Source organism: Gymnogyps californianus, chromosome Z (assembly GCF_018139145.2).
Source record: "Gymnogyps californianus isolate 813 chromosome Z, ASM1813914v2, whole genome shotgun sequence".
Classification (NCBI taxonomy): Eukaryota; Metazoa; Chordata; class Aves; order Accipitriformes; family Cathartidae; genus Gymnogyps; species Gymnogyps californianus.
This window is the reverse complement of record NC_059500.1, coordinates 53,673,774-53,815,841: the sequence shown is the minus strand read 5'-3', so window position 1 is coordinate 53,815,841 and position 142,068 is coordinate 53,673,774. Positions and strand designations below refer to the sequence as shown.

Below are 142,068 nucleotides of genomic sequence, written 5' to 3'. Positions count from 1 at the left end.
ATCAATGCAGTTCAGATTGGTTTGATATTGATATTTTGTATTAAAGGACTGTAAAATATATTGTATGTTTTTGTGAATACTCTTGTACAAATACTCAAGGTTGTACCTTATTTGAAGGTACCTATATGTATTGTGCATGTTCCTAGATGACTAGTAAAGTTAAAGCAGAGTTGCACTTCTTTCTGGATGAGGCATACTTTACTGACCTAACATTGACACAAGGTGGCTTACCTGTTTTTTACTGCCACTTACAGATCTTGTAGTTGGGTTTTAAGGGATCGCTGAAGGTTATTTATTTCATTGTAAATTCTTTTCTGAAAAATGAATTTTTTAAATGTAAATAATCATCATATACTCTTGCTATGGAAAATTAGTTTAACAGCTCATACTTAAACATTTTTCAAACATTTTATAATATGCATACTTGTAACGAAGACATATTTAACTTTCATACAATGTTATGGAAAGCTGGCTGCAGAAGTCTGTTGCTTTGAGGTACTTATTTTTTCTAGCTGCTGTCTCTATGTTATAACTACCTGTAACAGTATTAATTTAGATATTAGCTTGTTTGTACTGTGCAATCTCAACAAAAATGCAACATTACTCATTTTATACAAAATAAACTAGTTTATTTTTTATAACATCACTTGATTACTGACATGGACCAAACTAGTCATCATAGGGTAGTTACAGCATCTGTTGCTTTTCTAGTGTAGTTACTAAATGCACATCCATTTAAACTCTGAACATTAAGAATATTCACAATTAAGTTGAAATATATTGTGGTTTTATCATCTTTATTTCCTTTGTAGATAAGATCAAGTGCTTTAAAATGTACAAATATTAAACTGTTGCTTTAGAATGGCTTTACTAAGCCAATACAACCAGTACAAGTGCAATAATTGCAAGTATTACTTGGAAAGCTGGAGATTTCAGTGAATGCAGTGTGAATTTCCATTTAAGAGCTGAAACTAATATTGAAGCTATAGGAAAGAAATCCGGTTCAAGAGTCCCAGCATTAAGCTTAGTCTGCATTGTAGCTACTGGTTACAGATAATGTCTGTCATACCTACAAGCCTGTTGTGATCTGACGTCAAAATCCATTATTGTTATAAGGGGATACTTAAAGCTTTTTTATGATAAAAAACCTGCTTAATCTATGTTAAAAGAAATAAAAACTGTGCTTCAAGTTAATATTTTTCTGTGTTTCTGTGGTAATGATGTAAGCCAAGCCCACCCTGATCAGCTTTCTGCTGTTCAGGTTTTGGATCTGTACAAGTAAAAACATAAATTAACTGATATGCTAACATTCTTAATATTAGTATCTTACTACTGTGCTACTGTTGTTTAGCAGTTAAATCTTTTTTTAGTTGTGAAATTTTAGAAGTTTGTACTTCTTTAGTAGTAATTATCTCTATGCAAATCTTATGTGCTAATTTTGTATTTCAATTTCACTGCTGTTATACCTGTAATTAAAAGACAAAAGTATTCAACTTTACTTGAAGTTACTCCTGTGGAAAATAACTATTTCTGACTTCAAGCCATTAACAGTAAATTACCAGAATTCAAGTATGTTGTCTCAGAGAAACAAAGCTCTCAAAGAAACTACGCAATGAAGATTGTTTTGGTTTGCCACATCATACCCCTATGGCCTGTTTTACAGGATGCAGGTATCAAGCTTCTAAGTAAAAAATTACCTTATTAGTGCATCTTTGAAGTTACATCCACCTGTTCTTTTGAAAAGAGGTGTATTGGGTTTAGGTCACAAGGGTGTGGTAGCAAGGAGGGCAGCAGGGGTGGCCTCAGTGAGTAGAGCTCAGGAGCTGCCTGTGTCAGACACAGCCAGTTCCAACAGACCCACCACAGGACACAGCTGAGCCCATCAGCCAAGCTGGTGCCTCCTCTCTGTAATACTCAACACAGGGTAAAACAATGCTGTGCAGCAGCTGTGAGAGATGAGTGAGGAAAAAAAGATGCGAGGAACAGTCCTGCAGACAGCCAGGCCCATAAAGAAGGAGCAGGAGGAGGTGCTCCAGGCACTGCAGCCTGTGGATCTGTACAAGTAAACACATACACTGATAATACTAACATTCTTAGTATCTTACTATTTGTCCTGGTTTTGGCTTAGAGTTAATTTTCTTCTTAGTAGCTGGTACAGTGCTGTGTTTTGGATTTAGTGTGAGAATACTGTTGATAGCAACAACTAAAACATCAGCATGTTAAGTAGCGCTTATCCTAAGTTAAGGATTTTTCAGTTTCCTGTGCTCTGCCAGCAAGCTGGGAGGGAGCATAGCTGGGGCAGCTGACCGGAACTAGCCAAAGGGGTATTCCATACCATAGAATGTCATGCCCAGTATATAAATAGGGGGGAGTTGGCCAGGAGGGGTGGATCATGGCTCTGGCATCGGTCGGTAGGTGGTAAGCAGTTGCACTGTGGATCACTGGAGTTTTTTTTCTTTTTTTTTTTTCTCTTCTTTTTTTGTTATATTCCTTTTCATGACTATTATTATTGTTAGTATTATATTTTACTTTAGTTATTAAACTGTTCTTATCTCAACCCACAAGTTTTACCTTCTTTCCCAATTCTCATCCCCATCCCACTGGGAGCAGGGGGGGAGTGAGGGAGCAGCTGTGTGGTGCTTAGCTGCTGGCTGGGGTTAAACCATGACACTGCTGTGCTACTGTTGTTCAACAGTTACTTTTTAGACCATGGTGAATCAGACTGTCCCCCTGCAACCCATTTGGAGCACATCAGAGCAGATATCCACACTGTAGGCTGTGGAGGCCCCCACACCAGAGCAGGGGGACGAGCCCTGAAGGAAGCTGCAGCCCATGGAGAGCCCACACAGGAACAGGCTCCTGACAGGAACTGCGGCCCATGGGGGACCTATGCTGGAACAGTCTGTTCCTGAAGGACTACCCCATCGAGAGGAGGATCCACATTGGAGCAGTTCATGAAAGACTATATCCCATGGGAGGGACCCATGCTGGAGTAGGGGAACAGTGTGAGGAGGAAGGAGCAGCACAGAGGAACTGTTACAGGCTGACCACGACCTGACCTTCAACTGACCATCCCCAATCCCTCTGCACCACTGTGGAAGAGGAGGTGGAAGAGTGAAGTTGAGTCTGGGAAGAAAGGGGAGGATGTTTTTATTTTTCTCTTTGTTTGCTGCTATCCTACTTTATTGTTAATTGGCAATAAATTAAATTAATTTTCCCCAAGGCCAGTTTGTTTTGCCTATTATGGTAACTGGTGAGTAATCTCCCTGTCTCAACCCATGAGCTTTTTCATCTTATTTTCTCCTCCGGGCCTGCTGAGGAGAGGGCAGGAGAGCGCAGTTTGGTGGGCATCTGGCAGCCAGCCAAGGTTAACACACCACAAAAGGTTTATTCATCTCCAACTAGGCACTATTACCTCAACCTAAACATAGGAAAAATGGGCCATTTAACCAGTTGGGGGTCAACATTTTCTATGGAATTCCAACTCACCATCTCTCCGCTCACTTTGCTTATCCAGCTCACATAAAACTGGCTGCCCTCGTTCTTGCCACCCTGGCCTACTTAAGCATTTGCCATTAAAAGCTATAGAAAGATGCCCGATTTCCTCCTTCACCAGCATTTGCATATCATCAAGTTTTCCTGATCTGGTTCTCATCCTGTACAAAACTAGTTGCCTCTGAAAAACAGCAACAATGCTGGATTCCTTGCTACCCAGTCCTCTCACACAGGGTATACTTGCAAAACTGCTTGAGTGAAGTCACACTTCTGAGTATGATTTTCACCATCACTTTTGTCAACCAAAGTAAGCTAATTTTTCCCTAGTGTGTTTTAGTCCAAACCAACCACTTTAAATGGTTTTAGAGCTGAAGTGTCTGTAAGCTACAGGTTGAGATCCACTGCTAAGTAAACAGAAATACGGGAATGCATAATCTAGTCAGAACCCGTACAAAAGAGGTCCCTTCTTGTCATAAACTGAGGGGAGAAGTCATCTACAGCTATAATGATATTAGAAAAGATGATGGGTAACTTGTTGAGGGTGGTACACTGGCTTCAACTGAAGGAAGGACAGCCCACCCCCAAAAAAAGACCACAAATGCAATTTACTGTCACATCATAATTTCCTATCCTAAAGCTGAAGACTCTTGAGATATTCTAGTGGGCAGTGAGATGAATGCCAGCTTATGGTGAGTGGCAAAAGTAGTCCCAGTGCTTAAACACAGAAAAGGGAGGAGCTTTCTCATACCACTCTGAAAGAAAGATTCAAGTTGCTCTTGCTGAGTTTTCTATTTATCATGTACCACCTGAAGTAAGTAAACTCAAGGAGCTTCCTACAGAAAGCACTGAAAAGAGACTTTACAAAAGCCCACAACTGGAGGCTGAAGCTAGCTAAACAGTTCAGACATAAGGCACCTAACCACTCTTTCATAACTTTTTTCAAATTATTGTTTCCTATCAAAAAAGAAACACCCCACCACTACACACAGAAAAAGCAACATCCCAGAATAAACCATGCATGGGCAGCTTTCTAAGACAGTTACTTAAATACACCTGTACCTATTGGCTTTCAAGCTTGTATTTGTTCCAGTCTCAGACCAGACTGACAGATTGTTCCTTTCTAGACTAACTACTGCTAACTTTCAAGACTGATTCTTACAGCTTTCTGAAACTGAAATTTTTAAAAAAAACTGCTCTGTTCATGGCCAATGATGCTTGACACCCTGCTTGAAATATAGGCAGCAGTGAGTAGATCTCCCTAAATTGGCTTATACTTCGTGCTCAAGTCTCAGCTTTATCCTTGGCATGTTCTAAAGCTGCATCTGCAGCTTTGACAGAACCGTAAAGTGTCGTAGCCCAAGAGAACCTCTTCTGCAGTGAACAGGGAAGCATGACTAATTTCTAGAACTGATTTATCCTCTGAGACTGGAACAGATTTTCATGAAGACTGAGAATCCATGGTCTACCTTCAAAACAGAAGTCACACGTATGCAGCTTCACATTGTCTAACCACACAGTTCTGTGACAGCACCTAGGGTTACTGGTCTTGTCTGGCTTTTTAACCATCCTTCACTAAGACCGTATATCAAGTTCTGAGATGGGTCATCCTGCAGGCTCCTTCTAGATTATTATCAAGAACCAGATTAGGTTTAGCTCTCAAGCAAAAAAGTACTGAACAGCATTACCATGCAGGTGAACTCTTCAGCAGCTATGTCCCATATGCTACAACTAGTTCTGTACAGACTTGTTAGATCTTGTCTGTTTGATTAGTGTTTTTCCAACAGGCTTGCAACCCAACCTATATAGAACAGACATTAAAGAAAGGTCTCGCTAACACAGAACTACTCCGGTCAGCTCAACAGTCTGTCACTTTGTGTATGATAGCTGAAATTCTCCTATTCATTGCACCTATCCCAACACGTTCTTTCTTCAAATGCATACTTCTACTTGACAGGCAATCTGAAGGTACGGTGACACACTCTAATGCTGCATGAGATTATATAACCACAACATCTACAGGCCTCCTTTGCAACCACATGCTTAAATTGACAAAATGTCCATGAGTCAGTTGACAATCTTTGTGAACGTACCTTGCAACAAATGAAACTGGTTCTTGCCGCTATCGTACACAACTACAGAACAATTTGAACAATCTGCAGGAAAAATACCTGATCGGAGAGCTGCTGTCCATCACAGCTCACACAAATTTAAGTGTCACTGAATTTTCTTTCACATGCCCTGCAAACTTCCCAGTACTAGCATGTTTTTACTTGAAATGATGATGCATGCACAAAATCTGCTTTGCATGTGATTTGGCAGTACTCATGAGATGAACAAAATACTAATCTGTACAATTTGTAGCATGGTATTGATGTCACAGAATGTTTTATATACAGTTTGGAAAAAAGCATGAAGAAGGTTCTTCAGGTACAGAGAGTTCTTTGAATTTCAGAAACTAACATTAACTATTACATTGCACTGAAAAAAATCTGGGGGTATAAAAAAAAAAAAGGTCAGTGGCTTCTGAACTCAAAGCTTGTCAATTAAAACTGGAAGATATTCTACATCACTCACAGTCATTTATAAAACCCATCCTGTGGAAATAAAACAAGAGCAATCCAGAGATACTGGACATCTTCTTAAAGATGACTTTTCTTGGTATTTTTCCTTATGGAAAGCAAACCGTATTTTAAGAAACGGTTAAATGTATTAGCAAAGTGCAATAGTGTCACATTACCAAAGTCTCTCCAGAGGAGACACCAAAAATTAGCCAATTCTAATAAATTAGAAGATAACTTGAAATTTAGAGTAGATTAGTTATAAGACATCCACATAAAGGAGTGGGGACTTGGCACTCTTACATACAAGACAGCAAGTCACAAGCTTTTATGCTGATACTGAAAGATCCCAACAGGAACAAAACCACAAGATGATAGTTAGGTCAAACTTACCCACTCAAGTTGTAACACTGAAGAGACATGCAAAACAGTAGGAACTAAGTTTTTAACAGAAACATATTATTTGGAAAAGATAATATAGATAAACAATTTCCACATGCCATCATAATATCATTTTTTCTGCATTGTGCATTTGCCAAAGACTGGGAATGCAACCTACAAAAGCATCATAGCTTTCAGTGACTTCATTCAGTGACAAAAGTAGTGGTTAGGACTTTGCCACCTCTGCCCCTCCACCATGTCAACAAGCATCTTTTACCTGAAGGTCTTACTTTAATAGGACGGATAGGATGAGTAGGCGGTAGTCCCCACATGTGTGTGAAGTATGGTTATATTTTACATAACATCAAAATAATTTCATGAAGCCGTTTCATTACAATTGCCATCATATTATCCTAACATTACCTCCTCATATGTAATTTTCATTTTAAGAAAGCCACTAGTCAAACTGCCATTTCAGTGGAAGAACCAAGGTGAACTGTATTCACATTGACACAAAGTATCACTATATCCCCAAGAGAGCAGCAGTCTTTAAATAGTCAAACTGCCAAAGAAACACCATTTGTCACCAAAGTACTTTAAACTTTTGTGAAAGTCTCTGGCATCTTGTTAGAAAGTGTTTGCTAGAACAGCATTCTTCGTCAGAGAGATTACCCTATTAGCGCTGCATTACTGTCAACATTAAAAGACAAAAAGGTCGTAAGTGCAGGACCAAGCAGAACAAAACGTCCAGTCTGGAAACCTCTCCAGTAAGGCATAGAGCTGAGGTGACTTTTGATCTTGCCCAAAAAAGTAATGTGCTGCTATGGCGAAGGAGACTATTCCATCAGAATGCTCTTCTGGGGCCTGAAAGTGAGAAAAGGGCAACACAGTCTTTATGATTGTTTATGGCTTTTAAACATAAGATCAATCCAGATGTACTTTTCTACAGACTTAATATCTATGCAACAAACTTCATCACGCAGCTCTTTGTCCTGTATGTTAAAGTGTTTCCTATCTTCAAACGTATCAGTCTGATTACATGATGAGTTCAATTTGAACTGAACTTGCAACTTGGTATTTGGATCGCAGTGCCTCTGACATGTTACGTAGCTTGCACATGCTCTAACTTCAACCTTTGTATCTGTTGGTTTTGCTGACAAATCAAGACATGGACTCCAACACAGTATTTATATTGATCCTTCTATTGTGAGTCCTTAGGATGAAAAGCCTGTTCTGCCTAGCTTTGCCACTATCAATCTTGCAAAGCTTGTCACACTGCAGATTCCTGCCTGCCTTTATCAAGTACACTCAGAGGATTATTTGGTTAAGTGTTTAGACTGCCTGATCCAGGAAGGAACAAGGGACTTTCTGAACTTTCAGAGGTTCTTGTAATATTTACTCAAAGAATAACACACTGTTAAACCTATAATAAAAACATATATATATGCAAAAAGTTCTTCAGTGGGAAGTTAATGGAGGGGGGGAGGGCAGGGGAAGGATCATAAATCCCACTGGAACAGCAATGCTGGAAGCCTTGCTTCTAACTGAAAATAATGTGAAAGAAAATTTAGAAAACAAAGCTTTTAGAACTGTCTTCAGCTTCAAGACAGGTAAGTTTCCCACCAAGGACTCCCTGTGATTTCCCAAAGCCGAGCAAACAAAATACATGAAAAGGAAAATACTCACAATAGGAAAAAGAACTCTGAAATAACAGTAATAAAGATAAAATTCAAGAACTATGAGGTTAAGATCAGAGAAATCCAAACTTACGACCTAAGACCATGGAGACAAGGAAAATATTCTCCTTTTGGCTGTCTGGCAAGTTAGTGGACTAAGCATCAAAAATATATGTGAGCTGATACATAAAGTTGAGGGACAAATTAAAAGAGGGAAGCTAGAATTAGGATCTATCAAATAAAGCAAAGCTTAAGAAAGTTATTATGAAGAATGCAGAAATGGTGACAACAGGGCAGACCAAGCGATTGCCAGGTTTCCGGCAATGGCATACTCACTGTCAGTTCTACCCAGAAGTGCCACGGTGTAGCCTGCAGCCCGTGGGAGTAAAACACAAAGTAGTCTCCTCCTAAGCTAGCAACCGGCACACCATCCCCGAGAGACCAGGTGGACAGAGCCGACCCTTCATGTGGCCGAACATAGAGAGACATGTGACTTGGACCTGCAGAGAGAGGGACAGGTATCTAGATGTATCAACAGGTAGAGATAGAATTACCATCTGTTTTCCTAGATAGTAGCATATTATCTATATACATACATATATTACATATATACATATATATATGTATTACTATTCATGTCTTCCAAAACATGATACAACTGTCTTCTCTACCGAAGAAGCTTCAATTATTTCTAAGAGGTGAGATAAATGAGATGATGATGCAGGAGAGGGACAGAGCTACAAAATGGACTTTAAGAAAGGACTTGCTATAAAAAGATCAAGGCTTACTTGGCTTACTCAAAATAGACAAGGTTATCAGTCCCCCAAATAACAACTGCAACGCAACACCCACAGCTTCTAGTGTGTTATGAAACTGAATTAATTCATGCTAATCTCACAAAGCTGACTATCTTGGGAATGGCACTAGAACCTGCAGTACTGGAGTCAAAACCTGATTTATTACGGGCATAAAAATAACCACAAACCACAAACCAGAAGCTTCAGTCACTCACCAGATACTTCAAAGCTTAACCTCACAGAGTTCCAGGGCATCAGCTCCTTGGACAGAACTTTAAAGTGAATGGGGCTTCTTGGAAAAATTTCTGGAGCAGGAAGATACCAGTTTTTCCTGTTAAAAAAAAAAAATGTTTTAACTTATTCTCAATGCAACACTCAGAGGTACTAAATGTGAGAAGCCAAAAAGAAGTTTTTGTATAGTATAGCTGACTGTGCTGTTACTAAATGAGATATTCAAAAGCTACTGATTCTAGCAGAAGGCAGGTAAAACTAGTAGCTTGTGGCCAGACAAACATTTAAAGGTCATATTAATAGAAAAATAGTCACCAATGTGTTCATTAATTACCTTCATCTGCCTTAATTTACAAAACAATAAAATAAGTAGGAATATTTGCATCTTCAAACTGCTACACTTTGGCTCACAAGATTCTTGGGGTATGAGAAATAGTCGCAGCAGCTAGTGGATTTCTGTGGAGACCAGCTACTCTAGACCTCCTCTGCTGTCAGTTGGGGTGAGGGGAAGAAGAAGGGAAGAGACATACATACTCCTACTCTGAATTGCCCTTTAGAAGGCCCCCCCTTCACCTTTTTCTCCACTGGTGCTGACACCGATTTTCCACACATCAACTTCTACAGCTCCTGCAGCAGACCCAGCAATCTGTTGCAGAGATTCTGGCAGAAGACACTGCACCTAGACAGAAGTTTAAGTGTCTTCTGAAGTGGAAGGATTATTTACTTTTAGACCAAGATTAGCCTTACTTTTTCTTCCCTTACATAAGCGAGATTGCATAAATGACCAACGTGCTTTGGCAGAAAGTGCTCAAGCGAAGCTGTGTTCACACCAACCGGAACATGAAATGCACTGGCAGAATCCAAGGAAGGCCACAGAAAGGAGCCTGCTCCTCACATGGAGTTCTAATGGTGTCATTGATTTCAGGTACATGCGGAGTTATGTGAGATATTCCATTATAATCAAATCCATTAATCCATATACCAGAGTCACTTTTAACCACATTTCCATCTAGATCATGAAATCTTCTGCTTGTGTGCTAGAAGAAGGAGGGAAAGAAAAAAAAAAAAAAGATACACAGAAAGATGATGGAGCCTGTACAGTTCACGAGAGTCAGAAGTGATTCTGAAATATCCTCCATGTCAATCCTTAAGGTCTGCTACATTTTCAGTATGCACTGAACAAATATCTGAGTATTTATGAATATATACAGAGAATTACTCAGATAAAAGAAACATACCATAAAACCACCTACATTCAGAAGATGACTGTGCCTGTAAGCATTTGCTCATCTCCCATCATGTTCACTTCTTAAATTATCATTGCTTACTCAACTCTCTCACTTAAAACTCCCTAAAAAAACCCTGCTCATCTGACACAGATGAACTGAATGCAGAGATTGAACAAGGGAAACACTAACAATTCTTTCAAATTCAGGAATAATCATTAGAACTCATAAATCAAGCAAGAAAGGGAAGGTTACTCTTTTGGGGGTGAGGGGGGCAGAGTGGGTGTTAAGCTTTGAAAAAACCAAACACTCTTGCAACCAAGAGGCAATATGATATGCAAGGTTTTCTTACCTGGAGAAAGACTCGCTTAGGTTTTGGATTAGCTGCATCAGAACTGTAAGGAAAGAAGATTCCACTACAAACGAGAATCAGAGTGACTACAAACACAGTAGTTAAAGTTATTAACGTCGTTTTTGTACTTTTGACAAGGTAAATGAAGTTAATCTAGAGAATAAAAAGACAGCCCAGTTATAAAACTGCAAGACTTAAGAAATAAGACACTATTCATATAACTCTAAAATCCAATTATGGAACTGAAAGTACATTAAAAAGATATCATTGCAAGTACTACCTGGCACAAGACACTTCTTTGTAATCTCAGTATTTAAAACCAAAAGGAATAAAGTGAGTACTTCCCGGAGCTTTCAAAAATTTCCTATTTTTTAAAACATCTGCCAACAAAAACTTAGAACCTTTGTAGCAAGAGCACCACAAAAAAAAACCCTGAGAATTTTTTTTTCTGAGTGGAGTATATGTATTGTTCAGCCACGTACTATACTTCACCTAAAATGAATGCCTGTTCAGACTCCAGCACTAAATTGCGTATTTTACTCCAATCTTTACTACAACATCATAGAGCAGATATATTTTTGTAACCCCTGCTTCAATCACTTTTGACTAACACAAAACATGGAGTCTTTGACATGTTTCCTAGAAGTTTCCTGTAACATTTAAGATATTGTCAAATTATCATTAACTTCAAGTACTAATTCAGAAAAAATTCATTCTGAACTCTAGAGAAAGTTTAGAAGCTTTAAACAACATTTACAAATTCTACTTACAAAATAGGATGACAGAATCATAGTGATGACCACAATAAATCCTGCCATTACCACATCTGGTAGAATTTCTGAACCACTTCGTCCCATGATAGGCGTAAACATTTCAAATACAGTCCAACTAAGATACATTATATACAGATAAGGAACAAACATTCCCAGCATGTACATCATGACAAATTTCATTGTGGCACCTACAGGGGACAGAAAAAAAACAAGACAAAAAACCGTAAAAGCTTAAAAGGACATAAACACACAGCTTTAGTAATATATCCATATACTGCTGCAAGACCCAATACACAATACTGGTCCTTATCCCTGACATGGATATGGAAAGGGGATCTCATTTTGCATAGCCAATGCCAATATAACTCTTTCAAAAACACCACAAAACTATTCTTGTATTACAAAAAAAAATTTAAACAGGTGTTCTGTCCCAAACACTGTTGAAATATTACAGTATTTTTTAACAACCTTTACAGTATTTTTTAACAACCTTTTAACAACATCAAAGTTTCTGATCACTTATTAATAACCCCACATAGTATTGTTCTTTTTAGCCTGAGAGACAAGATGTTTTTCAGTGTATTTTTTTTTAAAGAGCTTCTCCAGACTTTCAAACTGTCTTTAGTTCAAGAACACTTTTCCTCGTTACAAAAATGTCACACGGTTACTTTGACTATTCAAATTCAAAGTCTGGGATTTCTTTTGCTTAAATAATAGACTTTGGAGGAAAACACTCAATATACAATAGTAGGAGCAGAGGGTTCAAAATACAACCTCCCCCCCTCAAAACTCGTACCTTTTTCGCTGAATTCTTTATGGATCATCAGCTTAGTGAGTAAAGGAAATGCTACCCATAATGTACAAATGAATGCTGAACAAAGGCCCATCTGAGTAATCACAGCCAATGCTATAGACCAAATCATCAATGAGGCATGAAAAAAAATATCTCCCAGGTACTGCTCATTCATATTCTGTAACAAAAAACCCAAATACACTCATTACTGAGTACATTCCATGTACCACATCTCATGAGAACACATAGAAAAATCCTTATTTCTTGTATATAATTGTTTTCCTTGGACAAAACAATTTTGACAAGCATCATCTCACCATTCTCTTTTAGAGTTATCCATGACAGTACACTTTTTTTTAACTTTTTTTCTAAATCTGCTCTGACATACTTTGGAAAAGAGATTACATGGGCTGGGGCAGAGGAAGGAAGGGAACGTACAAATGACAATACCAAGAAGATGGAAGGCTAACGTTTGAGGTACACAGGCAAATAGGGCCTTTTTATAAAAAGCACTGGTATTTGTGAAGCATATAAAACAGTTACGTAGTACTTATGCGTGAAAAAATTATCTGTAACTTGTGAGATTCTAAACCTGTTTTTGAACAGCAGCTGTTAATACACTTCTTATACAAGCACTGTTATTAGTCCACAGCTGTGACTGTCATGGGTCAGACAATACCAGATACATTTCCAAAAAAGACGGAAGCTTCATCATCAAAAAAGTGGTTTGGTTTTGTGGGTTTTTTTTCAAGTTACATGGGCAATGCTGCAGTGTTTATAGTGCAAGATTCTTAATTGTGAATCCTGCTAGTAGCAAGAAGGACTACTTGTGTGAACAATGGCTATCAGAAAGCACCTAGTTCAGTCTTGGGCTAAGAAGGAAAAAAAAAAATTAAAAAAAAAGGAGAGGATGAAGAAACATATGAGTTGCCAAACGTATTTCAAAACAATAAGCTTAAGAATTCAAAGTTCTTGAGCCACTAACAGAAAACACCCAGGCATTGCTTGTGATAGCCAAGTAAGAGATTAGCTTCCAAAACTGTTATGCAACTCTTTAAGTACTCTAAGTTACAGAGGCAGCACAAACTGTATGGTGTACTGCAAGCTACAGCATGCAAGAAAATTAAGAGACTCATGATATCGAGTTGGTTGATCTTCTGATCAGACAATCATCAGGCAAGAAGTAGATCCAGAGCCTGGAACGGCTGAACAGTTAGTGAAAGTACACTCTCCTGTCAGCTCTTTCAAAAGACTAGAAAATGGTAACAATCACATCTATTTTATAAATGGCTCATCTTTTCCACAAAAGGACACCACCACATACATATATTTGTTAACATACATACACCAGTTAACACTCCCCTTTCTCAAACAATTAAAAAATGCACTTCCAGATAAAGACATGATGGATCCACCCAAACTTCCCAGACAATCAAGTTTCAGTAAGTTCTTAAAACTTCTTCAAATACTTGGATGAAGCCGGATTTGGCTGACAGCTTCAGTCTCCTAAATTCCCTTGCCCAAAGCTTGTACAAATGGCCGAGAAGATAAGTAACAGCAAGCTGAATGACTAAATATTACTGCGCCTAAAACCTAAACCTAACAGGCTCAAGTAGTCAACATCTGCCCTGGAAGAGTGTCATCTGTCAGATACCTCACGGCACCACCTCAAGGCCCTATTTGTTTTTAATACAAAACCATTGAACTATCATCTAAACATACGGGATTTTTATGAGCTAGAATTATGACATTATTATGCAAGTTATATCGTGTTGGTTAGTCCATAAAAAAGAATTCTAAGCAAAAAAGGTAGATAGACAGTAATCACGACAAATGACAGCAATGGAAAGGTAACACACACCAAATCCTCACAAAGCCTTGCAGGAGCCTAAATGACCTTTACCTATTGCAGAAAAGAACATGGACTATCAAGAGCTCTGTTCCATCTCCAGCTGTGGTCAAAACAACTAACAACCAGAATAATCATAGAAGGAAGGGTAACTACTCAAATTTTTACAACAGCTTCATTTAGAAAGCTCTGTACAGCACAGATTACTATATTAGAAGAGGGCATGACCGAACTAGAAATTCTGACAGATATAAGAAAAAAGCTCCCATATGAACCATCTGAAAAAAAAAATCGTATTATTTGCTTAGAAGGTTATGAATACAAATGACATCACTAAAACACCACACTTAATAAAAGGACAGAATAAAACAGAGAGAACTGGAATTCCAAGTTTCACAACAAAATGTAAATGATAAATTAGATTAAATAAAGAATAAAAATATTAAAAGATACATAAGGAGGTACTGCACCAAAATAAATTATTAAGTTTAGGGAACCTGTCATACAAGTACATTCAGAGGCAAGAATATGGTAAGATTCAAGTATATATGTAGATTCTGTAATTATCAAGAACATTGAAAGGTATCGAAAAACCTAAATTCTCCAGCTGTTGCTCTGCTCTCTTATCACTGAAGTGATGGCAGGAAGGGAAGGTGCAGATAGGGAAAGAAACAGTACCTTATACTGTATTCTACTAGGCTTTTGCCTTTTTTCCTGAAGCAGCTCCTAAAGGTCATTAGCAAGGAGAAAGCCTTAAATCATGAAGCTCTTAACCCTCTGATTTAGTAGAGCAATCCCTGTGCTTAGATGAAGCAATTTTTACAGCAACATTTTAATACTTCTGTCCAATACAGAAAACTCTTTGCATCTTTTTAATCAACTCAAAAATTATGTCTTCCACAGATTAAAGACGACATTACCCTTCAATATCAGCAACGAAGTCAAGCTTACCTTGTAGAAGAACTTCTTGGCTAGCGTATGCACAAGAATGAGCTTAGCTGCAGCTGCAGTGCCATACAGAAACACAGAAACATAGAAATGGGTGTACCAAGAAAGAGACCGTCCAATGACAGAGATGAACACTGCCACTATAAGGACTGTCACCAGTGTGCAGACCCAACTTATCAGTGTTAAGCCGAATGCAGTAAAGAATTTCTTCAGGTTATGAATAGCTATGAAGAAGAAAAAAGAAGTTTCGTTCAACAGTCATGTATTCTACTGCAGACTATCATCAAGATTGTAATTACCCCATAGCACAATTGCTTTAATGACCAAAATAAAACTCCATGAGGAGTCCACTCTGAAGATCTCTTAACAGTATGGTCTAAATCACTTAGCCTATTTCTTTGCAAGTCTTTTTGCAGTCTTCCCCACTGCAAGATTTATTCCCAGAGTACTAGTGTATTTTGCAGATTACCATGTTCCCGATAGGTAAATTTCTCTAGGGAACCAGTGGAGCCACTCTACCATCTATAAAGTCTTAAAAAAAAAAAAAAAACAACCCAAAGAAGAAAAGAGTTCAAGTTGCCTTTCTCGGAACTTTTTCTTACTCCAAAAATGTTTGCTGGATTTGGGGGGTGGGGAGGTGGGATGTTTGTTTTGTTTTGATTTCTTTATTTAAACAGGTATGTTCCAACACATACCTGAAAAGGTCTAACTAGAAGATTTAAGTTGTTTTCCACCCTTTATTAAGCTTTGCTATCCTCTTCCCCATTTGTTGTTTTCTTATTTGCTCCTGCCTACGGACAGGCATTAAAGAAACATGATTCTGAAGCCCTACCTGTGCTAGCAGAACAAAGAGTTTATATAGATACTAAGCACATTTTTTTTTTTTCAATTTTCAGATCTTTAAAAGATTTAATTTTAATATTCATGAAAGGATAAGAGACATAATCATGATTCATAAATGCTAGACATCTAGGCCTATCATAGTCTTTCTTCATCGTAATTATTCACAGTTGAGAGATTGAAACACAAAGCAACTCCTATGCTATGCTCCACAACTAAAATTTATTTCTGAAGTTTATCTTAAAAGATGCCTTAATCACCTGAACACTTCTTCATCTACTAATTGCTATTCGTTAAAGAGTAATGTGATTGATTTTTTTTTTTTTAAGAACTAGACTTACCTCTGGTTTTGGGCTGTAATACTTTCTTGCTTAAATAAAGAAAAGCAATTGCTGCTGTAATATAGTTCATGATGGTGCCAACACGAGAAGGATAAGCCAGGACAAATAAACCAAGTACATCAAAGAATACAACATTTCCATGTCGATACTCAAAAGATTTAGCCAACTTATCCGACGTTGCTAGGTATTTTAGGACAGCTAGAATATTGTCACCTATTAAAAAAGCAGATACACAACATAACTACATCAGCGTTGATGAATTAGTACGCAGCAGTCTTTTAAATATAAGCGTTCTTAAAAATAAAACTGTATTGAAACAGCCGCAACAAAGACGTGAATACACAACCGATTATTCTAAAATAGGTATTCGATGGTACGCACAGCGTAGTATTTTCATGAGTTAATCTATACAGCTGTCACTAAAATAAGTATACTTGGGAAGCTTCATGTATTTAAACTCTGTTGCAATGAAGGGAGTAGTCAAGCTTTCAGCCCATAAGCCCTTCTTCAAGTTTGATATTAAAGCATCGGACCTCAAGGCCAACCCATAGAAGAATTTGTAATTTCCTAATCTTCCTCCTCTTCGCCTTGCCACTAGTAATCCCTCCATGTTTCAACGACTACGAATTACCTGCCTTTCTTTCCCTAGATAACTCTAAGGCTGGAGACAAGGAGGTTATTTTCCTTTGTAGCCTTCAGGTACCAAACACCTTTTCCTTTCCCACAGTACAGCCAAAACACATGTAATCAAATGAGAACAACTCATTTGTTCTCAACTTTCATTTTGCTTTTACTTGACCTGTGAAAGTGCCTACTGGCTGAAAAGTTTGTCCTTTTTTTTTTTTTTTTGGCTGCGATACGTTTAGCAAGAGATGTTCTACGTAACCACCATGACCAGTTAAAATCATCTTTCCAACAGGAATTCATAAGTGTTACTTTCTGTCTTGCAACTGCTTTGGTGCAAGAAAGTGTTTAAAACTCTTATTCATGCTGGTCATTTAAGTTGGCTTCTGTGTAAGATTAAAAAGGGAAATGGTCAAAATCCTGGAGGCATTTAGGATTATGTTAGTTTTTGCTGGGAAACCGAAGGTCTTACTGTAATTTTCTTTACTGCAGTCTGTCAAATAGCCTGCTATGAGCGCAACCTGTTAGTAGAAAATAAATCCTGTTTATCCACAGTCTGTGTGCTACCACATAAGTTTGACTGAGATCCATTCTAAAAGAAAAACCTATTGGCAGATCAGTCTCTATGCCACCAACTTAACCATAAGCTTCTCATGATGAACATTAATCAATAAGGGGACTTACTGAGAGAAAAGGAACGCAGAATGCTGAACAATCAGGTATCAATGGCTGGATTATAACCTTACTTAGATTTCACAGTTACTTTCAAATCAACATCACTGGATGCTGATAAAGTTTATCCTCCCAAGTTGACCAAACATATTTCCTTTGTATTTTAAAGACATGCATTCAGTTAATTCTTTGTTCTTTAGAACACGTCTAGCATGTTCTAAATGTGTAATTAAAATTATGAATTTCTTGCAATGGCAGTCTTACAGCAAAATGAAAAAGCAGCTACAACACTACTCGTTAGTAAATTACCAAATTCTTGAAATACCAACCTGCTCTCTGAATGGAATCTGTTGAAATTCTGTCTGATGTGTCATATTCTGTATGATAAATGTAGCCATTTTCAATAAAAGCCAAATCTATTCCTACAGAGAGAGAAAAAGCATGTCTGAAATTATGTAAACCTAAAACCTCAAAACAAACATGTCAAAGCCTCAGATGTATTTCACACAAAACGTTGCTCTACTTTGTAGCCCACCCACTATCGTTAAAGATGAACAAAACAGTCTGCTTTGTACAAGGAAGATTAACTGAGATTCCATATGTATTTAAAAAAGGACACCTTTAAAACATTTTAAAACATCTGTCCTTTCTAACGTATTGATTTGCATGACATCTGTACACAAATTGATCTCTACTGGAGAAACACATGAAAATTCTTAATCGTCTCAGCTTCAGAAAAGATGTACAAGGTGCTTTCCAAACATTTACTAGTAAAACATCAATAGAGATCCACGCTGAAAAGTAATAAAAAGCAGCACTATGGAACTACAGAAACACCTTCTCAAAATACCAGGTGTGCTCTTTTTACTTCTAATTTTTAAACAGCTTTTCAAATAGCCAGTCTGAAACCTCTTAAAAGTCCAACTAATTTGTAAAAATAAACAAAAAATATTTACCCAAAAAAAAGTTTTCCGCAAGATAAATTATACATTCAGTGTACCCCAAACACATACCCCTTCAGCTGCATATGCAAAAAGCTGCTGTCTGCAATCTGAATCCTCACAATTTTGCAGAGGTTTAGCAAATCAGACCTCAATTCTACCAGTGGACAAAGAAGAACAAACCAGTTCTTTAACTCAATTATTTCATTTCTATTTGTTTAGAAAAAACAGAGGTCAGTAAGAATTCATTTACCATTTGTGATCCAGGTACGATTCTGAACAAATAAAGAGCACATTGTACAAAATCAGCTACTTTATTTTCAGGCTAGAAGTCTACTTTGGAACAGTTCAGAATATGACAACATCTTTTGTTCCAAGAATCAATTCAGAAATATCACTTTTCTTGAAAGCGACTCCAATGACAACCTGTGCCAGACAGCAAGGACTTTATGGAAGTTTACATTCCTTTGAACTGTGTTTGCATTGTGTGTCCACATTTTTTCCCACTGGTCATTCTCTGCAGAATGGATAGCAAACTGTAAACAGATTAGCAAAACCAAAAACTGCTGTCCTGTGCTTGACGATGACAAAAAAAACCATAACGAAAATGCATTAATTACTAAGTCACTATCTTTAAAAAAGACGATTTTGGTTTATCCATTAGGTACAGACATTTAATTCCTGCAAGCAGGTTATTAGCATCATTACCAAAATGTTTTGAAACAGAATATTTAATATTGTACTGTTAATTCCTGGAGTGTTTTCCTGATTTTCAGGAAACTTTTCTACCATGTAGTTTCTTTCTGGAAAACAGCAGTCTCCAAAAAGCATCCTTAATAACCTACATGACAATGCAAATCTAAAGGCTCTTGCCTTAGAAAAAAGCAGGAAAATTTGCTCCCAAACTGAAAGACAAACCAAACTTCAGGACCTTCACACAGTGAACCGCAGAACAGTCTCCTTGTTATAAACTCAAGATAAATGGTTGCATAAAGTGCATTGACATGTCTTCTGATAACATACCTGGAACATTGCCAAAGTCCCTGTAGATACGGAAGTCTGTATCTGCTGGGATAATACCACTCTGAAATATTTCCTGTGCTACCACAGAGGCAAAGGGATGTTTGGCTGCAACTACGTATGCTTGTACTAACCAAGGATTCTCAGGTCCTAATAAAAGATGAGCAGAAAGTTCACAACAAATACTTTCTGAACTTCAGTTATTCAGAACAAATAACACAAAGAAACTCACTTGAGTATTAACGCTGTTGCCCCACAGGGCATATACTAAGTGCATTTGTGTTCACTGAATGACTCACACTTGAGAAAAAGAGTTAGTTACACTTGGGGGAAAAAAAAAACACTGATGCCTTGAGTGTTCAGTGGCAGAGTAGATAAGCCATCTCCCAAAAAAGATCCTGCACTAATGAAGAAGTCACAACCTTTAGCAGAGTTTCCAATTTATCATCTATGTATCACACCTCAAAATCGTTGTTTGGCGAAAAGTTTCTCCACTACAGCACTCAATGTAAGTGAACAATTAAGCAGCTCCAGCAGTAGAAGGAAATCTGCAGTCCAAATAGGATAGAGCAGAAGTTTAACTGTAGCCTACAAAACACAGTTTTGCTGCTTCCTGAGCAGCAGATAGAGTTCTAATGCCAACATCTCCCTGCAAAGATTTTGAAAGAACTGTTGTGAAAATTAAATAAAGCATATGAAATTACGAGTATGCAAGATACTTGAGATATCCAAATCTGCTTTTCTCCTTATTACCTTGATGTAAAAGGGAAACACAACTTCTGTTATTCTGTTCTACGCAGGCTTCCCATCTAAAAGGCAACTTCTGTGGCAGTGCTTTAGCCTACATGTATCTAAAGATGGAGTGCAACTTAATTGCTGCACAGGGTTGGGAAAGAGGCACAGAGGTTCTCCTGTCTTTTGCTTGTGAGTCACTTTCAATACTCCTTCAAGTCAACATTGTTTATTATCAAATTATCCTAGTGTAGAAACTGGACACGATGCAAGCTCATACCTGTTTGAAAAACAAGTTCTTTTCCTCCTACACCTGCTGCCTCCAGGTTAATAAAAGCTCTAATTGACTTGGCCCACTCATGTTGTGTAATGAAGCCGTGACTAGCCTTGATGGGAAAACAGCAACAACAAAAAAAAAATAGGTCAAATATCTTCCAGATCAGCCTAAATGTTATTTTCCATCATGTACGATCATAACTCAAGATTGAACAAGGCAGCCAGATCACTTACAAACAGATGCAGAAAATCCCAGTCTTCTAATTAAATTAATATGGACAATATTCTTAATCTAAGTATATTTTTCCCCTTGAAATCAAATACATTTTCCTCAGAACGTTAAGACTGGTATTTAACTAATATTTCAACAGATTAAATACAAGCCATATCTGCAGTTACTCTTTCCTTTGTCAGAGTCTTAACACACAGCTTTGATGTATATTTTATAATTCTGGCACATTCTCACCTGCAAAATATTTTCTTCTGCACCATTAAATAAGAATATGACAGCATGCTGCAGGGGCTCTGATGATTTTGAAAGTGTGTTAAGTATTTCAAGCATCACCGCACAGCTAACAGCATCATCACTGGCACCTTAAAATAATCGGCAGAATAGTATGGCTTACAACGAACACACAGAATTGCAACAAAGACCAGAGAAGAAAAAAGCTTTATGTTATCTCAGTCACTTAATCTAACTGAGGTACAATTATGCCACACTTCAGTGTATTTTCTGCTACTGCTTGTACCCTGTGTCTATACTAGTTAAAAGCAACAGCAGAAAGAAAAACAATGCTCAAAAGTTGAGCAAGTAACGTACAAGATATCAGATCCAATACTACTGTTCAAGAAAAGTAGACTAACCAGGTTACTAAGCAAGCAAAGTGATCATTACCTATTTTTCTAAGAACAGTGCAAATAAACAAGGACATAATTTTCACTTACATCATACTCAAATTTTAAAAAATAACCATTTCCACACAAGTCACCCTAAAACATTCTACACTGTTACAATGCATTCAAGTGGACAAAACCTCAAAGTAATGTAAGGCCAAGATTGCAAAATAAAGCAAAGGAAACACTAGAATTCACACCTTTAAAACATTCTTAAAATGAAAGTATACATTATAATACAGTATTTTCATGATCAGATGCCTTCCACCACCCTTCTGTCTTTGCAGAAAACCCCTTTTGCCCTGAGCTCAGTACTCTGTGCTCTGAGTTCCTCATCCAACACTATTCTAGACTTACTCTCACTCCCTCACACCTCCTCCCAGGCCCCGCCATTTTTTTATCTTGATTAAGCATCCGTCTCTTAGCCGAGGTTGCCCACTGCCCCATTTCCCTCACTTTGGTGCAAGCTGTAGCATCTCCCTACCCCACTCTTATCAATAAAATTTGGGAGCAAACAGAGAAATTTAACCTCATTCCTTTAGGCCTGAGTTGCATATATGATGCCGACGTGCACTGAGATGACCACAACACTGTGGTCAGGCCTCAGCATGCTATTAGGGCAGACTCATTAGCTGCTAAAACTGTTTAATGTACATATTAAAAAAGCAGCTTTTCCAAAGCTTGTAACTTGGCAAAATTCAGATATATCTGCCCCTTCCATGAAAAGGGCATATTTCTGATATGAACACAAATCTCAGTCTAAATTTTAGCCATAGTTTACTGTATGGAAGTACTTTAGAATAAATAAATAAAACCAAAATCTTTCCAATACACTATTTTCTTATCTAAGAAATTAATGCCTTGTTCTGCCAAAAGCTTTCCAAAAAGCCCCCCAAAAATATCTGATTTAAAGCCCTGATTATATTGCTACCTGAATTTATCAGTAGTCTACTCTTAGCCACACTGAGTTGTTTTATCTAACCCATGCTGTGTTGAAAACTCAGCACAGAAGTGATTATAGTTTTCAGTGAGATTAATCACTTCTCTGCTTTGCTATGAAGCGAAGAAAAATAAAAGTTATTGGTTTCAACAGACATACAGATTTACATCTGATTAAAGCAGCCACGTAGCCATAGACTGTGACACAAGCTCACAGAGAAAATATCATCCTCAAATACTTCATATACAGCAAAACTGACAGGAGGTTAAAACAGATTTTATGGCAAATATCAGTAACCTAAGAAAATCACATTATTGGCTACATCTGTGACAATAATTTCAGGATGTTCCTGCCTTCAAATTTATTAGAAGAATCAAATAGGCCACATAAACTGAAAATTAGTACCATTAGAACAAGAGACATGTTTTAGGACTTCACAGTCTATGTTTTTCCTTCACAAGGAACTCAAGCTTTCTAACACTGAAGCTCTAATGGTTTAGTGAGTTCTGCTTTACTCGTTTTGTATGCATAAGCATCAACGGCAGATTATGTTTTGTTATCGCATTTTCAAATATATTACTCATTGATCACTGAGTCCTGCTGATTCTGGTTAAATAACACATTTCTGGTAATCAAAAAAAGCTGTAAGTAAATAACTTACAGAAATATAGGAGAATAGAAAACAAAAGGTTCTTGCTTAGGTTATGTGCAAGTTTCACAGAAAGAAAACAAAAGACAGAGCAGTTCCTCACTGTTGTGGTAAAAAGGGCTAGGCTGCTTTGTGATTAAGGGCAAGCATACAGGCTGATTTCTACCTCCACTGATTTCTGTATAATCCTATACAAATCACTAATATTTTTTGGCCCCTCTGTGCAAGTTTGGTGAAATATTTTACTGTGAGAGTAACTGTAAAGAAAGTAATTGATGTAGAAATAATCCTGTGTTACAACCCATAGAAATGTACACACAATTTACGCAGGGCATCATTTTAAAGACAGTTCAATAATCATTGCATTATGCTTGTGAAGTATTCTTTCTAAGTCTAGGCAGCCATATTTAGACTATAAATACAGTAATTAGCATCTCTGCAGTTCCTAAATCACAGAGCATGTATAATAATCGTGCAGTTATTAAGCTTAATTTCGAAACTCATCTTGCCTAAATATGATTGAGGGGAAAGAGAAGTTCTGTATACTATTTATTGACAGAAAAAAGGCACAAAGAGTACAGCAAGTACTTGTTTCTCTAGCTAATACTCAGCTGTTTTCTCAATAATGAAGACTATTTCATGTGCTAAAGAACAGAAGGTTTACCCCCAAAAATAAAATATCGTGTGGGGTGTAAATGAAGAAACTTCAGTAAAAGCTGCACTGTTGGTGACTGAAATCCGTACATATTTTTCAACTGCAATAACCGGCACACACCTGTGGCTGAGTGTTACAACAAATGTTTTCATGCCGTTTTCAGTTCCCTATCTTCCTGGCACTGTTAAAACCATGTATTTACAAAGCTGTTTACTCCCTTGCTGCAATAATTGTTTAATGTGATTAGATTTATAAAAATGCAGAGGGACAAGAGAGTACACAACACTGACAGTAAAAGTAGCAGCGACAGAGATGTACACACTACCAAGGTAACAGTACCTTAATCTTTGATCACTACAGTCTTTTGAGACAGAAGCTTTGAATGCAGAAAGAAAAAAAATTTGGCATAGCTTAAGGATATCACACTGAAAATCTGAGATAAATTACAATACCAGCAAAGGGAGGGGAAAAACACAGACTGGTTAGTGGGCGTGGGAACACGCTCTAGCACAAAGCATCCTGTGAAAGGAAAGCCAGGATTAAATCAGTACAGAAGTATGGAAAGACCTGAACGACAGGTGAAAGCTGCACATGAACTACATGCATAAGCAGTGAATTACAAGAAAGGCAGCTGTAACCAAACTTTCTGGAAATCTATAGTATCTGTAATTTGCTGCCTACTAGAAAGTGAGAGTGAAATCCTGACTTTAATGGGACCAACCTGTCACTCTAAATACTGAATCTCACTGAAATCAAGCAGACTAGTGGACACATGCAGTATTCTAGCATGTGGCTATAAGGTTACTTGGTATGAAAAGACAGCGAGCCAAGCTCTGTGGCTCATGTAATAGATAGAAATGCAGAATGAACACGTGGACCTACCCGGGGTATTTGGTACGGAATCAAAGTGACAATTGGATAACACTGCATGCTCAGCTCCATTTCGGGGTTCCAGCTTCACTACAACATTGGTTATGTTTGCATAGTAACTAGTAAAGCCTCCTAAAAAGTCAATGCTGAAGGAGCCTGTGGGCCTCTGTATGTCTACAGATATCTTGTGAGCATCTGTGCTTTCTCTTTCTATTGCCCTAATTTGTTCGAAGAGGTAGTTAACTGTAAGAACTTCATTTTCTGGACTTCCAACTGTTCTGGGCCCAATTGCTGTTATGTTGTCAAGATATCCCCTGTAAGAGATAAATTACACATTCAGCATCAACACGTTCAACATTTAGTTTGTAACTCATCTACAACTATAACATTTTTGTACGCTGTTCCTATTTCAAAACTCACAGTAAGTGGAAGAGATTAAAGCCAGTTAGATGGTAACTGTAGTCAAGATGCCAAAGATCATTGTGGTAATGGGCACACAGTACTGATCTTTACTCAGGGGTCCTCATCCTAGCTATCACGATATTAAACCAAACTACCGGTTTTCTGATTCTGGATTGAACATATCAATCCAAAAAGAAACAAAAGGGTGAATGGAGAAGCTAAAGATTTTATCTTTAGCAAGGTTCTGCACACGCATACATGCTCTTCCCTGAACGTCCGAATAAGCACGCCCTTAGCAAGATTTACACCAACTAAAAATTTGCAAAGAAACTTTCCCAGACATTAAGTACTTTATAATACTACAAGAATTAAACTATGGAGGATGCATTGTTTGATCAGCCCAAAATAGCACCTTTAAGAGGCAGCCAACACGAGAGCTGGAGCTCTTACAGTATTTTCACCGACTTTCTGCAAGCATCCCGGCGAGCTCTGACCTCTTGCCAGGGCAGGGAAAGACACAAGCACTCTGCGAAGGACAGTAACCCAGCAACTGATGGGAGAGGCCCCCAACGGCTTAGCCCGCCAGCGGGACTCCCAGAGCGCACACCCGCTGCACCGACACTACTAACTGGACGCTGCACAGCCGGGCTCGTCCGGGCGCCCGCTCAGAGGCAGGGCCAGGCCGCCGCTGCGAGCCTCCCGCCGGGGCCCCCTGCGGAAAGCAAACGGCAATCGCAGCTACCGTCGCCCTCGGGGTAACCCCGGGCGGACTCTGCCCCGCGGCTGGCATGACACGGCCAGGTCTCACGGCTCACCGCCGCCCGCCCGGCGCATCCGGCGCCGCCCCGGGCAGCTCCCCCCCCCCCCCCGACCCCCCCGCACTGCCCTGCCCTGCCCGCCGTACCTGGCGCGGGGGGCGCTGAAGGCGCGGGGCCCGGCGGCGGACGGCTGGCTCAACAGCTGCCGGTGGGAGACGTGCACCAGCGCCCGCAGCCCCAGCAAGTACAGCAGCACCACCGACGCCCCCCGCGCCTCGGGCAGCGGCGGCAGCAGCCGCCGACGCGGCCCGCCCCGCTTCTTCCCGCCCATGTCGCGGTCGCCGTCCTCCCGCGGCGGTGAGTGGCGTCGGTCGCGGTCCCGGTGGCCGCCCGTCGCGCGGAGCCGCCATACAGCCGCCGCCGCGTTCCGCTCCATGGGCCGCGCGCTCAACCCCGGCCGCCGGCGCGAGCTCCGCCACGCAGATGCGCGGTACGGAAACGGACGAGGGTCAAAGAGCGACCCGGACCCCTCCTCGGCTGGCTACGGCACGGCACGGCACGGCGCGGCCAGAGGGCGGCCGGGCGTGGCCCCGGCGAGTCACGTGGCGGGACAGGGCCCCGTCACCGCCCGCGCACCGCGGCCGTTGGGGTCTGTTATAGGTGCTGGGTGTCGTCCTGCGGGCCGGTAACGGTCGCTTCTCGCCTTGCAGGCGCAGGCGTCCGGCCGGCCGCAAAACCGAGGCTGGGAAGCGGTGGAGCCCTCTGTCCCGCCACAGCCCCCCGGCGAGCAACGGCCTGACCCTGCGCCTGACCGAGGATCGCCCCGTGCTTCGTGGGCAGCGTTGCCTCACTCACAAAGATGTACAAGTCTTCGTGTTTTCACGGCTTTTCTTTTTTTTGTTAATACTAAAGCACAAAGAAAAGTGTGCAGAAGTAACCATGGTGTCAGTGGGGGAGCAGTAAAGAGTGCCGCAAACCACCACACCAGAGACGAGGGGTGGTGAAGCCTCACGGATGTGAAGTCATAGCACTGGCGGTGCTTGGGGTTGCTGGTGGTTTTTTTCCCCCACTGCATTATATTTTTGGTATTTCGTAGCTGTAGCACTGCCCTGACTGGAGCTCGGGAAGCCCGAGGCGAAGTACCGTAACTCTTGGAGGTGCTAGTGAATAGCAGCTTCCAGTGAAGGAAGTGCCGTAACTCTTGGAGGTGCTAGTGAATAGCAGCTTCCACGCCAAGGAGAGCACCTGTGAGGATGGGGGCCCAAGCTGTGACACAGACCATCGCCCCTGCAGCGCTCCACTTGCTTCTCTCTGGGGGAGCATGCTTCTGCCTGCTCTTGTGGTGCCTTTGAGTGATGGGACAGAGCTATTTGATGGTCATTTTTCCTATCTTTATCGTACTGCTTTGCAATGTACCTGGCTACCCCTGAAGATATCCTAAAAGATATTTGTCTCTGGTGCTCTGTGACGTAATCCAGAAACAAAATATGTAATGACGTGATCTAGAGAAATGGCTGTTTCAATATATCCAGTGTTGCAGGTAAACACTGAACATTGCTGCTTTCTACCCTGCCTCTGTGGTGCCACATGGAAGCTTTCTAACATGGAGTTGCAATACCCTTTGGGATGAAAAAGTCTGAAGGAGTGGTGCACTAAAATGTGATGACTGTGCGCTCTGCACACCTTAGGTGCTTTAGTAAATTTCCATATTCTGGCTTAGTGAGTTTTCTCATTTGCTTCACTGCACCCTCAGTACAGACAAGATTATTGCTTACAATTTATGATTTACAGCTCCAGATTATGCTACTACGTTTAAGACCCCATAACATAGTTCTAGGTTGAGAGGTTTTATTCTGTTGTGTTCGATTTTTCTTCCTTCCTGCTTTTGTTTCACTTACGTGTGTTACCTCCCTCTTCACAAGCAGACAAACATACCCCCAGATTTGGTTCTCAAAAGTAGATTTTACATTAGAAACAGCTCTACTATGAAAAACTCCAGTGTAAATGTTTTCTTAAAAATACAAGTGCATAATTAGTCCAGTGAAATGCTTGCAACACAAATAACCAAAGCTAATTAAATGTAAGCCCCCCCCCGCCCCTCCCCCCAGTGTGATGCAATGGAAGCTGCCCTTTGAAAATGTCATATTAATAATCTGTATGACTGTAAGGTAGTATTACTAATATACATAAGAAAATGTGGTTTTAAAGAAAGATGCAGCCAGATATTCAGTGTAGATCTGCATTTCTCCTTTGAAATTCCTAAGTAGGTCTTAAAGTTCTATAGAGAAGTCAAACAAGGACTCAAGTATGGACTTCTATCTTTTATTTTGATTTCATGTGTAATATCATCGGTGCTAAGGTACTGGGGGCCACCACTCCTGAAAAACTCACCTAAGCAGCTTTATGCAGGGACAGTTCCTCTCCAGCAACACATTTTGCTGCGTTTCAATTTGACGATGTCAGAACAGGCCCTACCTTACTGATCTGGAGGGTAATACACAATTTGAGAAAATAGGAGCTACGCATCATTCATTTATTGTGGCTCTATGCTTACTCCAGGATTAGAACTGTAAAAGAATTCCATCCTTTTCTAATGGTCTTTTTCCTTTCATTCTTTGGGCAACATTTGAACATTAAAAATCCCTCAATTAAGAAAAAGATCTGACTATACTGATTTTGGTGACCGTCATAGTCTACACGTCAAAACAATTTTTAATATTCTGTTAATTCAAAATTCAGAAGTAATTTTCTGCTTTGGGTCTGATGTTTGGAATACCGACAGCCCTTTTATCATCTGTTCTGAGCACAGCATTTGCGAGGGCACTATGCAATGTGAATGAAGCTGGAAGTATACTGCATACACGTTTTGACATGACTGGAACGTCAGGGTCAAATACATCAACAAATACAGTGCCCTTTATTGCTCTGTTAGTCTGGAATGACCGATTTAAGATAATTGGATCTAATTTCCAAACAAATGATTCAGCATAGATTCAGTTTGACTTTATGTCAAGAAGGCTGATGCTTAACCTAGTATCTTGCAATCCACGCTGCTTCATTTTGTCAGCTCACAAAAGGGAAATCCCTTGTTCACTGAGCATGAATTATACTTGTAAACTACGTTTTAAGCAGGAAAACTAAAGATCCAATCTCTCATCCACAGGGACTATGGGCCTGCTTTGTTTTCTAACTTAGTAGCAAAACCAAGTTAAATGATAGCAGGATAACCTTCTTGCTTAACAAATAAACACAAATATTAATGTTTTATAGGTTAAGGCCACCACCAGCTATTTAGGGTAAGAGAACTAGAACACTCACTGTCTTCAGAAAAGCATTTCATTTTCATTAAAAATAAACAATGATGAAGCATCCCTCAAATAATTGGTAAATTGTTCCTACAGTCATCTTTCTCATTCAAATGTGACTTATTTGTGGTACTAATTTCTTAGCTTCAGGTTTCCATCCATTGGATCCTCTTATATCACTGACCGATAGATTGAAAATCCCTTTGTTACATTTCTGGTCCACTGTAGGTATTAATACATCATGATCAAGACTCCTCTTATATTCATCTTCAAGCTTGAGCTTTATAAGCTATTACTTTTCCAGTCCTTTCATCCTCCTCCTAACTGTTCTCTGGTGATTTCCAGTTTTTCAGTAACTTTCCTGCATTGCTGAACCAAAAGGAGAAGTAGTATTCTAGCACCTACACCAGTGCCAAATACAAAGGTGAAATAATCGCTACCTGCACGGAGGCAGAGCTGTTTGTTTGCTTTAACATAAGCACGCTGACACACTTTTGAAGTGTCAGTTCTATCCAGCTGTCTTGGGAATGTGTTTCTGTCACTACAGCATGTTCCAGCCATCCACTTAGTGTCCCATAACCTCTCTGACAGGCAGGATCATCCAGACCAGCTTTCAGTGAAACTGGAATCCAGCAGGAAGCAGAAAACCCTGTGAGGAGGAGAAACCAGATTTTACATCCTGAGTTTCCAGAGCCTATTGTGTCAGACTTTCCTAGTGACACCTGTGAGTTTGGAAAAATCTTGCTTCCCTGCCCTGAAGCCAGTGTTGGACCATTGAGCATCTGAGCCCTCCTGCTGCAATGGAGCTAGATCTTCACTTCTACCTCAGGCATTGTATCTATCCTGTCTTCGATCATATACCCATCAGTCACCTCACTCCTATAGACAGTGTTGTAACTGGAAGCTCATATTGAATCTATTTTCTACCCTGTCTTCAAGGGGTTTTTTTGGTTATTACTACCCACAGTCCAGTCTCCATCCCTTAACTACGGCCTGCCTCTGATTCTGTATACTGCAAGCTTGAAAATGTTTGCCTTGCAAACTCGGTAACCATTCAGTATTGCTCTGAATCAACAGGTGTTCTTCTTCATTATCTGTAGCTATCCTAGTCTTAAGAACAAAACCAGGAAGAATGTTGTAAGAACTCAGTGCAAGAATCCACCCTTGTAAAAATACAGGGCAGTCTTGTGTAGCCTGTATTCAGTTCAGGTATAAGCAGCTCTTCACTTTGAGAACTCTTCCGTGCAGGCACACTTCATGCTGTCAAGGAAGTTTGCATTTCTTCTTCTCGGTCTTTATTGCCTCACTTCATCACATAACTCCACAAGACAGCATCTAGCCATGGATGGCATTGCGTATGGTAGTCTAGTTTAAGAAAATGGCACAGGCAGTCTAATGAGCGTATGTCCCTCGATGTCTGTGCTCTCAGCTGAATCCTTGTAAAAACCTTTCAGAGACATCAACCAGAAGACATTTAGGGCTCATTCCGTCAAACACATCCCTCTCTTTCCCAAGATAAAAGGACAGAAGATGCCTCATCAACACTCCAGACATACCCAAGAATTGGGCATTTCCACCATAATTAAAGCAGAATGATTAAACCCTGGTCACTCATTTCAGAACTGGAAGTTGAAGAATCACCCACAGATTCTAGATTGATAGGGCAGAGATAGACTGTTGTTTGCATCAGCACTGTACTTAACCATTTTGGTTTGATAAGCTTAAGCAGTGCTTTTCCCTGTTCCCTGTTTAGTAGTACTCATTTTCTGTGCTCCCTCTTTTTCTTACCCTGTGTTGTGGTTTAACCCCAGTCAGCAGCCAAACACTACGCAGCCGCTCCCTCACTCCCCGCCCCCGCCCCACTCCCGGTGGAATGGGGAGGACGATCGGGAAAGAAGGCAGAACTCGTGGGTTGAGATAAGAACAGTTTAATAACTAAAGTAACATATAATACTAACAATAATAATAATGAAATATAATAATAATAGTAATGAAAAGGAATATAACAAAAAAAAGGGGGTTGGGGAAGAGGGATGCACAATGCAGTTGCTCACCACCCGCTGACCAATGCCAGAGCAGCGATCTGCTCCTGCTGGCCAGCTCCCCCCATTTATATACTGGGCATGACATTCTATGGTATGGAATATCCCTTTGGCTAGTTCGGGTCAGCTGCCCCGGCTATGCTCCCTCCCAGCTTCTTGCACACCTGCTTGCTGGCAGAGCATGGGAAACTGAAAAGTCCTTAACTTAGGATAAGCGCTACTTAGCAACAACTAAAACATCAGATGTTATCAACAGTATTCTCACACTAAATACAACACACAGCACTGTACCAGCTACTAAGAAGAGAGTTAACTCTATCCCGGCCGAAACCAGGACACCCTGTTATTTTGTAAGGGGAGCTGTAATCATAACCAATAATTACATAGAGAAAATTAACAGATTATTGCTTGTCAAAAACCAAAACAAACAACCTTTCTTCAGATAGACATACCCTCCGCAGCCAGTTCAGGCTCTATGTCACCCTCTTCCCTGTGGATACTCGGCCCCCTTTTCCATGCAGGCTCAGCATTCCCTTTGTTATTAAAGGGAGGCCAGAGCTTGATGTTACCCTGGAGGGACAGGAGGGGGGCAATCAGCACCCCGTGCTGTGATTTCAGGACAGAAGGCTTTTTCTTCTTTTGCTCCCAGCCTGGAAAGTTTCAGTCAATCTTAAACTAGTAATAATTAGTTAAGCTGATAACAGGATAACCGGAACCCAGTCCAAATATAAGCCATTTATTCTTCCTTTATCTGTTAAATATCTCACCTTGTACAGTCTGACAGCTTCTGCCAAACTCTAATCACTCAATCGCTTGATTGCTACCTCTTTCTGCTCTTTAGCCCCTCCGATACCTGCCAGCTATCACTGCCAGCTATCCTATCTCCACACAACACTAGCACAGAAATCACCTCCTTCATCAGCCTAACAACTTTATGCAACCGTATCACCTCCCTGGTTCTCCTTCTCTCATCACATCAAGATTAATCTCTTTTTCGCCTTCAAGACCTCAAGTCTCTCCACACTTACTTACATTTCTTACCCAGTTTGGTTTAGCATACCATGTCAGCTCTTTTGGCAGTAATGTCAGCCTGTTTATTTCTTCCATAATAGTTTCCCAATCCTTTCCCATGCTAACATCTCCCCTACACACAGTTCTCAGACAATTCATGTTCAGGCTACCCATATTACGTCAGCAATCATTTAACACCACAAACCAAAGATACAGTCATGTTGATTCAGTCATTTTGATAAATATTCTCTCAGTTGAGAAATCATGTGACCTGGCAATATTTTATCTTGGCTTACTATCTGTTTATATAATGCTCTCAGAAAGCTTTGGTCAGTAAAAAAAGAAGAGTGTGTATGTGATAAGAGCTCGTAGTTCCAGGTAGAGGGACAAACATGATCACCACCAAGGACTGCTGAATGCAGGAGGCATGGTTCCATAAGCTATCTGTCCTTCCACCTGAGCACAGCTGACTGCTAGGAGACTTTGCCAGGCTCTGTGTGTATTTATGGCAGGATGGCCTTTTACATTTGTGCAGTTTATTTAAATAAGAACTACACTCCAGAGACTTGTTTCCCACATGTTATATATACACTACAATAACAATAAACAGCCAATAGATAGATATATTGTATCTTCTTCAAAAGCAGCCCTGTTCCAATTGAGAAATCAGTGAAGAAATTCTCTGGTGGTGAAAGGGGTGAAATAACTTTGGAATCAATGGAGCTGAAACCATTTACAGCAGCAGAGAACACAGTCACTAATTTCAGTTTTGAGATTATTGAGAAAAAGGCATTTCGAAAAGCATGTATAGCCAGCCTCTGTTTAAACCATTGCAAATTTTGTTCTACAAGCCTAATAGTAAAAGCCAAGACACAGCTAACTCCTGAGTGGTTAAATAATTCTTTGTGACTTGATTGGACAGAATTTAAGCATAATCTCTTCCTAATCATGAATCACTGTTATTCTCTGAAGTACGGATGTTCCAGACAGATTCTCATTTCACTTCACACCAAATATTTCACGTAGCAGTCTACCTATGAACATATTTTGTGCTTACTCAAGCACTTAAAGTGGAAGCTAGCTCTTGGACTTAGTGAAAGCGGAACTGACAAACTAGATCTGAACAGAAGTGACTTTTTGCCACCTGGAATAAACTGTTTTCTCCATATTTGAATGGAAACCTGAAAGCTCTCTTAAGAATATTCTAAAACGCTTAAATGCTAAACAAGAAATAATGTAAGTAGTACTTATAGAAGTGCAGTCTACATTTTTTTCTTACTTCTTAAGGAGAAATGAGAGAGGCTTAGATTTAATTTTGAAATGTAAAATGTGGAGAAAACCAACAGATGATTAGGGAGAAGTACTGTACAAAGCTGCAGGTATAGCATAAAGATTCCATATGTTGACAGAAAATTGTGAAAATAATATTTTAGCCTGATCAGCTGAGCAAAAGCTGCTACGGTAATAATTCATAATAGTAGTTCTGGATAACCCAAACTAAATGATATGACTAAAGATTAAATGTATGTAGTAGGAAGGACTGTAGAAAGTGAACATTCAGTCTACTATCAATAAGACCATTCTGGTTTTAAGCCACAGTCATGACAGGCCATGACAATATTCCTTTGCACATAATCTCCAATAATTTAAGTGAATATAATATTAAAAAATAATCTGATGGACTGACCATGAACTATTCCAGAAATCATTATTTTGTCTATAGACTTGAACTTCTGTGACTAAAAAATGACACAGTACTGGAATAATGAGAAATTCTTCATGAATAATGAACTCAAGATAGCACGGAAGTCTTTGCAAAACTCTTTACTACAAAGAATACTGCTCTTGTCCCGTATATTTTACCAGATACAAGAAAAACCTTTGAGGTTGCGTCTTGGTTTTGGCTGGGATAGAGTTAATTTTCTTCCTAGTAGCTGGTACAGTGCTGTGTTTTGGATTTAGTGTGAGAATGATGTTGATAACACACTGATGTTTTACATGTTGCTAAGTAGCGCTTATCCTAGGTTAAGGACTTTTCAGTTTCCCATGCTCTGCCAGCAAGCAGGTGTGCAAGAAGCTGGGAGGGAGCATAGCCAGGACAGCTGACCCGAACTAGCCAAAGGGATATTCCATACCATAGAATGTCATGCCCAGTATATAAATGGGGGGGTGTTGGCCGGGAGGGGCGGGTCGCTGCTCTGGCATTGGTCAGTGGGTGGTGAGCAATTGCACTGTGCATCACTTGTCCTTTCTTGGGTTTTATTTCTCTTTTTTTTTGTTATATCCCTTTTCATTACAATTATTATTCTTATTATTCTTAGTTAGTAGTATGTTTTATTTTACTTTAGTTATTAGACTGTTCTTATCTCAATCCACAAGTTTTACCTTTTTTTTCTTCCTCCTCTCCACCCCACTGGGAGGAGGGAGGGGGAAGCGGCTTCATGGTGCTTAGTTGCTGGCTGGGGTTAAACCACGACAGGTTGTTAATCTTTAAAGGCTTCTTCTCATCTGACTGCTGGCTTACTGTCTGATTCCTAAGTACTCACACATCTCATGCATTTAAAATGGATACAAAAAAATGGATACAAACTATTAATGGAAATCTTCTCATTTTGATTACATGGCATATGCTTATTTAGTAGTACCTAGGCTTGGCAGTTTCAAGCAGCTATTCTTCCTCATTCACTAGGCTATCCATTATACCTCATTTTCTACATTGCCATATTTTCTAATGGACTGAACAGAAGTTCAGTGCAACTGGCAAAACAGACTTCGAAACCCTCCATAGGTCTGCAGTGGGCATATGAAGAATTGTCTTTTGCTTTCCATTGAGTGGCACAGGAAGAGGACAAAAGGCCAAAATCATAAGCTATCATCTCTGCTATGATCAACAAAATCCGTTTGGATTGCTGTTTGTCTCCATCTGGTTTACAGCTCTAACTCTGTAAGAAATGTAGTCTTGTTTATGACGGTCACTGTCATATGCATATCTGTCTGGACAATATAGCTTAGGGTCATCCATCTATGCACATGCAATTGCTACACAGTTTATTTTTTTCACAGGGGGGCTCCAGAAGGTAACGCAGGCTTACAGAGTTAGGAGGGAAAATAAGCCTGTGAAAGAACCAGTCCTACGGATCCAGTTTATATATATCAGGGTGTAAGAAAATCCAGCATAAAGACATCTTTCAGCTCATGGCCTCCCAGGTTTCTCAGACAGAAGCTGTGCAGCAACATAGCACATAACTCCCTCCAGCGTGGGGAGGAATGAAGAAGGGAGACATGAGCAGTGTCACTGCTGACAAGGTACTCTGAAACATTGTCTTACAGTAAGTCCACAATTCAGTTATCGTTCTTCATTGGCACCACTGGTGTCACCTACCTTTCCTTGTCTATAAGGCAGAGTTTCTAGGCTCACAGCTTCACGGGGTGTGTGAATGTACTAATTGTGCTACAATTGCCATGTGAATTTCTCCTCTGGATTAAGCAGCCCCATCTGCCAAGTTTCCTTCCTGGCTACTTTTTTCTGCCTTCTGCATTGTGAAGGCACACAATTAATTTCTCTGAATTGAGGAACTGCCCCAGCATAGTGTTTTGCCCAGCTGGGTCAGTTCACCAGTCTGGTTCACCGCATAAAAGCCCACATGGTAGCAGGAAGGTGAAGAAGGGATGGCAGCAACTTTTCTGTCAGCAGTGCACACTTAAATACACTTCAAAAACTACCCCATAATTTTTCTTTGCCATGCTTTTGACTTCTCCCTCCCTACAAAACAGTCCAAGAGCATCCTCCCAGTGAAAGAAAATTAGAATGTCACCACATAAACTTGCTGACTTCCCACTTCAAAAATGCCAAAAAATATGAAATATATCTGTTTCTTAGTTATGCAAGTCAACTGACCAATCTGTACGTTCATACTTCCGTGTAGCACACACAAACTACACAGATTACTGATCAAGTCATAAGGTAAGCACACAAGCATGTAAATAAAAGGATTACAAAAAGCGACAAGCTACTGCAACAACCCACCCTCCCCTCCCAACTATTACAATAGCAGGCTATAGCCACCACGACCTTAGTGCAAGGCAAATTTTTAGGAAACACAGAATCAGTTACAATAAAGTAGCAGTGAAAGCTGGGAGATAAAAGCTTTACGAAATCCAGCAATATATAAGGAATTGGGGGGCCCTTAAAAAAACAAATCACAGAACAAAAGGGACTGCTCTGATACCGTGAAAGGTTCTGACCATCCATGTTGCAGGCTCAGGAGCTGGAGAGCATATTCAAGCTTCCTATCATTTCTGTAGTTGCTGCAGGCTATGTGATGCTCAGCTGTAGCCAACATCTACCCAACAGCACAATCATACAGAAGCCACAAATGAATTTCATATTTGAACAAACATCGGCAGTAACTGCCCCAGAACACCGGGGAGCTTGAGGTCGGCTGACACATCTGAACTTTCTGGTTGGCCCAATAGTTGAGTTCAATAAAAACTGTGGACAGCAGTCCAAGTCTAGTACAAGTACAGTGCAGAATTTGCCTTCCTTCTCTTGTTCCCTCCACCCATCCCTGATTTTGCTTTCTCTGATCTCTAGTCAGGACAGAACTTTGTTTTTCTGAGTGTAGGTGGAGTCAAATGACTTTTGGGGGTGGGGAGGGATTCTTATAAAATCTGATGGCTTACACATCCTGAATGAGATTGGTTTGTTCAGAGAGACTGTGCATACAAGGAACAATGAGTAAGATGACCTGGTGGTTTGCAGCACAACTCAAGAACTTACATACGACTGGAAGGTGAAGGAAGAGCTTCATATCCCATACAAGCCTGGGTTACCTGAATAAGGTAATTTCTTTATGCTGTACTTTATTTTTGTTACTTGAAACTGGCTGCTCAGAGCATTCAGCCCCTCTTTTCCATCCTGATATGCTTTGTCAGTAAATTGTGTTATACATCATATTCATTAGACTGGATCTTACTAAAATGATGTTAATGAAGTTAGAAAGGAGAATTTTATTAAGAGGTGCTCTTGAATTTGTGTCTGAAGAGCAGTAACTAGCACGGCTCTATTGTATTTGAAGCTGTGGTGGTATGAGAGCATCAGTAGAGCCAGTCTGAGTGTTAGATGAAGACCAGAAGGTATCTGAGTGTGACAAACAGTAAGTACCTGTTGGCTGGCTGCGTACAAAGGCACATGTGTGAAGGAAGTTTCAGCATAAATTATAATTTATTTCCATGTTTCTTTCCATCTTTCTTCTAATACAACAATTAAAACAAGGTTATATTAGTTAATCTGTTGTCAATTTATTAAAGATCTACTTTGTATTTAGTTTTATGTAGTTGATTTTGCTGAATAGGTCCTACTTCAAGGTAGTCTAGTTGGTGGTCCTGTCCCAGTATCAGCCTTTGGTAAAAGTAGTTTTGCCTTTGTGTACATCAAGTGTGTTTTTCTTCTTTTTCTTTTTTTTTTGGTAAGTCCAAATCCAAGGTAAAGTACCATGCTTGTACTGGAAACCCAAGCCAAACCCCCACTAACAAGTCACGCTTCTTCATCTAAGCATGGAAAAACTTAATACTTGCCTTTTTTATCTTCTTGGGGAACCTGTTTCTGCAAAGTGCTAAGTATCACCAGCTCACAGGGAGTCTACCCAGCCTCTAAGAGAGAGTGAATACAGTTATTTGGGGAGCTTTATGTACGATTTGCATGAAAACAAGAAGACTAGAATTCACGGCAACAACAGTCTTTTCTTGATTCTATCACCAAGTTGTTCTGCAATGTGCAGCAAATATATTAAACGCATTTGCTTTTCTGTAAAAAGCAAATTAGAACATGAAACACAAGATAACCAAGTAACACAAGTATCAGTCTTCACAAGTTTATATGGCACCCTAAAATGCAAGCAGACAGGCAAGCTTTATATAATTTTTTTTATTATTGTCTGATAAACTTCTGAATCATTGACATGAATAAAAGCAGAAGTAGCTTGGAGAACTTGTAGAGCATGAATAGAGAAACACCCCCAGTGCCATAGAAAGTGCCCGTGTAGCTATCCAGCTGCAAAGATAAAGGTTGCACTTTTGCCTGCACGTTCTTCTTGCTGGCAAATTTCACCATAAGGGGAATGATACTACTGGCAGAGCTGTCTGCTCTTGCTGATGCACACACCAAGCACAGACGACAGCATTATGGCTTTCCTGATTGAAACCCCTGTCTCACAGGGCATCCATTCCAGCTGCCATGGGAAAGCTTGGAGGTAGGAGGCAGTGGGAAGCTAGGCAGAATGCTAGTGCTTCCAGGCATGGCTTTACATTCTTTGAGGGATCTTGTGTATGGCCAAGCACAACAGAAAGGGCAGTTTTCCTACAGGTTTTTCCTCCTTTCTTTTAAGAGGTTAGTTTCAGGGGCAAGAGGAGAAAGTGAAGACATGAAAACCTTACCGTTTACTATTACTCAATAGCTAAGAGCAAAAAGAGATCCTGGGTGTTTTTTCAGCTTAGTTTTTTCTCAATTACATGCTTGTAGTAAACTTTCACTTGCAAGTGAAGGAGAGAGGAAAGCAGAGCATGGTGTCAGAAACAACACGTCCACCCATTGCAACATCTATGCTTTCTTCTACTCTGCTCAGGCATTCCAGCAATTCCCTGCAGTATGTAGCTGCACTGCTTTCAAATCTGTAGGGCTCCTGGGAGATAACTACCTCATTAATTAATCACACAACTGAAATAGTAATTTCATTTTGGAGTTGTATGTCACACTGTGATCATTAAAAGAGACCGTCTGAGCTGTGACATAAAAGATACATTTGTGGTCAGGAAAAAGACTGTTCATTTAAGTCTCCTGAGCAGTAGGGCCTGATTTATACTCCTCCTAGGGCAGAGTTTGCCTAATGAAGGTGAAGAGTGCTGGGTGGTGTCAGGAAGTAGTAGATTTTATCATGCCTGTTTTAGTCTGGGTGCTGCCTGGTAAGTAGCAGGATTTCTTCCATCTGTCTTGCGGCAGAAATCATAATCCCTTGCCCAGGCGTGTCCATGCAGAGTGCAGTAATATCAGTATCACTCTGCGTAGGCAGGCTTGTTTAGCCTGAGTGTTGCTCCTTTTTTATGTTCTTCAGTGCCTCAAAACAATTTATGACCATGCCACTTGAGCCCAGCAATATAAGAAGACATGGCTACAGCTTGATCTAGTTTCTGTATTTTCTTATGGTATCTGAGCACTAATACAAGTATTAATGTTTTCAACCTCACAAAATTCATGACCTTTGAAAGTATTAGCTGCATTTGACGACTGAGAAAATGGAGGCATAGCAAGGTCAAACAACTTGCTCAAGGTCACCCAGAAACTGTGGGAATGAAAACCAGATTCCTTCATATAGACCTCAACCACAAGGCATTCCTCTCTCTCGTGGCTGAGTTTTAAGATTTTCAGGATGTTGTCTGAGACCTTGTGCAACTGATTAAACTGTCTGGTTATGTCTGTCACGCAAATGTGTCCAATGCCACATGTTAGTCCGAAGTTTGAGCCAGACACATGGCAGCAGAACAATTTTGCTCCTGATCCTTACAAGGCTCTGATGGCTTCTTTCTGCCACCCTGCTGTAGTGTTTTAGGTCCTCCTGAGATCATGTACCACAGTGGAGCAAATCACAGGACTAATGACTGCTGCATGCCTTTGGATGGCTTCTAGTGGTATGGATTCCCTTAACGCGCATCTTTCCCAGCTGCACACAGGGAAGATAAATGTAAGTATAGTACATTTTTAGCTATCTTTAGCTCACATACTCCCTCTTAGAACAAACTGCTTCCTGTGCCATGTCTTTTTTGGTCTCCTGCATTTTGTACAACATGCCCACTCAGAATTTAGTGTCCATGAAGAAACAAGAAAAAAGTAGGAATGTTTCCCTCCTTCAGCCAGATCCTATGTCCTTCGTGCACTGCATGATTACTCCAAGTTTGTCACAAAACTTCTAAGGGGAAATACTCTTTTTCAGTTATGTGTTTAACAAGATGTGCTTGCCTATTAAGATGTCTTCACAAGCAAGCATGTGCCCCATTTTGGCAAAAATGCTTTGCAGTGCTGGAGCCATGAATGTTTATAAATGCTCAAATGTTGAGGACCCTAAAATTCTTACGCAGTGTTCCTTGCAAGTTACTCACACTACAAAAACGACTATATTGGTTCAGGCCAAAAGGGGATCTTTAAGAGTAGACTAAGCATGAAGTGATACTTCCAAGTTTCTGACTACTTGCAGCTTGGAGACTTCCTGAGCCAGGGACCATTTTTAACATTTGGTAATCCTCAATAGTTTTGTACAGCAGAGATTTATCTAGTATTTCTGTGTAAAGTTTTAGTATCCATAGTATTATATGGCAGGGAGCTCCAAAGTTTCACAGTATACAGGTAGTGTTCAGATGTCCAGTACCCTATCTAATACTGGTTCCCTAATAACACTCCTCAGAGACCAGAGTAACACCCAGTTTCATGCTGAATACTATTTTCAAGATTACGCACGTCCTGTTTACACAGGGAGAAGACCTATTGCCACTGGAATTACTATGAAATTATTGTCATGGTTCTGAATTAGAGTATTGCTTACAACAACAGCAAGAGTTAGTATTACGTTTGTACATTGCCACTCTTTAGTCAAAGTTGCCACTTCACATGGGACTTTAGAGACAAAGCACAAACAGAAGAAACAGTTTTGCAGTATTCCTGGAACTTATGCAATGATTAAATAGACAGTATCAAAGTTGAGAGGATCCCATAGTCAATACCTTCAACTTGAATTCTTTTGTTTTTAAATGTCATTTTGGTATTTGCCAAATGGAAGGTGAAATCTTTCTTTGAGAGGCTGCCATTTCAGGAATGGAAAGTCCACTAGGTTCAGACTTCCAGATAAGTGAAGTAGTTTCCATTTATTTCCATTTACATGGATACCCAGAAGATTGAAACTGACAGATTTCCTGCCCTTTTAAGGTTAGGAATCTTTTCTTTTTTTCTGCCTCTTATTCTGTCACACTAGTGATACCACTCATAGGAACAACTTAGCAAATATCATTATTGTTTATCCATACACACAATTATGACAAGAGGCTGATGGGTACAAACAACGGCCTTGATGGCTTTGAAGTTCGTGAAGTTTATTGCAATGCCCAGAGAATGTTAGAAAGTATGGTATCCTGTCAGGCATTTAATTTTCTAATTGTTTACTATAATGTATTGGTGTATTGGTTTGAATACCAATGAAAACCAATAATGTATTTGTTTGAACAGTGGGTGGGATAAGGTTCTTGAAGTTACTAGAATGGGTAGGATCCTGGGCCTATCTTTGAAAATCTTAGTGCCTGCGTCATCTTTTTTCCCATCGTCTTCTCTCCTATTTTCACATCTGTATGCTTCTTTTTTTCTGCCCTCCTTACCTGAATATTTTTCCTTTCTTTATTTTTTTACTTTCTTTGTTTACTTTCTACTCTGCCTTCTGTCTCCTGGGGCATCTGTTTCCCTGGTAATATTTTCAATTGAACCACTGAAATGCAAATTGTATTTTCACTTGGTAATTACTTGTGTAAGCCATTCCTAGAATCTTTTAATTCATTTCTTTAACACTGAGCCTTCTACTAATTTGCAGATCTGTTAAAAAACCTCACCACCATCACTACCACCTCAGGAAAAAAAACTGAGAGAAGATCTGAGAATTAGAAAAGATGCAGGCCAGAGACAGCAATCCACCAGATGGTGGCTATGGATGGGTTGTGGTAGTGTCAGCCTTCATGGTGACGGGCCTCACTGCTGCCGTCCTCAAGACTTTTGGTCTGTTCTTTGTTGAAATCCAGCAGCACTTCGATGAACTTGCAAGCACCACTTCCTGGATCACATCAGTAACTATCGCCATCTTTCATTTAGGAGGTAGGTAGAAGTGCTCTTCTAGCACTTTATTTTAAGGTCTTAACTACTCAAGTAATTTTGAAGAGCTTCCCTAAAAAAAACCCACAAAACGAGAACATGTAAGGACAATACTTCCTTCTTCTGTCTCTACAGAAAATCGACATTTGCTTCCTCGCATAAAAAGGTATCCATGCCTCAGACATGGAATGGGTTAATGAGGACTCTGTATATACACAGGAATCTGATTGCCTTAAAGAACTTCATGTACCTAGACTCATGATTCAGTTTTCCTACAGGCCTTGAATCAAACTCATTGGACATAGTCTTAAGAACTGCAGAGCTTGTTGGATCAAGCTCTCAAACCAGTTTGTGCAAGTTCACTGGTCTCACAGTGACTGTCACTTTTTCAAAGTACTTTAAGACATAAGGACTGTGACCCTGCCTAGAAGATAAGCCATCTGCTACCAAAATGGTGACTCTCAGTCCTGCTTTCCCCCCACTTCTCCTTTTTGTCTTCACCATGACTCCCCCTTCCTTCCATGTATTGCCAGTTCTGGCTCTCCTTTTTCCCCCTTGGAATGACTCCAAGTCATTGATCTAACAGAAAACTCAACGAGTTAAAAAGAAAAAAAAATTCAGTTCACTCATAGAGAGCATAAGGAAGACAAGACCACGAAAGCAGAGAGTAAGGGAAGAGAGAGTGTACTATTCCAGTCAAAGGCAGTGAGCTATGGGATCAGGTCAAATACCACAGCTCACCAAATGAAGGAGGGAAAAATATCAAACATACTGCATTTGACTCTTACCTTAGTTGTTTACGGAGTCCTTTGTGCCCTTGTAAACTGGATGATCCTTCACTGTTATGGTGAGGATTCCAAACATGTGCAGGCACGAACGGTATAGCATTTGTGAAGTCTGCTTTACATATTCTCATATAGATATATAGTTGCAATAGGTAAGTATCCTTACATAATAAATGCTATCATAGTTTTGTTTGTGAAGACGCTTCGTTGCATAGACATTATATAATTACATGCATCCTACTCAGTCCACGCCTATCAGTATTATTGCTTGTAATTGCAGTACTTCCAAAGATCATGAGCAACTGATCTTTCTTTGAAAAATGTATTCAGAAGAACAAAACAGTAATTCAAAGTCATAGTAAAAAGATAAAGCAAGTCATGGCTTGAAAAGATTTTATCAGTTCCATAAACTGCTATTCTTGATGCTTGATTTGCAGTTTTAGAGCTTGTTTCATTCTGATAGAAATAATTAATTGAAAAATCAATGAAAAACCTGCTTTTCTACCTAATTCACAGACTACAGAAATGAATAAATGGGAATCTATCGATTTGGTTTACAAATTAGACTTATCACTGACCTATTGTGATACTATTTTGTCATTCAGGCATATGAACTTAATGAGAAAAAAAAAGCCAACATAGGAGGATAAAGGAAATCAAAGTCCTGTTTTAGGGGTTTTTTTGTTGGTTTGGTTTTTTTTTAATATATATTTACATTATATAGGAATGTATCAAGGATAGAGCATATTAAATAATAATATCAAGTGTAAACCAACAAAACTGTATTTGCCCAGCCAGGTGTGAGGCTGGCCTACTTCAGAGAAGGCAGCTATAATTTTCAGCAGAAATTGTTTTTCATCCTTTGAAATCCTATGAAAATAATCCTCTTTCAGTGAATACAGCTTGATGGCCAAACTTTCCAAAACCCTTCTGTATAGCAGTTCATAATGTCTTGGGTCACTAGGTAATTTTCCTTATCTTCTCCTGCCTTTGCTTCATTTATAGGGACCAGAAGACTCTCTGCTGAAGATCATCTGAGCCTCCACTTCTTTGAGCATCTTTCCTGGCCTGGCTTAGTCTTTCTTAATATGTTCCTCTGGAAAACCTTCAGTGTCATTTGGCTCAGTATGAAGGATGATCAGTGAATTATTAATTTTCCCATTTGGATCCTTTCAACACCAGCTCTGTGTCTTGTGTGGAAGGAGAGCATGTGCTTCTACTTTTGGGGTTTGCGCCTGCAACAATTTACCACAGCAAGGATTCTCCCCATCACAGAGGGGCCTTCTCTTCGTACTGATATACATCTCCCATCACCTTTCTTTTTGCACTATGATTATCATCCCTTTCCACTGTTTGTAAGTTTTCTGTGTATTGCCCTTTGTCCTTTCAGACTCTGGATCCTAGCTATCTTCTCCATTTCCAGTTCTGTGGCTAGCTTCTTTCTTTCTCCTGCTACCCCATGTTCAATTTCTGCCTATTTCTTCTCCTCATTCTCTATTAAAAGAATTGCTTTTTGGTAGTATTTCTGCTCCAACTGCAGATCTTTCTCTTGTCTTTAAGCACTTCCATGGATCTCTCCTGTTATACTGAGTCTATTTTTCTCTTCTTTTGTTCATCATATACATATGATTCTTCAACTGTACGTGCTTTATCCTGTCTCATCCCTTCACTACATCTTATAGATGATGACTGAATTCCAGTATCATTTTTACATGCTTATCAAATAATTGTATTTTTGATGTAAATGCTGGTGAGACATTTGGGGTTTGTATAACTTCTGCCAGCTACCTGCTGTCAGACAATGTACATCCTGCAGATATTGCAGCCATTAATATCTCTCTGCCAGGTTTATTTCACTTGTCCTAGCTACCAAATTCTCTTCATTCTTATCTTACTTAACACAGGTGAACATACAACAGCCTGCCCCTACAAACTACTGTAAAACCTCCCTTGCTGACTGCCCTCTCTTCGTTGTCTCCCCACTTATTTCAGTTTGTAAGCATGGCCCTCCTTAACCGAATTACGTTTTATCCCCGAGCTCCAGTTTCCAGACTATTAATCAATTGTAAGGAGCTGACTCCCTGTGGGCACTACGAAACCCCACCGAGAACTGGTGGTGTCAGGTGTTGCTTGGGAACCCTCTAGTGGCCATGGTTATCTAAAAAAAATCCTATACTTGGGGTTCGAAACTATCCCCAAGGAACAGAGAGTGCCTTTCCATGATCGGTGTGGCCTTGATCTTAACTCTGTGATGCTGATGGAAAAACAGCCAGGCAGTATAACCAATCCTTAATTAAGCAAAAATATCCCCAACATTTCAGGTGCTTCCAGACAGCGACTGGAGGCCAGTGCTTTGGTTTTTGGAATTGCTGCACCAAGTCAGATCTGTACCTGGTGCAACTTTGCCCTCGTGTGTTGAAGAGTGCCTGCAGTCTGCTGAGAGAAACTGTATCACTGAAATAAAAATTTAAGAAATGGACTGCAAATTTCCTGGAAAAATATTACCTCAAAATAAACCTTGATTTTTGGTCCTTCAAAAAAAATTTGCAATTCCATGAACAGATGATTTTGCAAAGCTTTAGAAGATAAAGATTAGTTTTCTCCAGAAAGTTTTCATGCCAGCCATATCAATAACACAATCTCAATAATACAATTTTTATAGATTAACCTAGAGATTCTATGGCTGGGGTTTCACTTTCTGCTAAAACGCCACACGAATTTCTGTTATGTCGCTAGTTGTATCCTTATGTGAAATTCAGTAGAACTGTTCTGCAAGGAAGGCACTGAAATGCTCTTTCCCTTTAAAAGAGTCCACATATTTTGAATATATTTTAAGATCTGTGCCGCAGGGACAGTAATTTCCCTATCAGCAAGGATCCAATTTTAAAATCTCGATTGACTCCCCCTGTCCAGCAGAATTCAGGCTGTTTGAGACAAGCATTATAAGGGTTTTTCTCCTCCAAATGCTTTATTTGATTGTTCGGTCCTGTCAATCAGCTTAATGTTCCTAACATATTTATCTTTCTCCTATTTTGCTCCTGATCCAGCCCCTGTTGCCAGCTCACTATGTGTACGATACACCCATCGGGCAGTTGTGATCACTGGAGGACTCCTGGCTTTTTCAGGAATGGCACTGGGATTTCTTGGACTCAACATGGTCTGGATGTATGCAACGATTGGCTTCCTACAGGGTATGACTTTATGGATTTCTTTCACCAGCAACTCAGAGCCCTTATTTGAGGGTGCTAATGGTAGGAGTTTTAAAATCTGATTTCTGTTTTGATTTTATGAGCAACTAGAACCAGCAACCCTCTTTAAAGGTCATTTCCCTCATGTCCTACTCTGGAAGTAAGAATTTGTGGTAGAAACCTGCAACGACAAAGAAGGTGAATAACTAGATGCTAGTAATTCTCACCTGCAAATTATATGCAACCAGAACATGAAAAGTGTTGTGTTTTTCACTCAGAGCCAAGAGCTCTGTGAAGGTTTAAAGAACCTAAAGGGTGCTGAAGTACAAGGACATAGACATCCTAAATTTTGTACTTTCTATCCAATAATCTCATGTTTTGAACACAGGCCCAGGCTTTCAGTTGATTCCAATCCTTCCTTTACTCCAGGTGAAAACAGGCCAGAAAGTTGTCTCCAACAGCTATCAGATTTTCCTGGAACAGGAAGCAACGCTGGCAGGGAATAAAGTAAACCATTCCCAGTTCCATGCTGGATGCCTGAGAAAGTATCTGGAATTTGAGCCCTTTGGCAGTCCTGGTCTGCCAAATAGTTTCTAGGGAGCCACTAAAATCACTGTAAGTTAGAGCAGGTTTGAAGCCTGCTTAAAGCAGTCGGGCAAGAAAATGAAGAGCAAATAGAGGTAATACATCAGCTTCCTTCACATCCTCCCTCACTTTCTACCCTGAACACAGCTCAGCTTAACCCGGCGGTCTGATCTAGTACCAGCCTTAATTAGGACAGCATGGACACTCTGACATCTGTCTAGTTTCAACCACATGGACGTGTGATTTCTCACCCAGTGGCAAACTTGTCAAACCAAGGGTTTTTTTTTCCACAGTGAGAATATGATAGTGTATAATTCATACTCCTGCTTTTTTGCTTGAACATACAACTTACTCTTACAGAACACATGCCACAAATATACTCTTTCACATAGCACAGCTGAGCTCATGCTGCTGCTAGGAACAAAAATGTTTTTCTTTACCAGTTTTTAACTTTGCAAATGTAGGAGCACTGACTGCTTCAATTTCCACCCTCACAAAATACCTCAATAGTGTCTAAATGGTGCTATTTGTATTGGTGTTTTTCAGGACTTGGGATTTCCTTTTCATGGACACCAGCCATTAGCATTGTTAGCCATTATTTCTCCAAGAAAAGAGCTTTGGCCAATGCTGTTGCCAGTGCCGGAGAATGTGCCTTTGCATTCACGTTTGGGCCATTTTTCCAGTGGTTGATTGGTCAATATGGATGGAAAGGTGCCCTCTTGATCATAGGTGGCATCCAACTCAATATTTGTGTCTGTGGAGTACTGATGCGACCCCTGGCAAGCAGCTGCCTCCTTGAGCCTAGCCATTCTGAAACTGAGACACCACCTGGCAATGATGCATCTAGGATAGACAAAGAAGATAAGTCTCCCATCACACACCAAACCTTCAACTGGATGCTTGTGAGGCGACTGGAGTTTGTACTTTATGCCATTTTTGGCATATTAGCTGCTATGAGTTTTTTTGTTCCTCCGTTATTTTTAGTTCCACTTAGCTACAGCCTGGGAATAGATGAATCGTGGACTGCATCCCTCCTATCCGTTTTGGCTATTGCGGACTTTGCAGGCAGACTGCTATGTGGCTGGTATGCCAATCTCCACGTTAGCAAAACTATTCATTTGCTGACAATGACAATTACGCTGATCAGTACTTCCCTGATGCTCTTGCCACTGGCTAACAATTACCTGTCCTTGGCAATATTCACTGGCTTCTATGGATTCTTCTTTGGTACAACAGTCGCCGTGCACATTACAGTGCTAGCAGATGTTGTAGGCATGCCAGATTTTGACAGTGCTCTAGGACTTTTCATGCTCATTCGAAGCACTGGAGGTTTTGTGGGGCCTGCTCTTGCTGGTAAGTTAAGATGATACTCTGCCAAATACAGGTACAAGAAGAAAGGGGAATGGTAACCCAAACTGAAAAAATCTGGATCTGGACCCAAATTTCCCCCTTTTTTAGCTCAGGGGTATCTGGACCAAGAAGTATATAAAAGCAAAGAGTCAGTTTAATTCCTCTCCAAAATATCTTGCTCCCTCTCTTCTCTGTGGTGTGAGAGATACCTGTTCAACATGAAAGCAGGGAAGAATGGCAGGGTTCACATGGTGGTGTTCCTGCTTCCTGAATCCCACAGAATCCCACTTGATGGACTCCCACTGTCTTGCTGTGAAAGTGTATCCTTGAGAGTCCCACTGTCTTGCTGTGAAAGTGTACCCTTGAGACAAGCAGCAGATCCATACTTTCGGAGTAGAAACTGAAATTTGAGACTAGTGATGTTGCACAAATGCTGGTATTGTTGGGAGGGTTTCTACACAAGGTCAAATTGAACAGCTTGAAACATTAGGCTATGTGAACCTCAAGGAAATATTCACAGAGATGCCTGCTGTTTTCAGACAGCATTTGAGCTAACCAATATAATAGATGGGGGAGGCAGCACATAAAAACAGTGGGAAGAGAGAGCAGACAATGAGACAGCACATGGATTTATGGGCTGGCAATGAGACAAAGTCATCTTGGAAAAATGCAGAACAAACAAGCTGCAAGCTGTAGGGACTTTACAAAGTGATATGGCAGAAAAATTACCAATGTGACCTGTAAAATGTGGATCTAAGTCCTCATCCAAAGATCACTGCTCACGCACTAGAGTGACTTTTGTGGTAATGACACCACTAATAGCTTGTAAACGGGTCAGACTGAATACTGGAACATTTTAATTTACTTCTGAAAATATAGGAACCAGGAAGATTTATAGAGAATTTGAGACAGAACCGTATCAAAAGTATGTTGGGAAGATCTGAATAAAATACAAACATAACAAGACATTTATATAGTGGCTGGTCACTAGTACTGATTACCTGGGGATCAGTGCCACCCCTTTGCATATATATAGTAAGCTAAAAAGAAGGTATGGAAGAGGAGGGAACCCTAAGTGCTTCTCGAGCTCTTTTCTTCTACTTTAAGAGTAAAATCTAAAAGATTTGGATTCAGAGTTCCTTTACCTAACAGGACCGATGTTAGATTGGAACGACAGCTAGGGAGTACACTAAATGTGGACAAACGTTCCAATGGGAGACCAAGCAAGCAGCCTTCATCAGCCCACAAATGAACCTGCCATCGTACCCACAGAGCAGCCGATACTACCACATATACTGCTGCAGTACTACTAGTATACTACTGTTTTTTCAGTACGGTACACAATGGCATTAGGTATTTTGGTTGGCTTAAAGCTACCTAAAAACCAGGGTCTTTCTGTTAACATCTGTGACTCTTTGTAAAATGATGGAACAGGAAAGCCCATGACACTGCAGGCAACCTCTCCAACTGTGTCTCCAGCAGAGGCCTCTCCTTTCCTTCTTTAAACTCTCTTGTGCTGTACAGTTATGGTCCAAATTACAGCCACTGATGACAGCTACACCACAGAACATGGGGCTACTCAGATACAAAGCTGCATGATTTGGGTTTTTTCTGCCATTACCTTCATTGTCTGCCATGTTTTAGGATGGAAAGTGCTTCAAACTGTATAGCATTTTGTTTTACTAGCAATTCACATACGCAAAGCAAATGAGATGTGAATTGTGTTTCAAATTTTAAAATGCTATAATGGGGTGATGTTCCATGCACGCATGATGTAGAAAGCTGCAATACAGGTATGTAGCCAGCATACTCCCTTTGTGAGAGGATATGTTCACACTGCTGAGTTAATTCACATTAGCCGGTTTTCTGTCAATCACATTGCTGTCATTTGTTTCTCTCCAGGTCTGATCGTAGACATGGCTGGAGATTACAGAGCAGGCTTCTACATGGCAGGAGCCACTCTTGTTCTATCAGCTGGATTTTTAGTTACTTTAGATCAACTCCAACAGAGAAAAGAAAGAAGTCAGACTAATACTAAACCAGAAAAGTCAACATTACCCTACCATTCCGTCCATCTCCTGAAACTTCAAAACAGAAGGTATCAAGAACATGACATAGTGGTGTGACTACATCGGACATCTTCTTATAGCATTTCAGGACATATGGAAGTGTTTTATTTTCTCCAAACTCAATATTAGTAGGATTTATAAAATGATGGAAGTTTTGGATAGGAATGTTTGAAACTGAGGAAGAAAGTCATTCATTTACAAGCAAACCACACCAGTAACCATTATCATATTATTTTGATGTTGAAGTTGCATTTTGACTGTACAAGTCTTCAACACAGTCCCACAGGGCCGCAATAAGCAAAATAGGGAAACTATGGTCTAAATGAAATTACCATGAAGTGTGTATGCAGCAGATAGAAACCCTCCCCCCAAATACAGACTGCAGCCATCACTATCAAATAGGAAGAGGCATCAGCTCACAGATGTTTAGCTTGGGGAAGTAGTGCTCAGTATTTTCAGTAAACAAGTTGGACGTGAAAGCGAGAGTACATGAATATAGTTTTGAGCGAAACGGTTTGCAGGTATTCTGCAGAGCAGGGCTGGGATCTGAGAAATAAATAAACCTGATAAATGGGGAAAGTTACATGAATAATAGAATTCAGTAGACAGAAATGCAGTCCTAAATATCAGAAGTAAAAAGCAAAATACACACACATAAAATGAAGAAGGATTGATGAATAACAGAGGAAGACCTAAGGCTACAGTGGACTTCAAACCGAGTAAGAATCCCAAATACAACCCTATATTAAAAATAGTAAATGTCTTTCTGTGCTATGCTAAGATAGAGGAGATAAAGATGCTTGCAAGGCTTTAACTGGAAGAGGTACATAAGTTGCAAAGAATTAAGCAGAACAAGAATGAGAAAGGTTAAGAAAACACAGCCTAAAGAAAAAGTGTAAGAAATAAAGCTTTTCTGGTTTAGAAGCCAAAATCTGTACAGAGCATGAGAACAGCCTTCAAATCCATAATAGGTTGAGATAAAGAAGACAATTAATTCCTTTCCTTGTTAAGGCAATTAGTAATTGATATAATTTGCAGCAAGGCAGAGTTATGTAATGGGGAAAAAACTTCATTGTAGCCTGTTAAGCATAGAAACAGACTATAGGGAGAATATGAAAACAGGTATCAGAGAATCGATAAGACATGAGAGAGAATCTATTCAGCTGTGCTTCAGAACAGTGGGATGGACTAGATGACTTCCTGAGGTCCTCTTTAGTCCCACATTTCAACTATCCTGAGGCTCTTTGAGCAAATATTCAATTTATGAGAATAAAAAGAGTCTGTATCCAAACCACTTTTTTTTTGGTCATCTGTGAAGCCAAGTTCAACATAAATCACTCATCTAAAATAACAATTATTTAAAAATTTAATTTCACTTACAGGCAATTAGCTGAACCACTAATAAGTCAGCTGTCTGTGAGGGCTTGATTGCAGGACGCACATTGGAAGGGACACAACTGGGTGGGCAGTGTCTTGTAGCAAGGCCCTGAAATTTCTGACAAAACATTTTTCAATCATGTCAATTGAAAAACTTTGATTTTTCTAGACAGTAGTATTCTTCAATCTTCTGCAGTGTTCCAGTATTTAAAACGACTCTTCATTTTAGAAAGGAAGGGGAATTGTTGGAGGGGGGGAGGAATGGAGAGATGTTTAATAGATGCAGTTTCCACCTCTTTCTGTTAAAATTCTGTATTTTATTTACAAGCCCTGTCACCGATTTCTGTATTTTGATATGACCTGACATCTGACATGGGCAGTAAAGAAGGCTAGTGGCATCCTGGGCTGTATGAACAGGGGCACAGAGAGTAGATCAAGGGAGGTGATTATTCCCCTCTGCTCCGCAGTTGTGCATCCATTTTGGGGCACCAAGTACAGGAAAGAAGTTGATAAACATGACTGAGTTCAGCAGAGGACCACTGAGAGGCTGCAGGACCGGGGCTGGTTCAGCCAGGAGGAAAGACAGCTTTGGGGGGACCCAACAGCATCTCCGGCACTGATGGGAGGGATGGAGGAGAAGCAGCCAGGCTCTTCACAGCAGCACATGGCAGGAGGGCGAGAGGCAGCGGCACAAGCTGAAACATGAGAGGCTCAGGCTGGAGCCACAAGGACAACCCAGCAGTGGAGCCGGGGCCCAGGGAGGTTGGGCTGTCTCCATCCTTGGGGGTTTCATGCCCCAATTGGGTGAAGCCCTGAGCAGCCCGGTCTGAGCCCAGAACTGGCTCTGCTCTGGGCAGGGGCTGGGGCTGGAGACCTCCTCAGGTCCCCACCAGTCTGAACAGGATCCTTGGACCCTGTGAAGGGAGAAATGAAAAGTTGTTCTTGTACTTTTTTTGCTAAACGCACTGAATAGTATTAGTCACCTGGACACTCTGTCAGCTGATAACTATGTATGTGTTTAACAGCACAGAAAAAGTACCGAGTGTTTGTATTCATTTTGGGACTGCTTTTACTTCAGCTGCAGCAGCAATATTCCAAGTTAAGTTTCACTGGACTATTACTGCAAGGATTACTTGCAAAGGGCTGTTTTGTTCCAAGCGGCTAATGATGTAGTCAGTGTTGCCTATACTCTCTTCAAACAAAGAGTTTCTGAGATGGCCTCAGAGACTTAAATCAGCAGCTGACCTGCAAGGAGTTTCTCACCCCAAACCACTTAGCCACTCACTGGTGGAAACAGGACTGTGAGGCTTTAGAAAGCACCACCATTCTCTTGAATCCAGGTATGGCCTCCTGAAATTACATGCAAGGAAAGTCATAACTCTGCCTCACCTTGATAGTGCCTGACTGCATCCAAAAGGTTTTCACCCATAGTTGGTCATCCTGCATCTCATGGAGAAAGTCCCATAAATCCGAACAATCCCCTCGGCTCAGAACCTCCAGTCAACCGCGCACAAAGTAGCAGCAAAGAAAAACACTGCCAGAAAGCTATCCAATCTTTTTTCTTTGAAAAAATAAGGTGCAGGAACACAGGCACCACTGCATTCATGGCATCCTCTTGGCATACCTACTGCAGGATTAAGACTACCACTCCTTCTTTACTGTACATTGTTCAGAGATGGAGCACAGGGAGATGAGTCTGATACTAATGACCACAGTTTCACTTGGAAATTACTTCAGGAGGAACTTACTTTCATGAACCAGGCTTTCAGGATGACAACATATTAACAGTGTCTCTGCAAGGCAGTCTACAGGACATGTTGTTGCTTCCTGGAGGTGCCTACAGTTGAGGTAGCAGCAATTTGAGGAATAGCTTCTTTTTAAAAAGCTCCAAATCAGGCCTACAGTGGAACTGTTCAGCCCTGGAAGCCAGATAATACCTACTTCAAAGTAAATCCCCAAACCATGGAGAGATGAGGATCCTCAGCACCAACTGAAAGGCGTATAATCTCCTTATTCACTCCTACTGTACTGTGTTACTGTTAATGTAGATTTAGCACTGAAATACTTGAGTTTCCACTGAAATTCCCATAAAACTCAAAACTAAAGCCTTTACTAAATCAGGTGTCAAGGTACTTATGTTTCTTTGCTCTGTCTGCTGTAGGAAGCTTCAAATGCCAGAGAAAAATAACTATTATCAATTAAGGGAAATAAATTAATAAAAATCCCAGGATCTTGTCCTAGAAAGATGGAATCACACTGGCAACAGCATAAAACCAACTGCTATTGTTTTTAAAAGGTCAAACATGTTATTTTCAGTTACACTAGAAACATTCATTTCCTACCTATCATCAAGATTCACCAGAGTGTCCTAGGCTTGCCACAGGTTGCTGGCTATTACAAAAGGCCTGGGTTGCTTTGGGGTTTCTCCTAAGTACTCCTCCTCTTCCATCCTCTTCTCCTGAAATGTTATCTTTAAAAAGGTAACACCTGTGGAAACCATATGTCAATTCCAGTGACTTTACACTGATGGAGTTAGCAGCACCACCTCAGAGAAATAAGATTTTATAAAAAAACTGAGATAGAACCAGGACGTGGTGTTTCACCTTCTCATCCATCCAGTTCCTCAACAGCAGCATTGTGCACTTACATACCAGGTGGCACCACAGATCCATGATAAAGTTGAGTTTTTTTTCCCTTCCTTCTTATAATATTAACAAGAGATTCATTCAGAACACAAAATATTCAATCAGTTGACATTTTGCTCCCAACACTGCTTGAGACAAGGAAGGGCCAGAGACTGGTTTTGGTATCACATGGATTTTCTCTGTGTCTCAGTTTTGATTCTGACAAGAACAAACAGTACTGCTCAGTTATTACCCTCTCCCAGAAGTGAAGCTTTTCTTCAGGAAAACACATGATTTGACAATGAGCTCTATGACATTTTCAGAGTACTGCGCAAGGGCTGGCATGTTGCTTGGGAACTTGATAGACTGTGATAGCGTACACTTACTGTTTTACACACACTGGTATCTACAGAAACTTTCCCTGCATCTCTTTCACCTTTGAAAATCCCATTGAGTTCATCTGGGATTATACGAGAGAAACACTGAACCATTTGGCCAAATACGCAAGTTTATGCTCTTCACTAATGTTCATTCTTCTTCCTCCCTTTATTTTTCCCTCCACAAAAAAAATGTGTTGTTTCAAACTTTAATGGGTCTAGCAAAAACAATTAGATCCTTCTGGTGTTAAACACAGAATGGTTGAGGTTGGAAGGGTCCTCTGGAGATCATCTGGTCTAACCTCCTGCTCCAGCAGGGCCACCTCCAGGTGGTTGCCCAGGACCATGTCCGGATGGCTTTTGAATATCTCCAAGGATGGAGACTCCACAACCTCTCTGGACAACCTGTGCCAGGGCTCAGTCACCATCACAGTAAAAAAGTGTTTCCTCATTTTCAGCTGGAGCCTCCTGTGTTTCAGTCTGTGCCCATTGCCTCTGGTCCTGTCACTGGGCACCACCATGGAAAAATATCCAAAGAAAGATCAGATTTTTACCATAATTACACAAAACACACAAGCAGAAAAGTGGTCTGGCTCTTCCCAGCCCTGCACTAGCTAAGAATATTGATGTTAAGACTTTTCATCTGATTTCCTAAGGAAATGGATGTTGATCTCTCACACTATCTGTTCTTTCATATTCACTTTTGAGTCTGTCAGCCATTTTCAACCACATTTAGAGCCAGGTTCACAGCTTCAAAGATAAGCGAAAACTTCAAAGTTTTATGTTTGAGTCCTTCAAACTTAAAAAAAAAAAAAAATCTGTGGCAGGATAGGGAGGCCCAAATGACAAGCAGAACATGGTTCTTATATCTTCTTTTTTTTTTTAGCAGTAACTAACACTGCTGGCCGATCACAGTACCCAGACCTCTGAATTAACCACAGACTGCCGTTTCTTGCCTGGTGTTGTAAATGGAATTACTGCAGTGTGAGCACAGGCAATTCACACAAATCCATAGGAAACCAGGCTTCATTAGTTCTGCACCCCATGGGACAGACTGTCTTTTTGTTACAGCATTTGCTTACCAGTACAGAATTAAACTGTACTTGCTCTAATCTAAGACACTTCTATCATGGTATAACAGCATTCATCTATGAGTTTTGCTCCAGCTATACTAGTTTCCACAGTGTTACAATGGTGCAAAAAGCGTGCACAAACAAAGCTATAGTTTAACACATGTGAAAACACCAGCCCCCGTCACAAAATAATCAGCCCTAAATCAAAACATATTTGAATTTAAAAGTAGTCTGCCCACTCTAGGAGCTTGTGCTGATTAGGCAGGTAAAATGGTGTTGAGCCATTTCTCAGAGGGTATGTAATAAATGAAGAAATAACAGATTTTTGAGCTGCTTATTAGGAGGGAAGGAGGCAGGCTGTAAGAAGAAAATGAAAAGTTGTCTCCTTGCCTCTTTCATGCTAATTAATGCATTCAGAAGCTGTACTGAAAGGAATTTAAACTCGTGATAGTCATAAGAGAACAGATCAAAGAAGAAAAAAACAGACCAAGTCAAGGAAAAGAAAGCTGTACATGCCTTTCAGTTAACAGACAGAATACAGGTCCGAAGGAGGTAAGATTTGTATTTTTTTATTCTACCCAAAATTTTCTGTATTGCTTCAAAATTATGCTTCAGAAGAGGCTTGACTGTCTCTAAGTGAACTCTGAAAATGTTTTGTTTCCTTGGCTAGAATTCTCTTCAGTAAAGTCATCGGGTTTTATACTTTACCTGTGTAAGGTAGGTAGATTAGCTGCATACTATCAAGCAGGATCTGTTGTGCTGCTTAAATGACGGAAGCATGATTACTTGTGGATTTCTTCTTCACTATATTTGATCCATTAGATTTTTAACTGTTCAGACTGCTTTTAGCTGGATGATTATTCCCTTAAGACTGGAAATTAAGATTATAATATAAACTCCCTGCACATCTAAGCATAGATTGTCAGCAGACATAAATTAATATAACCATCTGAAAATCAACAGATGTCTGAGAGTTTATGCTGACTGAAAACCTGGCCCTTGAGCGTTTACAGGGAATAATAAAAATAAAGAAACAGCTACTTGTAAGGACAATATTAGTTTTTCTTCTTCTGAATAGTTTTTCTTGTCCAGGTAAATTGCCTTTCTTTCTATATTCCTGTTTTACTCCAGAAGTCTGTCATCACTTAGTACCTAAAGAGACCATGTCAAATTCTTCTCTGTTGCACTCAGGTGCAAATACCTTGATGTCAGTGGAGCTATTCAAATGTAGACTATAGTTACAGTTTTGAGTTTTGCCTTAAATTGGGACAGTTGCATATGTATATGGATCTACTCGATTCTGAAGATATCGGATTGTCCTGCCTCTCTCAAATGCTCCCATTAAAACAAAAAAGTCGATAATATTATGCTTTAAAGATAACAAATTATTTATAGCACTGAGGCACTGTATTTCTATCCTGTAGGTTTGAGCAGGACCAAGCTTACAAAATGCCCAGAAGAAACTACCATCCAGATGGCAACTTTTTCAGAGGGAAAGGACACAGCTATCTTGCAGCAGAAGAGTAAGCATAAAGCAAAACCTATGTTAGCACGTAAGCTGGTGAAAAAAATGTACATTGAAAGAAATGTACAAAATAGTATCAGAAAAAATTACCATTGTATATAGGTGGAGTGCATTTTAGCTATCCTGTAGTTGTCTCTGATGTTTGTCATTGCTGAATCATAAAGAGCCCTCAATGGTTAAGAAAAATCAGAATTGCACAATTCAAGAATCTAGAGTTTGATCATATGATCACAAGTCATTAACCTTTATAATAAAATTACCAGGTATATTGAGGCTTATTTAGAATTTTCTTTTGAGGCTGTTGCAAGGTGATCTTTACACTAAATTTTATCTCCAGATCCACATACCTCTCTTCAGAACCTCAAAGGGACATTGTCTCACCCTAAAGAATAATCTAAGTGAAAACCCCAGAGAAATGGTAAAATACCATCAAAAAGCAGATGGAGACATCAATGCCATACGAATGTGACTCTCAGTAAATTGTTTCTGGGTGAGACTCCCCGTAAGCAGAACTAATTCAAGCTAATACTTTGTTAGTTTTGGCTTACAATAAAATATGTTGGGTCTTGGATTACTAGGGACACTATGCCACTGGTGATGTGTTATTACTTTAGACAAATATTTCCAGTGTGCTTGGGCTATCTGTATATGGAATGTGCTTCTGGTACTGATTTACTGGCCCCCAAACTTGGTGACTTGTCCCACACACACACTGCAAGATATTTGTTCTCCATGTGCATCCCTGAGCAGAGAGAATAAACAAAGGGGAAGGCGCTCTCATGGTCCTTCCAAAGCAGTTCAGTTCTCCAGAAGAAAAAGCTGGCTAGTCATGTCTCAGCACTCGAAAATAAGCACACTCACCTCTAACTACCATGAATTCCAGTAGCTGCAATTGTAAGCAGTTTTTCTAGATATGTGAGGGAAAAATGACTCTCTCCTTCCAGTACCAGAAGGAGCATTCAAGATCTAGGCACAGATTGCTAACAGCACACTTGCAACTTTAACTGGAATTGCAAGAAATTGCACACACACTTTTCATACTAGCCTCTGAACAGGTAGGGAAGGAGTTAGATGGCAAACATGCAGTTAAAATCACCAACTCCAGAAATGACATATGTTCTGTGGGGGTACAGGCTAATGGACAGCTAAAACTACAGAGCACATGAAAAGCAGAAAGTCTCAAAATGTAGAAAAGGCAGCAGTTGCTTGGAGAAGTAGTCTCTCCAAGTTTTAACTGTGCTGGGGACAGTAACAAAACCAGTGGAGCCATCTTGTAACTTTGAAGATCAGCTGCAACACGGCTGCACCAGTAAGCAAGTGAATGCTGTGAGCTGTATTCTTGGGTTAAACAGATCTCCATCCAACACAAAGTGTTGAAGGGGCAGGAGCAACTTGCAAGATTCAGGTACTTGTGATAAAGAAAATCCTTTTGGCTCCAAGGGGCTTCATGCTTCAAAGACCACACAGGCACTTCAGACATAAAGACAGCCTGTTCTGCCACACAAATGTGCTTGCATCTTCTTTCAGGCTCCTTCTTAGGTCACAAGGAAACACTCCTTCACGAGACTCTGAGTCAGCGAAAATGATAGCAAAGAGATACAAAAGGCCTCTGATAAGTCACATACCCCACTCCTCAGTCCCAATGGAAAAGCCTGGTGGTAACTACTGCAGGGCAACTGGATATAAGATACATAAAAGTATGTCAGAATGGGTTTATTTTTTTTCCCTGTCTTCTTTTCCCTTTAAACGTTTTGCAGACTCTTCTGTTCCTGAACAGGCAAAGAACAAAAAAATGGGGAGTGAATTCTGTATGTCTTAACAGGGAGGATATTAGCACAGGAGGAAGGGTTTTGTGACTAGGAAACTTGCAATTACTTTTTCAGCCTGCTTTCTGACAGGTAGTGGAACTGTGCTACTTCTCCCAAGTCCCCGGTAAGCAGTGGGAAGGACGTCTTACAGCACAGTTTGCAAAGTCTACGTTCCCTAAAATGACCCAGTGACGCCAATACTGTGCCTAGTATGTCACGGAACAAGAACTAAAGAATTATAGAGCTCTTTATGAACAATTCAAAGTTTCTTACACGGGTCTTGAGGTTGTGTAGTGTTTTATGTATCCAAAAAATCCTACTGTCACCAGCAGTTGTTGCAATATCATGCAATTAGGATACATTTCTCAATACTTGCTGCCCAGAGAAATTTAACAAATAAACATGAGCTGTGTCTCTGCAGGCGTGGCATTTAATTTATTTTACATTCTCTTCCAATATTGCAATGCTGTTGGCTGGATTTACAGGCAGGGATTTTTTTAGAAGCAGTAGTCACTGGTAGATTATTATCTTTGAAGCAATATATCCCTCATTTTTAAAATGCTTAAGAACTTGGCAGAAAATTTAGCTAACTGCTTTATCTACAGAGACTGTGTGAAGTTATTGATACTTCATCTATTTTCTGAGGGAAATTCTGCTCCATGCCTTCCTCTGATAAAAGGATACTGATACAAACTTTTGCTCTAATCATTCTTGCTCCCAGAAGAATGCATCTAGTTCTGGTGTTAATTACTTTGTTTTGCTTTCCCAACAGAGCTCTGGGTATTGGACTCTTCATTTTGGTGCTGGCAATTTTACTTATCTTTGGCTGCTGGTATTACAAAAGACGTAGTGGCTATAAAAGTCTGCGGGTAAGCATGGCAGCTCACTTTCTAGCATGCTATTATTTTGACAACATATTATCATTATTTGCATTACATTAAAACAGAGAACATTGAATCTGTAATAGGACATCATTATCTCAGGCAATATATACATGGACACATACACAGGTAAAACCACACAATATGAAACACACCTTGCCTTGAAGAACTTGCAAGTCAGGCAAAGGGGTAAGAGGAAGCAGAAGCATAGGGAGATGAAGCCAGCTGCCCAACTTTGCACAACACATCAGTGGAAAAACTGATCTCTAGGAAGCATTATATTTAATATTTACACAAAACCAAGATGTGTTCTGTGTATTTCCATTTACATAAAAATAACATATTCACTACTTGTAAGACTTACCCCTAAATAAGGATAGATATGATTACAGTAAACCTAGGAAGCAGAGAAGAAAAATAGCTGTTACAAGTACTAAGTAAATATTATGTTCATGTATGGGTGATGCATGATTTATTTGTATAAAAGTTGACTTGCAGTTTTAAGATTTAGAAAAAAGCAGAGCAGGTTTGAGGTTTGCTTTCTAAATACTACTTCTAAAAAATTCTAATTTGTGTCTTCTTAAAAAATATAAAAAAGAAGGTACAATCCTTTTCATAACGTCTGTTGTTAGAAGTCTCAAAGCTTTATCTTGGAAGTTCTGCTCTCTCTTCTATGAAAGGGAGGCCACTTCTAATCCTTTAAAGTAAAAGCTTTATCCAATTATATATTTTACAGTAAATATCTTTTAGTTATCCTAATATTTCGAAAAAGATGTGACCATTTGGAATTAAAACCCATACTTCTCATCTAAGTCAGCAAATCCAGTTCCTTGCTGTTTCCGATTAACTTTGTCCTGTTGCCTTTCCAGTGATCTATCCAGTACATGTATCAACTGGCAGAATACATAAAATCTGAACTTTCATAGTGAGATGTTGCAAAAATGAATGTAATACTCAAAAAAACCTTCCAAAAGCAAACCAGAATTCTTTCATGCCTGCTTTGTACATCATGGCAAAAAGCACAATCTTTTTTTTAATTCCTTCTCATTGTAGATTGCTGCTTTCTGGTTTTGAAAATCAAATTTTTGTTAGGCTTTTTGGCTAGGGGAGAACTGGTATAGAATGTATACAAAAGAAATAGTGGGAAAATGGAAAAGAAAAAGGTTGGAGATTCAAGATAGAAATGGGTGGGATAAAAAGGAGGAGGCATTCAGGTGTGTGAGAAGGTGTCAGCTCCTGCAGCAGTCCTGGAACTAAAAAATGTGATCTTCATTTTTCTGGCAATGTAAATGGATAACACAGGAGAGAGAGTACGTCTCAGCAGAGACAGCAAAAAGTGATAGGTAGATTACCTCTCTTACTTGCTGGCATTGTGTCTGGCCCTAATCCCAGATACTAATGCATACTGTAAATGTGCTGTCAAATATTAAATGATGCATAATTTGCTCCAACTTCACATTCTCTTCTTGCTTTCATTTTCCCCATATTTCTTTATGATCTGTCACAGAGCAAAAGCTCTAGTGTGGGCACAATACGAACCGTGGTAGGCGAGGGAACAATACTGGACTGCAAAATGGCTCTGCAGGAGTACAGAAACTTTAATTCTGTGGTAAGTTGCAACTCAAGGTTTCCTTTATTTACAACATAGTAAGACACGGTGAGACAATCTTGGTAAACAGTCACTTGTTGATGACTTCTTTCTTGGGGTGTGCTCTCTAGATTGGGTCTTCAATGCCTCTACATTAACTTAAAAAGTAGTATTTTGCACAATTTTTGCGGTGAAAAGGGTTTTTAAAATCTACTATTAAGAATTCTTCTTCTAAAAAATTCTCTTCTTTCACCTACCTTTATTCTTAAGTTGTATAATCATTATGCAATCTATTAGAAAGATGTAACACCTGAATGCTGAAATATACTGAATAAACAAACATCTCCCTAATAGATGTTCTGCCATTCTGACAAACAAGAAATGGACTGTGTCTGGTATACTATACCCTGACAAGGATGGTCAGGGAACGTTATAAAACGTCAAGGTTTTAGCTCCTCTAATCATTATGGAAAGATGAACATTCAAACTTATAATTTTAAAAAAGTTAAAATAACTTAATTGATAAATATATATGTCAAGTTATGGGTGTGTTTAAATAGTTTTAGAGTAGGGAAAAGGCTAATTTACAACCAATTTTGAATAAGCTGCCCAAATTGTTAACATTGGAAATAAGACAATGTACCTGCATCCAGACCCTTAAAGAAAAGTTTCAATATTAATCTGAATTCTCAATATAAAAAAAATTTTCCTTTCTTTTAAAATTTCTGTCCTTATAACACTGAAAATTCTCTCTTTGGATGAATGATACAAACAAAATTAATTTAATCTGACGCAAAACCAAAAAACATATTAGCAAAAACTAACCTTAAAAAAAAAAAGACATAATGAACGAGCTCAGCTATTTTAAGCTGCAGCATCATATCTGATATGAAGGTAAATAGCTCGCTGCATCTTTAATGTCATTTTCTTGTACCTCAATTGTTTTTCAGTCTTTCACACCCATTTTCCTTACCTTAGGTACCTGATGCTCCACCAGCTTATGACAAAATTGCTGCAGATCAGTCACCACCACCTTATTCACCATGATAACACAGAATCTTAAACTCTAAACATACCGATTCAATTTCTTCATGCTCCCTCTTAATTTCCTGTACATGCTTAACTTTCTTAAAGCTAAAATAATAAAAAAAAAATCACATGCTTTCATTAGCAGTTGCTGAAAATTATTCCTGCTTAGTTTACAGAACTGGTTCTTGAAATGCCTCAGTAAATCTGAATGTGCTTTTGTTTTAAGTTTTTCATTTCCTGTGGTCAGATTAATAAACTATACTCAAGTCTTGGCATCTTGCATCCTTCATACATCTACCAAGAGTAAGTACATACCATTGAGTATTGACCAGAGTAGAAAGTGTTGGCACCTTTGTTTTCACCTTCCCCACTTAGTCTCCCTTTCTTTAAAAAAGAAATAAACTATTCCCTAGAATGTAATGTACAAGAATCTGTCATAAAATGGACAAAACCATTTGACTACATGTCCTGTTGCAAAGACTAACCATTTTCCCTACCAGCAGTTCTACCAGCAGTTCTAAAATTAACCTACAAAAAGTGACTATGTTTTACAACAGTCTTTTACCTCACATCACTTGTTCATTTACCTGTAATGAAATAATCCGTCATAAAACATGATCCAGGCAACCTAGGAATTTCTGCTTAGAGTCCATATTATTTCATACTGGTCAATGGGTATAATGACGATCACCTTTAGTTTCCTTCTGGCAGTCTTGTGAGAAGGCAAAAGAACTTGGTAGATATAGAGCTTTACGTGTCATCTGTTTCTAACATGATGAAACAGTATGAGAAAATGCGTGAAGCCCACGTTCCTTGAAGAATACAGAAGACAGCAGACTCCAAGATGTTAATTCTTCCAGGTTGCCAGAACACTAGCAGTAATAGAAAACAAAGAATTGTCATATGCATAAATTAGGCTACATACATTTGGCAGTTACTGTTTACTTAGCCTTTTTTGTTATTGTTTACTTGCCAGATTATTACTCAAGATTATATGCAGATCAACAAATTTATACACGAGGGTTGATATCTCACAGCAGGAGACCGCTGAAACTGTACAACATTCATTAACATGAAAAGTAGTTACAGAAGAAAACTATTTTCATAAAACAATCATTAACTGCTATTAGTAAATATGCAAACACAAACACCTTAAAACAAAAAAAAGTTTTAAATACAATGTAGATTTACTTGCCTAACATAAACTCTATATATGGTGATAAATAATAAGACAGGTTTTTAGAAATGTTTCTTTTGTAATAAAAATGTTTATATAGTTTGTAAAATCAGATACTTGTTGGAAGGTAATAAAAATCTGTAATTGCTGCAAAAGGTTATAATCAATATATCTGTTTTATAAAAACAGATATATTTGTATTTAGAAATTTAGAGAGGTACTTTAACCTAAAAAGCTGTCTTACATGTGTCATTTCCAATATACACTTTTAAGAAAAAAATGCTGTGGACTTTTTTAGTGACAGGAAGAAGAATACACAGGAAAATATACAAAATGCCAGCTTATAGCTAGTAAGCGCCAGAGATGTAGAACACAATGGCTGACTAATTTTTTTGCAGAACTGGTAAGCTAAAGCTTGAGGCTAATTATCTTTAGCAACTCTGTACTCTGCAACTCTCTACCCTGGGGCAACATCCTTTCAAAAGACTGTGTGGTGCTACAGTTGAATGGCACTGACATACACATTCATGGCTGAGAAAAAAAGTAATTTCTATAAAGGTTAATTACTATAAAGAAGTGAAGTGCTTAGAGTTCAAAAAGCTTTACTTGATCCCACACGTTTTTCAGTAGTATCAGCATTAAATATGTTACTAGCCAGTTCAAAAGCTCACGAGGAAGTTAACATTGACTAAGTAGAAACATTAATTTATTTCCAGAACTACATAAGGCCAAATTGTTGGAACTGCTCAGCAGCCAGAGCTGGAACTATTGAACTTTGACACTAATTTATAGATACCTAAAGGAGAGATAAGCCCTCTCAGAAACCTATTCTTAGTTTTCAGAAAGTTCTTCCATTTTTCCTCCTTGTGAAAGCAATATTGTTTCTTTACAGTCACAGTTAGACAGTGGTCTCAGATTTTAATTAGTGCATAAAAATAAGAGCAAGAAATAGAGGTTGATAGAATACTATATTATATAGGTGGAAGCTTCATCACTCATGTTAAACACCCTCACAAATTCCATTTTTCAAATCTGGCTCTCTACCCAATGAGGGTAGACTGGAGAGGCTGGCTGCTGATCCATTAAAAAACACCAGTACAGGACAGGTCAGAACTTGAAAACAAGAGACCTGTAATTGCTAAAGTTGCATGCTACAAAAACTGGCTATGTTATGTACTTTCTGTATTACACTCAATCACACTGCACTTGTCCAAAGACAACCTAAAACTTTCTAGGATGTCTGTCCCCTTAAAAAGAAAGAGAAATGCATAGAAACTTCTCAACCACCACACATAGAGAATGTGGTACAGGGTTTTTAAACTTCCGGGAAAGGCTTTCACATTAGACAGTCATATGACCCCAGCGTAATAAATGGTCACCAAAATTTAGATTCAGAATTTCTCTGGTATGGTCACGTACGTACAGGGAGGGTGTAAAAGTCAAAGATCTGCTCCTCTTTTTTTACCCTCTTTGCAATCAGGCTGCAATCAGATGCCTTGTAGTACAACTATAATTCTCAACAAACATGATCTTTGCGCTATATTTTCTCCCACCAAATGAGCAAATGAAGAAACCCATGGGCAATTTGAGTTGTCCCCCAGGATGCTGATGAAAAGAGCTGGCTGGTCATAGCTGGAGAACAAAGCTCTGCTTGCTACTGGTCTGCATTAAACTGCTTCCATCAGAGAAGCAGACACACTGTTATGAAAGCTTATCTGTACAAGAGGATATTAGCAACATGGCTATAGCTATGGCTGCAACCCTTATGTAGATACAACGAACAACTTGAAAACCAGGCCCTTCATTAATATAGCGTGTTTTGGTTAGATTGGTAAATTATAATGGCAGTAGCAGTTGCATTGTCTGTGTTTGGATTCCTGGTATGATCCTGCTGGATCATCTACTTCCTAGTGAGGTTACAAGCCTCAATGTAGCCTTAAAAGATTCCAGAATATTGGTCAGCCATCCCAGCCATTGCACAAAGGTAAAATGCAGCAGGTCCTGACGAGCGCAATCTTCCTGGCATACTGAACCGTGTAGCAAAACACTCACTGGGCCAAGAGCCATAGGGTATATATTGCATACGTCAGAGAGCTATGATAAAAGGAAGTACCAAGGACTTTTTGCAGGAAGCACTTGGTTTCTTAGAGTCTCACCAGTCCAGTCTAACAGGACTGGCATATGCAGCTGGTTGCCAGGACAATCCAGTGATGTTCACCTCAGCAATCTCTGTTGGCTTAATACCTGCTGCAGCTGGGGATGTAGATAGATTATCTTGGGCTCAAGAACTGTATTAGTATTAACCATATTGCTTGTAATTTTTCAGTTAAATAAAACATTGCCAGCATATTTTGATTCATGTTTATGTCTAATATTGGTAAAATATTCATTACTTTGTTGGTGTATGTCCATGTATTTACGTGACATAAGAATACATTTTCTTGCCTTTAAAAGCAAACTTATTTTCACTTCTTATGTAAAGAAAAAGGTTAATGAGCTTCTCTGTGCTTTGGAGAAGTAACATTTATTAAATTGTACTTTTCTGTTGACTGCATATTAAACTGTGCAACAAAACTGAAAGGCTGTTGTGTGTTCACGCCATTTCATTAAATGCATTTTGTTGCCCATTAGACCTGAAAAGTGCTTGAAAGTTGCCAGTGTTATCTTTTTGCCACACATCTGCACTGAACTTTACATATAGTCATAAAGGTAAACCAGCAGCTATATAAAGTTAAAAAAGCTATCTACAGCTACTATCTACACATCCCATACATGCTGACAGCTAAAAACCAGCCCTTGTGCACTTTTTGGAATTGACCCTCCGTATTCTGCATCCTTACACCATCCTCCAATTTTCACTTTACTTCCTTTCCCCAGAAAATCCTTGGCTCAAAGGCAGCTTGGTTTCTAATAAACAGAAAGAAATATTACTTCCCTTGCTGCAAAAATCTAGCTCTTCAAGATGTTTTGTCCTCATAGGTTCTACTCTTGGGCCAATGCAAAAGACCACATTTTTTGGGGTAGCAGTGTTCCTAAATGCCTTGTGCTCATGGGAATATGCAGGACAGACCCTTGTCCATCTCATCCTCATCCACTCTGAACTATCTCTCAAATTTACTCATCAAAAGAGAACCAGAGACTACTGGGCTGTATTTTACCAGGAAAAAAAGGGCAGAATGTAGAATACACTGTGACAACACTATTAACACCTAAGCTACAAGCCACAGTTATTGCCTTCTCTAGTTCCCCCAGAAAACTGGGGGAAACTTCAGAAAACTAGTTCCCCCCTTGCCATGTGATAGCGGTAAACTCCACTCTTGCTGGACTCACATGGGCCAAAACCTGAACAATGCTTGAGCTGCAGATGTGCCTTCAAATTTCCAAACCATTTTAGTATAGCCCCAATTACATGTTTGGACCACACGCTTTATTTGCTCCTTCCCTGAGAGGTACACCACATGAGTCGAGTACAAATCAGTACGTGGCCTAATATAAATACTTTAGTCTTTCAATACTAATTTTGTAAGGTCTTTTCAACTCTGCTAGCTTCCATTCCTGGATGGGAGAAACAGACTGCTCTGCTGCACATTCACTGTGTTCTCTGTTTACACAGAAAAGCAGCCTTCCTTCTTCCCAGTTCTTTTTTGAATTTACCTTATCATCAGCTGCATTCTTGTAGCTATTAGGGAAAAGAACTGACTCATTTTTGTTGAACAGTATTTTCTAAGAAAAAGGTCTAATCTTTCAATTTCTGTCAGTTTGTCCTTTCCCATTTATCTTGGCAGAAGTAATTGATTTCTGTTTCTGCTTACCATCACTTACACCCCAAGTAACTCTTTACTGACACTCAGGAACAAAACAGCTGCCCCTTTTAGACACTGTTCAGCACTAGATTTGCTGTCTGCAGTTGTCTGCAGGAGGAACTTTAGGCTTGTCGTCTGGCACCTATATTCAGAAAAATCTTGGAACTGCTTCAGAATTTGCAGTAAAACAACAAAATCATATGGTAAGTGTGAATATTCCCTGAACATTAATCTCCTGTAGAGGCATCCTTGCAAGGATTAAAAGGCATCAGACACCTACCTTGTAATAAATTACTCCTATTTCTGTATCTCCAGAAATCTCTTCCTGAACATTTTTGGTGTCGACACAGATTTAAGCAGCCTGTCTTTCTTACATTTGTAATCCCCAGGATATGCAGTCCACATGCTCTACACCTCTTGGTTTTTGGCCTCACCAACAAGAAGGACAACAATATTTCACAGTCAATTCCTCATTCAAAACTTCTGCTTTTTAGCAGGATTCATGCACCTCTCCTACCACTTGGAGAAGCAATTTTATGCTTTTATGTCCATTATTTTTTCTGCTCTGCTTCTCTGAATTACTGCTCACCTTTTTCCAGTACCCAATTCTCTGGCTGCAAAATCTGTTCTTCCATGTCACAGACAAGTCCAGGCTGAGTTCACACAATTCTCCTGGAATTACTGTTGGAGATTGTGTATACATACTGGGGAAGATTAACTCATACTTGATCTATTTCTTGTTCTTTCCACTGAACATTCTCTACTGGCCACTACAGTAAGATAAATGCCCAGTCCAAGGGGCAGCTCATACAATGACGGGAGTGCCGTACCAGCCATATCACTTGCATTCCATGTGCCAAAGAAACTCACTTTCAAATATGGGCTGTTTTTTAACAAAAGGTTATGTTTTTGCATCAATTTCTTAGTCCATGGAAGGAGGAAAATACTCTAGGACAGGCCTCCCCACTTTTTGTCTATCAAAGGTTCTTCTAAGATCACCTTGCAGAAAAGCACTCTACAGGCAAGAACAATATTTTGAAGGCATGTACAACTGTAGTTGAACTGTAGAATATTGGCCAGACAAGCCTCAAACAAACTATTGTAATTTTAGTATTGGCATGTTGCTAATATGAACTGACAAGATTTTTTATAAATAGATGTAAGCAATTCCTCCTCCTCAGTAGTTAAAATTGAATATAACGCTAAAAATACCTGCTTTTTATACTGTGTAAATTGATTCCATCATAATTCCACTCTTTCCTTATTATAACCAAGACACCATGTGACTACATAGTAATACCCAATCACTAATCCCTCTTTGATGTTCTATTTTACCGCCGCACGTGATTAAAAAAAAGGGAGGAAAGAATGATTCTACAAATACCAGCACGTTATGTGGACAGGATCTCAATGTATATGCTGGTACTAGGTGCCCATGACCTACAGATAGCCAAAATAGTCTGATCTTATACTTGTACATTTACGAGAAGGAATTAGTATGAACAACTAATTAAAGAAGCATATTGTCTTCTATTTATAACATCAATATTGACAAGCAAAGTTCTAAAGCCTGAACAGAATCACAGAAATCACAGTTATAGTGGTTCCTTTCCTATCTTGTTTTCCTGTGCTATTTAATTTTTACAAATGCTACCTGTCCGTGCCACTCACATTCCTGAAAACAATTTTATTTTCTAATTAATTTTTGTTCTTTGTAAAAAGCAAGAATAAGGGAAAATAAAGCAGTAATCTAGTTGTCTAACCTTTAGTTATGGATTGGATGCTGGAAGAGGAGTCAGGGGACGAAGGATACTGTTCCCAGTTCTTCCATGTTGCTACGAGAACTCTGTACTTCATTGTCTTCATCTGCAAAAGGTGGAAAAGCATATTTATGCACATTTTAATACACTTTCTGTGTAATAAACTTAATTTCAAGAAATATTATAAGCAATTAATTACATTTCCTTTACTTTGCTTTTACATACCATTTCCATTTAATGTGTTTAGTTCAGCTGAGATTGAAATAAAAGATATTTTAAGAACACCAACTTCCTGCAGAACTTGTGGACCAATCATATATGAAACAATAAAGTATCCTCGTTTCCAGGTTTATGCCAGACATCCAGGTATGACTATTGATCAGCAAATTCAGTATTTTGAGAAAAGAAGAAAAGACATGTTTATCAAGATCTTAAAGTTTGGTTTATGCCACTGTAGTTTCAGGGAAAATATTTAGAACAGAACATAATCTGTGTCACATTTGCAAAAGTGGCCTCTTCAACAACTCAAAAATTTTTATTTGGGTGCCAATGTGTATAAAACGATCATGCACCTAATATACAGACTTAAGCTTGTATCCTATGCACAAAAATAATGAGAGTTAAAAAATCATCATGTTCAAATGTTTGTCCTTCTACGTTTTCAAGGGAGCTAAACCAAACAAAAGTAGGAACTGTACAGAGAGAGAAGAGTGCCAGACTTGCACTGCTTTCAATAATCTGGTTTAAAGATCATGTCTTTATAGCCATGATATTCTGCAAGTGGTATAGTCTTACAGGATTAATTGAATTTGTTTTGATACTGCTGTGTATTTGGTTTACAATTGATATTTCTACGAAAAAGTTAGTACAAGGCTAAATAAGTCAGAAACCCACTCCAAAAATTTGAAATATTATGAGAGAAAAATCATCATCACACTGCTGAATAGATTCTTAGTGCTTTTAGAACATGCACTATTCTGATCCCACATCTCAAGGATATAGTAAAACTGAAAAAGGTACACACAGCAATGACAGTAACTGATTACTTCCATATAAGAAATAATTGAATTGACCATGTCTCTTTTTTCTAGAAAAGAGACAACCAACATGGCAAAGGTCTACATAGGCCACATGGAAAAATGAATAAAGAGCAAAGGCTTATTGTATCTTACAATATAAATATTATTTGCTTCAAATGAAACTAGCAGGTGCCACTTTAAAAAACAAACAGGAGATTTATTTACACGCTGTGTGGAAAACTCTTTACCATAGGATGCTGTGGATGGTAATAGTTTACATGTGTTCAAGAAGAATTCTAGAAAGGATTGGTCAATTTCATCAAAAAAAATACACTGAGGGCTATTAAATTGAAAAAAAATCACAGCTGTCTGAGGAAGACTCTGGCTCACAGATTAATGGATACTAGAGGAGTATTCAGGCCTGTTATTATGCTCTTTTGGACTGCTACTGTTGACTGCTCCAAGAGACATGATGCTAGGACAGATGGACCTTCAGTCTGATACAGCATTACTAATCTTATTTTGAGGCAGTAAACTCACTTCACGTGCAACTTACAGGGAACAGGCTACATGAATTTAAGCCTTTGTGAGCACCTCCTGCTGCTCTCTTTCCTTTAAAAAGGAAACAGCCTCATCATAACAAACATTCATGCTTTAATAAAAGTTACTAATTTACTTTAAAATCAATTTGGGATACTAAAATCCTGCACTACCACAAAACCTATGCAAAACCAGTTATGAAACAAACTCTGTGATGAGGCTATGGGCTCCCTTCAAATGTCAGCTTTTAGTAATTTTCTTGCCTACTTACATGAGACAAGTTTCTCTTCACTTACTTATCAGGAGTATTTTTGCTTCACTTTTCGCACTGTACTCTTTGCTATGTCACACAGTGAAATCAGAGTGGGTTTGAATGACTTGACAGTAACACACTTGAACAGGTACTCCTATGACTCCTAATACTTGTGAAATTTAATTGCTTCTGGCATGGTAGAGGCAGAATCCCTAGAAGAAAATGGCAGCACACACACACATGGGTTTGAACAGTGAGGCAAAATGAATGTAATTTTCTACTCAAAGGAAAGCAAAATTATTGTGCAGAATATGTCCATTTAGGTAAGTATCAAAGATATCATCCAAAATGTTGAAAGTCATTAATAACCCAAAGTTTTGTATATAATATAGTATCTGAATATCTGTATATATCTGACGGGGTCTAAAAGCAAGGCATTTTACAAGCTCAGAAAAGCTGAACATGTTTTCTTCAAAGATTGATTCTTATATATATTTGTTTATATGTGTAATTAAATGTCTTTTTAACTTCAAGTAAAGATGCAGGTAGTTCTGCTTTTTCATTGCATCTGTGCATATAATCTACTTTTTTACCGTTCTTTTTGTACTATAGGTAGCACTCTATATTTGGTACAGAGAACAAAAGATAACATAGCAAATTGTCAATGGCTATTTACTTTCATTTGAAAGAAAGTCTTACTCTGACCAACATTTATATTATCAGAGAAGAGTGATGGGAAGAGGAATTTTATTCACAAAAATGACTAAAATTTGTTTTTACAAAATAATGAATCATGCAAACCTATTACATAGCAGTCTCAAGCCTTTCTCCACTAGGATTTGGAATCTGAACATATGTCCAGTAGAGAATAAAAGTCCATTCTAATCAAACTGAATCAAACTTTGCATGTTGCAAAATTTATGCATGCCAAATTATAAAATATTAATTAAAAAATATTATAAAATATTGTTCCTCAATTAAGCTTTTCTAACTTTTCTCTTTATTAGAATTAATTATAGCATAAATCCTTCTACTACATTAGCACAAAGAAAAATGTCATGCAAGATTTTTTTCTTTATCCAGGCCACCTCCAAGAGTAGAACCTAGTCTTAAGTTTTCCAAACAATGTAAATATTCACTCTACAACAAACATAAATAAAAACTAAAAAAGAAAAACAGCCATTGTAAGAGAAGAGAAAAATGCAAGAAAGTCAGTCCCAAGGTTCCACCAGTGAAATGGAAACAAAATCCGTTGCTGGTATATATGGTTTTAGAGTATGTAAAATGTCCATGAAGAAACTGCCATTCTCTGCCGTCTTCCTCTGTTGGAAAAGTCACCTGCAGCATTCAACTGCAAAATGCAGTCAGATTTAAAAAGCCTTAATATTGTAAACTCTGGCAGGCAGACACCACTTACTACTAGGTGTCTTCAAAACCAATTACATAACACCTTTAATGAGAAGTAGGAAAAGTGTACCAGGTAGCTTTTTCTAAAATAAAAACAAACTTTCTCTCACCCCAAAACTGACAGCTTCTGTCTTTCCCAGCCCTGAGATAAGATGGAGGTTGCTGATTCAGAAAGAGGCAATTTCCCAATTCATATTTTTTAGTTAGTGCAGAAAGGCAAGGTACCTACGGAAGGCACAAGCCTTTCTTCCCCCCACTTTCCCAGAACTCTAGTTAATTAGTTACCAGAGTACTTTTCAGAACAATATGAAGGGCAGCCAACACAAAGGGAGTAAGCTGCAGTCTTACTCTTCAACCCGAGATCCAAACAGCCAAACTGTGTATAGCAAATGGGGAAGGGAAGGAGAAAACTCAACAGGATGAGGAGCAAAAGCTTAAGCTTCATCTTGATGAAAACCAGTCTAAGAATGCTGCTAAATACAGATACGTAAGCTTTTATCCCCCTTTGAAGTCATAGCTATTAAAATGACAACATTCATGAGTTCTTCTGAAATCTTACCTTCTAGTTTCTAAAAAGGCCCAACAAAAAATCCCACACATACAAAGATGTTCAGCCTAAGACCAGATCTTCCAAGCAACTAACAGAGACTATGACTTCAGATTTTAAAACAGCACTTCTAAAATCATCATCTTCCATAAAATAAGGCACCCTTTCCTTATACGCTAAGTCTCAAAAGATACCAAAAAACTTCTCTATTTCCATGAACACTGCAGCAGGCACCTGTGAACTCAGCTGATCTGCAGAAAAGAACCCAAGGGTGTTACCAGATCAGAAGCTGAACCTAAGCCAACAAATATTGAATACGCTGCATAAAAAGGGAAGGTTTATGTAATATGTGAATTATTCCCACTCAAAGCACTAATAAGGCCTCCTTTAATAATGTGTGATGTTTTAGCACTACCCTTCCAGACAGACCAATTAAAAGCTAAAGAAAAAAATACAGATCTAGAGAGCATGACTGGTGAAAAAACTGGGTAGCTTGTTATGGCTAGACAGAAGATTAAAGAGTGACCTTGTTACAGTTACCAGATATGTAGAAATACATACAAGGCTGTAAAAAAAGAGAATAACAAACTGTTCAACAGATCTATGAGCTTTATGACAAAACACAGTAGTCCTGATCAGCAAGACTGGTGACTGGGAAACCATTTCTAGCCTTACCACATCCCTGGAGATTTTAGGCAATATAACCAAACATTTATGAAGAATGGATGAAGTATGGGTTATCCCGCCCTGTATCAGGAGGATGAACAAGATGGCCTTCCTTCCAACTCCTATCAAATCATGTGAAATGCAAACCACAAAGAAGAGCAGAAGAGATTAAATAATTTCATCCTACTATATTCCAAAAGCTGAGATGCATCTGCATTAAGTAGGAAGATGTATATGTATGTATTCTGCCATGGTGTCACAGATACGCACGTTTTTAAACTATTGCCAACACACAGCAGTACAGCAACTTCATTTATTATACGCAGATTCTTCTGCATTGTTGCTAAACAGTACACTGGTCCAAAGTTACTAAAATACTTAAAAAACTATACATTATGTAAACAAAACATAAATAAGACAGCATAGTTCTTTGTACATATAGTTTAGTACAGATTGTTAGGAATTCATGAATATGTACAATTCTATACCATAGACTGCATTTTTACAATGCATAAATATTTTTTTTACAGAAACAAATCAAAAATAAATTTGACAAATAAAAAGGAGATATATACTGTCATAAACACACTGGCAAACAGTCCATACTGTAAGATGGAACATGTGCAAAAGGCTAGATTTCTCCAAACTAAAATGTTTAATGAACTCATTGGTCATTTCTGATCTTTTTACTACAGAACTCTCTGAAAACTTCTGACAAACTAAAAAAATTTTTCTTGCTCCTAAGCCCCACAGGTAAACTGGAAAGAACTGTAGTTTTAAGTAATTTTGAGTAAATCAACTGTTTCAAACAATGTAAGAAATTATTCAATAGTTACAACTTCCAAAGTCAGAAGAATGCCCCAAAATTTCAAAGTGGCTCATCTGTGGTAAATTCAGGATGCAGCTTTGTCAGGTTTCTCAAGGCAAGATGACTGAGATGCAGGGAATACAGTGGTAGGATTTCTGCTTGTGGACACAACAACAGGAGGCAGTGATGAAGACAGAGAAGAAACTTTTGACACTGGAGTATTTATAGCATTCAGAATGGCTCCCTCTGGACTCACCAACAGTTTTTTGATAGAAGTGTCTAAGTGAAACACTGAAGTGTTGCTTGGTAAATGAGAGTTCAGAGGATGAACACCAGAAACGACAGAAGACGTAGCTACAACATTAACAGGAGATTTTGCCACTGAAGACACAGACAGCGTCCCTGCAGACACTGGAGTACACGAGCTAGCTGGAGTACTAAATATCTGGGGTGTTGCATGTACAATGGGTAAAGCATCTGCAGACCCAAAAGAGTTCACAATTTTTGTAGAGCTTTTCAAAGGATGTTTTGATATTTGCCAACTTAATGAATTACTTGGTGCTAGCATGATTTTTGAGGTTATTGGATTAACAATTGGTACACCTTGAGCCTCTTGACCATGGTTAATAGTTAAAGGAAGAGTCTGTTTTGTATTACAAGAGAGAAGAACAACATGGCTGCCAGCTCCAAGGCCTTGCGGTGGAACAACAAAACGAGTACCATTAATCATTATCTGAGTTCCAGGTGCCAAAGGCATACAGGTGTTAATGACTATTTTCTGTTGAATGCAAGGTTCATTTAACTGACCTCCTGCCTTGCTTGTTACAGTTGGTGAAGATGCAGACATCTGAACGGCAGAAGCACAAGCGTAAGCATGACTTTGTTTCTCTGTAGTGGGAGGCACCTGCTGGCATTGTAGGGAAGAAAAACTAGGAAAACTAATGACTTTACCTATATTTGGTGATGGAGGGGGCAACACACTCTGAGGTTTGCAAATACCTGCATTACTTGGCACAGCAGCTGAAACTCCTGATGATTGAAACTGAAGCAGTGTGGGCAACTGGCTTTTTGGTACTGGAGGAGGAGCTGGAACTGCTGACAACTGAGGAACTGTATGTAACGCTTTGTGGGGGGTGGCTACAGATCCAGGCAAGCTAACGACTGGAAATTGCAAAGCAGATGCTAAGTTTTGAGAGGATATTGTTGGTTGTGTTGTTGAAATCAGCACAGATGAAGCAAGATGCCTTGTTTTCACAGTTGATATACCCACAGTATTTCCAATATTTGATGTACGCAGTCGATTACCCAGAATTGGCCTTATTCTTGAGGGATCATTTCCACCAATCAAGACAGTGGGCCGTGTCCCAGAAGAAGTCCCACTTGATGTTACTGAAACAGATTCTACACATGCATTTGCTGTTGTTACTGTAAAGGCATTTTCAGCTTTTGTGGCAACACATACAGATTCATTAACTGACACAGCACTTTGACTCACAAAACTTGGAACAGGAACCAAAGTACTACTACTGGTCGAGGACAGTGCCAAGCCTATGCTCTTTTTGTCTTCTCCCTTAGAAATGGCAGAGTGCAATATATTAACTGCTGAGGCCTGTTGTGCATTGCCTATAGTATTTACAATGGTTTGACCTATATTTAGTCCAATTTTCACATCTTTTACTTGAGCAATAGTTGGTGATGAATTTACACTTATTGGTGCTCCTACTGTAGATGGGATCAGAACCAACTGTGGTTGCTCTGTGACACTAACAAAGGTTTTGCTTAGAGAAGGTAGGTTATGTTTCAATGACTCTGCAACTAGGCTGGTGGTTGATGGGCCATTGGCAATTTGTGTGTTAATGAAAACCAACTTCTGAGCATTAACACCAGTGGATGCCAGAGAGGGTATAATACTGACTCCTGATGCCCCACAGGGTGATAAAATAGGTGGACTTGTGACTAATGTAAGTTTCTGGACTGGAGTACTACTGATTAAATCTCCATTTGTTGCTGAATTAGACTTAGATTGTGTAACAGGATTTGTTTTAGTTTTAGTATCACCTTGTTGCTGCAGAGAAGAATTTGGAGTTATGACATTTTGTCCAATGCTAGTCACACTAACAGGACCGTTTGGAGTTGCTGACATCAAATTGCTAGCTAATGAAATGGAGGATAAAGAAGGAGAGGACACATAGCAGGAGTTCTCTATTACTTGACCCAAAGTGCCCCCAACAGCAGGCTGCTGTAATGTGAATTTGGTATTTTTCTCCATTGCCTGGGTAAAATCAGCTGGGAAAGCGGGGATGTTAACAGAAGCAGCTGTTGAGCGGACAAGTCCAGAAAGAGATGATTGTCCAATATGTGGGAGAGCAGACATGGCTGTTGCTACAGATGGAAGAGTAGAGCATGATAATGCTGTGGTTTTTGGCACAAGAAAGGCCTGAAGTTGAGGCGTGTAAGTGAAAACTGAACTAGGAGATAAACTACCAGGTGAAATCTGGTCTGGGTTTGTTCGCACTTTAACAATTCCTGTGTTTCCACCTCGTGTTGTGACCAGAATAGATTGTGATTCTCTTACACACACTGTCCTCAGCTCCTGCCTAGTTTCAAAGGAGTCAGTCGTCTGCTGTGATGCAAGACTATGATAGGCAGAAGCAGTGTTTATAGACCCACTTAATGCTGTTGCTGATATCAAAGACTGGCTAGCTGTGGAAAGAGTAGCTGAAGTCAAAGACACAGGGAATGTGGCAGTTGAAACTGTAGTCTTGATTTTCTCAGTTTCAGTTTGGCTCACCTTAATTGTTGATAAGTTACCTGCTGAAGTTACAGCAGGCAAAGGTTGCGTAGTGTTCATGGGACCAGTCACTTGTGACAAGTGCGTAATATTCTTGTTAAAAATTGTACTAGGTGACTGAGTGGTAGCATTTGCAGGGCCTGTTACCAGAACAGGTGTTAAAGAAACACTGACATTTGATATTTCCGGTGAAGTTGTACAGTGCAGCTCAGATGATTTTTGTTGTAGTGACTGAATGTCCTTGGACACAATTTTTCCTTCCTTCTGCTGAACAAGAAAATTCTTCGGTAAAATAAGAACTTGTTGCATGACTTTTTCTCCAGTTTTAGGGTCAATCACAGGTTGCATTTGAATTTTCACAGAGCTGTTGTGAAGATCTATTGGTACACAGTAGCCATTTGGCATTTTGTATATAATTTGTAAAGGAGTCTTTGAACTGGTCTGGCAGGGCAATGCTGGTTTTATCAGCGATGATTCCAAAGGTGATAAAACTGGCTTTTCAGAAGTAGATACATTTATGCCAGGGAGAGGTGACAGTTGATTTGTTAAGGTCACTTTGTTCCCAGTATTCTTGGCAAGCAAGGCCTGGATGGGTTTGGTCCCTTTCAGAAAGTTTGATACTGATGTTGCAGGATCTGTCAAGGAAAAGGATTCTAGAGTTGACCCTTCAAATTGTTTCAGCTCAGTCAAAAAACTATCTGGCTGCAGGCTACTTTCTGAACTCTGGACCGCAGCCTCATTAGTGCTCAGTTTAGCTTTCTTCCTTGGTGAAAGCTCATTAGTGCTTTGATCCAGACAACTACTTTGCTTGGACTGTCGTTTAACACATTTGGGCAGTGTCTTCTGTATTTCTTTAGAAGTTGATTCTTTTTTCAGAATTCTGTTTTTTCCTGCAGGTAAATTCATTTCTAATAGTTTCATTTCATCTGCAAGGATATTAAAACAGAAACTGTGTTTTACACGTTTGCAACTGATACCTCTACATAACAATTCTAAAGGCAAAATGCTAGTTTGCAAGTGTAAGGATATGTGGAAGTAGAATGTCTGCTTCTTTAAGGGCATCTGGTCAAGGACCTTTTTCAATGCAAAAAGGGGGTAATAAGGAAAGTCATAAACAACATACAAGGACACAAACCTGACCAGTGTGGGAGACAGTGAGGAAAACCAAACCTGGTCATTCACACTAATTCAGGAAGGCGTGCGAGAGTGTGAGAACGTTTATTCCAGCAAAGTTATCTTGAGGGAAAGAGGGAGAAGCCAGAAAAAAAAATATACACAGATCTAACAAAACAAACATGGAGACAACAACAAGAAACAACCTCACCAATCACACCAATTGCTGGGCCATCAAGAAACTGCGGGTGCCCCTTCCAGGAAGATCAATCTGGACTTTGTCACCGATATGACTGTAAACCAGAAGAGATCCTGGACACTGGGCTGAGAGGGGTGAGGGAATCAGTAGAGCTATACAAACCCACGAAGGGATGTGCAAAGGGGGAGCCGCAAGGACAGAGCAGGACGTCACAGCCTCTGTGTCTGGTGCTGCCTGCTGCGGGGCGAGTGTATCTTCCCCAAATCCAGTGTGCGTGGGAGCACTGTGTGTGTATTCACTGGCAAACATCAAGCTGGACTAGCCAGTGAGCAGTGGGGCCTGGGGTCTGGGCTGGCGTATCAGGAAGACTTGTGAGTGTGAGGTGCCTGTGGGACAAGGGTGTGGTGCCACCTGTTTCATACTGAGCATCAACCTGGACCAGCCAGCGAGCAGGCTATACATGAAGTAGACAGAGGGCCCAGGACGCAGGCAGGGGTGCCGGGTGGACAGACGGTCCGTGCATTGAGGTTTTGGCAAGGTTTTGGCAGTGCAGGGCTGCAGGGGGGCCTCTGTGAGGAGAGGCCAGGAGCTGCCCTGTGCCAGACGCAGCTGGCTCCAAAACAGATCCACTGCAGGACATGGCTGAGCCCATCAGCCAAGGTGGTGATGCCTCATGGAAAATGCTGCGCAGAAACGTGTGACAGAGGAGTGAGGAAAAAATGTAGGAGAAACAACCCTGTAGACACCAAGGTCAGTGAAGAAGGAGGGGAAAGAGGTGCTCCAGGCACTGGAATGGATTCCCCTGCAAGCTGTGAAGACCATGGTGAAGCCGGTTGACCCTCGCCCATGGAGGACCATCCTGGAGCAGCTATCTAACTGCAGCCTGTTGAGGACCCCATTCCACAGCAGATGAATATGCCCTGAAGGAAGCTGCAGCCCATGGAGAGCCCACACCGGAGCAGGCTCCTGACACGAACTGTGGCTTATGGGGGACCCACACTGGAGCAGTCTTATCCTGAAGGACTCTAGCCTGTGGAAAGGACCCATGCTGGAGCAGTTCGTGAAGGACTGTATCCCATGGGAGGGACCCCACACTGGAGCCGGGCACTAGGGTGAGGAAGGAGCAGCAGAGACCAAGTGTTAGGAACTGACCTCAACCCCTAATTCCCATCCCCCCTGTGCCACTGGACAGGGGAGGAGGTAGAAGAATTGGGAGTGAAGTTGAGCCTGGGAAGAAGGTGAAGATAGTGTGGGTGGGGGGCGGGGGGGTGGGCGGGCCAAGGTGGTTTTGTCTTTGTTTCTCACCATCCTACTCTATTTTTAATTGGCAATAAATCAAATTGATTTTCCCCAAGTGAGTCTGTTTTGCCTGTGACAGTAACTAGTGAGTGATCTCCCTGTCTGAATCTTGACCCAAGAACCTTCCCATCTTTCCCTGTCCCGTTAAGGAAGGGAAGTGGCAGAGTGGCTGGGTGGGCATCCAGCAGCCAGCCAAGGTGAACCCACCATAAATGTAAATTCCGAGCAGGCCTACTATGTTATCACAGAAATAGTTAAGCACAAAAATGGCAAAAACTTGTATTAATCAGAATTTTCATCTTGGTCATGTCTGCCCTCTTTTAGTCTACATCTGTTAGACATGCATCACAAGCTATTTCAATATTATCACAGTAATAGTTAAGGTAAGAAGTAGGACACAAGCTCACATGGAAAAGTTAAGCTCCTGAATCAACTTGATTTAGCTCCTGAATCAAGTTCAAGCTATCAAATTCCAGTATATGCTTACCATTGTCTGGGTGATCTTTTTTGGGAACTTCCACATGTTCTGCAAACTCTGAAGATTTACTGCATACTACTGCAAAAGAATCTTTGCCAGAATCAACTTCACTTTCATCATTACTCCACAATTCTCTGGTAAATTTATCATGGTCTGGATGTCTTTTAAAGTCATCATAGTCCTTCTTCAATCTAGACCTTGAAAATAACAAAACCAACTTTATTAAAGAACCACACTTTTTAACATTTTTTTTTAATTTGTATTTGCTGCCACACAGAAAGTTGGTGTAGAATTAATTGCTTGTGCCCTTCAAAAAATTTCAGGGTAGCTTAGTCTGCAAGTCTCCAAAACTCAGAAAATGTGAAGTGACAGTAATGTCCCTTCCCTCACCATCATGGAATTCTATGTCATTAAGTCCTCTAACAATAGGCAAAAAGACTGAGTCAAATATGACCATCACTGTTTTACTGCATCCATCTTCTGTTTCTTCCTTCATCTTGCACTGTGACAAAGGTACGTATATGGACTTGAGTATTAACTGTAACAAGTCTACTCTTCCCTCTAAAGGCAACCCCAACTACAGAATTAAGTAAATCTTGTTTTTCTTAAATGCATCATGCTTTTCCCCAGCTATGGGACCATAACATAACTTTCTCCTTTACGAAAACTTTATCTCTGGGCCATTAGAACAGCTGCCACTGTCATTTCCATAGGCTCACACTCCACTAAAGAATGTGCATATGAAGGAAATATATAGCTGCTTTACTCATTTGAACACCGTTCAGTAACACATCCACTTACCTGGATACTCCTAAACTGCTATTTCCATTGCCCCTTCTTCTAAACCATTGTTTAGATGAGATCTAGGGGGTATTTTAGTGTACAAATACAGTGAGCTACAGGATTCAGCTGGTGGTACCCAACACAATATCCAGCAGGATTATTTAGCAAATGAATACATAGAATATAGCAATTAGCAACTTGTGTGGAATAGAATCTAGACTCTAGTCTGGATCTAACCCTTATGACAGTAAGAATAAGATCTTAAATTTAACCCATTCTTATGCGTTAAAATAAGTTGTTTGCATTGAGTGCAGCAACAACCAGCTGCTCCCTAAGGGATGGAGAGGGAGGAGCCAAACATGATGTCACTGCTGGCAGGGCATAAGCCTCACCAGCCAGGATACCATCCCGCCACCCCTTAATGAGGGAGCAGGGCAGGCCTAGGGGTGGTAACAGGGTTCAACCAAGAGCCCAGAACAACAGGCAAGTTCCTGGTGCTGAGGCAGGTCTGAGGTCAAGCTGGGAAGTCAATTCACAGGTTCAGATCAGGCTCAGGTCCAGTGATGGCTGCCAGGGTCAGGACCCAGCTGAGTGATTTCTGGGCAGGTCCACAGTGATGACGCAGGTCCAATGTCAGTCTGAGGGTCAGTCCAGATCAGCAGGACCCGTGGCCGGGCAGAGTAACTGCTTTAGTTGAGCTGGAAACTGGCATTCCTACAGCAGAGATTGAAGGCTGCAGAATGACCTGAAATGGGGATCCTGGGCCCATGGGCAGGTGATCTGAATGGAGGCCCAGGTGAGGCTGGTCAGGGTCAGTAAGACTGAATAGTTTACTCACAGCTTTGACACTCTCACTGGGAGAAGACAACCTTGAAGTCTGTATGAAGATGTAGCGTGGATGATACTTCAACTCCATCATTAAGATTTTGAGCTTGAAGTCTAGATGTGGAAGAACTATAGAAGGACACTAGGGAACCATTGGAGGACACTACGGAACCACTACTGTACTAAAGCTTCTGGATGGGGATTTCGTTTTTTCTTCTGAGGAACTTCTGCTGTGGGGCCAGTGAACAAATGTGATCAATGGGCACAAGTAACCTTTCCTTTTAAACCCTGCTGCTATTCAAATACCATTCAACATTATACTGTCATAATTTTGAGAAGACCAGACGACCTTTCAGAAGGGGAAAAAATGGGATTTTGATCATACAGAGTGCTCCTACTAATTAAAGACAACAAAAGAGGAAAGAAGGAAAACTCCAGACACTTATTCCATACTGAGGTCTTGCACAGAAGGAAGGAGCTCTGCCCAGCTGTTGACAACCTAGAAGGCCAACACTGTCATTCAATTAATAGATGTTAGTAGCTGGCTGGGACACCCTATAGACACTGCAACTGCAGCTAGACTTGTGGTGGTGCTGCTGTTTACACCAGCATAAGCAATCTTTACTCAATCACTTTTTCCCTTTAACATGACACCTTTCTTCACCACTGTCATTAGTGCTACATAGCTGCCTAGCAGCTGCATAATGAACCAGACCAAGACACCCACCCATCTCTCTTTCCTCCCCACAATTTGTAAGACTGTTTTTCAGCTGGAGCTGTTCCCTGGTATACTGTGTGTCTGTCCAAACAGTTATGTCATGGAAATACCTAGGCTAGCATTGCTGAATAAACTAGGGTTACAGCCTAAAACACACATCCTGAGAAATACGAGTTAAGTTAATCTCAGAAATTATCCTCCACTCTAAGAGCATGCTTCTCTAGCTACCAGCACACATACATGCAAGACCTCATCCACCCTGTTCCAGACTAAAATTTACTCATATTAGGCACACCTTATATATAGTACTTCTACGCACTTTACACAACAGTTCTACTTCTGTATTCTATAACCACATTTAACAAACAAGAACTAATACTGGGCACTAAACCATTCCACAGCAGAATTTACAAAAAGTATAAAACTGGAAACCCCATATACTGGAAACTGAAATCCTTTCTAACAGTATTACCATCTGCCACATTTCCAAAAGGAGTCTGAATTGCTACAGACAGGAAGAAATGAACAGCTAAGGAAAATGAACAGAAACTTGAATAGAAAGGAATAGAAAAAAGCAAAACTTGTGATTTGGTCCATTATTTAAAGCAAAATGTTCAACATCATCCTGAATTTCCAAACAAGGATTTTAATTCATGCATGATATCCATCAGAATGAGCTACTAAGCAATCAACTCTTAGTAGTTCTGTTTACTGTCTTTGCTGCTATGTTGTTCTTTTTTTGAAAACATAATACCTTTTACACTTTTCAGAATTAGTTCTGCACCATATAACTGTGTAAGTTGCTTCCTTCACACTTAACATTTAAGCAGCTGCCTAACTTTACCTATCATTTGACACAGAGTTCAAGCTTCTAATCATTACTTGCTTTTTAAATGTCTGTGGCAAAACTAAGGTATGATTATAGCAACAACTGTATGGCTAACAGACAACGGCACCAAGCTTCAAGACACAATGACGATACCAAGTCAATATCCAATCTCTCCAGGATTTATAATCTGAGTAGTATCTTCACTGCTACTAATACTTGCCCTTACTAGATTTAAATCAGTCACTGCTTCATTGATACTTCTCTGACACACCTTATTCCAGAGGCATTTCACATTTACAGGGTTACAAAGACCTCAAAACAGGGTTACAAAGACCTCAAAACAATGTTTTAAGAACTGCTTTGTGGAGAATTCATTAACAACCAATCTAGGTAGCTTTAGACAGTAAGTAGTCTGACAAAGTATTCTAAGCAGCCCTGGTGTAGCTTTCTGGATGCAGGTTTTCAGCACCTCTTAACTAAATAAACAGAAATACAAATCCTAGCTGGATCGTGAGACAACTATTGATAGGCATGCTTAAGGATTCTAGAGCATTTTAGAGGAAGAAAATATTAGGGGGTTAAACTCAACTTTATTTAGAGACAGTAAGTCTGGAACATAAAATAATTCTTCGAACTAAAGCACTGCCAGTGCCTCACTCCTCTCCTCAAAGTATTTTAATTTAATTTGAGAAGCCAACTTTTGATTAGTTTTTAAAAGGCAAATTTTGTTCTGTTTCCCATCCCATGCACTACTGTTAAAAAAAGAGCAGCTAATTACCTGTTTCTTTGAAATGCTTTCATTAGCTTTGGTTCCCATGGTAACAGTTCATTAAGCAGTCGTACCAAGGTACCATGCAATTCCTTTACTGCTTGCTTCCGGTGGTACCATCTTCCCTGCAAACATAAATACCATTTATTTATCATTGCATTAGACCTGAATCTTGTTATACTGTATTAGTACTACAATAATCCTGGTACACTAATACAGCATATGAGGAAAACCACTGGAAGAAAACACTAGTATGTTTCACAGTTACATCTACCCTTAACCTATGTAAGACATTAATACTTCTACTTTTTTTAATACTACAGAGAGATAATGTCCTAATTAAAAAAGCAATACTGCAAAGATGTTCACTTTTTACAGGTCAAACTTAAAACTGAAGCAGAATCCTATGAACACACCATGTGTTTAAAATTACTTAAATGAGTAACTAACATCGGTAGCAATCCATTCAGGTCAGGGAAACCAACGATGTATGTACACTTTTAATAGTTAGAGATAAAATTTCTACAGAAAATCTTACCAGAATCTCATTTAACGTAAGTGATATAATTTACATTACTTGCAAAAACAATTTACTACAATTTTCAGGGATAAAAACCACACAGTTTTTGCATTACATTTTTGTATTTTATTTGAAGTTCTAGATGAAGTTTTTTTTAAAAGAAAAGTTTTGCAAATTGGTCATTTATGACGTAACACCATGCAGCAGAGACCAGTTTTTCAACATAAAAGCTTTAAGCTTTTAACTCAAATGTATAATTAAAAATGGTTTTCTTTTCCAAACTGATATACGTAATCTTATGATCTTCCATGAAGAATTCATGTTTTAATAAATCTGGAAAGGCTGCATGAGGATAAAAGACATTGGGAAATGACAACTAGCATGTATATACATATATACAGCACAACCATGGTGGCCATAATGCTGCAGAACACATCTCTTAACACTCTTAGATAGCCCTTATAAGTATTTCTTCCCAAAACTTTATTCTCTGGTTTATTACGTAAGAGACTGAACAATGCGTATATATGTAACAGCTACAAAAAGAGATGTGGTACACTCTCGTACTTCTGTCACTCTACTAATTCTGTGCATTTTACGTAAATGAGGATTTTATCTCTTGTCAGAGAGGATGTAAGACAGTAAAGAGACCATGGTTCTGCAAGAAAAAGCAGCAAGACTTGCGAACTTAGTTATTTCATATACATATTTAGGTTTTGCTAAAGCTCATACCCTTCACAGCTTCCTGTGGTCCAGCACACCAAGAAATATATGGCAGGAAAAGGTGGATAAAGCTTGACACAGCTGCCTTTCAGCAGTCTACAATAATGATTTTTCTACGGACTTTGGAATAATGCCTTTCTACACATTTCAGCAGATCTCTCCAATGCACAGCAACATCAGTCAGGCTGAATGCTTGTTTGAAGACCAGGTATCTATTTTTTATAGATAACCATTTACATGTTACATAACAAAACAAACAGCTGCTCCTTCATTCTTCAATTAAAATTACAAAAGCAAAGATTTTAAGTAGGAAATTATGCCACTTTACTACATAATGGTTAGTGTTGAGTACAGAGACAAGCCAGCAAACTGTATTCTAATTTCTGTCATTTGTGGCCAGTCATATTTGCACATGTAATGCACTGCAGCATAAAACTTGCCACCGAGCACTGCAACAGAAAACAACCCTTGTGTATAGTGTGGCCTACCAAGGTATTTGGTATCACCTCCTAATGTTAGCAGTCAATAGAATTAATTGCTAACATATGAAAGAACATTAGTGCACAGATTTATCTTTCTTGTAAGATATGCAAAACATTTCACAGACAGTTTTGAAAGAATGAATTTATATACTACACTGTATTAATGGATTGTATCAAAACAAAAATCAAAATGGCAAAAATAAACAATGCCACTACTAGGATACAGAAATGCTGTACATGCATTTGATATAGTAAAGAACGGGATGTGTGAAAATGTAATATTAAAAAGATAAGAAAAATTACTACAGAGTAAAAACAACAAGAAATTACTATTTTCTGAGACTCATTTATCTTTAAATAAGGCTAAGATCTTGGCTTAAGTAGGAAAAAAGAGTATTTATGAGCCAGATAAATATCAGCTGACCACTGAGTAAACTTTGAAGTGATAACTGTATCATGCATTGAACAGCCAGACACAAGTAAGTAGAAGGCTTAGTCACGAGCAGACTTCAAGACTTTACCACATTCATTAACACTTCAAAGAAGAATAAATACAAGTCACTTTTCTCCTTGCTTACAAAAATGAACAAAAAAATAACCAATCCCCTACCCCCGAATTCTAGAGATAGTTTTTAACAAAAACAGTGTATTCTGGATATAATCTCTGGGAAACTCCATATTTGCTTCCAAATAATTTTAATGCAAATATTATAGCAACATAATTTAAAAAAAAAGTGAATTATTTCCCTGTATCCCAATTACTCATTTTTCTTACTGGGGTTTAGGAGTTGGCAATAAATCTGCTAGTGGAAACATACAGAAATTTAAGCCACAAGAAGAATTTTCTTTCCTCAGAAATATTCAGGACACAGAACAAATATGGACCAAAAAAGACCGACAAAAAAAAGATCCTTATCTTTTAAATTATTGTGGTTCATTTGGTTTTCTGTGCAAATACATAAGATTTCTGCAAAGCCCAGATATTACACAAATGATCTGCCATTATTCCTTAAGTATTAAAATAGTAAAGAGGAAGGGACATAAAAAAATGTCTATAACCTTAAGACACATCACTACAAAATCTAGCATTACCTTTCCTATGCAATTTCATTCTCTAACACAGTCTTGTGTTTTTTCCAGAAAAAAACCCCAAAAAACCAAATCAATAATTGACAAAGCTATGACTTAACTCCCTACTTCAGCAGTACAAAGCTGCCTACTGATTTCTACAAATAATAAACTTGTGTTTACAAATGTCTGTGTTGCAAACTCTTCTCAGTAATACCAAATGATATAATGCAGGAGAACAGCTATAAACTGAAGATTAGGAGGTTCAGGCTGGACCTTAGAAGGTATATTTTTGTCAGAAACACACAGCGTTAGAACAGGTTGCGCAGAGAAGCTGTTGAATCTCCATTCTTTCTTTCTTGTGTTCAGAACTCAGCTAGTCAGGTTGTGGATGACTTAATGCAGCACTGACAATAGCCCTGCTTCAAGGTAGGGAGAGCTTCAAATGTCCCTTTCAACCACTGACTGCAGGGTTCCTTATGATGAAAGATAAAAGCCTCTAAGTATGACCTGACGTGTTATGAGATTAACAAATAAATGGAATGCAACATCTAATGGCACAGAACGAACTGACCACAGCAGAGTAGCCATGACTGTTCCACTCAAAGTAATCAAAATACATCTGTTCAGGAAATTCCATGAGGAGCAGTGTAGTGGAACAGCAGGGTTAGTACAAAGGAATAGCTATTACAGCCCTGTAGTTCAGTCCTCTCATCAACAAGGGGTCTGTAGAAATGGAGATCTGGATGCACTGCCTTCTGGTGTTTATAAAATCCAGCAGGATTTTATTAGTAGACATGAGCTAAAATTATCCAACTACATCAACCCAAGATAGTACTTTAGAGGTAAAAACAGTCTATCACTGAAGAGCTTGCTCTTAACAGATGTGTGAAGAAACTGTTCCCCTTCAATTTACTTGAGCTAATTCTAAGTTTGATAAGAGCCCGCATTCCTAACTGATTAAATAGAAATATCCAGTACCTAAATTGGGTGTGTACTGAGTTATGGTCTTATGTGGTCTGTAATTCACATTCCCAGTACCACCGCTTCTATACCCTGGATCTGACTTCTAGAATCATAGAATTGTTTAGGTTGGAAAAGAACTTTAAGATCATCAGTTCCAACTGTTAACCTAACACTGCCAAGTCCACCACTAAACCATGTCCCTAAGCACCACATCTACACCTCTTTTAAATACCTCCAGGGATAGTGACTCAACCCCTTCCCTGGGCAGCCTGTTCCAATGCTTGACAACCCTTTCGGTGAAGAAATTTTTCCTAATATCCAATCTAAACCTTCCCTGGTGCAACTTGAGGCCATTTCCTCTTGTCCTGTCGCTTGTTACTTGGGAGAAAAAACCAACACCCACCCTGCTACAACCTCCTTTTAGGTAGTTGTAGAGAGCAATAAGGTCTCCCCCCAGCCTCCTTTTTTCCAGGCTAAACAACCCCAGTTCCCTCAGCTGCTACTCATAGGACTTGTGCTCTAGACCCTTCACCAGCTTTGTTGCTCTTCTTTGGACGCCCTCCAGCACCTCAGTGTCCTTCTTGTAGTGAGGGGCCCAAACCTGAACACAGTATTCGAGGTGTGGCCTCACCACTGCTGAGTACAGGGGGACAATCACTTCCCTAGTCCTGCTGGCCACACCTGTTCTGATGCAAGCCAGGATGCTATTGGCCTTCTTGGCCACCTGGGCACACTGCTGGCTCCTATTCAGCCACCTGTCGACCAACACCCCCAGGTCCTTCTCCACCTGGCAGCTTTCCAGCCACTCTTCCCCAAGCATGGGGTAGTTGTGCCCCAAGTGGAGGACCCGGCCCTCAGCCTTGTTGAACCTCATACAACTGGCCTCGGCCCATTGCTCCAGCCTGTCCAGATCCCTCTCTAGAGCCTTCCTACTCTCAAGCAGATCAACACTCCCGCCCAACTTGGTGTCATCTGCAAACTTACTGAGGATGCACTCAATCCCCTTGTCCAGATCATTGATAAAGACATTAAACAGAACTTAGTTACCATCTCATTCCAGGTAGTGACAAACAAAACACTATTTTCTTCTGGAAACACAATGTAAGGTATTAACAACAGAACAAAAGAGAAAAAAGGCCTAGGCAGAGGACAAGTATAAAGTGTGACTTTCAGCTGCGTTAAGTTACAAGTAAATTTCAAAAATGCAAACACAATAAAAATACATTTTAGAAATGTGCTGAATGTTTCCATACAAACAGAGAGACATTCAACGCATTCTCAGTTGAAAACTTACCTTTTAAAATAAGGTTTCTGACATCCAGAGCAGCCAGGAAATGCTGACTCCACTCTCCGTGATGCCCCAACATACACTATTCTGGCATACTCATCATGGAACCCCAAAGCAGACTGGAGCCAGGATATGGATATATGGGGTAAGGACTGAACTTTATAGGGGAGTTTTTGTTTTGTTTTTAAATAAACACACACACACACAACCACAATATTATGCAGTTTTATAAGACTTTCTTTAATCTTTACTTTACATCCCAGGGACATAAAATAAAGAAAATTAGAAATCTTATAAAACCATGCAATATTGTTGAAAAGGGGTGGTGGTGGAGGGAGAAAACTTACCTTACCCTTAATAGGCCTGCTCCATTCTGCAGCGGGGTTCTGTGGTATGTGTGACATCACCAGTCTAGCGTTTTCTAGTGATGTCACACAGAGAGGGAGTTGGTGATCCACAGCTGCTTTGGACATCAGATACCTAAAGAAAAGAGATCGATAACTTTTTCAATTCAGATATAGATTGATATTAAGTGTTCTTATTAACCAATTTATGGGCCAAATACTAGAATTTCAGACACCTACTTCAATGGCAGTTTTGACTGAATAAGAATGCATGATGAGATTATGTATTCATACTATATAAACTCATCTATAATTGAAAGTGTTTTCATTTTGAAAATGTTTAGAGTTATCTTCTACAGTAAAAGTTCTTTAAAGTCAGTATCTTGTATTTTACCTTTAGCAACATCATTCTGAATATTATAAATATCTATCAACAGCTAACCTCTGATGTTATTTGAAGACTGGGACTGAATATAGTCAGGAAGAATGACTTGTCGTAAATTGTAAAACAAATTCACTCATGACATCTCTTAATCAATTTTATCTTTGACCATTTACCAGCAACTAATGAAAAGATATATCAGCCCTCAAACTTTTTTTTTTAAAAAAGACTTCAGCTTGCGCTTCCATAACCTAGATATCTGATCACACCAAGCTATATCCTAAAATGGTATCCCATGCTCTCTTATTAAACATTGCAAACAGATGAAGTAAAAAAAAAAAGCAATAAATTTCTTGTTAATGAGAGTGTCTTTATCTCATGATTTAGTTCATTACTATGAAATGACTTTTCGTTCCGACATTTAGCCACATGTTCTAATTTTCTTTAGGCAAACTTACTACACAATCGTCATTGCGTTGATTAATCTACCACATTTATTTTAAAGATATAAAACACAAAAGCACAAGAGAAAGTTTATTATCAGCATGATCTTACTATCTTTTTAAACCTAACTCTGAACAGTGAAATTATCCAGCACTGAGCTGTCACCTTTTACCCTTCATTAAAAGAACTTCAAGATATTAACTAACTTCTACTTCTGCAACTCATGAAGAAACTGGATGTATGTAGTACGTTAAACTATTTACAAAAAAGCTGTGTCTCTTAAGCTATTATGGATCTTAACTCCCTTTCATATAGCTGAATTTTGCATCTTCTTAACTCCGGATATACAAATATTTCTCTATTCTTCAACCAAACATCTTAAAACCAACTGTTTTGTTATAACTGTACTGACAGGAATGACTTGAATAATTTTTTCAAAATAATATACTAACTGACCAAAATTCAAAGCACTGTGAAATGTGCTGAATATACAGTAGCATCTCTATGACAAAAGTGTTCCAGCTTAAATGTATGAGTACACTTTCATATCTTTGATGTAGAATCCACACTTTCACATTTGGAACTGTAGAAAGGCACATGACAAAAGTGGCTTAAGGAAAGCTTCTTAGCAAACATTTGTTGGAGAGCTAGCCACACAAGGAAAGGCATGAAAGATCATAGGAAGCTAAAAGAAAATAGTTGTGAAAAAACTAGACAATATGGACAGAAAAAGAGATGCTGGAGAAGCTAAGAAAAACTGAAGACCGGACAAAAAACATTGAAAGCTAGTAAGATAAGCAGCAGACAGAAATATGAGAGAAGAAAAAATAATTATTGTGGAGAAGATTTCAAAATTTGAAGCCTAAAATTGGCTATATTCATTCACATCATACAACTCAATAGCTGGCTGACAACTAAATAGCTGGTTGGATTTCCAAAAGCTCCACATGCTCAATCTTTCCTCAGAAGTACAGGAAACTGCATGGATGTAAATGTGTAAATTTCAGACTCAAAATTCAACATTTTGGGCTCATATCTGTGTTTTTAAGAGATGCAGGCAAGCCAGAGAGAAGCAATAACAGACTATTTGGAAGTAACTGAAGTACAAATCAAGTTTTTGGGACAAAGAATGGAAAAAGATAATATGTTAGAGACATTACAGACAAAGATGCATAGTAACACAGAACCTAAGCTGAAATTAGACGAAAAGGTTTCAGCGGCAAGACTTCAAGCAGGTCTATTAAAATTCTGTTATCCTAAGTATTTACTGGAATAAAGATCTCTTCATCTGCAGTTTAAACCTGCGAATGTGTGTGCAAACACAGATTTCTCAGACTATAATATTATTTGTTTGCATGTACATTTATGTAAATATAGTAATACAGATGAAAACAAGTATAACTGAAAACTCCTTACATGCAAAAGTCTCAAGCACGGTACATATTTCACTGGTGAGAGTGGGAAGAGGCCAGGCGAGGAGGAGGGAGGAATGGAGAGAAGGAAGTCTACCTCCTGCTAAATAGTGAAGAAGATTTAACCAAGTAATAATTAAGTTTCCACAGGGCCCAAATGAGAAAACACAGTAAGTTTTTCCACGTTATTGTTTGTAAAGTTGCAGTCCAATTCACTAAAATATTAGTAAGAGCCCCAATCTATTTTTGATGGTTACATGAATTTCTGCTAAGCATTCTTGGGAAGTCCCTGTACAATCTTGTCTAAACACAGTTTCCCCACCAAACATTTTCAAACATATGGCAATATTTCCCATTTCTTTATTGTACACAGAGGAAGTATTTTATAAACTTCTATTTAGTAAATGAGCCATTTGGTATTATTTTTGCCATATATTAACATTTTTTTAAGGTGTAGCAAATCAATAAAAAACCAGAACAGTCTCTTCTCTTAGTTTAGATACTTCCACTTCCTATGAACAAATTTAACAGCAGTCTGTCTGGAATTTCAAAAAAAGTAGACACAGAAGATATTATGTTCTATCCTGGCCCAATATATTCCTTTGGATAGCTTCAGTATCCTACAAAGTAATTTATGTCTGAGGTTCTAAATATTTCTGACTTGAACCCGTGGGTTTTTAACTCTGAATTTTCAGGTGCACTCCGAAATACATATTTCTGCAGGTGATATGGACTTAGAGTTGCAGAAAACCTCAGTTTGCTTTCAGCCCTTCTGACTCACCTGCTTAAAAGATAGCTGACTCACTCCCAAAGATAGACAAAGACATTCACCTGTCTTGGGAAGTACACGGTCTAATTAAAACCTTCAGGAACAACATTAGAAGACCGTAGAACCCAAAACCTTTACAAAGGAGGTTTTTACCTTTTTGACTTAGTCAAGAACATTAGTGTGTTACAGAGCTCTGCAAAACAATAAAATCTTCAATGCATTTTCTCCAAACCTTAATTAGTCATGAACTTGGCTGGCGTCTCCTTCCTCTCACCTTTGTCTGACTTTTCTCTCCCTGTAGGAAGAGTCTGGTCTCCTTCTCAGGAAGCTACTGCCCTTTATCCATTTTAACCTTGTCAACTTAACTGTGGGAATCCTGGGCTCCAGCCTCCCTTCTCACCCCCCAGACAGCTACGCACTTACCAATCAGACTTGCAGGGAATTATTCAAATCCAATGGCGCTACCAAAATAAAGTCTTGCATTTCAGTAAACAAGGAATCTTTCAATGTTTATATTCTCTCCAAGACAATCTATACTTTAACATAATCAGGACAGGGTCTAGAGCTAACTGTCCTTTTCAAAACCCACTTCATTTTACAACAAACATGCTTACTACAAAGTCAGCTTGCAAAATGACATCTGCAAAAAAGCCAGAAGTTCACTATTTGATACAAGTATCTGCAATCCTGTCAGTTTCATACTACACAAAGGCAAGAAGGGATTTAAGGGAAAAAAAAAAACCAACCCCAAGTTCTGCTATGATACACAACAGTTAAATACATACAACTGATCTATAGAACAGCTTAATTAAGTTTCACACAAATAACCGATGACTTCAGATAGCAAGAGAAACTGATTATCTGAAAGGCAGTAAAGAGATTTCCATTCACTCTGCAACTCCCACTGATTTTACCTGACACAGAAGACAACAGGGAAAAATGCGATCCAAAATGTCAGAAACTGACAGTTGTTACCTTGCGTACTGATCAGGATAGAAGGTGCTACTTGTTAAGGGAGAAGCCGCTGCCCAAGCATTCACACACCAATCAAGGAGTCGCACACATACCATCCGAGACTTTGCTAGGACCTGAGTTCCTTTGCAGTGGGTGACTCCAGTGAGCTGACGGTTGCCCCTTTCGACTCCTCACACACACACACTCACACTCGGGCGCTGCTTCTTCCCTCAGGCTTGACCCTCGGTTCCCCGAAGCAGAATCTCTAATCAAGGCCTTCAAAATAAAAGCATAATTTATTCTATCTATGGTACACAAATTTAGACAGCTCAAGCTGGGGGCCTCTGGAGAGGGACTCCAAACACGACAACCCCTGGGCAATTATACCCTTAAAATCTAAATTCCCGCCCCTCATACCACAGTCTGGTCCATTAGTAACATTTGGGTCTGGGGTCTTCTTTTCTCTCATTGGGCCCTTTTTCTCATCTCTAGGCAGGTTCTTTCTCTTTCCTGTTTTTTTTAGGTTAGTTGTTGCTACGTCTCCTTTTCCTGGCTCAAACTGGCTCTGGGGCTTTCCGAATCTTCTTATTCCTCCAATCAGGGAATAGGTCAACATTAAACAAAAGCATTAAGCAAGCTATGAGTTCTGCTTTATCATGAATGACTACTTTTAAGCAGCTAAACAAAGTCCTTAAAGCCCTCCAAAGCCTATGAACAGCCTCTATAACTTACATACATTCCTGTGCTACTATAGCCTCACAATCTTTTCCCACTATTGCCACGTGCTGCTTACATCTCATTTGGGTGTGGTCTGCATGCTCATGTAGCTCAGCTTTGCTACCTTCCACAACATACTTTACCATCTCTTCTCAAAGAAGAAATTTCATGTATTAGACAGAAACCTTTATGTTATCCTAAATATATGGGCAAAATGCTTCACTACCACATATGTCTGTCAAAATTATTTTTTCATCAATACTGCTGCAAGTAGATTTTTAAGTGGAATTAGGCTACTTCATATGTCTTGATCAATTTGCTAGTTACAGCAAATTTCTAAGAGCTCACATTCAACTGAACTGCCACGCTTATATATACAGTCTAAATTTTCAGCAAACATGAGGTAAAAATGCAATAAAATCTCCACTGAATTTTTAGCCAATGTTGTACTTCAGATTTATAACTGTCTACTGACTGCTTGTAACTTCCCCCACATCTTATCTATGTCAGTATTAGCAACAAAATAGACATAATTTTTACTAGAATCTAAGTCTTGTTACTGTAAATTCTCTGTTTTTTTCTATTAATTCCATTTTTACTCTACTTTTTAGTCACACTGCTTTAGAGTGAAAGGATGTCACTTCACATGGCCTAAAGAAAGTACCAAAGCTAGAAGACATTCTAGCTTAGACATTCCTTAGGGAGCCACCCTCCATCCTTTCACTAGACAGTGCACAGAGCATTAGACTCAAGTCCTTCGAGTCCCCTTTCTGCACCTCCTGCTTTCTGATTTCCAGTCAGGCACTCAAATAAATAGTAAATCTGACTAACTTACACTCTGCTCTCCCTCTTGAAATGTAGTAGGTGGTAAGGAGAGGAACTGTTTAGTAGCTGAAGGGATAGACTTTTTAGAGCACCCCTGATTGTAGCATCACATACAACTTCACCTGCCACAAAACAGCACTTTACCTGTCAAAAGCAGTCCCACTTCCTTTTGCCCCCAGATGCTCATTCCTGTCCTTATAATGACCCCTCAAACTGTGGCAGAACACAAGCACAGGTATTTGTGCAACTGCATGATAAATTGCACTAGAAAACTGATCTGGATTACAAACACCTCAGCAGCAGAAAAAAAGTAATTAGGTTTATCACAGACTAACTCTCTTACCATGCAGCTGAACAAAGAATTTTGCTACCCTCTCTCATGGGGTGGCACAGAAAATATGAGCTGCCAGAGACACAGAGAGTAAGAACTATTTATTTGGCAGCAGTTTTAGCTTATGTCAGTTGAAAACATATGTGAAATTGCAGCCTTGCTTCAGAACTGTGGCTAGAGTTCAAGAGCGAAGCAGTCTGGGAAGAGGTAATACTAAGACTGAGTTGAACTTCTGTTTAAAATTAAAGACCTGAGGTCAAATTTCATTTTCCTCTCTAAATAGTTATGGCAAACTGGCGCTAAGACAAATCTCATCATTGTTACAACAAACTCACCAGTAATCAAGCAAAAGTGCAAGACTTTTTAAATGGAAAAATATTACTCATAGCTAATTCAAAAGACAATACAGGTGTACAAAAGAGTACAGAACCAACTGTTTTAATCAACCAAACAGTGAAAATCCTTTCCAACAGGTTTATTATTTCATTGTTGCAGAAGAAACTGGTAGTAATGCCTACACTTAAAATTACCCATTACGTAAGCCTGTTCTAATTTGCTTTTAACTTGCCAAACAAAACTTGTTCAGGCTAAAAAATCTCTCATGTCATTTGTTGGCTGAAGCTGATGTTCTGAAAAGTGTCAGATACAACCAGTCCAACTACCTACAAAAAATGCGGGAAAACAGTAAGTTTACCCATGTTAAAGAAGTCCTACAGCTCAGCTTTTTCATTACAGCCTCCAGTACTTCCAAGTTCTGGAGAATGAATTCCTTTTACGTACTCTAGAATGGTCTCCTAGGAAACAAAGGGCAGGTAGGACTAAGAAAAAGGTTACACTTTAAAGTCTTAATATAAATTAGACAAGCTGTATTTCTAATATGTGTTAGTATTTAACATAAGCTTTAAAGCTTGCCTTGAGGGTTTCTCTCAGTAGCATGTGCTAACAACTACTAAAACTGGAATTACTGAGCAGGTTAGTCACGAAGAAGAAAGATTCCTATGGCTTCACCTAGGTCACTATTGCAAACAAAAATCAATAAAGTTACCATGAAGTAGTAAGAACACCACCATCTTCGGGTCAAACCAAGAAAGAAGTCCATGAACAGCATCAAAATGAATATCATCATATTAAAATAAACCTTCACATTAGGTCAAATTTCCATCATCAAATTAGAACAATGTTTTACTTAATAGACTAGGCACTTCAGAAAAGCTGAAACAAACTCTATTCTGGATGCTTCTGAAACTGCCACTGTCATTTGTGTCAGAGCTGAAGAATGACAATCTGCATTTCCACCAGTTTTTAAGACATCTAATCTAATTACACATCGTGTTAGACATCAAAAATGAAATTCTAATGATTTCCCTTGCAAAGTGAAACCTCATTTTAGCAAGTCAAGTTTATTGACTATTCACCTAATTTAACATCTATTTGTATGTTTAAAAAGTAAATATGAAATTTGCCTGATAATTATTTTTTAAAAATCAATACTTAAATTTATTGTTTCCTTATAATCACTTCTTCAGCAATTAATCCTAGCCTTTTTTCTTTACATAAAATTTCTAACAAGTGTTTAGAGACCCAGAATCATGATCTGATAGAGCTATACAAGCACGCAGAAAGATTGTCCTTACCTCACAACTTCTGAATGCTGAATGAGTTGTATCTTAACTGCCCTGTACTTAAGTGTTTGGTTTTTTTAAGACTGTGCGATTAGAACTAAACATAGTATTCCTGCTGAAGTCATGCAACTTATTTACATAATGACATTATCAGATTTCAGTTCAAAGAGCAATTATGACATATTTAGCATTTGTCTACCCTTGAAGAAGTCTTGTTGGTACAGTTTTAGTAGTAGACTAAAAGTCTCACCTATACTAAGATTACTGATATGCTGATGTGTACTCTCATTTTTGGCTTTTTCTTCTATTGTTGACATAGCCTCTCACGATAACCTCTTGACAATCTTATCATAAAATCAATCTGCAATTTATCAACTACAAAATAATTTCAAGTTAAGTTTGTTTTTATTCCTTTGGATATTTTGACAACTATTATGCTAAGTGTCTGCACTGAAATTTGTCTTTCAGAGTCCTAATTTATATTGCCTCTCACCTACCATCTTTCTCTCCCCTATTTAAATAATTTACGAATAAATTGTTTCTGCATGAGACTAAAGACATTCACAGAAATTAGCAGCCTAATTTCTAAGGTATAGAAGAAACAACATTTTTAACTACTACTGTTCACAGAAATGCCACAGAAATGCCTACAAAGGTTTAATAAACAAAACTGCAATGAAAAAAAGTAATAAGAAGAGTTGGCTGTAGAAGGCCATTTAAATGAGTACTATTCAGGTATTTAAAACCATCCACCATCTTGATGAGAATCACTGCCTCCTACAAAACCCCAAATGTGCTGGATTCTCTGGTCTAACCGTTATTGTTCTGAGGTTTTCAGCTGCATAGACTGAGTGACCCAGTGTATATCGGTAAAATTTGTATCTCAATCTGGTATCAAAAGCCAGATACTATGCTTTCCTGTACAACCTACTTGAATAAAAATTAAAACAAAGCCAATTTTAATAACTTACTTGTAAACAAAAGGAGTTAGGAATCCTAATAAGCAACGGAAGAGTCAGCTCACAAGAAAATCTGATCAGCACTGCATAGGCAGATATGAGAACTCTCTCCTGTAATTGCTTGTTGGGTAAGAGGTTGTCCTCAGGGAAGAATGGTCACATGTTTAATAGAAATGAACTACTTCTTCTAAGGTATTACCACGATCCACATTTTATTTTGGCAGTGAAAAGTGTTAACACAGTTATTAAATTTACTTATGATAAAAACAGTGTGAACAGAGCACTATATACAGAAAAGATTAAGATTACCCTCTCCAGGTATCACCCGTATGAGGCTTCATGCAGTTACTGAACAGGCGTAAAATCTTCAGTTGACAGGCCTCAGCAAATAACTGGCACCGTTTTATACCCATACAAGAGAAAGCTTTTAATGTCACATACCGATTTCTTTTTAATGTCCTCCAGATCTTTGAGTTCATTCTCAATCTTTGTGATTAATTCCCTGAGTTCATCAAGATTAGTGCAAATAAGCTAAAAAACAAATGAACACAAACACTTGGTAATGTGGGACTTGGAAAATGTACAATGAAGTTAAATAAAATCTAAAAGCACATGTTATTAGTTAGTGCCACCATTTGATTTTTATTTTCTTACAGCATTTTTAAATGTAAAAAAAAATAGGACTTTTTGAAAGGAAGAACATCTAATAAGAAAATACTTCATTCTACAGACATAAGCCATATCCCTGCCTGGAAGCCTCCATTTCAAAATGTAGGTATTTTCTTAAAACTTCCGTGAATGACAACAACCAAATCTGTTCAAGTATAGTAATGAGCTGGAACAGGTTTGAGTACCAAACAACTCCCTGGTGAATTAAAGTGTATTAGCTTTGGACTACGCTGTGGTTATAATATAATTACACTTGTTACAACTTTTTCCTGAACATAACTTTACATGCTTACACAGAGTATTCCTGAAAGATAACCTAGTCATGTCTATCAAATCTACCTGCCTATGTTTTGAAAAAGTATTACATTCTTCTTATTCCTGTCTTTAGAAAACAGCTTTTTACATTTTTCCTTTCAGAATATGGATGCTATTTTCTTGAAAAAATCAAACAAAAGTAATCTGTATGTTTTGGCTTACCATCATTTAGGGCAATTAAAGACTTAATAAACTGGAAATTATTAAGCTGTTAGGTTCTTTCAGGTTATTGTATGTTAAGACTTGCTCCTTTCTGAACTCCCTTAGGCGGAAATGTTTTCATTACTACTGAAAACATGTTGAAAGAATTTAAGAAAATCAAATCCAAACAGAATAAAACCCCACAAAAATGCTGTTATCATACAACTGCTAATTTTTTTATACTTTTTTCCCCAAATCAGCAATTCATAGCACTACATTTTTACTTCAATTACACCTGCAGTTTTAGATTTGCAGCAAATTCATATTGAAAAACTTTGATTCACTATTAAAACACAGAACTGAGACTTTTAGCAGAATACATAAATTTCAGAAACCTGTAACGCATATATGCCATTATTTTTGCAACGTTTGTGTACATTTGAGAGCACTGGGGAATTGGAGTGACCCAAACTAAAGTTTACAGGGTTCACATTTATTAAGTTTAAAATAGCAAATTAATAAGGAAATTGGCACTGTCTTGCTGTAGACAATGTATGTAAAATTAACCTGCAAAAGGTTTCTCACTTAACCCAGAAAATAGTATTAGTATGTGTAACTCTACTAGGTTCAACATGCATGTCTGTCCTGCACTTAAAAAAGTTCAAGATATAAACTGGAAGCCAAATACTGGCTTTTGTCTTCCCATCTGGCCTGCAAGGAAATCTATGATACAGTATTATTACACAAAAAGGTGCAAGTTTGTTACATCAAGCCCTCGACAAAAGTCAATAAAGGCATGGATAAAGATTTTCCCTGCGCAATTATAATCCACTCCTTTGACTGTATACCTGACAATTCAGTTTTCAAATTTTATCACTGCTTTTTATTTTCTCCTATGAGACATGTTTAATTCAGGGTACCATGGATCAAAGATAAAGCAGAACTATGAACCAAAGAAGGATACTGTTTTCATTTGCTATTAAGTGGGTGAATTTCTCTGTCAGAACTCATTTCTAGAAAGGCAAGAGTTTGCAAGGAGAAGGATGATTTCACTATTGTTAGTTGAATGCTGTCCTGGAAATACCAACTCTATCTTTGACTCTACCACAAAAAGCTCCATGTCATCAGACAATTCATGCAGCCAAACTTTTCACAGGTCCCAGTCCTGTTTCTCATTTTCAGAACAGTCACTTGAGACATAAGGATCTGATTTGCAAAACTGTTAGTGTGTACCAATCCAAACTACATCAATGGGAAAAACAATGCAAATACATAAAGTTTAGTTGTCTTGGGGCTAGGGGTGACAAGGAAGAGTAATCAAACCTCTAAGTCGCAATTTTCATCAGAAGAGGTGTACATTTGAGGCTAATATCTGTGTCTCAATCACCCGCTAGTAAAACAAGGAAGGTAACAGCAGCTCAGCTTAGAGGATTTACTGTCAAAATGAGTTCGGTATTTGAAATACTCCAATACTGTACTGAAAACCACTATAAAAAGGTTCAAGAAGAAATCTGTATTTCTTCATTCACAGTAGGATTTGAGATGAAGTACTAAAGATGCACACTGATTGGGAAGAAGCTATTTCTGAAAATTCTCACACTTGGTTGACATTTCCCATCTTACAGAATGAAGCCAGCATTTTGAAGGAAAGATGAAAAGAACAGTAATAAAAAAAGTGTAGTGTATTTTGTAGGATCATTTTGATATGGAATCTAGCTGCTATTTCTCATAATGACACTCTAATGTTCAGTGTTCTTTGCTCATGGTTGTTAACTGGCTGAACGTAGCAATTCAGTTTTCTGCCAACACTGCCTTTCTAAATCGTTTTGTATGTTCTAACAGGTAAGTTAACATGAAGGCAAAAAGAAAGGTGTTAATGTTACAATCTAATCATGCTGTCACATTCCGATAGCTCACTGGTAGTTTCATATACTGCCCTTGAAGAACATGCCTTCTAATCATCATGAGAAAAGAATCTGAAGAGAAAAAAATGTTTCCTTTATGACTTATCAAAGGTAGTGAAAGATTAGTCCCTATTCTCTAGAACACTACATGGTAGCTTAAAGATGCAGGTTGGAAATATTTCCATTAATATACAAGTCATGTAATTAGTTATGTACATGCTAACTACAACACAGACATTTTCACATCAGGCACAGTACTTACTACATGTAGGCTTAATTATCATAGGCAATAAGCATCCTGTTTTTCAACTGAATACAATGGAAGCTTCAGGTATTCAGTATTCCAGTAAATTTTCAAATTTGGTGTTCAGCTTTCCTGTTAGGATACAATCCCAGATCTTAGTAATCTCCCAAAGATCCTCACTGACTCCTAGAACTTCAAGGAGGAAAGACAGGAAATCTCCCCTGATTTTTGTAAGGAAAGACAGGGGGACCAATCTCTATTCCAACTTGAGACTCTCCTGTGATCCATTTCTCAGAATTTATAAATGAACTATTTATAATTACAAAAACAAATCTAATCTGTGGATCTATTAATAAATACAAACCTAGTGTACTCCCTCAGATCACTGATGCTCCCCTCTTGCCCCCCTTAACTTCAGCCAATTTTTTAGCATAATTTTTACTCACTTCAGTGGGGTCTCGTGCTTACTTAACTTAGTTAGCCCAGTTCCTCAAAATGTGTGCGCTCCTTTTTTCCTTAGTTATAGTACATGAAGGTCTATATAGCTACATGTGTATATATATGAGGGGAAAGGAGGAAAGACTGAGACAAAGCACTTGTTACCAAACCTAAATGTACTTTGTAACTGGAAAAGAAACCCCCCAAAACCACATTAGTGTCCACTCTATACAGCAATATAATTACTGTCATTTCTTTAAAATAATAATGAGCAACAGTAATAATAAGCTTGGAACTCAGAATTTCTTTTAAAAGGAAATACGCAACAGCCAACTAATTCATGACCTATGAAGCTGTAAACTCACTTCTCAAATCATTTTCAAAATATTAAAAATAGGACATGTTTTTGTGTCTTTTTATTTGGTAAAGAGAATTTAATTTACATCTGCTTTTGTTTTGGGTTTGTTTTTTGTTTTGTTGTTTGTGGTTTTTTTAAAGCAGCCTTGAGCTAAGAAATTAATATAGGGTCTGAAATCACATAAAAGGAAGGAGTGATGTTCACTGACCTATGCTTTTACGGCTTTGTCCGTGACATTCAAATTATGACACAGAGCAGAAAATCTGTGCGGTGTGTTTCCTCAAAAGGTTGTTTAAAAATGGCATTATAAACATTAGGATTAAGTAGTACAATTATCTCCTGGGTTTTTTTGTTAATAATTGATTTTAATGTATAATTTGGGTCACTGCACATATTAAAAGATTTATTAATACTGATTTTCTCAGCTTTAATGTCAAGTTATGATTTTCAGGTAGAGGATCTATACTTAAGTACAGGATCTAGTCTTGTGAAATAAAGTGCCTTATGGGTGGTTTGGTTTTTTTTTTTCACATTTGTAGGCTGCAGGCACATAAAACATCTTACAAATATTCATTTATTTACTTTCTTTCCAAAAGAACTAATGTTTAGATGTGAATTGCAATATTCTTACGGTTATACCCTCCCTGGCATACCTCACAGGGCCTGTACACACTCAAGCTGTCTTACTAAATATTTAAAAAATATACTCTCACCTTTAAACAGTTACATAACTTCATTAAGTTTGGCCATCCATGTATGTGGAGCAGAGTATCTTGAAGCATACTTGACTTGGCTCTAAAAGTCTTAGTACTATTCCAAATATAAATGTTTTCATATTTGCAAATACTTCTAACAGTCATACCAGTTCTGCCTGTCCTCTTGAAAAAGGCAGGTTAAATTGTTAAAAAGTTCCCTAATAAGATTAAACTGCTCATACTGATCGATCTTGCCTTCACCTAAAACAGATATAAAGCCTAGCTTTGATCAAAAAAGCCAGAATTATTTTGTTACATTTTAATTAACATTTTACATAGGTAAATGTAATAATGTTAATTTTACACTTAGATGATATGTAAATGTACAGTTTACCTTGGTTAGATAAGAAGTTAGGCTAAGTTTTAGATAATGTTTTAGACAGACTACTTAAATGCAGTAGTTTAATACTGTAAAAAATGATTTCTAACCTAACTGTGTACATCCATGGCATGCAAGTAATGTGCTGGGAAAAATAAAAGTTTTAGACACTGTACGTATTTTTTGGAGCTGCTAGGAAACATTTTAGTCACTACCATTAGAATATAGACAAAAGTCAGTGCACACTTAAATATCAGTCTTTTCTCAATATTTACTGTTACTAACCAATTTTATCACCAGAAATTCGACTAGCTCCACCTGAAACACATCATCATCATGGAATAAATTGATTCAGTGTGAGGGTTTTACGGAACAGTCATGATTTAATGTGGGTCTATTGCTCAGAATAGCACAGATTGCTTTCTGAAAAAAAAAAAAAATTATAGCCAAAGGAGAACTTCAATCCAAGCAGGCATGCATACATACATAAATTGTGATTTAGAACTGAAGTACTATAACACTTCTATTACAGTACCATAAAACCACATTATCATAATTAGCACTCTTTTCTTAATGTTCTCTGGTCTAAAAGTCACGTGCAGATAAGGGGTAAAAGTTGCAAACAAGACGAGCACAAGAGCCTACAAATTTTTTTGCAAGTCCTTCAGTAAATCAAGCTAGATTTCAATTCAAGGACCACAGTGTCACACCTCATACAAAACCCAAGTAATTTTATCCCAGAAAATTATATCTACCTTAAAAATTCCATTAACAACTCCTAGTTTTTACAGGTTTTGTCCTGTAACAGATTTATCTGGGATCTTAAACAACACTGTGAAACAGTGTGTAAGCCGCACATAATAAAAACTGCTAAAACATTCTCTACCAAGAAAAGGTGAAATGCACTTTTAAAAACACTATCAGATTAAACCTTTTGAACTAGAAGAAGGAAATTAATCTTTTATTAGGATTTCCAAGGTCTCTATCAGAAACCAAAGGACTTATTTTACAGACATTCAGATTGCAAGTGCTTAAAATAAAAATTAAAATAATTTACCTGAAATTCTGGTATGGTAGGCTTTGTGACACCTTTCCTCTTCTTTGTGATTGCTTTTTTAGATACCGATTTTTTTCCTTGTAAGATTAAAAGAGAAAAGCTTCATAATGCTGATTGTTGTACTTCATTAATAAAACCAAATTACATACAGACTTGAAAGTTAAACTGTAACTAACAGATGGCTGACAGTAAGTCACGTAAACATGATGATTCAGAACTAGACTCAGCAAAAGCAAACATTAAACAAGTATCTGTGCAGGGCAGTCTTTTTTGGAGAAAGAAAAAAAAAGAAAAAAAAGGAAAAAACAAACCCAAAAAACAAACCCACTACAATGTCCATAATATACCACCTAAAAATTTAAGTCATAAAAGAAACATTCACACCACTGTTCTGAAAGGAGTGAAATCGAGAACTTTGGCCACAAACTTAAGAAATACAGCATCTTACCTGCAAGATTTGTTCTCTGACACTGTAAAGTGAACCACACATTAGGGTCTGGGACGTCTGTATCTTTGAGGGTAAAAGATACCCCCAAAGCAGAAGCCATATCTAGAAATCCCCAAATGAACATACTAAAGTTACCAATGAAATCAGATTACTGATTTGTTTTTTCTGGCTGTGGCAAAACCAAACATTTCAGAAGAAAGCAAACACCTTCCTATAATGACCTGCACACCCAACTTTACTATGTAAGAGCATGGATGTAACTAAAAAACTCCTTGAAGGTAAGGCAAGTGCTTTACTGCCTATAGTATCAGGGTTCACAAGTCACATACATTTCTCAAATCAAGCAGTTATGTCACCAAGCCATATATGCAAGATAGTGGAGTTTCTTATATGGTTATTTCTACATTCACATGGTAAATTGAAAAAAGCCCACTTTTGACCTGTTCATTCAGACCAAAACCATCACTCTGAGATTACTGCTGTGCTCACATTCAGGAGTCCTAAACAATAATTAAAAACTTAACCCCCCCCCCCCCAAGATACAAAGTATGTGGAATTCATTGTCAAATAGAATCATTATAGCCACTTGGTAATAACACAAACACAGGCAGATTTATATTAATGAAAACATTGGCAGGAATTGCATTTAATTTTTTCCTAATAGATGCTTGGTTGTTTGTGCAAATGCATATGTACATATACATACACCTATTCATAGATGCCTAGGCATCCATATTTTCAGTTTATTACACTATCCTATTTTCAGTTTATTACACTGAGTTTCTTGAACATCTTACCCGAATCTGAAATAAAACACACTTAAGTGACAGGGCACAGGGCTCAAAGGATCTAGATTTGAAACTCCACATAAAATCAAACCATATAAAAAAATCAATAAATCAACCTAGATTTGAAACTCCACATACTGAACACATAACAAAATTTAAAGAGGCCTCAACCACCAAAAATAAACACTTACAGATTTCACATTACAGAACAAGTGATAAAACAGAGAAGCATGCTTATTAGAACAATGACCCAAACGTTTTGACAATGGGCAAAAAAGTCAGCATTTTTGTTATCTATTTTATGAATCCAGCTGCACTGAAAACATAATTGCTACTACTGAGAACAGTGCTGTCCATTTAATGAACTAAAGCAGACATCTAATATAAGCTTTCTTGACAAACTGACTCAAAAAGAAGTCTGGTCATATGGTGGTGGTTCCTTGTTCTAGCCCTGTAAAAGAATGTTACCTGGCAAGAACATGAAGGGATGAAAACATGGGGCAGCTAGACTGTCTTGCTTCTTTACAAAAAGAAAGATTTTAATATGATTAAAATGAAAGTTTTCATTTTGTTTGAATATTTTCAACATACTTTTCAGCAAATATTTACTTGAATATTTTCAGCATCAGGTGCTGTATGATGCAGTGTACTTCAAAAAATAACACAGTTAACAGAAATATACTCTCTTTTCCCCAATATTTCCTTCTGGAAAAGGGGGAAAAAATTGTTAGGAAGAATTATAGTTAATTACCAAAAAAAGAAAGTAAATATCTCTTCCTTCACAGCATCATCTGAAAAGCATGCAGTATGGAAGATATGGTGTAACAGACAGAACAAGAATTTAAAAAACCTGACTAGAAGCACAAGGAAAATGAGCCTTACCTTCTGTGTAAACTGAATCAAGGAAAAGAAAGTCTTTGAAAATGGAGTATGACATATGGGTTATCAGAAAGCATGCCTACTAGAATATATGTACCATAAGACTTACACAATTCCCAGGCTGACATCTGCCATGAACTAAGAATACATCTGTACAGAGAAGCACCACAGTCTCTTTCCCACTTTATGACTATACACACCACATGTCCTATGGTGCAGGCACATATCACATACCAAAAAATAAGAAAACACTACAGATATTTGCACAATGGGAGAGAATTAATATATACAGCAAACTAACTTTGGCAAACTCATCTTCTACCTTAGTAACATCCTTATAAAATACCAAATTGAAATTCAAAAGAAGTTATAGCAATAGTACTGATAATCTCTCTCTTAAAAAAGTTATCTCTGGTTTTCCAAAACTATTATTTCTAGTTTGCTTTCCAAGCAAGGAAAATGATAAAGGAAAACTTCTATTTAGTATTCTTGAGACAACGCACCTGTGTCCAGTTTCCAAACTGACTTTAGTACCTAAAAATATTCCAATTCACTTACCTTTACGAGGAAAAAGTCTTTGGATAAAATTAACCAAGGATCAGATTTCCACAATAAAAATCTATTGAGATCTGCTAGTTTAGATTCTCAGACCACAAGCTGACACATTCAGCAAAACCAACAGCAATGGTAAGGGATGTCAGCCTCTACCAGCTACCTGCTGCTGGCCCTGTCGCATGTGGCATAACCATGCGAAGACTTCAGCCATGCCACCACAGAGCAGTCACTGAGCTTCAACTGCCAGTCTGAGGTGTGCATAGATTCTGTATGGAGGGTAAAATCACTAAGGGGTTGAACAGGCATCAACTGTGAGTTGCAACTTCTCAAACCACTCCACTGAGGTCTGCTAGAGCTCCTTTGCCCATAATCCTAGGTAAAGAGACTATTTAAAATGGCTTAAATTACTTACTTCAGCAGATGAAGTAATGTTTCTGACAGCAGCTAGATGCATTATGAATCACAGCACACTGTACCTTTCAGAGCATACTCAATGTACAAATATACTTAATTGCTGACTGAAAGCAATCAGAGTTAGAAAAACACACCTAAGAAATAATGAAGAAAAAATAAATATTTCTAATAAGGAAGCTCATATGCATTATCTCTTCAGGTCACCTATTCCAATTCAACACACCTTGCTTGCTTCCCACCTCTCGGTCCCCAGCTTTTACTAGCCATAATTTATAAACCACTTAACAAGAGTTCTACACATAGACAAAATAATAAAGTAATTTCAGTACAAAAATTCTTGGAGGGGGAAGGTAGAACAGTGGCTCAATAAGTAGATTTCCATCTTTAGAGGTCTTCAAGTCACAGCTGACCTGATCGGGTATTTGTGACAGTCCTGCTTCAAACAAGGAATCAGACTAGGTGACCTCCAGATGTTCCTTCCAACCAGCTTTTCTATGGCTCTGTGACTCCTTAAAAGACGACCTTGCACAGTATACATATATTAGTAACAACTACATAGGAATCAATAACTCAGGACTGCACTGCACAGAAGGAAGATAAATCAGAAAATGCTTTTGTCCAATCAATTTCTTTACACTTCTCCCTAAACATGTAAGAATGAAATGAGAAAAACACTCTCCATCAAAACAAATTAAGAGTTTCCCAAACTAAAACAAGAACTCCAAAGAAAATAATGATCTTGAAACAGCGGAAGAGGCCTTCTCCTTCAATAGCTGCAACTACATAAAAGCTGTTGTTAGGCCTACCATCTTGAGGCACTAACAGTGGCCTCCCCCCAGCAGCAGCTACAACACTAAATTATTTTTTGCAGAGCAGAGAAACACTTACTTGGACAAGTATTTGATAAATGTTTTATAAATATTGATAAACAAATATTTATTTATTCTTATTCCTGTTTCCACTATAGGGCAATACTTGTAATAAACATTAAAGTTTTACTTCTTTTTGATATAAAGTTAAATTTCAAATATAGTCAACATTTCTTTGGGGAAAAAAAAAAAAAAAAAAAAGAGCTTTATTCCCCCTTGCCAGAATTATAAAATAACATTACTGAATTAAAAAAAATTGGTTTGTATTCGAATATATATATATTAAAACTATATTAAAAAAAATCTACTTTGCTGCAAATGGAACTGTTCTAAAGCTAGGAAATGTCAGCCTATATTATTCCTGTGTAACCTTACATTCACCCACTAACATGATTTTACTGTGCCACAATTACTAACTATGTCTCCACACTGCCTTTTCCAACAGGCTCCACATCTCAGCCAGGTTTCAGTTCAGAGGGGAAGAGACTATGAGACATCTTACCTTGGATAGAAGTTGTAACTATCATCTCTTTTCCCCTCCCATGCTGCAAGAGAGGATCAGCTCTTTTTATACCACCTCCAATATTGACAGAGAGCTAAGCCGTTCCTGATATTAGGGAGGGGATAACCACAGACACCCAAGGCAAGAGCCCTTCCATGTTCAGTGGACGAATCAGGACTGTGCAACAAATAAAAGAGTCCTTTTCATTCTCTACCAGACAATAAAGGGAAAACACACCATCACTTTATTCTTCAAGCAAACTACAACAAATCTTATCCTAAATTAAACTATAATTCAGTTATCTGTGGATATAAAACAAAACTCTTCATTGATTTGAGGTAATATTTCTCTCCAGTAACATGCTAACAACCTATACCGAGAGCTGGTAGCATCAGAGCCCAAAAGCTCAATTTGCACGTTTCCTGACTTTACCTGCTGAAACAAACCACTTGGATATTAAATTGAAACAAGAACACTGTCAAAATGCATACAATCTGCAGTAAAGGACAGTGCAGTTGCGTAACATTTTAGCGATCACACCATTGTTTTTTCTAAATGAAAACAAACTCCATCTTACAGCAGAAATGCAGTTCCACAGTAAACTTACTTGAGCAAGCTGTTACTCATCTGCCAAAAAAGCTGAAAACTGTATTAAGCAGACACAGGTAATGTTAACTTGGATACTGCCCTGTCCACCCAGACAGTGTCTGGTGCTTGAAGGATGATGAGGATGGAAACCTGTATAGTGAGTATTAGTATAATCCAATAACAGAGGTTAGTGAAAGCACTAAAGTGAATGTTAAACAAACACTATTCTGAGAACAGCTGATTTCAAAGTAAGTGAACGTCGTATTGGAAAGCACTGAAATATTTGTACTGTTTGAAATAGTGTATGCCAGGTTTCATGTATGACTCAGTCTCAGAGTAAAGACAGTACTTTATATAACAAACCAAAACTAAACCAAAATAAATGAGTAAAATAATTCGAAGGTGAACAATTTTAACATTATTGCTTTTTATTTTTTATTGCTAAATTAACGGTCATCACAATAGGTGGAGTGGAAGAAATATGACTTCCCTGAGTTAATACTGTTTTGAGTTATCGTCTGTTCTAATCTCAATTCCAAGAGATTGGATTATTTTATACTTTCAACTGATAGTTAAGAGCTGGTTTTTATCGATTTTCCTTCTACATATTTATTGTCATCAAGTAATTTGTTAAACAAACTCATTGCTGAAAGTAAAAAACAAATCCAGATCCATAGATCTTTCACGTTCATTCCTTTTAAATAACACCACTGCTGGAACATTTCTGTTCTAAGATTCACTGGAAATCAACATTTTACTAGCTAAGAGCCCCTTAGCCAGCTCTGAGAAAATTCTTAGATGTTATTTAAGTTCAGTATGTCCAGAAGATGTCTGGCTGCCACAGGTTTTCCTTTCAAGCCAAAACAAATTCCACATATGTTATCACTGAATAGATGTGCAGGCAATTAACAAGGTAACATAAAAACTAGGGCCTGGACACTAGTTATGGGCATCCAAAAAACTATGGAGATTAGATGAAACTAAAGCAGAAGCCATCTCAAGTTGGTCTTGCCATCTGAGAGTGAAGAAGGGGGAATAAATAAATAACTGATATTTTAGATCTCTTCTAGTCCTATTTTAGTGGCATAGAAATGTAGACAAATAAAACATCAAGCCACAGAAATGCTGTTGACATTTCTAAATTACCTCAGAAAGGACAATACAACCCATTTATAAGTTATCATAACATAAATAATTTTGACTTGAAAACAGGAACATTTTTACAGATCTAGCAAAACTTTTTGTTATGAACTATGATATTTGAGTCCTCATGGCTCCTCCCTGAAGAATAAAAGTAATGTCAATCCATATTTCAAATTATAAAGTGACAACATAGAACAATTTTTAATAAAAATATATTTAAAAAATAATTTTTAATAAACACGCAATTTTTACCACATATGCAGCAGAGCCTCATTCCCCCAGATGGGGAAACAGATGTTTTTGACATCAAACACTAACTCAGTGGTATTTGCCATGGTAAAATAAAGTTAAGTTAGCCCCCTCCACCTGCAAGAATTCCTGTTTTCTCATTACATTCTAGCAGCAACTCCACTCAAACTGAAAAACTGGCCCTGTATTTTCCTGTTCACAAATTTGTAAGACACATTTCATGCCTTTCAAAGATTTGGCAACTACTGAGCACGTCCTGTTTTCTCTTTATTGTCCTAATCTTCTGTCTTGCTCCCAACAGCTCCTCTTTTAGAAAATATAATGTGCAATAATCTGGAAAATGAAGCATTATATTATAGACTTTTGAAGCTTCCACACTGATACAGCATATGCTTTTATATAGTCAAAACAGCAAAGCAGGTCTGAACAAGTGCATTAATAATGCTGATTTACAGAACAATGTAAGTAAACTCAATAAAACCTCAGTGGTACATGTTTCTGAAGGTACTGACACTGCAGCTTAATGCATTGAGTACTTTGTTACAACTTGGTAGAGCACCTCATTTAATGTTTTCAACATGGTTAACAGGCTGTTCCAGATCTAGAGGCTAAACAACACTACAACGAAGTTTTTACAACTCTGAGGACAAAAGTGAAGATTAAAGTCCCAAGGACAGTACACCAGACACTACAAAACTGCTGCCAGGCTGTTAAATTAATTTCTTCATATTCAAGCAATGCTTGATTTCATACACAAAATGTCATGGTACTGTAAAGAAATAAAATATACTGTGAAATAGACTTTAAGCAGGTGGACTGCTACGAATCTTTCAGAGCACAAGTACAGGGTATAGAATTTACATCAAGGTTATTCTAAAGGTGTGTGCTATATTGGTGTTTTCTACACCAATTGGAATAAAAGAGATTCAACTTACATTTATTTCAGCCTCTGCTTCAGGCACATCACAGTCATTTCAAGCAGCCTCTGGTCCTCCTATTTTCTCAACCCTATGGATGTTCTGAATTTCATCCAATCCCTGTTTCAAGCACGCAATCACAGCATTCTCATGCTTTTGTACTGTGCCTTGCACTGCAATCTTTGTTGTACCCCATGATTTACTTCAGCATAGCTGTCTTAGTCCAGATCGAACACACCTATCACCACTGTCACAGTCTAATTCAAGGATTTGTAGCCTAATTTATGCAACTTCAGTAATAAAATAACATTTAAAATGAATGTGTAGCATGCAAGTTCTTTACAGAACTACTCTCTCTGATTCTATCTTTCCATTATATTCAGTACTACTCTGTCAATATTACTGACACAGAACACTGCCACAGTAATAACCATCACCTTGTTTTAAAAGCACAGATTCAATGAAATAGTTACATCTTCCTTTTCATAACTTGTAAGAAAACCTCCTAACTATGGTAATGCTCGTGTTCTCCAGTAAGTTTTGCTCACAATAGTTATGGGAAGTTTTCGGCTAAAAAACCTGCACAACCAGTCTATATTCATGAACAGCATATTTTGGGTACCACCGCTACAGCAAGTCAGGAATGTGCAAATCATCTCAATAGAAACATGAACTGTGACTCAAAGTTACATTTAGCTGCCTTCGGGAACCAACAATGGGGGAAAAAAAAAAATCACCTTGTTAAAAAATAAGGAAAGGTACTCACTTTTACATTCCTGATGCTCTCTTCTACCTCCTGTACTTTTAAAGAACATTGTAAAGAGTGATTATGGCTATGATCAGATTTAAATAAAGTATTTTTGTGAATTCAGAACAAGTTTTACCAAATCTCTTTCTCTGTTCTACATTGTAAGGGTATCTTTAAACAGAAGATAGAATTTCAGAAGAGCTTTGAGAAATACTACTTAGCCTTAAACATTATGAAACATTACAAAACAATAAGGCATTAGCATGAATTCAATCCAATCCTATCCATTTCAGCCTAACAGCTACAGGACTAACGGATACTTAACAAGCATAGGAAGAACAGCTCTTTCTCGTAATACTGTAATGTTTTAGGAAAATCTTCTCCAGCGAGGTCAAAATTTGCAATGAAGAAGTAGTCAGAGTAAGAAGGGAAATGCCTCAACCTATTAAGAGATAAAGGACAAGAGAGTACCAAAAGAAACAGGACTCTTCATATCATGCCCAGGACAACGCTTGTCACCTGCAGATGAAAAAGATTGTTTTATGCCCTCCACCTGAATGGAAATGAACATGCCATCTGAGTGTAACTTAGACTATCAGATCCAGGAGATCAAGTAGAGACACAGGAAAAGTGAAAGTGGAGAAGAGGAATTTCCATCATTTCTCATTCAATAGACATACATGACATCTCTGTGTGCAGTCACGGTTGCAAAACTGTGCAAACACTAATAGAATGCATGACAGAAAACTTTGTTACTCTTTTCTGGACTTCCACCTGCACTGAGGGATCTCCTTCCTGTCTGAAACTGACAACGAAAGGGAGTAACACTATACCTGCAGTGTTCTCTGATGATGAAAATATGTATAATTAAAACCTAAGTTCAGATGATTAATGGCATCTGGTACTGGTCTACAGTTACAGATACATATTCTTAACAAAACTATACACAAATTATTTCCTATATGAAATTACCTCTGATAATGTTAAGCTCCTTGTGACAGAATATGGAACTGGAAAAACAGAGGTACATGGCATTCTACTGCTGAATTTACTATTCAGTCACGTAAACCCACAAATTAAAACTGAAAGAACAACTGTTTTAACTCCCATGTTTTTAGTGGTATGGAACACTAGCTTGTTTTATAACAAGCTTCTGAAACATATTTGGGTCCTAAAATACATTCTAATAAAGCTCAGCATAAAGCACAAAAGACGATAATTGGATAAACAATCTCCATTATAATCCTGTATCAAACCAGCATTAGATGAGCCTTGGTATTAAGATATTACAAAACCCAAACTTTTTTTAGCACTTCAGAAAACAAAACTTATTGCAAGAAATGGAGATCACATAATACCTATGCAGGTCAATATACATAAGGTAACTGGGAAAACGAAAAGCCAGGGATTTCTGTTTTCACTTTAGCATCCACGCACCATATGTAAGGTACAAAAAGGAAACTGACTGAAGGAAAGTTCTCTCGATTCCACTTTTATTAATGAGCTTAATTTCCACTGTGTCAATTAAAAGACAGGAATTTCAAACCAAAAGAACTGCCTGTATTTAGATACTGTGATTAAGCGTATGACAGTAAGCACTACAGTTTCCACTAAGTGCAGAATTTAGTCTGGGATCTACTCAAGACCAAAAATTCTTTAACATTACAGACTAAAAATTAGAAATTAAAAATATGTGAATTTTCACTAAATTATATTATAGAATATATTTTCATTATAAACACAATCATTCTGTGATAGCTGTTCATGATGCATTTCTTTAAAAAAAGTTTAAACTCACATGCCAGTATTTACAGTTCTTCTAACAGCACTTCAAAATTTGCCTCTTTTCATCTTTAAAAAAACCCCATAATTTGTAACTATAAAAAAATTCTGCTAATATGCTATTAAGTATATCAAGATGGAGGCAAACGGGCAGCTTTTTTGAACTTGTTATTTTTATGACACATATAAGAAAATCAGTTATCACAGTAAACATCATCTCTATCAATTAACTTCAAAAGCTAGTTTCAAGTATTGCTAGTCTGTTTTGCCAACAGTGGTTGTCTTTCAAAACAATAATTATTAAAAAATGACACATGCTGTTCTATGAGCATTGCTTAATTCATAGAAAGTAGATTTTTGCATGCAAGTATGTGTTGTAAAATGAAGGTTAGAATGAAGATGGCGACCTACTTTAAATACTTTCACATAAAAGTAAAGGACACTTGGTCCCCAGTTTTTTTCCCAATAGTTCTCTAAATTAAAGAGCCCTTGTTTGCAATCTGGGTTATTATTCATTTTCTTGGTTTTTTGGTTTTAAGAAGAATGAAAACAGTGGTACATTTGGTGAACTAACAGTCACAAAAGTGGATGTAAAATACATTACTTTGGCTGAATACTACATATATGAACTTCAGCTGTGACTCTTAAAAACGTTTAGATGTGGGCATTGAAATTTTTTGGAGGGAGGAGTTTGTGATTTATATGGTAAGACAGTTCTTTGGGTATTCTGCACAAATATTTGGGATCTAAACATTAGTTGTTTTCTTAGCTTTAAATTTCCACTCAACTTCTAGCTAAAATGCATTGGCACCAGATCTCTGAATTCTCTTACCCTTTAGAAAACATTTTGTTACACAGATTTTTGGTTTTGGCTCTCTGCTTTTCAGCTGAAGTCCAGTATTTACCTGGATATTTACCAGTCAATCTACACTGTTCTGAAAACAAGCCTGTCGCTTCAAAAAACGTAATGTTTGAAACAGTCTGCTAAAATCTAGCACAGATAGCTTAGCCCATGACTCAACAGCACAGCAGATCAAGCTTTATGGTGCTTCATACGACATCAAAAATACTACAACTACCTGACAATTTGAACTGACTTAAGGACTTTGTAACTCTATTGTTTTAAAATTGTTTTAAAATTTTCCAGTGAGTTAACTGAAATCTGGATCGTGTATCACCTACCTGAAACACTGAACTAGATGCTGCCCACATCTGTAATAAAAATGCCATCTGCATAAATTCTGTATCTTGGTTGTTGGACTAAGCAGAAATGTGATCAGGCCTGCAGTCAAAGCAGTACTGTTTGGTGACCTAAGACTGCACAGTTCCAGTAGGGGTTATTTTAGGTTCATCATCTCATGTAATTACTCGGCATTTCTTTGTAATTTGGATAACGTAGTATTATCAGAAAGAGAAGAAATATTTCCATGATTGCTATTACAAGCTACACTCTCTGATGCTAACCAGTCAGATTCATTCTCCTAAATATTTTTTGTAACAAACAAACTCTCCCAATGAATTATGTTCTCTAAAGATACATTCTGCAAATTAATCATGGTTTAACCAGCTGATGAGCCTGTTCTATATGCTTGTGTTATTGAATGGGAAACTTTAACACTAAAATTAACATCAGAAAAGTCTAATGCAATAAGGCTGTCCTGTTTCACAAAATAAAATGCAGACTAATCAGCTAAGAAAACAATTAAAAAAAAATCAGTATCCTCCTGATTTTACTACAGGTAAAAAGGTCAACTTACCAGACTTGTGCTTCTTGTGTTTTGCTTTCTTTTTAATTATAAACAACTTGTTCTGGATCTCAGATTTATAAGATTTGAATGGATGAAGATGAATCTCACGCTTTCTTTGCAAGTCATCAAGTTTTCTCTGTAGATTTTCATTTAGAATATCCTTCAACTTCTTTTTTTTCTTTTTCTTCTTTTTTGCCCGCAACTTATTTACTTTCTTATTATTTTGCAGAGAGTTCTCTAGCATTGTTTCTTTAGCAGATTCATGGTAATTTATGTCTTGGTTGTCATTACGAGTGCCATTGACATGCATTTGGCAAGCTTTCAGTGTGTTCTCCTTGAATGGATTGATCTCAGTTTTTACTGCGGCCATTTCAGCACAACCTTGTCCATTCTCCACAGCCCTTGTTTCTCCTGAACTAGGGTGACCACCTATACCAACAATCTCTCCTGAACTAATCAAATTCCTCAAGTTCTCTTTATAGCAATCAGTTTTTTTCATGTCGCAGACTCTTGAGGTCTTGATTTCACTGTTAATCTCCTCCGTAGTGACTCTAAAGCTACTTAAATGTGGGTTTTTTTCTGGACAGATAACAATGGAGTCCATACTTTTCTCTGTCTTGGAATGATGTAGCAGCTCTTCTCTACCACTAGAGCTGACCTCCCCATTGCTTTTGCTTACATATTCATGTTTCACTTTCTCCAATTTAATACGTGACACTTTTTTAACTTTGATGGGAGGAGATGGGAATTCAGGAGCCCGAAAAGGTTTTTGTTTGTAAATCCGAACATCTGCACCACAGAACTGTGGAAAATGAACATATGCATTCTCCAAGTAGTCATAACCAAGAATTACTTCTCTGCATTCATGGATAGGCTGACCTAGCACTGCATCCTGAACATCCTTTTGTGTTTCATACACGAAATCACAGAGACCTTTTAGCAGCCACACTTTTTGGTAGAATGGTAGCTCATGAAATGGTTTTTCCTCCAAGGGATTAACTTCTCCAAGGACTCTGAAAAACTGGGGACACAATCCAAGTTTTTCTGCAGAGCTATTAGGATTGTCAGTCTGCCCTACAACAGTATACCAGTGTTGTACTTTCTGTCTGAGTGCTGCTTCCCAAGTGCTGTAAGAAAGTGTAGGCCTGCGATGTAATGTAGATCTCCGATGAGGAGGACTTAACAAAGAAGTCATTATTTTAGATAAAAAAGCATTACACTGAGGCATCAGAAGACAACGTTCCAATTCATAGAATACTATTTCAGGTAAATTTAAAATCTGTTGTGCTAAACAAAGAAAATGACCAATAGCTGGAATCTCCCACATTGTCTCCATCCTTGTAGGGGCTGCTTGAGCTAAAAGTGACTTTTCCCATTCTTCTATTTCTTTCTGACTAGCTTCTTCTGCTTCTTTTCTTTCTTGCTCTCTCAGCCTATTAAAAGAAAGTTCATGAAAATTCAGATATCGGGTGAACAAAAAGAAACTGTGGAGAAAAAAAATCAGAATTACATCGTGACAAACATATTTATCTTGAAGTAATAAAGAACACAGTACATAAAGTTTTAATTCAGTTTGTCTTACTTGGATTACACAACACATCACAGCACCAAAATGGGAAGTTATAGTCTTTTATTTCTATCACCACTAGTTTAAAAAAGGGGAAAGATAAGGCAAAAAACCTGGCAGCTATCAAGAGTTTGGGTGCTTTAGATTTTTTTAAAAAATGTATTCCCTTCCCCAATCCCTTTTTGGCAGGATTAGGTATTTCCAACAAACTATCCATATAAAAATCTCTGAAAACAAATTCCAGATAAGTCTTGCTTTCAAATGGTTGCCCTGTGGCTTGCGTCACCTACCTTGTAACTCTCTTCCTCAGTACACAAGTACACATGCCTGATTGTTAAGTGCTTCATTCACATACAAAAGCCATTTTCCCTCCCACCCATAGGCGTGTTACTAGTTGGTTTGCAATGGTGGTCAAAAAGGAAACAAGTATCAGGATGCATGAAGAATGTGATGGAAAATAACACCAGAAATAAAATGTCATTACATTAATAAATGGTTTGCCCTCACCTGAAAAACTGTATTCAGTTCTGGTCCCCCTATCTAAAAAAAGGATAGAGCAGAAACAGTGGGTATTCAGAGAAAGAGGTTATCAGTAATCAGAGGCCTGTAAAAACTTCTGAAAAATCTGGGACTCTACACAAAACACTAGCAAAAGGAAACATGACAGCAATATACAAAACTAATATGATAGACTGGGAATGTCTATTTACTTTTATTTGTAAATTCATAATGAAATTTAAAGGCAACAAGTTTAAGAGGAAGAAATGCTTCCACTTCAGACAATCAATCATGCGTAGCTTACCATCTAACTTACTAGAAGACAGGATATGTTAATTTAGTTCCAAAGTGAAAAATAGGACATCTGCATGAATCACAAGAATATCAAGGGCTACCCGTAACAGGAGGGATTTTTTGTTAATGTTGCAATGGTAAACTAACATTTTTGCCTCAAGGCATGACCAGATTCCATAAGATAGGATTAGGATACAGCTGTACTTACAGGAAATTTTTTCTAGAGTTCATCCAAAGCTTCTCATATCTTTTTCTCTGAAGCTTCTATCACTGACCACTACTAGAAACAATCACCTGCGTGTATCACTAATGTGACCTGTTACTGGAATTTACATGTCCTTATTTCCAGATTGCTAACCTCCAATTATATTTCTTGGTATACAAGTAGCAAATAAATGCCATGTATCCATTCAAAGCATCAATGTTTTCCAAATTCAGCCAAAGAGTAATGGTGTATCAAAATTTTTCTTTTGACAACATGAAGCTAATAGTGGCTTCTAGCATGAAGAATGTGTATTTGAAACACTAAGTATTGACTAGATACCTCAATAATGTAAAAAGTGTGACAAACCTAGCTTAGCCCACATTTTAGTATTAATGCAGAAGAAATATGCCATGACCACAAACGCAAAATTTGCATCCTCTTTGTATGCAAAATGACATATAATATAGTAAGATTCCACTGAATGCTTTATCTTATATAATTAAATTAAATTTCAAGTGACCTGTTACCATAATTTGAACAAAAATTTTTAATACCACATACATGCATCCTTGTTATTTATGTACCTATCAAATGCAGAAAGACAGATTCATGCAAAACATAAAATTAAAATGTAAAAGCAAACACGTCAGTAAATTCTCAACTTCACTCTCCCAATGCAGGATTAATTTAACCGTATAACGGATGGGATTTAAAGACAAAATCCCACTTTGCAGCACTAATTTAAACACATAACGAATGTGGTCTAATGACAAAATCCCATTTACCATTCTAGGTGAATAAACCAGTAACTTCAACAATACTACTTGCATAGGTGAAGCGAGCATTTTTTTAATTCTGACTTTTGTTCTATTTCCATCCGTTAATATTGCATTAATACAATAAATAAAAATAAATAAAAATAATAAATAAAAGAATAACTTACAAGGGGGGCAGAGGAAGAAACGATAGTAAGTAAAAAATGCTCTCAAAAATAAATTTCAAAGCACTCCTGAATCCCACTCCCTCCTCCCTCCTAACAGTAAAACATACTTCCAAATAACCTGCTGCGTCCAAAAGGTGTGAACTCTATAGAAATAGTATGGAAATAAGCTTAAATATGAATAGATAGTGAGACAGAACATTTGTAGAAACAATCACATTTCAGTACCATTTAATGAAAACACAAACTGTAGATGATCTAAAAATACCTTTGCAAGCAGTTTCAACATCATCAATTAATAATTTAAATTAAGGTGGAATTCTCAAAATAAATACAATACCCTAGATTCACCTGTCTTGTACTTCATAAAGTGACAATCATTATACTATTCTAAAGATCTTTTTAAAAGAAAGACATACGTTGTTTCACTTGCAAAAAGTTTGCCTTTTTTTTTTAAAGCTATCATTTTATCACAATATCTGTAGTCATTCCATTCTCAGTAGATGTTCAAAAGAAAATGTAAGTAATAGCACACTTTCATATCTTCATTATTGAGGTCTTCCTACTAGCTGCCCATCTTTTGGAGGGCATAGCTTTTTCCTGGGGTGTTTTTTTGAGAGGGAGGAGGGGGATGAAGAGGGGAGAGGAGGTGGGGTGAGGGAGCATGGGTGGAGGAGGAGAGAAAAACATTTGATATTTAGCAGGACAAATATGCTTACACTGAGAAATTCTCTGGACAAACATATTTGGCTTTTATGCTGACAGCAACTGTAAAAAAACCTGTTGTTTCATACTTTTATTTACATTTATCATGAATATGTTTGCAGACATGTATAGTGTTTACAATAATAACACAAAACTATTCTACGGTCAAGCTGACACCTCCAGACTAACAAAGGACAAACATACTCCTAGAACACCTCTACAGCAGTTGTTTTGCAGCTCTTGAGTGGATAAAACCATGGCACCCGACCTTAAAACTCAGCAGACAAGCTCCGCAAGTAGAGATACCACCTAAAACAGAGTCCAGACATAACTCCCCCCTTTTCTTATAATTTTCTCCCTTAAGACAGCAGACACATCTCACCAGCTAATTCCTTCTCACTTGCAACAAGAGATTTCACTTGGAGGGAGAGGAGGCAAAGCCTACATTGTACTTTCCCCCCCTGCCCCAATTACCACTTCTAACCCACTTAAGTGTTGAGTAATTTTTCACAAGTAAAAGGTAAGGCACTGGAACTCTGATGACAAGGTACAAAGAACTGTTTTAATTCTAGAAAAACTTGCTTCTACAAACTTTCTTGTAAAAAATAAACTAGAAAGCTCTGTCCAAAATAGCAATATTATTAAATAATAAATATTAAATTAAATCAAGATTTAATAGTCAGAAGAAATTAAATTTGGAGATGCCCATGTGACCTTAATTCTTTATCTGTAATGTCTTACATCACATTATGACATACTCCATATTCTTCCATACGACCCAGTTCATTCCATCCTCACAAAAGGCAAAATTGACTGTATAAGCATACCTCATTCCACAATTTGCTAAATGACTAACTTGCAACCGGAACTGAATTCTTTAAATGTTTTAATGAACATGTCTGAAACTTATCCCAGGATCACGTTTTCAGAGATGGTAAAGACATAGAGCTGCCTAGCATAATTTTCAACAAACCAAAATCGTACAGACACTGAATTCCCATTGAAATCAACCAGTTAATTACCTGTCATTCACTGGTGGTTTTAAAAGTTTCAGTAGGAATCTACCTCTACGTTTCAGTATCCAAATGCCTCTAAATTGGCAAGCATTTTCAATTCTATAATAATTCCACACTTATTTATTGTTAACTAATATGTAAGTTAGCATGTATACTGATATGTTACTTAATTAGCATGTAACCAAGCAGCTGAGCAGAACCTCATGGAAATGTAACTAATAATCCAAAAATACTCAATATTCTGATAATTAGAACAATTGAACAAAAGGAAAGCTTATAAACAAGACTGACAAGAAAAATAACTCAGATGTTGTTATCTATATACTTGGGGGGGAAAGTGCTTTTGCTGCTGTACAGAAACTGTTAGCTGCAAAACAGTGAAATCAGCTTTGCAAAGACATCTTCTCAGTTTTTACATGTTGAGTCTACCACGATGAATGTATCACTTGGGGAAGGCTATAAAACATTAAATAAAGAAAAAATGAAATAGATTGTGCAAGAAATGGATAAACTACAAGAAAGAAAAAGAGAACTCTCTACAAAGGATACTTATATAACAAAAATAACAAAAGGATTTGGAGTAGGATTTCCATGAAGTTAACTACAGAAAAGATAAAAACCACACTTCAGGTGGTTTCTTCCAAAATATGCAGTTGGAAAAAAGCTTGTAAAATCAATTGCAAGGATTTTGGAAAAAAAAAACAACTCCCCCCCCCCAACCCCAACTAAAAACTATTTTAAAGATTTCATTTCCTGCAGGTCTTTCTGCTCATTGTAAGATGCTTGTGCCTTACAAGAGTATCTAAATATCTAAAGCAAAGGATTAGATATTAATTTGGACTTCAACAGGCAATTTCTTTAGGTATGAGGCTAAGTTTTGTAGAAAGGCACTTGCATTTGCAACCTTACTTATCTGGGGCTGAAAGTATGTAACTCCTAGTGAGGCGGCTAAACAGCCTAAACTATGGTAATTACTAGCTAGAAAGTACATGTATCCTGAGTGGTCAGCTGGATGGCCAGAAAGTGAGCACTTTGTTATGTTCCTGATAACTCATCTGCAAGTTGAGTGAACAGCAGGTGCTGCCTATCCAAACACAACTGATTTGCCAGCACACAAGCAAGTTATACTACCACACTACAAACAATTTTATGGGGAAAAACAGCAGCAGAGCAAGACCAGGAGGAAGGCAAAGTTCAGTACGGTAGAAATTAAAATCCTAAATAGTTTACCCACTCATTTGAGTTGACCATCACAGTCATTCATAATTATACTCTGACACAGGATAGTCTATATTATAGCAACAGATTTGGACACATTCTTTTACAACTGTGATGAAAGACTAAGTGAAACAATCAATAATAATAATCAATAAAATAATCTGTATCCACTAAAGTAGCGCTTTAGTTCTGGGAATATAGTTTATACCACGTATTCTACTGGGATACATTAAAATAAACAGGAATTCTGTATTAACATTTCATGGCCTGAAAAAGATGTGGATAATTGTTCAGAATCCCATATTTTTACTTGAATGTTCCTTGCAGATTTAGTATAATCTTTAAATAGGTATAAATGCACTTTCAGTTCAGCAAACTTAATATTTATTACAAAAAAATGAAGACTGAAAGCCAAATTCAGTAATGAAAATGCACATCTGCCAATGGACTAAGACTGTAGCTCTAAGGAATACTGCAATGGGGTTACCAAAAGGATGGCACTGTGCACTTCAATTAAACTACCCAAGTCTGCAATCTTGCATATAATTTTGAAAGTATCTATTTCATGCCAACCTCAGCGTATCAGATTTCTAAAAAAAAGAAGCTGAGTAACAATTTTCTCTTCGTAACAGATAACAGTATATTCAACATAATCTATATTTTAGCAATAATCCAAAGTTTAGGAAGTTGTAATACATTTTTGAATAAAAAGTGTCCCATCTTAGTGTTGCAAGTATGTGCATTTATATATAAAACACTTTGAAAATTCATATATGCTGTATCACATGACCTTCACTGGTAATGTATTACTAATTTTATAGGCCTTCCAATTTCCAAGCCTTTTTCATAAAATACCTCTACAATGTACTTTTGGAACATTTGCATTTTGGTGAGCTGGAAAACAATTGGTATAGAGAGGTCTAAGTTACTCTGAAAACATGGTGGAACCATTAGGAAATAAGAAAAGTTAAGAAGATATCTGAAGCATGATTATTTGAGGAGGTCAATAGAGTCAAAGAAATATTCAACCAGCTATCTACTGACATATTTTTATTGCTTCCTAGTAAGTGACATAGTTCCCAACTTTAGTGCATAAAGAGACAAGCTAGTTGTGATCTTTTTCTGTTATTGTAGAACACTCTGTAGAATCAACCACCGTGGAGTATCCTTTGCACAGGATCTGGGACTTTTGAGTATATGCAGATACATGGATTTAACTGTTAATTACTACAGTTTTGCAGGAACATGCTTAAAAACAGGTGTATGAAAGCAAAATTTTTATTTCATCAGGTAATATGTTCTACTGATTCTATGGATGAATTAAAATTCAATCAAAATATCCTTTTTCATAACAGTGTTATCAAGTTCAGGGATCTAGAACACAAAAGTTGAACACAAATCAAGAGAATTTTACCAGAGAAACAACAACCCTGGTGATCTTTGCTTTTTTGCAAAGTATAAGGTGGATTAGAAGAAGAAAGATTCACTCATTTGCAGGAAAAAAGTACTGGCTAACACTCAAGTCAGCCAAAACCGTATGGCGTCAAATCTGTGGAAAATGAAGATTACCTGCAAAATGAGAGTGAACTGGTTATATATGGGAAAAATCTCCAAAATGGTAAACTTTGAAAAAAACTGGACATATTTTGCTTCCTAAAGCTAATACTGTCTTATCATCATGCTCCATGTTCAGACACTCTCTCAAGTTACTGTTAAAATATACAAGCTTATAAGCTTCATATTCCTCAAAGTGAAACATACCACAATCAGCATTAAACACTGCCTGGAATCATACACACCTTAAATTTATGAAAACCACAAAATCCCACAGAGTTAATTACACACACATTCTAAATTTATTACCTAACTGACAAGCTGAAATGCCACATCAGTGAGATAACAGGAGTGGCACTGGCAGAGATAATTTGCTTCTGGCTATCAGTGAGGGAAGCAGTGACAAGATCACAGAATTAGACTGCAGTTAAGCATTCTGGTAGTTTTTAATCTAATTGTTGCCTGGAAAACAGTCCAAGGAGAGGTCTGATTAACCGTGACTGAGCTAAAAGGAAATTGCTGTGGATGCTTTCAGTTACTATTAGAAGTTGTCACAATCGTAAAATAACAGCACCCTTAATTTATTTTAAAGCTTATATGACTTTAACAATTTTTCAAGAAGCTGGTAAGTCAAAACCTGATTTCTTGCTTTGTGGATGCACTGTATTGAAGTCCTAGGTTCATTCATGAGCTCAAGACAAAGAGCACCACAACATTTATTTACCTAAAAAAGCCTTAAGGAGCTAGCCCCTGTAGAGAACTAGGAAGACATAATTATTTGAAACCAAAACAAAACAGTTTTTCCTATTACCTCTTTTCCTCTTTTGCTCTCAGCTGTTCTTCTTGTCTTAGAACTTGAACCATCACAGACTCGAACATGCCTGTTGACAAGCCTACTAAATTGCGAGGCGTGGAACGACGTCTTGTTGAAATGCATGGTGTTCCTTTCTCATCTTCCAGCCCACAGCATCCTCTAGATGTTACAGCTATTGATGTTTTCTCTCTTAAATGCCTAGAAGAAAAGCAAGCCAGTTCACAATTACAATTTCCCTTACTAACGGCACTTCCATGCCTACACTACCAACCATAGATCAAGCATATTTACTCAGAAAAAAGCAGTTACTTTTCACCTGCCATTCTTTCCACTTTGAAAGTTTCTTTACGAAATTTTAAACTTAAAACCAACATGCTAACATGAGCTATGTTTTCACATCTGTTAAAAATGGTGGATATTTATCTCAAGTAACCAAATATTATTTGGAGATTGAATTTCCTATATTAATCCATAAATATTTGGAAAGAAAATACTTCCACAAGACCTGAGATAAGAAACTACCATTTTTAGAAGACACCTAAAAATCCTGAAAAAAATAAATGTGCACTTGTTGGTCTGGGTTGGCTGTGTGTGTGTTAAACAGCAGTTTAGTTTTGTTAAAAATTAAAAAAGATGAAAAGCAAAACAATACATATTTGGTTGTAAAGTTACATTTCATCTTACACTGTTTCAAAGTACTCCAGCAAAACCGGTATGAGAAGTAACACTCTATCACACAACCTCTGAAAACATTTGGGGGGGGGAATCCAACCTCCATTCTAAGGTAACTTTCTGCGGTTTGTAATATCTGAGAATCATACAACCAATGTTGATCGCTTCCCTTGAGTCACTTGACAGGGATCATTGAGCTAAACACTGCTCTGTAATGAAGCAAGAATGACTCTTCCAAGTAGTAGTTCTTGAATTTCATTTTAATAAAATTAGTTCTGTTAAACACTTAAAACAAATCTGTCTGATCAACAATTATAAAAGAACTTTGCGACTTCTAGATTCCATAATCCTTTCTATATATAGTTCTCAGAAACATTTACCAAGCTAGCGTACACAGACATATTGAAAAAAATCTTTACAAATCTCTGAAGAGTTAATATAAGACAAATTCACTATATCTTGAGGTAGGATTATTTTTAGCCAGTTTAACATTTCTTAATATTTATTTGAACAAAGACTGTGCATTTGTGAAAGAATGACAACAGCAATTGAATTTTTTTAGTAAATACATATATTGCTATTTGATGACACAGTACATAAATTGACTTCACTTTCTTATGGAGTTTCTAATAAAAAGGCATTGAGCATTCTCAGGTCCTACCTAATCCAATGAGTAGTCATATAATTCAACAAAGAGCCTTCAACAAAAAGCCCTTCAATTCAATACAGTTGAGATGTTACAGTCACACAACATACAGAAATGAACTTGGCACAAATCTTCCAAGCTGCGTTTGGTTAGCTGTTTATTTGCCAGCAGTAACTCTTTCAAGCCAGGAATTCTGATTTTTTTTTTTTTTTTAAATTAAGTTTTACTGAAGCAAACCAGCAACACTCACGCTCCATTACATTCAGCTCCTTCCCTTCTACTCCCAAACTGTCCCAAAAGTGCTGTTACGCAAAAACAGTTTCAAATATAGTGTCACTACACTAACAAAGAATACATTCACTCTGGCTTATTCAGTTGAGTTCTGCACCATGCTCCTCAAGGTTCCTACTACACAAGCAAGGTTCTTTTTACCAGCTGGCGGCTAATGCTCTGTGTCATTAGCAAGTGTAAGGTTGACGGACAAGCACAGCTTCACGCATTTCCTAATACTGTTCCTTCTTCACCTTCACCCTTTGCCAAAAAATCCTCTTGGCTTTTACATGCAAAATACAATGTCACTCAAGACTGGTGGACCTTTCATTGCAAGGAGGCATCACAGTTTTCTGAATATGACTAAACTAAGCCTATGTCAAACTCATGAGAAAGCATGTATTTCAGTCGTGATTTAAACTGGACTTTCTACTATATAGCTTGACAGCTTTCTACGTTTCAGCTACTTTGCCTAATAAACAAGTTCCTGCCAGGGACTTACATATAAACGTATCACAATTTCCATTTTGCCATTTAAGACTATAATATGCCAAGTATTATCTTTCATTTTATGATTATCAAAAAATACGCCATTTCAAAGCAGGTATTTCGCTCAAGAGTTTATTCCTACTTATTTTAAAGACAGTAAAAATTTCACAGGCTGTAAAAATCACAATTTTAAAGAGCCAGATGTTCACACAGAGTTTGGGTAGTTTCATTTGCTTTTGACAGCATAAAGAAAAGAACATTTGACACCTTGTCTAAACAAGTGTGCCTCCTTGTTCGTAAAAGACTTCTTTCAGAAGGAAAATCTTAGCCAGGAAATGCCGTGCCCTATTTTGCATTTTGGTGTTTTTGGGTTGGAATCTCCAAAGCATTTTGAATTAAGATTTGAATAGTTCCCAGCAGGAAACATTCCTCTTTGTGGAAGTATTGAGAGTTCGTGTGTTTTATTGTGGATTTTTTAAAAACCATTTGAATGGTATTTTTTACATAAAGAAACACACCCTCCTGCTCTACTTTATGTAAACAGCATCTGGCAGGGCCCCTATAAGAGTTTTCTACACCTACCGGGACAGCAGCGCCAGCTTCTGTTCCAGCATCATCTCCAGCTTCTGGGCCTGTTTGGAGAGCCAGTGATCTACACCATGCAACCGGTAACACGTCTCCAGCATTAGCCGGAAGTCACCCACGAAATCTGCTATCCCTGCGTACTGCCCACTGGAAAATTTCTCTTCCATCTTCAACAGCCACATTCCAGCTGGCGACTGCTGAAAGGAGTGACTGCTGTTACGACCCGAGGGGGAGCCAGCTCCTTCTTCCCTGGATGCCTGATCCGCGAGGGGGTTCAAAAACGGTGCTGTCAGAGGTCGGTACTTCTCCAAGAGAAACTCGCGCAAGATGCGGTACCCCTGCTGCAGCTCGGGATTCAGGCTCTGCTCCCAGGAGCATCCGCCGCTCTTCCCTCCCGCATCATCTCCCTCCTTGTCCGGCTCCTCCTCCCCGCACCGAAGGCGGCTAGCCGCGGGCCGATCCGCCGAAAGGTCTCCGCCCGCGGGCTCTGCCGAGTCCATGTCTCCCACCCCACGCACGCACAGGGCCTCGCCAGCTCCGGGGGGGCTGCCGGCCCCGGGCTGGCTCTTCAGCATCAGCTAGCGACCGCCGCGTTCCCCCTCGCCCAGCCGGCGAATCGACATCGGGCTCACCTATGCACAGAGACACGATTCAGTCCTTCGCCACGCTCCCCCGCGACGGCCTCAGCCCTGCCCCCAGCTGCGGGGGGCCGGGCCGCGGCTGCCGGGGAGGAGGCAGCGGCCGGCCGCCGGCTTGGCCCGCCTCTCCCCGGCGCCAGCCTCCCCCGGCCTCCGGCTGGCGCGCCCGGGCCGGCGTACGGCCCCGCCCGGGGACCGCGCCCCTCGCCTTCAGGGGCCGCCCTCGGCGGCGGTCACCGGCGCATCCCTCCTCCCGCATCGCGGCCCCCGCCGGCCTCGCCCCCTTCCCCGCCCGCGGCCCCCCGCCGGGCCGGGGCCTCCCTCCTCCGCTCGCCCGCGGCTCCCTCCTGAACGGAGGAGGGGAGCGCGGGCGGGCGGCGGGTGCCGTCCCCGCGCCGGCCGCCCCCGGCCAGCCCGTGTCTGCGCGGCGAGCGCTTCCCCTCCTCGCCTCACAGCGCGGCGGGGCCGGCCCAGTAGCGGCGGCTGGAGGCGGCCGCGGCGGGCAGCGGCGTCAGTTAACGGTCGGCGCGTGCGGGAGGGAGGGAGGGGCGCGGCGGCCCGGCAGACAGGCGAGAGAAACGGACGCGCCGCCTCACCTAGCGCGCATGCGCCCGAGTGGCGGCGGCGGCGGCGCGCTGGTTGTTTTGGACGCCAAGCGAGGTGGCGTCATCAGAGGGCGCCCGGCTCGGAGAAGGGCGCGGGAGGCTGAGGGCGCGTGCGCTGCCCGGGGCGGTGGCCGTTGGTGCGCACGCGCAGGGGTGAGCGTGGCGGGCGGGAAGGGCGGGGCGGTCGGCGCCGTGCCGGGGGAACCCGCGTCCCGTAAGCGAGCTCGGTGAGGCCGTGCTGTCGTCCGGGTGTGTGAAGGCCCGTGGTCTTTCACGCTGTTTTCAGTGGGCACGGTTGTCGATCCTGGTGCATAATAACATCCACCAGCCTCACCAGAGCACAAACGGACCTTTGCTCTTGTGCTGTGGATAAGAGGTTTCCGGTAAGGACACGCAGATAACGGATTCCCCGAATGTTACAGGTGTTCCATTAAAGACATTGGGCGGTTAAAGTGAGGAAGTTTGCAAAAGCATTCAGTTCTACCTGTTGAAGGACTTACCTGAGGAGTTAGTGTTTTGTGAGTGGAAGCTGCTACGTTGAACGATGCACCATCTGGGGGGTGCACTTCCAGTCCTTCCAGATTTGCCCTTCAGCACCCTGCAGTCCTGCTCACCCTACAACGACACACTGAGGAACATTGCCCGGGCTCCAGAGGACTCCGCAGTAGTAGTATTAGGCACCTGGGAGACAATTATTTCTGTGCACAGTTTTGAGCTTATCCCTTCCAACATACATAACTGTCTGAAAAGCTTCGGGTACCTTGCTAAGAGAGAGAGAATGAATGTAAAGGGGGGGGGGGGGAGGGGAATCAAGTTTTCTTTGATCAAGCCTCTACTTCTATAGGGGCATTCTTGTCCGTTCTGCAAGGTAACTTTCTGCAGAGTTCACTCCAGAGACCTTGCTCATGACACCATCTTGATGGGAGTAAATCAGACTTTGAAACATAAAGAAATGTAGAACCACTCCCCTGTCATTATTGCACTTTCTTATTCTAAGGACACCAGGAAACTTCTGTCCCCTTCATCCACGTTTGTCACAGCCAGCTTTCATAAATGCTTCTGTCAAGCTGTTTCTGCAGAAGGGGCCTGAGTGGAGGCCACAGGTGTGGTACCCCGCTCACGGTGCTATGCTTCCCCTGCAGGCTGTGCCTACAGGACTGAAGTTTGGGACGCACAAGGTTAGCACAAGCCCTCTCTAGCTCCGTTTTCCAACCCAGTCTACAAAGCCCTGGTACAGCCTATGCATGAAGGTTGATCCCCGAGGTCCTGCCATCTCTCCTGATCACTTACTGATATTATAGCTACCTGGTTTTATTCTCCAAAACCTCCTCTTGGATTGCAGACTGCAAAGAAAATAGGTCAGACACCTTGGTGTGCAGGCTGTGGTACTGGAGCAGAGGCTGCAGCGTGCCTCCAAGTTGGAGGGAGGTGATCCTGCCTGGAAGATGATCGTGCATTGAGACTTCAGTGATCCATGCAACAGTTAACCCAAGTGCAGCCACGTACAGCATGACCTTCAGGCCTGTGTTGTGCCATGCATATCCCATGGCCACAGGATAAACTCATCCAGCCCACTGTTAGAGGAGCCAGCGGGCAGCTCCCACATTGTACTGGTGATTACACTGTCTAAAAGTGCGGCAAGAAGTTATCATGTGAATATCCTTTCTATTTGACAGCAGAAATTATAAGTAGAGTCGTTTTCTTATAAGAAAATCCTCAACAGCTTGTATGACCACAAAGGGATAGCCCTTCCACAGACAGGGTCTTCACAGTGTGCCCTGATCAGAGGCCCATTTGATGCTGCACTACTCATGGTTCACAGCATCTGAAATGCTGTAAGATAACAGTTCTCTATTTCTTTATGGTGTTAACTCTGATAAATTACATTTGAAATGATACTTTGCAGAGTCTGAGTGCCTTTCTTACTGGGACGATAATGGACCAGCATGTCCTGGTGCAAAACAGAGGGAACGCTGTCTTGTGTTTTCTTTGATACCTTATCTCAGGAAGAGTGTTCAGCTTGTCCAATTCCCACTCCAAGCTGAAGGTGGAGGGTTGTCATCAGGGGGATAGAAGTGGTGGAGGGCTTCCTGCAACATATGTGGAGATTAAATCAACTGTAGAAAAAGCATGGTTGAAGATGATGGAAAGCAGCCAGCCAAGTTACAGTGGGAATTTCTAGTACAAATTAAATAGAAGTAGATTAGACTGGCAGCTCTTTTAGCAGCTTTGTGGCTTTTGGATGTTTGGCTAGCAGCACTCGCTTTCTGGTAATGCTGGGTCAATCAGATGGGAAAATTTGTCCAAGCAGGACTCTTAGGCCTCTTCCCACAGGACACTCAAGCAGTGGCTTCCCTCCTCCCTTCAATCCTTGGCCTAACAACATGTAAAGCCACGAGTCTTCACAAGTCTTGAGATCAGGCCTGCCCTAGGTTAATGAGAATCAGCTCTCCAGTAGCCTTCAAAATAAGGCTTTTCTTTCTTCAGGGCTGCGAATGTCCTTCTCCTGTATTCCAGCCCCATTGAGATGTGTGTTGCTTGCAGCTTCCCCACTGTGGGACCTGCCGGCAGCCAGACACTTTGCAAGAAATCTGTTAGCCATGGGAAATGGCAGAGCAAAAGAAAGCTTAGCAAGGCTATAGACAGTCCAACTATTTCAGCTGGACCAAACACGTACCATTGGAGGAGAGAGGGAATTATAAGTCCTGTTCTCCCTGCTTGAGTACTGTGGTACTGCAGCTCTCATTAGTGAGTGCTCTGCCCTGCATGCCTTGCTGCGTCTCTCTGCTCCTGGCTAACCTTCTGCTCCCTGACGCTTACATTATACCAATCTACACCTCCTTGTGATTGCCCAAAAGGTGGGAGGTGTGCTCCAAAGGGCTTCTTTCTTGCTGAAGTACAGCTTCACAAAGACTAGAAATGGCAACAGTAAAGTTGATTTGATTTGTGTCAGCTAACCAATTACCATCTCTCCAGCTGCCTAAAAGCTCTCCGTGTACAGGTTTATTATTATTTCTTTGAGGTGGGTGTCTTCTTAATGAAAGAAAAAGAATTTGTAGTCTCTGGAATATGCAGCTTTGTGGTGGGGAGAGAGATTATAATGAACTACAAAGCCAGTATCTGTTTTCCACTGTTTCTGTATTCCAAAAAGTTAGAGTTTTGGTTCAGTGCTCATCCTTTGAAAGTGTTTTGTAGGTCTCTCCTGCGAGTCAGGACTGAGATAACATGGATGGTTATATCATACGCTGCATATCTAAGTAAATAAGAGCAGTTGTTTTCAATGTATGTTTAGCTTTCAACTCCACTTTTTTTTTGAAGAGGAAGAAGAAGGGCTTGTTGGCCTGGAAACTCATTTATACTTTCTTCAACAATACCAGGTAACTTAATGAAAGTTGTTACTTCTTGCTATACATCTGGCCTTGCCTTGAGGCTGTGAGAACTTGTAGTCAGAATTCTGCATACAATTCATAGACTAGTACCTGAGAAGCCACAAAATGTGATGTCCGTAGATTTTGGAGTGATAACATCTCAGCTATATTCAGGTCTGCCTTAGAAAACAGAAGTTTTAGTCTATGGTGATGAAAGAAATACAGATATCAAGATTACACTCTGAAATTAAATTTACAGTGAAGAATGGGGCCATGTATGACAAAACAAGATAATATCCTTTATTGGGAGCTGTGGCTTGTATCACCAAAATATTTGAAAGAGGATATTTTTTGTAAGTATGTAATCAAAGTAGGATAAAAGAATAAAATAAAATAAAAGTACCTGAAATGAATTATACTGGAAAACAGATCATTGTATCTATCTACAACAAGTTATGTGTGTTATTTTTTCTTCTGTAATGAAAAAAATACATTGCAGTTAACCAATCTCGTAATATACTATCTATGTACTTTCTAAGTCTTGCCACACGAGTGCACTGTTGAATAAAAAACATACCCCATTCCTGCTTTAAGTTAGAGGTAGTACTCTATCTCAATGTAACCAGGATCTAACTGCTGGAGCAAAAGCAAACAAACTTTAGAAAATATGTAACAATGATAAAATGGAGTTGTGTTTTACCACATTCAGTATTAATAATAGGAGCTATGACCCACATATCAGAAAAAATATTGTTCAGAATAAATACAGCTGATAAATTTAACACTTCAATGAGGCTTATTCTAATTTGTCTCCATACATCTGAATTTGATATACAATTTTTGTAAAATGTCATGATACAGATTTACATCTTTTTTAACCATAAAAAATAATTGCAAATGTGGATATGCATGATCTTCTCTAAGACAGAATGTTACACTAAATGAGCCCCTCTGCCTTCATGTTATCACAAAGATGGCAAGAAATTTTTAATTATAGTGTTATCCACAGTGTCTGAGGTGGTTAGGGAAAAGTGCAAATATCAAGTGGATAAAGGTATACCATGAGGGAGAAATGTGAGATATGCTTGGGAAAGAATGATCTTCCATGTACAGTTCACAAAGGACAGGATGATCTTGTAAAGGAATAGAGAAAACTATCAGACATGCCTCTGATACGATTGTTGGGTGAGGGAAACTTAGGAGGTCATGGAGGTCAAATTCAGGGATCTAAAGTTAAGAAAGTATTTTAGGCTGACCATGAAAGCATCCACAATTTCTACAGACACCCGTTGACAATGTAAATATTTAGTCTCTTCCTGAAACTTGATTTGCATATTATTATGAAGTTTTTGTAGTGCCCTAACCTGATACTTTGCCTTTACATTTGCTTTCAAACTGAAATCAGTGTTATTAGACCATGGAACATCTTGTGACTACAAATATTGTATAGAGTAAGATGAACTACTGGACAAAAACTAGAAGTTTTAACTCCCTGAGTTACTTGCAGCATTGTCTATATTTAACGACAGATTATATGTGCATTCTCAGAGATTTATACATAATTCTCAGAAAATGTGTAAAATATTTTACAAAAACTACTCTAAACCTCTTAAATCCAAAGGCCCTCTAGCTCAGGTAGTTGTCTATCCTAACTTTTTCAAGAGGACTATAGCAATTTTGTGAAGGAAAATATCACTGTTCCACCACCCTCAAAGAATCATTTAGACTGGCAGAATTATAATATGCGTATTAGGACACTGGAAGGTTGTGTCCTAACAGGTCAGAAGCTGCCTGTTCCAGGATGTGGGATTGTCCTGGTTTCGGCTGGGATAGAGTTAATTTCCTTCCTAGTAGCTGCTACAGTGCTGTGTTTTGGATTTAGTGTGAGAATAATGTTGGTAACACGCTGATGTTTTAGTTGTTGCTAAGTAACACTTATCCTGAATTAAGGATTTTTCAGTTTCCCATGCTCTGCCAGCAAGCAGGTGTGCAAGAAGCTGGGAGGGAGCATAGCCAGGACAGCTGACCCGAACTAGCCAAAGGGGTATTCCATACCATAGAATGTCATGCCCAGTATATAAATGGGGGGAGTTGGCTGGGAGGGGCGGATCGCTGCTCAGGCATCGGTCAGCGGGTGGTGAGCAATTGCATTGTGCGTCACTGTTTTTTTCTTGGGTCTAATTTCTCTCTTTTTGTTATATCCCTTTTCATTACAATTATTATTATTGTTGCTATTATTATTATTATTGTTAGTATTATATTTTATTTTACTTTAGTTATTAGACCGTTCTTATCTCAACCCACGAGTTCTACTTTTTTTTCCCGATCCTCCTCCCCGTCCCACTGGGGGAGCGGAGGGGCGAGTGGCTGTGTGGTGCTTAGTTGCCGGCTGGAGTTAAACCACGACAGTCCTTTTTGGCGCCCAATGTGGGGCACAAAGGGTTGAGATACGGACAGATCTGATCAGAGTGTGTTAAAACAAATTTGTTATAAGTATTCATTGTGTTGGTTTAATAGTCACTGGTCACAATGCGGATTCTTTTGCTCTCAAAGTTGATGTGTTTTTTCTTAAAGTTGTGTTGTGTTACACCTTACTTGCAGTATATGCTCCCTGTTGTGCTGTTTATCACCTATGAGAACTGGGCTAGAGTTATCATGTTGTTGTTGTTGTTTGTAACACTGCCTTATGGTGTGATAGAAGCGCAGGTCGTGAAACTAATCTGGTATTTGTACTCAGCATCGCCGTCACCTCTGTACTTCGGGAGCCATCTATGGGAAACTGTTAATAATTACACCTTTTACGTTTTCTCGGCGAGCCAATCAATGGAGGAGACATCGCCGTACGTCGGGTACCATCTCCTGGAGACTATTAATAATTACACTTTTTACCTTTTCTCCTCGGGGAGCCAACCTATGGGGGAAACATCTTCCCACATCTTCCCCTTCTCTGCCAGGTTACTTACAATAGCGTTTGAGGAGTTTGCAAATTTGGAATATCCTTGGGATGTTGAACTCAGCAGGGTCCTATTGCTAGGAACCAGCCTGTTCCTGAATGTGGTTCAGGTCTCGTTTAGGGTTAAGCAACTATTTAAAAATACCACCCAGGGATCAACCCCCACAACAGATACTGCGGTTACTCAGAACCTGGCAACAAGCACTGCAGCTACTCAAACTCCAGCGACTGTGGCTACTCAAACCCCAGCAACAAGCGCTGTAGCTACTCAGACCCCAGCGACAGGCGCCGTGGCTACTCCAGCCCTTGCAATAAGCACTGCGGCTACTCTAACCCCTACAACAAGCACTGTGGCTACTCACACCCCAGTGACAAGCACTGCAGCTACCCAAATCCTGGCAACAGGCACTGCAGCTACTCTAATCCCCACAACAAGCACTGTGGCTACTCCAACCCCGGCAACAAGCACTGCAGCTACTCCAGCCCCTGCAACTGTGGCTACTCAAACCCTGGCGACAAGCACTGTAGCTACTCAGGCCCCGGTGACAGGCACTGTGGCTACTCAAACCCCGGCAACAGGTGATGCAGCTGAACCAGAGAATCAGCCAGTGCCAGTATCAGTCGCCCCTATACAGAAGAAGAAATATACAAAAAAATCTGTTCACTTAGTAAGAGATGAAGGTGAACCAGGGTCATCATGAGAACAGGAGGAAGAAGGAGAACCAGAGATAATCACCCAATCCCTATCCCTGAGTGAGCTGCGAGATATGTGAAAAGACTTCAGCTGTCGCCCAGGCAAGCACATTATCACCTGGCTGCTCTGATGCTGGGATTCCAAGTAGCTTGGAATGAGAGGGTAGGGAAGTCAAGCAGCTGGGATCCCTTTCTAGGGAAGGGGGCATTGACAAGGCAATTGGAAAAAAGACACAAGCCCTCAGCCTCTGGAGGCGACTTCTGTTGAGAGTGAGGGAAAGGTATCTCTTTGTCAATGGGACATCTGGATCTGTGGGTAACTGCGCATCATCCAGGTCATAATAAACCATCTCCCACATGGCTAATTCCCTCAGGTACTGGATAGCTTTCTAATTCTAATCAATTTTTACAAAAAGTGAGTGGAGAATCCTATGACCAGGACTAGAGGGGCCCTGCCTCCAGCCAGGTGGAGGAGAGGTACAACTGGGTTTACTGGACTGTGTGGATCCGATGGCCTGGCACATCAGACCCACAGGAGTATAAGGCTCTAGTAGACACCGGTGCACAGTGTACCCTAATGCCATCAAGCTATAAAGGGATAGAACCCATTCATATTTCTGGTGTGACAGGGGGATCCCAACAGCTAACTGTACTGGAGGCTGAAATAAGCCTAACCGGGAATGAGTGGCAGAAACACCCCATTGTGACTGGCCCAGAGGCCCCATGCATCCTTGGCATAGACTATCTCAGGAGAGGGTATTTCAAGGACCCAAAGGGGTATCGGTGGGCTTTTGGTATGGCTGCCTTGGAGACGGAGGAAACTGAACAGCTGTCCACCTTGCCCTGTCTCTCAGAGGACCCTTCGGTTGTGGGGTTGCTGAGGGTTGAAGAACAACAGGTGCCAACCGCTATCACAACAGTGCACTGGCAGCAATATCTCACCAACCGAGACTCCCTGATTCCCATCCATATGCTGATTTGCTGACTGGAGAATGAAGGACTGATCAGGAGGACTTGCTCACCCTTTAACAGCCCCATATGGCCAGTGCAAAAGTCTAATGGAGAGTGGAGACTAACAGTGGACTATCGTGGCCTGAATGAAGTCACACCACCGCTGAGTGCTGCTGTGCCAGACATGCTAGAACTTCAACATGAACTGGAGTCAAAGGCAGCCAAGTGGTACGCCACAACTTATATCGCTAATGCATTTTTCTCAATCCCTTTGGCAGCAGAGTGCTGGCCACAGTTTGCTTTCACTTGAAGGGGCATCCAGTACACCTGGAATCGACTGCCCCAGGGGTGGAAAAGCAGCCCCACCATTTGCTGTGGACTAATCCAGACTGCACTGGAACAGGGTGAAGCTCCGGAACACCTGCAATACGTTGATGACATCGTTGTATGGGGCAACACAGCAGCAGAAATTTTTGAAAAAGGGAAGAAAATAATCCAAATTCTTCTGAAAGCCGGTTTTGCTATAAAACAAAGTAAGGTGAAGGGACCTGCACTGGAGATTCAGTTTTTAGGAATAAAATGGCAAGATAGACATCGTCAGATCCCAATGGATGTGATCAACAAAATAGCAGCTATGTTTCCACCAACTAGTAAACAGGAAATGCAAGCTTTCTTAGGCGTTGTGGGTTTTTGGAGAATGCATATTCCAAATTATAGTCTGATTGTAAACCCTCTCTATCAAGTGACCCGGAAGAGGAACTATTTTAAATGGGGCCCTGAGCAACAACAAGCCTTTGAACAGATTAAACAGGAGATAGTTCATGCAGTAGCCCTTGGGCCAGTCCAGGCAGGATCAGATGTTAAAAATGGGCTCTATACCACAGCTGGGGAGAATGGCCCGACCTGGAATCTCTGTCAGAAAGCACCTGGGGAGACTGGAGGCTAACCCCAAGGGTTTTGGAGTTGGGGATATCAAGGATCTGAGGCCTGCTATACTCCAACTGAAAAGGGGATCTTAGCAGCATATGAAGGAGTTCAAGCTGCCTTGGAAGCGGTTGGTACTGAAACACAGCTCCTATTAGCACCCCGACTGCCGGTGCTGAGCCTTATGTTGAAAGGGAAGGTCCCTTCTACACATCATAGAACTGATGCTACGTGGAGTAAGTGGGTTGCACTGGTCACACAACGGACTCAAATAGGAAATCCCAGTAGCCCAGGATTTCTAGAAGTGACCACGGACTGGCCAGAAGGCAAAGATTTTGGAATATCGCCAGAGGAGGAGGTGGTGCATGCTGAAGAGGCCCTACTGTATAATAAACTGCCAGAAAATGAGAGGCAATATGCCCTGTTTACTGATGGGTCCTGTCACATTGTAGGAAAGCATCAAAGATGGAAGGCGGCTGTATGGAGTCCTATACGACAGGTTGCAGAAACTGCAGAAGGAGAAGGTGAATCGAGTCAATTTGCAGAGGTGAAAGCCATTCAGCTGGCTTTAGATATTGCTGAATGAGGAAAATAGCCAATACTTTATACTGACTCATGGATGGTGGCAAATGCTCTATGGGGGTGATTGCAACAATGGAAGCAGAGTAACTGACAACCCAGAGGCAAACCCATCTGGGTTGCCCCATTGTGGCAAGATATTGCTGCCCGGCTAGAGAACCTGGTTATGAAAGTATGTCACATACATGCTCATGTACCCAAGAGTCAGGCCACTGAAGAACATCAAAACAACCAACAGGTACACAGGGCTGCTAAGATTGAAGTGGCTCAGGTAGACTATGGTTTGGTGGGCCCATGACATCTCAGGCCATCAGGGAAAAGATGCAACATATAGATGGGCTCCTGATCAAGGGGTGGACCTGACCATGGACACTACTGCACAGGTTGTCCATGAACGTGAAACATGCACTGTAATCAAGCAAGCCAAGCGGTGTAAGCCTCTGTGGTATGGAGGACAATGGCTAAAATACAAATATGCGGAGGCCTGGCAGGTTGACTATATCACACTCCCACAAACCCGCCAAGGCCAGCGCCATGTGCTTACAATGGTGGAAGCAACCACCAGATGGCTGGAAACATATCCCATGCCCCATGCCACCGCCCGGAACACTACCGTGGGCCTTGAAAAGAAAGTCTTGTGGCAACATGGCACGCCAGAAAGAATTGAGTCGGACAGCAGGACTCATTTCCGAAACAATCTCATAGACACCTGGGCCAAAGAGCATGGCATTGAGTGGGTGTATCACATGCCCTGTTATGCACCAGCCTCCGTGAAAATCAAATGATACAATGGACTGTTAAAGACTACATTGAGAGCAATGGGTGGTGGGACCTTCAAACATTGAGATACATTTTTAGCAAAAGCCACTTGGTTAGTCAATACTAGAGGATCTGTCAATCCAGGTGGCCCTGCCCAATCAGAACTTTTACGTACTGTAGAAGGGGATAAAGTCCCTGTAGTGCACATAAAAAATGTGCTAGGGAAAACAGTCTGGGTTACTCCTCCCTCAGGCAAAGGCAAACCCATTCGTGGGATTGCTTTTGCTCAAGGGCCTGGGTGCACTTGGTGGGTGATGTGGAAGGATGGGGAAGTATGATGTGTACCTCAAGGTGATTTGATTTTAGATGAGAATAGCCAATGAATTAAATTGTATGATGTTAATGGCTATATAACCCTGCTACCGTATGTCATCATTATTATAATTGTTATATGCTATATCAATGGTAGTACAGTAAGAATCACTTAGATTAATGAAGAATGAACTTTGATAAAACTGAGCAAAGCGCAGTAGGGATGGAACCAGGACTGACTTCAGCATGCAACAATCCAACACTACCCACCATCCTCCTGCTGTGCCCAATGTCACCCGACCACTGCACCACACCAAAGCCCGATTCTGTTCTGCCAACTGAGTGGACTTTGCACCATCCCTCCTGCCCAGACAGACTGTTATGACAGATGGAGCTCAAAGTCATGGACTGAATGAGCTCAACAGACATTTGATAGAGATGGCCCATAGACTGCTGGAATGATATCTGTGTGTATGTATTAAAAGACAGGAAAAGTGGTGGTGATAAATTGGGAACGTACTGGAAAGTGCGGGATCCAGGCATGATGTAAATGGTATAGAATAAGGGGTGGATATTGTCCTGGTTTCAGCTGGGATAGAGTTAATTTTCTTCTTAGTAGCTGGTACAGTGCTGTGTTTTGGATTTAGTGTGAGAATAATGTTGGTAACACGCTGATGTTTTAGTTGTTGCTAAGTAGCACTTATCCTAAATTAAGGATTTTTCAGTTTCCCATGCTCTGCCAGCAAGCAGGTGTGCAAGAAGCTGGGAGGGAGCATAGCCAGGACAGCTGACCCGAACTAGCCAAAGGGGTGTTCCATACCATAGAATGTCATGCCCAATATATAAACTGGGGGGAGTTGGCTGGGAGGGGCGGATCGCTGCTCAGGCATCGGTCAGTGGGTGGTGAGCAATTGCATTGTGCATCACTTGTCTTTTCTTGGGTCTAATTTCTCTCTTTTTGTTATATTCCTTTTCTTTAGAATTATTATTATTGTTATTTGTATTATTCTTATTATTATTTTAAATTATTTTAGTTATTAAACTGCTCTTATCTCAACGATGAGTTTTACCTTCTTTTCCGATTCTCCTCCCCATCCCACTGGGAGAGGGGACGGGTGAGTGGCTGCATGGTGCTTAGCTGCTGGCTGGGGTTAAACCATGACAGGGATGAAGAAAGAAGGATGATGTCTGCAGCAGCAGTACAGAAACAGTGTTTAGGAAGAAGAGTAAAATTGCCTTTTTCTTTCCGTGAAGCCCTGGACTTTCTGAACCTTGAAATAATGTTATCTGTTTGCTTCTGGCGCAGTAAAGGCGGATCAAAAAGTATCTTCCACCTTCAACTTTAGGTTATGCTCCACATGTCAGAAAAAAATTTGTTCTTTATATAACACATATCCACTCAGTGTATCATTTTCTTCTCCTGGCAGTGTCATAAATAGTGACTGATTAGCTTACTATTGTCTTCATTCTGCTTTGCATTCATACATTAAACCCAGAGGTCCAAAATACAATTTTCTGCTACTGATGACCTCCACAGTGACATACAAGACAGCCAACATTAAGGGTCCTTGGAGCTCTTCTGTGAGGTGACTGAATTAGCACTGCCAGCAGAAACGGTTAAACTGTGTGCCCAAATGACCACATGCTCCTTTTGCTTACATAAACTAATGGTAAATAAAACCAACACCAAACTCCAGAAAACATTGTCAAAGTTCTTTTCTTTTGAGGATCTGCCACCTGAAGTTTCCTTTTTATCAGCTGCACAAAAATTCTTGGGGAACAGGGTCTCTGGCCTGTGAAAAAAATAATCTTTGAAACGTTCTAGATGAGTTATTCTGCTGATCTTTTGCATTCTCTCACAAGTCCCACCACCATTACTTAGATCTTCCTCCCGTTTAGGGATACAGTACTACTTTTTATTGCTAATGCTGTCCTCATTGCCAATTAGATATACAAGCTGACAGAAAACAGAGAACGCATCCTTGAATTTTACACTTTAGAGACATTCCTCCTTTTTTGAGTTCTCAAAGCTGTAAGCTGTTTTGCACCCAAAGTTCTGCAGCAAATAGTGCTGAAAAACTACAGTTCTCCCTAAAATAAGTCATTCTCAGCAACTTAGAGTAAAGCAGAAGTAAAATTTTACCATGTGTTGCAATACATCAAAAATCTGTTCTCTTACAAAGAGCATGAATAAATATTTAATTTTTATTAATATGACATGTTATGATTCAAAATTCTGTTGTGATGTTGTCGTGGTTTAACCCCAGCCAGCAACTAAGTACCACGCAGCCGCTTCCCCCTTCCCCCTCCCAGTGGGGTGAGGAGGAGGAAAGAGGGGAAAAAAAAAAAGTAAAACTCGTGGGCTGAGATAAGAACAGTTTAATAACTAAAGTAAAATATAATACTAACAATAGTAATAATGAAATATAATAATAATAATAATGATAATAGTAATGAAAAGGAATATAACAAAAAAAGAGGGGGAGGAAGGGAAAAAAACCAACCAACCAAACAAACAAACAAAAAAACCCACCAGTGATGCACAATGCAATTGCTCACCACCCGCTGACCGATGCCCAGTTAGTTCCCGAGCCACGATCCGTGCCGCCCGGCCAACTCCCCCCTGTTTATATACTGGGCATGATGTTCCATGGTATGGAATACCCCTTTGGCTAGTTCAGGTCAGCTGCCCCGGTCTATGCTCCCTCCCAGCTTCTTGCACACCTGCTTGCTGGCAGAGCATGGGAAACTGAAAAGTCCTTGGCTGAAGATAAGCACTACTTAGCAACAACTAAAACATGAGAGTGTTATCAACATCATTCTCACACTAAATCCAAAACACAGCACTGTACCAGCTACTAAGAAGAAAATTAACTCTGTCCCAGCTGAAACCAGGACAGATGTCTTTTTGGAACTAGAGAAAGAATAAAGCAATTGAACAAATGTTTTTTCTTGATTCCAGATTGCCTTTGAAGTCATGAGGTAGTTACTTCTGATTAGACTGCTAAACCAAGCTCCTCCTGAAAAGCAGTGTGATGGAACTTGCCATCTTTATTCTGTTCTAAAAGTTTAAAATTTTATATTCTTTCCCATTTCTACATTTTATAATTCACTTACCGAGTGCCAGCTACTTTTTCTCCATAACACTGCACCAAAATTACTTTTTGTCACCTGAATATGTGACA

The 142,068-nt window shown here is 39.2% G+C and overlaps 4 protein-coding genes across 4 annotated transcripts; 2 read left to right on the top strand and 2 right to left on the bottom strand.

The window, feature by feature from the left end:
- Positions 1-6,227: 6,227 nt before the first annotated feature.
- ERMP1 (endoplasmic reticulum metallopeptidase 1) lies at positions 6,228-26,129 on the bottom strand. The gene is made up of 15 exons (XM_050913114.1): positions 25,840-26,129; positions 24,546-24,847; positions 20,992-21,119; positions 20,530-20,635; positions 19,521-19,667; positions 17,886-17,978; positions 16,261-16,473; positions 15,083-15,303; positions 12,286-12,460; positions 11,487-11,677; positions 10,717-10,869; positions 9,973-10,175; positions 9,123-9,238; positions 8,447-8,610; positions 6,228-7,298 (listed from the first exon to the last, which is right to left on the bottom strand). Exons 1-15 carry the CDS (start codon positions 26,127-26,129, stop codon positions 7,134-7,136), a joined length of 2,667 nt encoding a protein of 888 aa, XP_050769071.1. The 3' UTR covers positions 6,228-7,133.
- Positions 26,130-41,750: 15,621 nt separating this feature from the next.
- Positions 41,751-49,983, top strand: SLC16A13 (solute carrier family 16 member 13). The gene is made up of 4 exons (XM_050913599.1): positions 41,751-41,952; positions 45,782-45,925; positions 47,054-47,860; positions 49,760-49,983. Exons 1-4 carry the CDS (start codon positions 41,751-41,753, stop codon positions 49,981-49,983), a joined length of 1,377 nt encoding a protein of 458 aa, XP_050769556.1.
- A 6,843-nt stretch (positions 49,984-56,826) lies between these two features.
- On the top strand, positions 56,827-62,444 carry MLANA (melan-A). Its single transcript, XM_050913521.1, has 4 exons — positions 56,827-56,900; positions 59,483-59,579; positions 61,099-61,200; positions 62,158-62,444. The coding sequence occupies exons 1-4, from the start codon at positions 56,827-56,829 to the stop codon at positions 62,224-62,226; spliced, it is 342 nt and encodes a 113-aa protein (XP_050769478.1). The 3' UTR covers positions 62,227-62,444.
- An 11,282-nt stretch (positions 62,445-73,726) lies between these two features.
- KIAA2026 (KIAA2026 ortholog) lies at positions 73,727-127,676 on the bottom strand. Its single transcript, XM_050913212.1, has 8 exons — positions 127,099-127,676; positions 124,437-124,637; positions 115,638-117,061; positions 103,999-104,075; positions 98,240-98,329; positions 84,002-84,117; positions 80,078-80,265; positions 73,727-77,905 (listed from the first exon to the last, which is right to left on the bottom strand). The coding sequence occupies exons 1-8, from the start codon at positions 127,674-127,676 to the stop codon at positions 74,274-74,276; spliced, it is 6,306 nt and encodes a 2,101-aa protein (XP_050769169.1). The 3' UTR covers positions 73,727-74,273.
- Positions 127,677-142,068: the final 14,392 nt, after the last annotated feature.

Excerpts from the sequence above, each read along its gene's own strand:
- KIAA2026 (XM_050913212.1), bottom strand. The coding sequence starts at position 127,676 with ATGCTGAAGAGCCAGCCCGGGGCCGGCAGCCCCCCCGGAGCTGGCGAG. Across the intron at positions 104,076-115,637 it reads ACACAAGAAGCACAAGTCTG|GAAAAAAATCGGTATCTAAA; the intron begins GTAAGTTGACCT and ends TAATCTTACAAG. Across the intron at positions 84,118-98,239 it reads AGGACATTAAAAAGAAATCG|GGAAGATGGTACCACCGGAA; the intron begins GTATGTGACATT and ends TTATGTTTGCAG.
- SLC16A13 (XM_050913599.1), top strand. The coding sequence starts at position 41,751 with ATGCAGGCCAGAGACAGCAATCCACCAGATGGTGGCTATGGATGGGTT. Across the intron at positions 45,926-47,053 it reads AACGATTGGCTTCCTACAGG|GACTTGGGATTTCCTTTTCA; the intron begins GTATGACTTTAT and ends GGTGTTTTTCAG. Across the intron at positions 47,861-49,759 it reads TGTGGGGCCTGCTCTTGCTG|GTCTGATCGTAGACATGGCT; the intron begins GTAAGTTAAGAT and ends GTTTCTCTCCAG.
- ERMP1 (XM_050913114.1), bottom strand. The coding sequence starts at position 26,129 with ATGGAGCGGAACGCGGCGGCGGCTGTATGGCGGCTCCGCGCGACGGGC. Across the intron at positions 17,979-19,520 it reads GGACTTTGGCAATGTTCCAG|GAATAGATTTGGCTTTTATT; the intron begins GTATGTTATCAG and ends CTCTCTCTGTAG. Across the intron at positions 10,176-10,716 it reads CTAAGCGAGTCTTTCTCCAG|CACACAAGCAGAAGATTTCA; the intron begins GTAAGAAAACCT and ends TCCTTCTTCTAG.
- MLANA (XM_050913521.1), top strand. The coding sequence starts at position 56,827 with ATGCCCAGAAGAAACTACCATCCAGATGGCAACTTTTTCAGAGGGAAA. Across the intron at positions 56,901-59,482 it reads AGCTATCTTGCAGCAGAAGA|AGCTCTGGGTATTGGACTCT; the intron begins GTAAGCATAAAG and ends CTTTCCCAACAG. Across the intron at positions 59,580-61,098 it reads GTGGCTATAAAAGTCTGCGG|AGCAAAAGCTCTAGTGTGGG; the intron begins GTAAGCATGGCA and ends GATCTGTCACAG.